The following is a 144179-nucleotide window of genomic DNA, read 5'->3' on the forward strand; positions in this document are numbered from 1 at the left end:
TATTTCCAGTGCCCAGGCCTGATGGGTATGTGAAAGTACACATCCTTCAGGTCCACAGGGGTAAACCAATCATCTGGCTGAATGGCCTGGACAACATGGCGGTCCGTGAGCATCTTGAAACATAACACCTGAAGGTGTTTGTTCAGAAGTCTCAGATCCAAGATAGGGCAGAACCTGCTTGGGCACTAGGAAGTACTTTGAATAGAACCACTCCCTACAAAAGGAGGGATCTACTTTGCGAATAGCACGCTTCAAGAGAAGCGCCAGGATTTCTGTGTTGAGAGCTGCATGTTGGAGCAGGCCCTTCACTGTAGTTACTATCACCCCCCGAAAGGGGGTGGTTTTAACTAGAACTGAAAGCTGTAACCAGCCCGCATAGTCTTGAGCACTCAACTGTTGTTGGTGCTGGTTTGCCAGTATATTAACTGGGAGACAGGGGTTGAAGGCTGCTGCGGCCCTTCAGGGATGCTGAGCCTTAGGCCGTGCGGGAGGCACAGTCGTGGGACCCTTGGGTCGCTGGCGATTGCTGCCCCCCCTAGGGCGCCATTTGCCCCTCTTTGCAGGTCGACTGCACTGCAGGGCAGGTGCTGCCGGGCGTGCCGTAGGAGCACGAGTAGGCCTGGGCGTAGGCTGTTGCCCCCACAGGGGGGAAGCCCTAGCAGGTAAGGCAGGCTTCCGTGGAAGCAGCTGGACATACTGCCTTGATGCCTCCCTAGTCTTCAGAGTCCTCTGAAGCATCTCCTCCACTGCGGGGCCAAACATATGGCCAGGAGTGATAGGGGCGTCCAGGAGAGAGGACTTGTCCTGCTCCTGAACTCTAGCCTAGGAAAGCCAGAGTTGCCGTCTGGTGACCACCAGCGCCGCAAGGCATCGACCCTCCGCTCTGGCCGTGAGTTGGGACAGTCTGGCGACTTCCTCAGAGACCTGGTTCAGCTCTTGTCTGTGAGCTGCGGTGTCCATATCAGGGAGCTCTTTAATAAGGATGGCCTGATAGACAGAGAGCATTCTTGACACATTGGAAAGCTGGGCAGCTTGGGAGCAAGCGGCATACGCCTTCTTGAGGTGCATCTCTGTTGTCAGTAGGTCCTTGGCCGGTCCAATGCCCTGTGCCTGTACGAGGGCCGCAATGGCGGAGCCCAACAGGGGGGAAGGCTGTCAAGCCGGCACCCTCCGCTCCCTGCATGGAAGAAAAAACCCGAGCTCCAGCCACCGATGCTGGGTTGGATCAGGAAGACTGGATCTCCCTGACAAAGTCGGGGAAAGGGGGCAGTGTCCTGTCCTGTACTGGCTTAACCGAGGAGAACTAGGAGGCCTGGGGTGCCTTGTCTCTGTGCCATTCCACCCGTAGACGTTGAGCCACTCGCACAACCAAAGCCTCAAACACTGGCCCTGGAGATACCTCCAGTTCCTGTTGCAGCTTGTCCACCGAGTTGCAAGAATGTCCCTCCTGCACAAGCTCGTCGTCACCAGATGCCTGCAGAGAGAGGATGTCCTCTTCATAGTCTAGGATGGGCTCAGGCTCAACAGTTCGAACGGGCAGCCGGAGAAATGGCGCAGCCGTGGTGCCAGGGGCCGACAACAAACTCATCATGAGTGACTGTTGTCCCATCACCACCTCCATAAAATGACCAATCTGGTCCGTGAGGGCTGAGATCCCGCTAGGCTGTTTGTCCCGCTTCCGCGCGGGAGGTGAACGCTCCTAGGATGGGAGCGCCGAAGCTGCCCCACGCTCCCTGTAGGTGAGCGACAGCATCGTCCGAGAGATGGGGAGGGTGACCTGGATAGTTGCAGGCGGGCAGGAGATGATGCTGTACCACCTGAAGGGGGGAACAGACTCACAATGAGATCCCCTGCTAGAAGGAGAACCAGCCCCACTGCCCTGGTGGCTCTAGCTTTTAGGATCCGCCTCTGGAAGTTCCCGCAGATAGCACAGAATGCGGTGTCGGACAGAGCCAAAGCAGCATGTTCTGGACCCAGACATGAAACACAGAATTCATGCGGGTTCGCTGGGGGCATTTTTCGGCTAAGAGAGCCTCGTTAATAGAAAACCAGCATAGCGCACAGCACTTGCCCGGGTTGCACGGCGGGTACAAATGTGCACATGGCACAGGAGCAGGTATGCGCATGGGGTGCACGATAAGTGCATGGGCACAGAACAGATGACCACTGACGAGTGCACAGGGTGCTCGGGTGCGTGGGCGCACGGGCACCGGTGCGTGGATAGATGTATCGGCACGGATGTGCATGGGCACAGAAGGGCACGGGTATGCATATAATGCATGGGCACAGAACAAATGAGCACCGATGATTGCACGGGGTGCTCGGATGCATGGATGCACAAGCCACATGTGCATAGAGATATCAGCACGGATGTGCATGGGCACGGAAGTGCATGGGTATGCACAGGGTGCGCGGGGCACAGGTGTGCAGGGGTGCTCGGGCACGGAAGTGTGCGGCTACACGGAGGTGCACCGGTGTGCACGGATGTGTACTGTATGCACGGGGTGCACTGGCACGGGTGTGCGTGGAGCACAGGTGTGCATTATATGCACGGGCATGGATGTGCATGGGGCACGGGTGTGCACAGGTGAGCTCTGGAGTGCACGGGTGTGCACGGTGGCGCGTGTTACTGCAAGGGTGTGGTGAGACACACTTGGGGAATAATCCCTGAGAGAACCCGATTAAAATTTAGATTGGGAGATTTAAGCCAACACATAGGGAAAAAACTTTGTGTGCAGCTAGTGTCTGGAGCAGGCTATGGTCTAATAAAGGCCACTGCTGAGTGTCTAGCAGGCTGTGATCTAAAAAGATCACTGCTGTAGTGTTCCGTCTGGCCCACAGCCAACACACACACACACACACCTCGTGTTTCTCTCCGAAAGAAAGAAAAACAAATGTTAGTACAAGTAATAAAATATACAGGAAATAACAATACGCTCTCAAAGTAATAAATAATAATAGTAAGTGAGACACTCAAAGAGTCAGCAAGCTGAAAAGAACGAGAACGCTCGAATAAGTGACTCGGCCGAGTGCTTAAGGGGCAGTACCAGCCGGCAAGCCAAATATGAGAGCTAAAGGTCGGAGCAAAATTCAACTGAGCCCCATGAATTGCGGCCCCCGCTCAGTGAATGTAACTAGGTTTTCAATGAGATAAACCCGGGGAAGGGGCAGCCGCCAGCTTCCCATGCTAAAGCAAGAGGGTACAAACACTGAATTTTATTTTTTATTTTTTAATAATCAGAGTGTTGTAGAACAACAAATAGATTACGCTCAATCCTGATCAGCAGCTGAAAGCAGAAGAGGATGAGCTTCCTACGCTCTGCATGGTCATTCAGCACCCGAGGGGCGGGGCGCTGACGTCAGAGCTACGTTGGCCTAAAGGCAGCTTTTATATTAAGCTCAGCATAATCCTATCACCTGACAGCGACACCCATTAGTTGACGGCTATTTTCGAATTGAAAGAGAACTAACAGGCCTCATAACGGTGATACAAAAGCTTTCACCAAAATGGCACCAATATGCTGTGGTACAGATTACAAGCAACCACAACTGAAGCAGCTTATGAAAGGGCCAATCAGATCATTGAAAATGAAATAATAGCCAATGAATTTAAAAGAAAATAGTATGTGTAATAAATTATCCAATTAAAAGTTGCCTTACATTTGAAATTGAAAAAAAAAAAAAAAAAAATCTGGGTAATGTAAACTGAATCGTGCCACAGTCAACATTATCTGTCTCAAGAAGTCGGCATAGTCAATTCAATGACTCTGTGAAGCACTTAAAATAACTGTATATAACCTAATTGTAATTTAAGCTCTTATGTAAAAAATATGCAGTTAATTTACATTTCTTTAGAACACATACCATTTTATGTATTCTGATTGGTCCAAATCAATACATGTACAAGGTATACGTTTTTGATCCAGATGGCCTTCCGTAGCAGCTGTTCTCACTACACTTGTGCCGCAGCACACCTTGCAGACAGGCCTGCACTTAGTCTTGGTGAAAACCATAAAACAGAATGAGAAAATAAAAGTATTTTTCTCAACAAAAAAATACAGTAATAACAATTACTTTAATTATACAAACTGTCTTGTAATTTTGGCCGAATCCAAAACGAGAATAAAATAACACCAGCTGGAGAACACACAGTCATTCGGACTTAAGCCGCTGGCTTCACGCGGGGCACAAGGCCGAGGCAGGATGTAACAAACACCAGGCTGTAGTGCACAAATACACGTAATTAATAAACCTAATACAACGATTATTTGTAATACAGTATCACATATAATTTGTGTAAAAACACAATAAGTGCGTACATCTATAGCAGAAAAGTAAAAAGTACTTCTCAAAAGGTCAGTTCTTGAAAGGAAAAATAGCACTGAGATCTGTGTGCGCAGTCCTTTATACCCTCGGGGACGGGCATGACTTCATCACAGGCTCGACTGAGCACCTTTATATCTTATTCAGGTTTTGGGTCTTTAGGAAGTAAATACCCATTTAGTAATGGTTACATTTTGTACTTGAAAGGGAACCACATGGATTTATCTATCTTTCAAGTATTACAAAGAAACAACATCCAGAAATGAATATGCAGTAAAGTGATCCAATCTGTTACCAAACATAAAGAACTTGAGATGACTAAACTGTTTTGTCTGACCAATATAACAATGTACTAACTTACAACCAAAGGCTACTCAGACTGGAATTAGTATTGAATTCATGTTGAAAACTCTGACAGGAAAGTGTGTTCTCAAGCAGTATTTATGACCCCATTGACAGACAGTGTATTGATTACAGGCAGTGGAAATTGTTAATGGAACAGCCTTCTGCTGCAAATTAACTTTCAGCTCTGCTGTTTTCAGGGTATTCTAAAAAGAAGAAAAATAACTGAAATACACAGTGTAATAATATTATTCTGCATATAGCTACCCTGTATGGATAGATTTATTTATGTGATTTAATTGTACTGTCATTTTACTAATTAAAGAGTAGTCAACAAATGCTTACTGGGAAAATGTATTATTTAATTCATGGACGCTAAGTCTAGAAATTCATTTTTATAGAATACATGTCTCAGTATGTTCTGTTGTCAGGTTTAATATGATTGTGTCCATTTGACTGTCAAATTAGGACAGCACCTGGATACACGTGTTGTAGAGGAGAAAGGGGGGTAGAGACAAAGGAACTTGTCTGCAAGCTACTGCGTATTGATTTAAGTCTTGTAAACTTTATTTTGCAAGCAGCAGGTGTTATGTGCAGACATTGTTTCTTTATGTTCCCAAAATTGTTAGGAAAACTAAGAAGGAAGGGTTCCAAACTTTACTTTGGTACCGGCTTGATTCTGACTGCAGGCCTTTATTTTAGGAATGCAACTTTATTAAAACATTTTTTTTTTTTTTTTTTTTTTTTTTTTTAAGTATTTGCCAATTATTTTGATTCTTTTCTCCCCAGTTTAGTGGTGTCCGATTATTTTTGGGCTCAGCTTACCACTGCAACCCGTGATGACTCGGGAGGGACGAAGAAGAACACATGCTGTTCTCCGAAGCATGTGCCGTTAGCCGCCTGCTTCTTTACACACTGCAGACTCACCATGCAGCCACCCAGAGCTACAGCATCGGAGGACAACGCAGCCTTAGGCAGCTTACAGGCAAGCCTACAGGCGCCCGGTCAGACCACAGGTGTCGCTGGTGCGCGGTGATCAGAGGACACCCTGGCCGACTTAGCTCTCCCTCCAACACAGGATGACAGTCTCACAGGTCCAGTGCGCATGCAAGTGCTGAAAAAATAATATTCCATAACCAAAAGTGAAAGCAAGAGAAAATAAAACACAGTAATAAAACTATAAACAAAAACTGCAGCTTATGCAGCGTCCCCCTACTGTCGTTGGGTCTCCAGCCTGTGTTTTGCTATTCACTACACACAAGGGTGGCCAAGGTTTCCCCAACTACCTCCACAGGTCCTCCTCGGGTACGTAACAATTTTAATTTCTCTTCTATTTAATATCGGCTGTCTTCCTCAGCCGTGCTTGCTTGTCTCGTTCTCTCGCTCCAGCCACTTTGAGTCCCTGCCTTGGTTTATTTACAGTCTTCCTAATCCAGCGTCACTGGGTTTCCCCTGTAATGGACACCCAAATGGATAACAAAGCATAGTTTTTATAGGTCGATAGGTTTTATAGGTTTTAATGCAGCAGCCGCTCTAGATTACTCTCGCGATGACAAGTCAGTTTTGAGAAGACTGAATAAACCACTTGAGTTTGATGATGATGAGTTATCAGGTTACAAAACAGTCCTGTTTCAGTTTTGAATCAGTTAAGCAACGAATCTGTATCAGTGCCAAAAAGGTGTTCTTTTAAGCGACATTTCCAATGGGAAAATTCAGTTTCACCACAAGGTTGTTCCATAAGCTGAAGTGTTCTCTTAGGAGGTTTTCCTATACGTGGAAATTACTGTAGAATAATACTCTCAATAATTAGCATCTGTTCCTCAAGCGTGGCATCAGTAAAACAATGCTCTCGGGAGAACCTATAATTTAACAAAATGACCAACCTAAAAACCCTGTTATATAAAAGCTTCCAGAAATAGCCCTTTGTGCACAAAACTAGTATACGTTTGTTGTGTAGTAGAAAGTTGTGTTGATAATATTTAATTCATAAGACTACCTATGCTTACAAAACACTGACTGAATACTAGTAATCCCTGCTTAATAATGAGGTGGTCTTTCTTGCTACAATGACGACGGACACAGATTTGACTCTTGAAACTATCTTTTGGGGGTATGGACCACCAATGGGTCAGCTAAAAAAATGGGCAACCAGCTGCTGCTGTGTGTTTGGCTGGGAGGCCACATCTGTTTTGTTTCCAGGAGAAATCCTCTTTATTGCCTCAAGGGTATTTGTTAAATTTGGATTAAATCCTTATTACTAGGAATGATGTGGTCATTTTCAACTGTGTTAGCCCCACTTATGAGTGTGTGTGTAGAGAGAGAGAGAGAGAAAAAATGGGAGCTGACAGTTGAAAGATCACACTGTCACATGATTTAAATGGGCTGAAGAAAGCTGCTCAGTCCCAGCACTCATGATACTCCAGAGAAGTTGGATGTGGTATGATGGATTGTGGTCAGTGGGGGTGGTGTGTTAAAGGGATACAAGCAACAAGTCAGGAATTAAATTTCTGGTGAAATGTGGTCATACTGCAGGGGTTGTGGTTTTTAGGGTCTTGAGGGAAAGCTGTACATAAAAACTAAATTACATTTAGATCATGTATTCGACTTGAATGTACTCAGAAATAAAACACAAAAAGTATACTTGCTTTTCATTTGCTTCTTTATTCTACAACACAAGCAACAACTTAAAATCTGTGAAACACTTCAGTATATATTTGATATACACTGTTTGATTACTTTTTAAACATTTAAACATAAGCTACAATAAAAAAAAAATTCATTTTTCGCAGCCAAACATACAATAATGTTACAAAATAAACATTCCTACAGAATAACACAGAACACAGTAGACATTTTTGCCAGTGTATCAGTCCTTGAAGTTTTAATCCCCCCCCCCCCCCCCCCCCATTTATTATTTTGACCTTTTGGTATAGGTGGATTAGCTTTTTAAAAGAAAGACCCAGAAGTATTCAAAATTGGCTTGGTTTTTGTATTCTCTTTCTGCAGCATATTAATAATAATTGGCATATGCACAGTTTATTGAATTTTATTTGGCCAATAGGAAATCTAGTAAACACAAGTGTGTTTGAGTGTGCTGATACTGTATATAGAGTAGAATCCAGTTTGGAACGTTGATAATTCAATCAGATGTCTAAATATTTCCAAGTTGTTTTTTGTTAGGCCTGATGTTCCGTACATTTTTTTTGTCACCAAATTAGGATGCATGTTCCCCCCTGCCTCTGCTAGTCAGTACTCCTGAAGATATCTCAATATCAAGATATGCCAAATAAATATTAAAAACAATAGTGACAGGACTTGTATGTATTTTATTGACCAAGAAGGAATAGGTTACAAACAGTGATACTAGATAAAACCTATGCTGAACTTGTTTCAGTCTGGGGGGAAATATGTTCTGTCATATTTTGAACTAATGTTAGGACAGTGTGTGCTTATTTTACCAGGCAGTGGTAAAAAAAAAAAAAAAAAAAAAAATAGATAAATAAAAAACATTAAAAAAGCATAAACACAATACTTAACCCTTTCAATACTGAATTATTCTTGTCAAACTGAAGAATGCAACACTTTACTGAGTATACATGAGAATAGGATTTTTTTTAGATCTAAATGTATACCTCAGATGAAGACCTAGGAGTCCCGCGAGGTTCCACCATGATTTCTGACGGCTGTTAACATACGGTGCCAAGATAGGGTCCTGTCAGGACTGAAAGGGCTAAAATAAAAGCCACATTTGGCAAAATAAAATCAGCTGGGAACAAGCTAAATTCATACCAGGCTGACTGAACCCTCAACATACTGCCTGAACTGAATCTTATAAAACTGGTATGACTGTTTGGAAGAGAGAGATTCTCTAGCATTAACATTCCAGTCAATGTTAGTACTGTACTGCTGAAAAAACTAGCTAAACAAGATTAAACTCTTGACGCAGGAAAGTGGCATTATAAGATTACAAAGAGGACTGAACGCATACAATGATACAATTAAAAAAGGAATACCCTTTAGACACACAAAAAAAAGTGAACGTATTTAATATTTTTCTTTCTAAATAACTTTACATTCATTACTTTCATTAAAATATATATATATATATATATATATATATATATATATATATATATATATATATATATATATATATATATATATATAAAACTATTATTACAGGAACAAAATAGTACCTGTGTATTATCCACGCATTTATAGTGGCTGTGATTTTTCAGAATGTAATTGTAGAGTGCATTATAATACTTTCATTTACAGTCAATTCAGATTTGCCCTTATAATGAACTCCAATATAACTTAGAGCAGGCCTTGTTTTCTAAACAACTCTATAAGTAACTTTTGAATGTAAAATCACACTACTACGCGTATACATGCCAGAACTGACCTTTCAGCTTTGGAGGCATATGCCAACTACTGTATAATTGAGGATATCTCTGTGGTATTTAGGAGTTAACATTAGGTTTGGTTATGTGTAATCCCAAGTGGATAAACAGTTACAACCTTATGAGAGTTGATTATAGTTTCCAACATACTTTTAAAGTGATCACAGTATGTGATTTATCAGAGAAGTCTTATTTTGAATATTTCAAAATTATATAGACATCTGTGTTAGTTTTATCAAAATGATAGACAGGCCTTTGAAAGTGCAGGTTGGTGTCAGATTCATTCAGTGGCTTATGGCTGAGCTGTACTGAGGTTTAGTAAAATAAAGCCTTTATGAGTTTTGCTTATTACAGGATATATTGTTTTTGTACTGAGGCACTATATTGTAGGATCTGCTGACTTGGAATGCCTATAGAAGTAAGTGGGACAGTCAATTCCACTGTCATATAACACAAGACTTTTTGTTTTAAACAGAACAGAATACCACCAATTCCAATACTGAAAACACTAACTTGGAAGTGGCTTTCCTGCCTAATAAATACACACAATAAAAGTACAACATTAAAACGTCACTAAATTACACCAAAAGGCATGTTAAATGCACATGTAACCCTTATTAAAATATTCAGCTTTAGCATTAGAATAGTCCCCCCCCCCACCCTTTTTTTTTTTTTAAAGGGGCAATTTTTTTTTTTTCATATCAAAACTAAATTTATTTTAAATATTCTTTGTCAACAGCTTCATTCAATGCGATTTATATTGACAGTAATGGGAAAAACACATAACTTAATACATTAGGGTTTTTTTTTGTTGTTAAAATTCTCTGTAACTTAATCGACAATATTTTACTTTGATTTATGCTCAAATGTCTTGCATGATCATAACAATCAACTTGACTTACTAAACAATGTTTTGAAATGCTGTGGAATCTTATCCACAATTTTCTTTCTGATGTGTTCCAGTTAATGCTTATTTTATTTTGTGTCTTTTGTATGCAGTACCCAAATGATGCCTTTATACAAGCCTTGTGAAACATACCCTTGGTGTTTAGGGACATCCTGTGATGTCATGCACAAGCCCTGAAAGCACTGCTATTACAGCACGTTGCCCAATTGTTGCTGTTGGGACAATGTTCCTCCATATGGCACAATTGTCAGTCTGCTTGGCTTGGACTGAATGGTAGGGAGTGTACAGGTTAGAATTTAGGTGTGCAGGCAGAGCTGCAAGGGGAAGCTCTCATAGTTTCCCTTACGTTTTATCAGCACTAGACTAATAAGGACAGTATATTGATCAGCATCACGTTTTTAGTGCACATTGCCATGTTATGTTTATGATACACCTTCCAGTGCTTGTTTCACTTGATCCATCCTTAAGAGGTTTCATAATTTAATCCCTATCTTGGTGGTTATCTTTACTAATATTACATGGGTGGGGGGGGGGGGGGGGGCTGGCTACCAGTTGGCTGCTCAGTCCAGTGGATCCTGCTGTAGTGTGAATAGGTACTGCTAACAAGATAAATTTCACTGAACTTGGGCTGCCAGATGCTGTTGAATGCCTTGGAATAAACAAATAACCTTTAACACTAGGTTGCCTGAACTTGAATTGCCACTAAAATTACAGGAAAAAAAAAAAAGAAAAAAAACTTACAACGAGGCAATTGTTCTTGCTTGTTATGCAAATCATTCAGGGTGTTTTAAAGCATTACTGTTCCACAAGTTGTATATACTTTCTTCATTTAGCAGAGTAAGTAGAGTTGAATATAAGTGAAATTCTGAATATAATGAAATTAGTTTTTTACATTTTCCTTAATTTTACTGAGTGGTTCTGGGTCATGTTTCTCCTATATTGAGTTTATCATGGGCTAGTGAATCCTAAGTGCTGGGACTGAATAGCCTTCCTCATCCCATTCAAATCATTCAACAATATGACCTTTCAGGCCCACCTACTCTACAAGTAGTTAGTATACATACAGAGTAGATAGCACTGGGGGATAATCGCCCGAAACAAACAAACCTATAGCCACTCAGTATGGAAATTAAGGAAGCAAATAAAATGACTTCTAAAGAAACTTGTTTTTTGAGGTTGCAGACATCACTGAATTATTTGTTATTAAAATCCACATCTTGTACTACTAAACTGATCTTTGGAACTGTATAAATGTTTTGAGCGTTACAGTAAACATGTAAACTCCAAATGTTATACCAGGACGAATTTTCATTCCCTGAATGTTCACTGCATTTCATCTTTGATACAAAATAATTCTAAGGATACCATTGGCTTTTGTGCACTTAGTTTTGAGAACAAGATAACTGACAACTAATGGTCAATATGAAAATGAATAATGAACAAAGAAGTTTGATGTCATTTCTGTTCAGGGTGCCGCTCGCTTATGGAAATCTGTTGGGTGGAAATTTGACATTCACAGCAATTCAGACATTCAATCCATCTAAAATGCACAGAAAAAATGCATTGTTAATGCATTCAATACGGATTCTAATTCATAGATTATTCATGATTAGACAAGCAAGATGGGGAAATCACATTTCACACAGGTGGCTCTTCAACATTTTGCAGCAGTCAGTAAAGGAGGCATTCTAGCCTAGAGCTGCAGTTTTACAGCATGTTGTTTTTAACTCCCAAACGGCACTAAGCACAGGATAGAAGAACCTCTGCAGTACTCTGAATGGAATTTAATCTAGACATGCTGGGGAGTATATGAATTAAGAATTCTTCAAGAGCCGGTTAATTTTTTTTTTTTGGGGGGGGGGGGGGGGGGGGGGGGGGGGGGGGGGGGGGGGGGGGGGGGGGGGGGGGGGGGGGGGGGGTGGGGGGGGGGGGTGGGGGGGAGCGTGGGGGGGGGGGGGGGGGGGGGGGGGGGGGGGGGGGGGGGGGGCAAGCAGCCGAGTATAATTTACTAGTTGACAGTAAACACTTAGATGGAGGACATCCATTACTGTTTTTTTAATGCAAGAACATGCTGGTGGCTCATATTTGCCATTTGAAATCCAGACCTACTGCATCTAACAAGTCTACTGGAGCCACATCAGCTTGAAGGAGTAAAAACAAGGCAATATATCATTACAGAATAAAATAGGGGAAACCCCCTTGTCCTGCATTTGAAAATGAAGAGGTGCCAGACAAGTGGGATCAAACAAAATCTGGTTGTCTGGACGGTAAACTCCAGGAGGTAGACCACAGGTACAATGGAGTAATAACTAAGAACCCTTATGGATATTTTAATATTATAACTATTGTAAAGATTTAGAGCAGTCTGAGGTCTAGAGTTAAGTGCCTAGATGTCTGCAGCATAAAACCGTTAAGATGTACCGTGAATCTACTAATTGAGGACACATACTTTTACATCTACTAGAGTGTAAAGGTCAAAACAGGACCGTTAGGGCACATTTAGCTGTAAAACTGTAAAAAAAAATAAAATGATACCCAGGGGCTGGCTTTTTAAAACTTGTCATCTGGATAAAGGTGATCTGGACTTTGAAAACATATATTTTGGGATCAAGATTACTTTTAAAAAAAAAAAAAAAAAAAAAAAAAACCCCCACAGATTTCATAATCGTAATTATTTGTAACCTGGATAAATGTAATCCAGCAGTGACATTTTCTGAAAAACTGGATCAAGAAGTTCCAGATAAAAATAAATAATCTCAATTACAATTATTTTTATCCAGGATTACAAATTTTGAAAAACCGGCCCCAGGAAGCAAAAAGAGATCAAGATTAGGGTTTAGGTGCCTTTACAAGAGTTTTGGGATAACCTTCCCTGGAGTGCCTGTACTACAGACGCTCATGAAACTGTAGTTAACTCCTGTAATGATTCTCATCAGTTCAGAGCAGATTCATGGTTGTTGCAAAAAGAGGGCTGGGAGTAGATTTTTCAGCATTGGATTCTGGGGAAGAAGTGTTTAAAGGTCTACATACACATGCACTTGCCAATATATATATTTTTCCATTTTAGGAAACATTTGTAATTTCCTCATTTTTGCATTTTGATAAAGGGGTAAATGCCAAGTTTCCACCTGTAAATGCAGGAAAATTATCACGACTACTGCTAAAATGCATTCTACAATCTTAGCACAGTACATTAGAACTATTATTCAGCACTTATACCCATTTCTCCACCCCAATACTGTCACAACGCTACACCAAAAAATAAATAAATAAATAAGCCTACCCCCTTATTTAGGCATAAAACACTGAAAGAAAAAAATATGGTTTAAAATAAAATACATATATTTCTCTCTTATTTTCTCTTTCTCTCTTTTTTCTTCTTAGAAACGGAATGTGTCTTACAGAATGATGTCATAGACTCTGCCCAACCTCCCCAGCCACTCCCTCACAGCTTGGCGAACCCGTACGTCGGTCACATGACACGTCAGCTGACTGATGCATGGAAACACAGCAGGCAGAAGAGCTATAAACGCTGGGTCCGGAAGGAGCTGGAATTGATTGAGGATTGTTAATACCATATTGGTCCATGCCTAAAAAAAACAAATATACATACAGGTCAATTTTTGAATTAGCAAATGTTTTAGAAAACATGTAAAAATCCATCTATCAATGCATACTTGTTGGATTAAGTATTATTCATTAGGCTTTTCTTTTTGAAGGTAAGATGCAGCTACATGACTCCTGTGTGTGTATCTCTGTGTCTAAATCACAAAACAAAAATAATGTAGAGGCTAGAGCTCTTTATCTAAATGATTTAGAGGCTGGAGCTCTTTATCTAAATTCCACTATGTATACCAAGTCTGTAATTGTTGTACTTCAGTGACGCGTTTACTTCTGGAATCAAAATCATTTTGATTTGATCCCTTGTTACTCACGTTAAAAATGTCAAATTGCAGAATGGATCTAGTGTAATGGCCCTTAAAGCTGAATGACCCTTTTTGTGTTTTCAGTTTTCTTCATATTGTAATAATTATCGCTGCCATCTCCACAGAGATAAAATAACCTCCCCCAATGAGACATATTTGACTAGCATACAATTGTTTTTCACAACGATACAAGCTGATTTGATTATTTTTATAGACCATGTCAGCATTTCTCACTGCACAGAATACAAATTGAAAACTGGAAAATTAGAATCTAACATTATGCCAACTATATATTAATAAAGGTCTTGTGTTGAAGTATATTATATGAAAACAGCTCATTTTCACATGCACAATGTGCATTTCTGATTTACAAGTTTACCTGTATTTGTGCTTCAGCATCTCGCAATGAAATGTTTTGGGAACTGGCCATAGACCCTGAACGGGGTCGTTTCTCCTGCCTCAAAACCTCTGGGCCAGCGCTGAATGAATGTCTCATCTGACCTTGATCCACAAGCTGCTGTGGCCTCTGTGGAACCGGGGAGTCTGGGGCCCGTAGTGTGACAAGGTCCCCCTTCTTGTCATGCTTTGACTCCTTCACAAAGGTAGTCAAGTTGTGCTGCTGCTTTCTTTTCTTGTACTCTACCATAAGCTTGGAGATGGTTTTGTCGGTGGCGATGGTGTAAAGCTTGTTCCCAGCACTCTCCCACCACTCCTTCTTCTTGCCCTGCTCTCTCTTTTCCAGTTTGTGGGTCAGTGGTGGCAGGCAGCCCGTGCTTAGCCCCGATGTTGGTGTCTCCTCTGCTGGCGTCTCTACAACTTGATTACGTATACTTTCTTCTGATGGGGTGGCCTTTCTTGAAAGACCTCCGGTTGAGGGTGTTGAAGTCTCAGAAGGAAACAGTGGGAGAAAGAAAATAGTGTCTGCTTTAAGCACTGGGGGCTCATCCATGTTACTTTCTAGATCAAGGTGCATCTGGATGTAGTTGGTACAAAGGTCCATGCAGAGTTTGTGGAGGCGCTTCACAAGCCAAGCCCAGTCTGCATTGCCAGCAGGCTGGATGTTGAGGGAGGGGATCTTGGCTCTCCACTGTCTCTTCTCCTTTCCCCTTGGAGGGCTGACCTGGGCTGTTTCCTCAAAGATGTCTTCATCCTCCGAGGAGCACGGCTGGGAGGAGTCCGTACTGCCCTCTTCTTCCTCGTAGAGGATCTTCTTCACCTGTTCGGCGGTGATGTTCTCCTGATTGGTCAAGGTAGCGCAGATCAAGGCCTGGAAGTAGATGTTGAAGCTCATGGCAGACTGGCGGTAGAGGTTGGCAGCCCCGCTGACTCCTGATACTTTCATGAGCAGGTACTTTAGTCCGGGCCTAGTGTCAAAATCTCTGGCAGTCCTGTAGGAGTCCAGCAGCAGGTCAAAGATAATGGCCAGGTTTTGCATGGAAATGTATCTCAAGAACCCAGCTGGCTTGGTTTCTGACACCGGGGTAGACTTCTCTTGAGGTTCTGCCTGGAAGGAGCTCTTCACAAACTCTTCTAACAGAATGTCATATAGGTTCTGAAGCAACACCTGATGGGACAGCAAGCTGACCACTATGGTTCTAAATGGGATTCTGTAGCACGAAATAAAAAGAGATACATATAGATATTTTAGGATGCATTTAAGAATTGCACAGATTTATGTAGCAGCACAATATTAGTTATTTGATCTTTTTTGTGTTTAATTTCAAAGGAAATGTATAATATCTAAGGCTTCAACAGTACATATCCAGTATCCCATCTTGAGGTTACACATATCATGTGGTGTTTCTTTTGCTAAAAAGAGAACATAAGGACAGGCACATAGTGGGTTTTTTTTTTCACTTTCAAGTTGCAAAGTTAGATTAGACTGCTAAATAAAAGCAGTTTTTGAAGACTGCCTCCCCACTCCACTGTCCCACCACCCCAAAACAAAAACAGTTTATATAGTTAACAGCCTAGAGATACCAAATTACAATCAACTCTCTATCAAAGTCTTGCTAGATCTGCTATAACTTCCACAAGAAGATGCATTTTTAAGATATTACAGAATACAAGGAAGGAATTCAATTTGCATAACATATTACCACATCTTGGGAAAGATGACCCTTTTGAACAAAATGTGGGCTACATATGTACTGTATATGTTTCAGTTTTCTTGGGAAGGGTATGCAACTGAGGTCTACATTTAAATACAGCTTTAAAAGTAGTTCTATTTCCAAAGAGTATTAAATTAGAAAAGGAATTGAGAGTTTACAGACCAGGTCTTGTGAATGCCACGTAGCTATGATAGGTTACAGTTCAAGTTTGTTTCTATGGGTTCCAATTTGACAGTTTTTCTGAAGAAGTCAAAGCCCAGCTTAGTCTGTTTTGCAACCTCACATTACTGTGACACTATTTAAGGAAATATGGAAAACATTTTTCCCTTACAGCACTCAAATCAATGCTGGCAGTGCATCACTACCACAAACAAAGGCATGGTGCAGTTATATATGCAACTTGTGGAACAAGGTCTGGAAACTCTCTCTCTAATAAAAGCTTTTGACATGCAGGTTTCAGGTACTTTTCAAACCCACATTTGTGTTTTGGGGATACCGGTCTACAAGAATGCCATATTCTTTAAGCAGATAATTAGCATGCCTTAAAAACATGTGTTTATACCTTACCCAACTTTCCTGTTGAACAGTCCAGCGTGAATAGAAAAGGAATCAAAAACAGAAGATAACACATTGAGCTTTAGAATGTAGTAAACTGCTTTCTGTGACTAATAAATAAATTGTTAGCCCACAGTGACGGCATTTAGAGCAGCTTTACGTAAATATAATTAAATGACACCTGTCCTCCCAATTCCCTGATTCAACAACCACATGTGATACAGAAAAGGGTTCAGAATAGGTGAGAATTTCATAAAAATGTGTCAATTTCAAATTTTAACTCTTAGACAATCTGGTGTCAAGCCATAAAGTGCTTCATGTCAAAGGTAAGGCAGTGCAGCGAGACCACCATAAGAGTTACATGTGTCCTTTTCTTTGTTCTAGTGAGAACCCTTGCAGCTGTATTCTAAACAAGCTGCAAACGTGATAAAGTATGACCAGAAAGCCCAGCAAATAAAGCATTGCTAGAGTCAAGTCTAGACAAAACAAAAGCATGAATTCATGTAGATGATAAAAAAAAGACACTTTTGTAATGTTTTTCGAATGAGCCTCAACTCAAATCAGAATGAAATACAAACCCCCAAATCAGAGGTCAGGTTGCTCAAATGTATTTTTAAGGCATTTGCAAGGTTTAGTTGTTGCTGCGAACCTAACAGCAAATACATTTTTAAACATACAACGTTTGATATTAGCAAGACACTCTAGTAAGGGTGAAATAACAGCTGTGTCACCAGGTTTCATAGAAATATAAAGTTGTGTGTCGTCAGCAAAACAGTGACAATGTACACTGTTTACGAATGATCTCACTCAGTGGTAGCACATAAAGAAAACAATATGGGACCAAGAATATAGCCCTGGGGGACCCCACAAATAAAAGTAAATAACCCTTATACAGACTCCTCTAAAGAAACAAAGTACTGTCTGTTAGTTAGATATGGCTTAAACCAGTTTAGAACCATTCCAGTTTGGCCAACCCAGCTTTTTTTTCACAGTATCCAAGTACCAAAACGGATCTAGGAGTCATTTACCTCTCTGACAAGGGCAGTTTCTGTACTACTAAAAACCAGACAAACTTTTCATGGACATTGCTACTATCCAGAAATCTGTTGAGTTGTCTGACTGCTACCTTTTCAATAACCTTAGCTAAGAATGGCAAGCAAGTTTGTACTGTTTTGAGTAATTTTAGACAAATTTCCAAGTTAGATTTTTTGAGTAGAGGCTACCCAAAAGAGTTTGGCAGTTAGAACTATTCCAGTTGACAGAGATCTATTTATTACAGTAAGAACATCATTACACAAATAACACAATCCATCTTTAAGGAATCTAGCTGGAATTGGATCGAAGATTTCATCTGTACCACTAAGGTATTCAGATATAAAGGTAATCACTAAGGTAATCACATTGAAATAAGAACCAACCTGAGGAATGTGATCCTAATAGTAACAATTATTTTGAAAATAGTTAAGAAATTCTTCACATTTTTAAGAGATGTTGTTTCTACATATCACAGTGACTGTGCAATTTAGTAGCCATCATCTATGTTCTAATCTGCAACACTCCCTTTTCATTGGGTACAGGTCACTGTTAACCCATGGTGTGGTTTGCTTAAAAGAGACCGAGTTTTATCTGGGGCCACACCATCAAAAGTGCTGTTAAAAGGTGATTATATCTCAACTAACATCAGTAGACAGAGAGTGGGTAGCAGTGAGGGGTGACAGTCTCACTATTTTGGAAAAGATTGTTGCAGCTGAAAAATGTATTACGCAAGTTTCAATAGCATGCGCCAAAAATGGGTAAAAGGCAAGGCCTGAAAAAGAACGCAAAAAATTAAATCAGAAACAGTAAGATCTCCTGTTGACTATTTATGAACAAGAAATGACTAAATCCAAGATTCTGAGTAGGTCCTGTAATATGCTGAATATAATGAAGAGAATAAAAATGCCTTAATTCCATAGTCTTTGGATCAGATTCAATGTCACACTATAATCTCCAAGTAAAATAATCCTATCGTGTTTGGCAGATAAAATAGCTAGGAAGTGGGGGGGTGGGGGGGGGGGGGGGGGGGGGGGGGGGGTATATGGGGGGGGGGGGGGGGGGGGGGGACAACTGGGGGGGGGTGGGGGGGGGGGGGGGTTTTTTCATGGGGGGGTAATTCAATGGGGGGGGGGGGGGGGGATCAGATTCAATGTCACACTATAATCTCCAAGTAAAATAATCCTATCGTGTTTGGCAGATAAAATAGCTAGGAAGTCAGCAAATTCTGCCATGCATCAGCACTGCTGATGAGTATATGTCATGGTTGCCATTCTAAAATGACAACTTACCTTTTTTGAGTGTGGCCATTTGTTTTTTCATCAGCAGGTAACTCAATAATAAGTACACAGGACTGTGCATGCTCGAAGCCCTCTTTGCTATTGGGTGTCTTGGGAGAACACTGGGTATCTAGCATGAAGACCTACAAAAAACAGAAAAAGACATCTCTTAAGCTAGACCAAATAATGCATTCAGAAAGAAAATAACACATCAGTACAGTAATAAGGACTTTAATTGTTGTTTTACAAGATTACTACAGTATTATTTCCCTTTTAACTGTAGTAAAAGCAGAAGGAGGACTTCCCTTATGGTTGACAAACAACCTCTTGATAAAATTCAATATAATGAAATTTTCAACTGAATAGCTGTTTGCGTAATTCATATCCACTGGATAGGTGCTATTCTCAAAACCAGTAGCAAAAAAAAAAAAACACACAACAATACAAAAATGCAAAGCACTCAACAAACATGAGCAATCGTGCTTTTATGTTTTATTTACAAAAAATAATGTAATGTGCATCGAAGTTTGTAGCATACTTGTTGAAATGCCTTTATAGTCTTTGCTATGTTGGTAAGACAATCAGGGAACTTAAAATTCGTATAGTGGAACACAAGAATAGCAAGACACTTTAATGAACAACATCAGTGTTTGCACTCGCAGATTTATGGGTGTTGAGCTTGTGGATACCCCACCTTGGAAGTGATCATAACAAACTTCTGTTACAAAGAGAAGCTCTGTGGATACACATTTTAAAAACTGAATTGCCTAGTGGTATTAATGAGGAACTGTTTCTATAATTGTATGTCTTTAATTAATTTTTAACATTGCTAGTATGTCTGCATGCTTTTTTATGTAAGGTTTTGAAAACAATATAACTTTTTCAAAAAGATATGTAATTAGAAATTAATTTTTTATACTCATTTCAACCACAAGCCCTGACAGGGAAATAAAATGTGTAAATCGTTTTTTATATTATTAATTATTATTAAAATTGGCACTTAGCAGATGCTTTTATCCGAAGCGAATTAGAGGCTAGGGGATGAACTAAGCATCACAACTGCTGATGCAGAGTCAATTACAATAAGGCAAATGTCTTTTTAGATAGAACCTTGAGCTCAGTCAGTCAATTTCAGCAGTACACCACTAGATTGGAATGTAAGCAAAGACATACTCAAAACTAGTCCCCATAAGCATGTTATTAAGTGGAATAACAAAAATGTATCCCATGCTAGATCCCCATGCTGATAGTATGAATTATGAATACACCATTTTATCCCACCTTAGGGGAGGACAGTGCAACTGGCTTTCGGTTGTGCAGAGTGACCATTACAGAAGTGGTGGCCCGTACAGGGACCCTTTGTGTCTCATTAAATTCACCTCTAAAATAATCAGAGACTGGAAATAGACCCCATGTCACTAGCAGAGAGACTGTCACCGAGTTAGTCACCCACCTCAGTGACCTGTATATTACCCAGGAAAGGGCAGAGTTTACTGGGGGCGATGATAATGATGGAAAACCTACTGACAGTTGTGCAAGTGAGCAAATGTATGAGCAGATCCAACAACTCACCCAGCACGTGGAGCTACTTGAGCAAGACTTACGCCAGAGTCAAGAGAGCAGCACTAACCATGAAGAGTTCCTGCGAATACTTCGCAGATATGGACAGGCGGATAAGAGAGACCACAGACAAAATGGGGAAGAATATGGATGAAGCATTTGATGAGTCAGAGAAAGCCGTCATTAATTGTCTTAAACGTAGCAACGTGCTGTTATGAAGCTCACCAAGAAGACCAGCACACCTCGTCTGCCGCTAGTTTTGCCATCCCTCTCATCTGGAATGCAGTCTGTACTGCAACAATTGTCGGTGAATTAGCGTGGCTCTAGAAATGAAGGACGTCTTTCCCAAGCAAAGCTGCCTATTAAAAACAGCTTCGTAGAATTCGGCAGTGAGGCCAACAGCGATGCCATTGACTACCTGGATATGAATTCCTTGTGCTATGGCACATTCTCCATGGAGAAGTCTGGTTTCTAGACACATACGTACTGCAGGATCATCACTTGACATTTCCACTTGTCCTAGGCCTGGATTTCCTGGAAAAAAAAACTCATACCCAGACTGACATTGTCAACAATGGCATCAAACACCAGAACTATTTCTCTTATCATCCTTTTATACCAGCGTATGAGTGGAAAGCTTCGTGGGACAAGTCCTTACCAACCTTAGCCCCTACTACCATTCACCTTGCCAGCCACCATCCACATCTGAGCCAAAGTCATGCCAACTGGCAAAGGTGACCATCACTTCCACTGAATGATCACCAGGTGAGCTACAACTCCAGAAGCCACAGGAGAAGTGGTCATCGGTCCATGGTCCTCTCCAGTGGTGCTCACTGAGAAGAAAGATGATGGTTTCCAGTTCTGTGTGGACTACAGGAAGATAAATGCCAAGTCCATCTTTGACGCATACCCCAATGCCCCTCATCCATTACATCGTGGAGTCCCTGAGTGGTATTGCACTATTCAGATCGACGCTCAGGTTACTGGCAAGTGGCGATGGACGAAGGAAGTAGAGTGAAGACGGCATTCACCAGACCCTCTGGTTTTTATCAGTTTAATGTAATGCCATTTGGGTTCAAAAATGCTGCAGCTACTTTTCAACGGCTGATGGAGCGAGTTCTAGGAGACCTTCGAGGGAAGATCTGTTTCGTCTACATTGACGACATCACTGTATATTCCCCAGACACGGAACAGCATCTTAAAGACCTTGAGGCTGTCTTCAACAAACTTCATCTGGCCGGCCTGACTCTCCATCTTAAAAAATGCTACTTCTTCAAACACACTCTCCATTTCCTCGGTCATGTGGTTTCAGGTGAGGGTGTAGCGGCTGATCCCCACAAGCTCCAAGCCAACCAGGAATATCTCATACCTACCAACTTGAAGGAGGTTCAACATTTCCCAGGTTTGGCAGGGTGGTACCACAAGTACAACTCCAGGTTTGCGGATATTGCTGCACCACTTAACCTGAAAAAGAAGGATGTACCATGGAAATGGAATGAAGAGTGTCAAAAGAGTTCCAAATTCCTCCAAGAAGCCTTGATCAGTCCTCGCTCACTTGGACATCAACAAGATATTCCAAGTCCTTACAGATGCCAGCGACATGGGACTAGGAGTGGTTCTGACTCAGCTTGAAGGAGAGGATGAGAAGGTAATAGTATAAGCTTCGAAATGTACTTAACTGAATCTGTTCCATACCCATTTGTATTTTGTTTTGTTCATTTTTTAATTTGTTGATATTATTGTTCACAACAATAAACCGTTTGTTCGTGAAATTGACACCTCTGACATCCCTGCGTTTGCTGTCCGTCACTCTTGCCGACTTGTTTGATAATGTTAAATAGGGCCAGTTATATCTTCTTAGGGAGGGCAGTGCAACTGCCTTTCAGTTATGCAGAGTGACCGTTACAAAGTGGAATAACAAAAATGTATCCCATGCTAGATACCCATGCTGGTAGTATGAATTATGAAGACATCATTTTATTTGTAGTGATATGTGATCCAAATCGCTACAATTAATTATTAATGTGGTGATTTTATTGATGTTGCTAACATAGATCTATGAAATTACTAATAATTGAATAATCCATCTTAATTGCATTCAATCCTCTAGGTATGGTTTGTCTCACAAAAGGTCTATGCTGCAACGTGTTTTCTTTTACCTGGAACTGTATTATGCACAACCCATAAGTTTAACAGTAGGACTTTGTTTTCTCTTCCAATTCATGTGAATTAGGTGCTCATGAAAGTTGGAGGTGAAATGCATGGGCTGCATCTAAGCAAAGTGTTGGCATTGTTAGAGCTTCCCCTTATAGCTCTACAAGCACATTTAAAATTACTGTATAAGCGATATATGAATAGTTATTAATTGTACCTTTGCCTGGGAAAATAGATGGTATCAAGGCAGTGAAGCGTGTTTAAATCCGGTAAGTGTGTGTGTACCTGCTGTGCCATGGCTCGGATTCTCCAGTACTCTGCCTCTGCAGTTGCTGAGTGGGAAGGAGCCGCTACCTTCACCTCACACGCATCTCCAGAGAAGCTATCTGAGCCGCTGCGGAAGCAGGCCAACAGGTTCTGCATATGGAAAAAAGAAAACCTTTCCAATTATGGTAAACACGTTTTAGATTTTTACCAATCATTCCTTCTAGATATTCCTTCTAGCACTTCGCCATGACCCTGCATTCAACTTCCATATATCAAACGAAGAAACAGAGAGAGGCTGAAAACACGCGAGTCCGAGAAGCGGAGCCAAAGCTTGAGGCTTCTGGGAGTTTGAGGTCTGCTTTTCCAACAACTCCCGTGTTTTAAATTTCTCTACACTTTATGTGACCTCTTAAAATACACTGCGAGGACATGGTGGCGGTGCTGTACTTAAATATCTGGAAGGATCTATTTAGAAAATTTTGTTCACTGGTAGCTTTCAAAAAAACATTTAAATAAAATCAAATAACAATGTGTGTGGTTTTTATATAGGAAAATGTAGGACCTAATTTATATTAGGTAAAATTTACTGGATTCTTATCTCTATGTACTTGAAGAATCTGAATTTTTGGGCACAATTTGCGAACTGTTTTTGTTGGCATTCGTACCATTTCTAGCTTCATATCAGTGCTATATACTTTTTCAGCATACAATCTAACCCACAAAGGTCAGTCTGTCTGCTTGAATTTGTGTTAATAACATGTTTTAATAGCACTTTGTAAACACATTTGGGATGTTCCTATGTTAATTGTACAAAAGTGTATAACACTTTTTAGCACCTCTCAATGGAACAATATTAAAACCAGGAGAGGTTTTTTTAAAAAAAAAAAAAAGGTGCATCAACCCGACTCTTATACACAGGAGTAGTAGGAAGATGTCTGCCATTATCTGGTTACACAGAAGGCATCAGAGGGCAAGAATTAGGCTTGGAAATCCCACCTCCACCATATCAGACCACAAGCAAATGTATACAGCTTTCCAGATTACACGTTTGTTAAAAGGTTTCCTCTCACATGGCAGGCAGTATCAGAATTATTCAAGGAGTACAGACCCGAATTGTAATCTGTACCAGGTGATCGCATGCAATATCTATTGAAGGTGAGGCTAAGGGTTTAAGGTTTTATCTGCAAGTTTGTAGCGGTTACAGTGCTGCATTTTTTGTAACTTTACAGCTTTTTTTTTTTTTTTTTTTTTTTAATAGTACATGTTATTTCCTATTATGATTATTATAATTAAGAGTCATACTCCAAAATACAATATATAACAGGAATCTTGCAAAAGTTTTATAACCACGATCCGATCCAATTTAAATGTTTGGTCCACATAATTGATTATGTTTATGCTGCAGTGAGAGATTCATTTAGTACTGGAACAATAAGCAAACTGAAAATCAGAAGCCCTAATTATAAAGGGAGTGTCCGAAAGCCGGACCAGACAAAACTGCCCTGTCAGGGCTCCAAAACAATGCAAAATGTCTTGAAACTGTACCACATGATTACTCTAGTCCATATATTAAAAATAATTAGCATTATATGGGTTTGTTAGTGCCCCATCCTGGCAGTTTTGTCTTGGTCCGGCTTTCACCTACTCCCTATTTTAATATACACTGCAGACAGAATGACTACAAAAGTGTTAATTGTGTGATACTGTAATCACTAAATCAGAGATTGTTTAAAAGCTGATCTCTCAAGACATACATTTCCCTGACCCACAATACGCAAGGAAAAAAAAAAGATTTAATCTCAACAAAAAAAGATTAGTCATTGAAAATCAAATAACTGTTGATTGAAAGTAAAATAAATACTACTCAAAACATATATAAAACATAAGTATCTTTCAGTTACCAAACTTCTATTAGAACATGACTATTAAAATGTACGCCCTTGTTGACCCATATTTAGTGAAAGCAAAGGCTTTTTATAGACAAGCTATATTATTAACATGATGTGCCTACAGCCAGCTGTACTAGAGGTGTTACATAGGGCAATTTATTTGGAGTATATAATAAGGTATCAGTCCCACTATCATGTTAAAAAGAGTGGTATTACCACAAATTACAAAATTAATTATTTCTGAGCGCTGATCAAAACACCACGGGAAAACTGCCATCTGGATATCTGTGAATTACAGCAGGAGCAACAAGTAAAGTTTGGAGGAGTGATAATATCTCGCCGGTACATGATTTGGGCGCTATATTTTTAAAATAATTAAATACATTTTACATTATACAGGTTGTTCTTATTCCCCATCATTTCTATTAAAACAAAGAAACAAACAAGTAATCTCCTAAATTAAACTGAACATTGGAATTGAAAGGGTAGAATACAGCAAAAAACATTACTTACGAAAGGAGGTTATGGGGATGCAAAGTGAAAAAAGATGCTGACCAATCAATACAGTATTTGGTAGAAGTGGGTGCACAGGAAATGTTTCATATGAAATGTCTCTCAAATTGGAAAAATACAAATGAAAAATTAAGCAATCACCAAAAAAGCAGTTCACATGTTTTTCAGTAGTTGTAACCCCACATTTTACAGCCAAATCCTGCCTATGTTTAGCAGTTTACACAGCACAGACAATTTTAAACCATTCAAGTAAGGAAATAAAAACTCACCAGACCCCATCAACTCCATATATATAAAAATAAACAGTAAATGTAAAAAAACCCTAAAATAATAATATCTGAAGCTACGCATTCTTTAAATAACAACAAAAAAAACAACAACAGTAAAACTAAGAATTTAAAGAGACTACTTTTGCTTTACCTTGACTGGTTCTAGAGTGGCAGAGAAAGCATCTTGCAGTGCACAACAGGAAAGTCTCCACATCTCTTCTGTAAATACAGGTCCAGCTGTAACAAGTACATACCTGCAACAAGAGCAAAGTGATAACCCGTACTGCAAGGGGAGACCCATTAAAACAGTTTCCCTAGTGTTGGCAACACTTCAGTTTAGCTGTCATAACTACACTGACAGTTGAAAGTTACACTTTAAAATAATGGCTGCAAATTCATATGCATTCCAATGCATTAGGTGCTATTTCTGTGGTGGTCCACTTGGATTTATTATGAATTTCTGGCCATTTTTAAAAATGATCTTCAGGACTATAAAAATCGTTACCCAATTGCTGCCCAATGCAATCCTAGCAAACCAATTTTGCTGCTGTGGTTTATTTGGTCGATCTTGTTTTTGATGCAAACCCACTGAAATCTTAAGGGTTGCTTGACAGTGTTGTCGATTCAAGTTTTCTTCATTAAAAGGGTGTACAGAGTTATCGTTTTCCTGTCTTCCATAACAATACATTTTAAAAAAAGATCACTTCCTGTCAATCCTTTGGTAAGAAATTTCAAAGCAGTACATGTTGTCTTGTTATTATATTCCATCTTTTTAATGTTCCTCCCCTTAAAAAATAAGTGGAAACAATGGTAACAATAAAGAGTCATGTTTTTTATGGCCCGCAAAAGACAGGTCAAATGAATGAGCTGGTTACGCCTGCTTCAAGATATCTGGATTCTTTCTTGCTTGTAAGCAGGAGTATTCACCATGTTGTCTCAGATTCTTACAAAAAGATCCTCATTGAAGGGCTATTGTAATATTATATAGCTAAAAAAATTCTAAATCTACAGCTTCGTATAAGGAACTGTTTTCTGCTGGTCCATGTTCATAGGGGGCACAGCTTTTGGAAGAGAGTTTCAAAGGCTGCTGTGAAATGTAGTTTTTGAGAACTAATCTCCTGTGAGTCACATACTGAGTTTGACTTATCTGCAGGTAACCCTCACCTAATGCAGGAGCAGCCCACTCTGGAGATGGTTTCAGTAGGCTCCGCCACACAAGCAACCAGAAGCTTGAAAAGATCCTTCAGCATCAAATTAATCATGTTTTCATAACCAATATCTGCCCAAAAGGAAAAATATATTTCTTTAGCCACTATGAACATTGGGATACTATAATAGCCATGTTATAATAGATATGAGCATAATCAGCAAAACAATAGATTTGATATGACATATGGTAATCCCATACAGTGGCTTGCGAAAGTATTGACCCCCCCTTGGCATTTTTCCTATTTTGTTGCCTTACAACCTGGAATTAAAACAGATTTTTTGGGGTTTTGTATCATTTGATTTACACAACATGCCTACCACTCTGAAGATGCAAAATATTTTTTATTGTGAAACAAACAAGAAATAAGACAAAAAAACAGAAAACTTGAGCGTGCAGAAGTATTCACACCTCCCAAAGTCAATACTTTGTAGAGCCACCTTTTGCAGCAATTACAGCTGCAAGTCTCTTGGGGTATGTATCTATAAGCTTGGCACATCTAGCCACTGGGATTTTTGCCCATTCTTCAAGGCAAAACTTTTTTCAACCCTGATCTGTACTTCTCCACAACTTTGTCCCTGACCTGTTTGGAGAGCTCCTTGGTCTTCATGGTGCCGCTTGCTTGGTGGTGCCCCTTGCTTAGTGGTGTTGCAGACTCTGGGGCCTTTCAGAACAGGTGTATATATACTGAGATCTTGTGACTGATCACGTGACACTTAGATTGCACACAGGTGGACTTTATTTAACTAATTATGTGACTTCTGGAGGTAACTGGTTACACCAGATTTTATTTAGAGGCTTAATAGCAAAGGGGGTGAATACATATGCACGCACCACTTTTCCGTTATTTATTTTTTTGAATTTTTTAAAACAAGTTAATTTTTTCATTTCACTTCACCAATTTTGACTATTTTGTGTACGTCCATTACATGAAATCCAAATAAAAATCAATTTTAATTCCAGGTTATAAGGCAACAAAATAGGAAAAATGCCAAGTTTTGGTGGCCGGTCCTCTCTTGCCAGGTTTGTTTTGGTGCCATATTCTTTCCATTTTTTAATAATGGGGGGTCAATACTTTTGCAAGCCACTGTATCATTACCATTCTACTCATGTCTCTTACCGATATAGCCCTTGTGTTAACACTGGGTAACATTTTAAAAGAATAAGAAACAACTTCAGACTACCAAAAAAACACACACACCACTACATTATTTATATATATATATATATATATATATATATATATATATATATATATAGACACACACACACACACACACCACACACACACACAGTACCAGTCAAAAGTTTGAATACACTTGCTGGAAACTAGGTTTTTTTCATAATTGACAACGTTTTATGTCGTATACGTTTCTGTAAATACTTCAAAATGAAAACACACCTCACAAACACGAGGCATTCGGTTAACAAGTTTCAGCAGGAAATCACCTGACATGTCTTCCCAGCTCTTCTGCAGCAATTCCCAGAGATGTAGGGCACTTGTGGGTAGCTTTGTTTTGACCCTTCTGTCCAGTTCGTCCCATACAAGTTCTATGGGATTGAGACTCCAGCCCATCCGGGTCCGGCGTGTGGAGTATGTTTGTGCCCGTAAGCCAATTGTCAAAGTCGTCTTTAGTGGACTGTAAAGGAAGGGTCGAGAACGACGTGTTAAGTGGTCTCTACATGCCGTTCAACACATCGAAACAAAACTTGGGAAAGACAGGTCAAAGAAGGGTATGTTCAAAGATAATTAAATCTCAGACCTCTGACCCACGGTCCAGGTCCTCATTAGATTGAGTTGTCCTTCACTTTCCTTCTTCGCCAGATAGTTCTTGCACAACTTTGAGGTGTGATTTGGGTCATTATCTTGCTGAAGAATGAAGGACTGCCCAACTAGCCGTAATCCTGATGGAATGGCATGCCTCTGAAGTATGCTATGATAGCCATGCTGGTTGAGCTTGCCATGGACTTGCTAAAGATCACCAACTCTGTCACCAGCAAAGCAACCCCAGACCATGACACTGCCTCCTCCATGCTTGACAGTGGGAACCACACATGCAGAACTCATGCGCTCACCCTCTCTGCATCTTACAAATACTCGGCGGTTGGACCCAAATATTTCAAATTTTGACTCATAGGTCCAGAAGACCGACATCCAATCCTCAAACGTCCAGTTTCTGTGTTTTTTTGGCCCAGGCAAGTCTCTTCCTCTTATTCTGCCCTCTTAAGAATGGTTTCTTTGCAGCAATTCTTCCAGTTAGGCCAGCTTCACACAATCTCCTCTGAACAGTTGATGTTGAAATATCTGTAATTCTAGTAGCATTTAGCTGAGTTTGTATTTCAGGGGCAGTTAATCACCAGTTTCGCAGACTTGTGACTTGAATGAACTTGTTCTGATTCTGAGGTCACCCTTGGCCTGCCTGACCGTGTTCGGTCCTCATGAGTGCCAGTTTCTTCAAATCGTTTGATGGTCTTGGCCACAGCAGTTACAGACACTAGCAAAGTTTTTGAGATTTGTCTTAAAGATTGACCTTCATTTCTTAAAATAATTACAGACTTTTTTCTTTGCTTAACTGAGCGTATCTTGCCATTTTCTGCTCCCTTACATTCAGGAATGACAAACTTGTGCCTATGCTACCTATAGTTATAGTAATCATAGACCCTCACCCCTTAACAATAATTGGTGACAAAAGGTTAAATAGGTAACATGCTAGTTAACTCAGAGAACATCTAACAAAGACACTTTTATACTTAGGCCAGTGTTCGAATACCGTGTTATACACATTTCAGACTTTTAACTAACTTGGGCTTCAGACTGAAATCCCCTTGCTTTGGGTGACCATTTCATTGAAATTGACCAGACTTACATTTTCATTATAATTTTTTAATGCAATTCACTTATGATTATCAGCTTATATAAGTACACGTATCATATAATGAAATATTAAGTGTTTATAGACAAGTTTATACAGTTAAAAGCATAGATAATCATGAAAAACCTGGTTTCAAGCAGGTGAACTCAAACTTTTGACTGGTACTGTATATATATATATATATATATATATTTTTTTTTTTTTTCTGGTTTGTTATCTTTATTGGGTGCACTTTAACTGAAAAAGTCTCTCAATTGAGACGTAATCGCTTTAGTAATCTAACCCACGGTCCGAGAACAGAACCATCGCATTGAAAATCTTTTGGTCATCAGCAGCTTTGCCATAACAACTGTCCTGAATAACAATCTTTGAATTACTAAACCTATATGCTAAATAATTAAATCATTATAATATAAATATATAATAAACAGCTAGGCACAGGTTTCCCTACATGTTTTAATTGTTTTACCTGAATGGATGAAGCTGTGAATATGTTCCACCACAAGCTCACAGGACAAGCCAATAGCATGTTTGAAATTAGATGCGGCTACATCCCAGTACGAGTGGTCGCCATGGCTACGCTGGAGCCACAGTGACATCACAGGAAGGAGAAGCTGGATGACAGAAAATATGGCAAACCCAGGCCCTAAAGGGAAAAACAAAACAAACAGAAGGGAAGCGGCTTATTTCAAACTTTACACTGAAAAATAATCTTTCATATGCAAATATGAGAGCTGTGATAAATTATGTTCCAGGAGAATTATATGGATTTAGATCCCTTGCACCAGGATAGTAGGAAATTTGGACTGCCCTGACGATAAGGTCGGCTTGTGTCAATAATTAAAAAAAATACAAATAGAAACATTTAAAAAGGATAGTCAAATGGCATTCGACCTTAAATTACCACAGACGTAAGACAGGGGATTTTAATCCCCTGCTGACCACAGAATGCAATTCCCTGTTTATTAGTCCAGTAGAAAATCTGAATGGGAAAGGCTGATTCAACAGTGATAAAACAGATGAGGGACACAGCAGCCTGGCATTTGACTGAACTGTTTAAAATTGTATTTAAATACGTTTCAGCATATACACTGATACTAATCTGGAGATGGTTATTTTCTGTACAGGGTTTTTAATATTTACGTGGTCGACAGCAACTCTGTTTGTAATTAATCTGCTGCCGAACTGCTAACAAATCGCCCCTGCCAGACCACATCCAAGCAAACAATAACAAACAAAACAGCGGTAGATGTACTAAAGATAGGCCATTCGTAGCACAAAGATATAGCAATTTGTATTTTCATTACGACAATTCCCAAAGTGCATATTTTGTCCTATGTACAAAGAAAAAATATGTTAATAAAGAGCGCTGCAACATACATTTAAAAAAAAAAAAAAAAATGTAGTAGTTGCCATCTGATTTTACCGGTTTTTTTTCCATATTTGAAATGTCCAATTGTATTTTTAGGCCCTTGCGCCGACTTGGGAGCGGCGAAGATGAAAAAACACTGTCCTCCGAAGCGTGTGCCTTCAGCCGACCGCTTCTTTTCAATCTGCAGGCCCGCCATGCAACCAAAGCAGAGATACAGCATCGGAGGACAACGCAGCTCTGGGCAGCTTACAGGCAAGCCCACAGGCGCCCGGACAGTCTACAAGGGTCGCTGGTGCGCGGTGAGCCAAGGACACCCTGGCCGACCCAAGCCCTCCCCCCCAGCGACGCTCAGCCAATTATGCACCGCCCCCTGGGAACTCACGTCCACGGTCAGCAGTGGAATAGTCTGGACTCGAACCACCAACATCCAGGCTATAGGGCGCAACCTGCACTCCAAGCGGAACCCCCTCACAATAAATTAATTTAAATATTATTTGTGCATTGTTAGCAAGACCACTTTTTCAAATAAAATGGCAGCAGCTGAGTTGTTGTTTGCTGCCTCTCTGCTATATAGTATTAACCAATATGCACGTCCACTAACAATACAGAATGAGGAGTTGAACAATAGAAGCTGAGGGCAGGAATGTACCTGGTGTTTTGGTGACTTCTCTCAGCAGCTCAAAGAGCAAGTCCAGCGTTGGGGGTTGGTGCTGGCGTGGGCAGTTGGAGACAGCAGCTGTGAGCTGCTCCAGTAACAGGATCCAGACTTGGATCAGTCCTGGAAAAACAAATCACAAAAATCGAGCCACCTGAAACACTATAATTGAGCTTTTTTAATCTGATAAACTATGTAGACGATTCAATGGATGCATGTATTTTCAAGTTCTTCACAACAAAATGAATAAAACAGGTTTAACACAGTTGATATGTAATCCAAATCACATAACTTCAACTGAGTGTTGTCAATTTCATATGTTTTCTGAGGCAAGGAACTTTTAATGTAACTCTATTATAATTAGGGCTTCTGTTTTTTGGGTTTTATTAATTGTATTTTTCGGTGCTTATTTTTTTGTAGCTATTTTAGCTAGTTTTATGTAAAATGTTTTTTTCGGAGCTTTAGTTTTTGATATACTATATGAAATTAAGTGTTTTTGGTTACTTTTCAAAATGCTTGAGGGTTTTTTTTTTTCATCTGTCAAACTATGTATAGTAGTAACTCAACACTACTTGCACACTTAAGTTGTACGATCTTTCCTTTGCTGTCTTCCACAACGAAATCCCTATGGTCACGGGCACCTTCTGGGATTTTTGTGTGGAGGCATTTTTGTATATTTCACCACAATTCTATTTTAAATCCTCCGTATCTTAACTGTAACACAGCTTTAAATCCTGCTAACAAGCCTCCATCCTGATTGTAATCTTGTTTTAAATCTCACAAGCGGAGTCTCCAATAGAAATGTAGGAATGTGCTGTCACTCAGTAGATGGGGCAGGTTTAAAGTATTTAGAATGAATCAATGAAAGATGCAAGTCAAGAAGATGGAACATTGCCCAGCAGCACTGGGAAATGTATTTATTATTATTTTTATAGTAGGTTTTATTTTTAATGGTAAAAGGGTAAAATCAACAAGAATTGATTAACCATTTCCACAGTTTTTCAAGTGTTTTTCGGTGTTTATTTGCTATGAACCGATTTCATTATTTTTGTATCTGGGGTGTTTTAATCGGTTAAAACTGAAAATCAGTCAGAAGCCCTAATTATAGTAATTCAAATATGTACCATGTTTTGAAAAATATCTGTTACTTCCCAAAAATATTTTCTATAACTATGAAAAGATAATTCACCATTTTATATGGTAACAGTTTTAGTTTGTTGTTATGACATATACTGTATGGTTTGTCATTTTGTAGTTGTTTAATAACTTCGTTAACTTTAGGTAGTAATAAAATATGAAAAAATGTAATGTGATTGGCAGAAAAAGGTTGCAGCACCAGTATATATATATGGATTAAATCAATACTAAATATATATATATATATATATATATATATATATATATATATATATATATATATATATATATATATATATATCGATATATAGAATATATATATTAGTATTATTGCTGTCCTGTCAATCTGTGATCACCTACCAGTGTCATCATCAAACTCTGCCAGAATGGACTCAACTCCGTCTTCACTGCTGGTGGATCTCTCCTGCACTTTCATAGGCAAGCTGGCCAATCGCGCACTGAGGAAAATAGGCTTGGAAGGCATTTTGTAGATTTTGGCAAGCAACTACAAGAGAGAATTTTAACAGTTAAGTCTTTTACAATAGATACAGGTAGGATGTGAATTAAGTGATGAGAAACATGGGCAGGAGGAGCAGAGTTGCTGTAAAAAAACCAACAAGAAAATAAAGCCCAGCTAGTGAGAGACATTATATTTTCTGAAATGATGCACTTGAGGTAACACCAGACTAATGGAACACTGTACTTTATATCTTCTATATTTTATTAGATTTCATTTCTTCCCCGTTTGATATCCTTTTACATGTGTCAAGTAGAATTCTCTACTCAGAATTTTTTTTTTTTCCTGTCGTAGTAAGAAATCATGACAAGTAGTGATCTACGCAGAAACAACAGAGAAACAACTTGAACACACATGTGTGAAAGTATTCTTTAAATACTGTCATCCTGGCATTCCCACTCAGGACAACTTTTGTAACCTTCAGCTTTGAAAAACTATAAGTTATTTTTACAAGGTTGTCAAACGGGAACCATGCAGGCATTACCCTACATAAATGAGCTCCACGCATTTATTTACTATATTGAATGTAACGATTTCAAGATGACAGTTTACAGGACAGGTATGATTATTATTGGTTCCTTCACACCTACCTGTGAACACCTCCTTAAGTAGTCTAGAGCAGGAAGGCACAAATCTGTAGAACTGTACCCGGAGCCATGAACGCAGTCTCCAATCTCTTTACAGTCCACTTCTCCTGGGAGGGGGGGTGGAAGCAAATTGTAGTATTATACTTTATACAAAACTTTAAACCATGCAATATCTTAAATAACGTTAGGTATTCAATAAGCTGTAGTCCAGAAAAGCCAAAAACTGTTTTATGAATATATATATGGATTAAATCAAGTAGCAGCAACTGGTAGCTAATCGAGAGAATATTTATACACGCCAGCATTAGTGAACATAAACTGAAGGCGAGTGTTTTGGCTCCCCAAGTGCAATCAGTAACCAGTTGATGCTGCTCAATTATTTCATTGATGCCATGCAGTGGTGGCTGGGCCCGCTCATTATTAACAAAGCCGAGATGTGCTGATCAAACTGAACCATGGCACATAATTTGAAGCTAATCAATGGCTATTTGTTCTCTGACTGGCTGAAATGGCCTTGTGTATTGTACAGCAGTCTCCATGTACAGGAACACTTCCTAATAGAACACCCTTGTGGTGACATTGATTTTTTCCATTGTAAAGTACCAGTAGCGATTCGTTCACAATGTATACAGTACTGTTCTGTAACCTGATAACTAATCATCAAACTTAAATTCAAATGGTTTATTCAATCTTTTCAAATGTGACTTCTGTCATCGCACGAGTGTCCTGAAGGACACCAATTGGTTTATTCAATCTTTCCAGAACCACCAATCAATCAATCTTAATTTTTGTATAGCACTTTTAACAGGGGGTCACCACAAAGCGCTTTACATGATAAAAAACACATACAAATATATATAATCAGTAATAACACACACATAGAAATTATAAATATATATATATATGTATATATAAATCAGCAATAAAACACATACAAAATAAATAAAGAAATAAATAAAAGAATGCAGAAGCGACAAAAGATCCACTAGAACAAGTACTGAAGGCGAGCCCATGTCAGAGGTCAACAACATATCATTTACCACTCGAATCAGTGCTGCCTCGGTGCTATGATTAGGCCTGAAACCTGACTGAAATTTCTCAGAAATATTCTGTGCATATCACTGCCTCGTTTTGTATTCTGATTTCCACAAGGGCACCTCATCCCTACAAAATGACATGAAAACAAACGGCGAAACGCACCACTGTTTCTCTTGCTACAAAAAGTTGGAAATTGTTCAAGCTCCTGAAAAAAACCTGAAATCAGACAAAAGTCGCTGAGCAATTTCTTGTATTCCATTCTGGTGAATTGCTTCAAGCCAACAATATTACAGCTCTGTTTTGCAATGACAGTACAGTTCATACTGGATTTGAACAATAAATTTGAAATGCTCCAACATGGGGTGTCCTCATTGCTGAAAGGAACTCAAATGACATCTCTAACATGTATTATGTAATAAACAGGGTGATTCTTAAGTCACTAGACAAATTAGATGAGCACTTTTATTAAAGGACAAACACAGAACCATAGTAAATTCTGTGTTTATCCATTTATACATGTGCTCATCCTATTTTTCTAGTGACTTCTGAATGACTGTACAAAAAAGCTGCAAGTCAGTTTCAGTCATGAAAGGTTATACAGCAGTGTAAAACAAAAACCCTGACAGCTGCTACGTCTTTTCCATGTGCAGTACTGCTCAAACAGCAAGAGCAATCACTCTATAGGCCAGAGTCTGGAGAACAGACTTTGCTACACATTTCCACCCCCTATTTCCCTGAAGAATTTAGAGGAACAGTGATTATATATCCTCCCAAAAGAATTGAAATCTTGCAGGCTTATGTGAAATCGGTGCTGCCCTGCTTGCTCATGGTGGCCCTACACCCAACTGACAGGGTACTAATTTGAAAGCTCTTCTCTCCATACATGATGTTCACGTTGCCTATACTGTTTTATTTCTATCCTATTTTCAAAAAAGTGTAACTAGGAACAGCCCTTGACATCATGGGCTCATTTTCAGGGCCTCCTGAAAAATCAACCAAACAGCTTACCTAGTCCCTTGACAAACTTCATAAGGCACATAATGTAATCAGTGGCAGCATTGGCAAAAACTTGAATGTTGTCGGTACTGATAAACGCTTCAAAGACATCAAACACAGGAGCTTGACATTTTCCTGGAAAGCAAAATGAAAAGAAAAACAAGGGTTTTAATGACCAGTTCTGTAACAAGACATCCCATTTATGGTTGTGGAAGGGTAACTAAAATTCAACCAAAATCATTCTGATGGAATATATTCAATAATCTAACCCAATCTACAGTGTGGGTTCATCCAGACCTGGGACAAATATATTTGTATTTTACATTTTATTTGTAAACAGCAACTATTTAAAATAGTTGAAATATTTAAATATATATGCTCAAATAAATCAAATTTTGTTTTCCCAAATAGTTATTGAATAATCAAAAACTAAGGGCTTAGGTTGGCCAGGTGTCTTCGGCTCACCGCGCACCAGTGACCCCTGTAGACTGGCCGGGCACCTGCGGGCTTGCCTGTAAGCCACCCAGAGCTGCACTGTCCTCCGATGCTGTAGCTCTGGGTTGGCTGCATGGCGGGCCTGCAGAGTGAAAAGAAGTGGTCGGATGACGGCACATGCTTCGGGGGGCAGCGTGTGTTTGTCTTCGCCGCTCCCGAGTCAGCGCAGGGGTGGTAGCAGTGAGCTGAGCCTAATACAATTGGACGTGTCAAATTGGAAGAAAAATGGGGTAAACTCAATTGCCGATTACTAAATTAAATAAAAATGTTTTTGTTAAAAAAACCACAAGGACAAGGCTTTATAGAGGAGGGACATTACTTGGCGCCAAAAAAGAACTATATAAAGGATCTCTGGGAAAGAGATCGGCTTTTCTCCTGATCCAAGCGAGATGGAGACTAAGCGTTCACTCTGTGTGTGGAGTTCATCATATCAGGTATGAAATAATGTTAGTTACGTGGTTGCTTCCACACATTGTTTCTTAATTAGTATATAGAAAAGTAAGATCAAAACACAGCACCGATTGGGATACCGTTAAAAAATGATAACATATAAATATGGAACACAAACTGAGAATGGTATGAAGTCTATTTGTGAACATAAGTAAAGCAGGGTTTTACTTTCGAGCAGACCACTCAAGCAACTTGTATGTGTCCGGTTCCTGTCTGTTTTCTGTTACTTTTGATTTCAATGACGGCCCATAAGCAATCACATTTTAAAGATATGTGAAACGTCTCTGAATTGAGTTATTTATAAGATGGAACCAAAGTGATCTGTTCTTGTTAGAATACACTTCCACAGGGAACAGTTAGCTAATAGTACTCATCAACCCAACAATCATTTTATGGGAAAGTGCCCCAAGAACACCACCTTTAACCAGGAAACTTTTATGACAGCTTCAACAATACTTAATCCTGCGATTGTAATATACTGTACAGTCAGCACTCGGCTCTCTCTTACCCAGACATGTGTAGTCGCGTTTTACCACCCTTGTATTTTTTACGTAATATATAAATATATTCCTATATATAATATATATATATTATATATATGCAAAATGGTTCGTGAGATATAGTATATATATATATATATAGAATATATATATATCTATATATTATATATATATATATATATATATATATATAACAAATTTAATGTAACAAATTAATGCACTTACCCGTCACATGTGATTTCTGACTGCGTCACCAGTTTTCTGATACAAAGCAATATTACAATTTATCTGAATATCCGTCACAATCGTGTTTATAGTTAAATAAATAAATAAATAAATAATTCTCTAATGCCAAATCAGTCTCTCTCATATTGTGCAGTTACACAGCATTTCCTCCAGTCTCACCTGACAAAAATGCAGCCAAAACAAAGCGAACGAGACAAGCTAGGTAATGTAACAGTTAATCATTAAACAGTTTTAGATACTGTGATGTTTTTTTTTTTTTTAATCTGTGATCTTTTGTTGTTTTTGTGAATTTTCATTTGCAAGTGAACTGTGACATTAGGGCCTTATCGAGCACTATATTCTGCAATTTTGAATACTGACTTTGGATACTGTTTTAATTCTGGAAACTTGGTTTTGTTAAATTGCATTGCCTTTTAAGTTTTATGCAGTTCTGTGCATGGGTAACATTTCAATTTCATTTTGCTGTTGGGTTGTTAATGGGAAATTTTACATACTGCTACAATACGTACCAGATTTAAAAGTATGTACTGTATTACAGTTAACTTGTCTCTTTAGTTTTGACAAGTGACATTTTCAGAATCATATCGTTCTGAATTAAAATACTACTTCTGTTAAAAACATACTACTGTACCAAAAAAACAATGCAGTACATCTAAATGGAAGCCTACTTATTTTAAAACACAGTCCTTTCAGATATGTATTGTCGATATTGTCCGTTTTTCAGGGAACACAAAACAAGATACAAGGGTTGGAACGGGCCAAAATGAAATAAATCAGATATGAGCACAGATGATGATGATAGCTGCCTATAACAGAGGCAAAAGAATACACCACAAATGGATTCTGGACTGATTTTCTACAGTATACTTGTTTTGAGTTTATTACCCATGGAATATTCGCCAACCAGGTAGTCTTTGACATCGGTCTTATTACCATGCACTGTCCTCAGTGCACTGAAGAGAGGCCTCCAGCCAGACTTTATCTGTGGGGAGCACACTTCCACCAGCTCGCCAATGGAGGTGACCACCTGATGGGCAAAGAACATAACTGCTGCAATATGCTTTAATACACTGCAGCCATTTAGCCTTTAAAACAAGTATGTTAGTTTGTACATCCTCTGCCATGTCTAGGAATACAAAATTAGAGCTTTGCTATTGCCCTTATAAACATTTTCCATGATACAAGCATAGCAAAGTGTAATTAAGCATAATGGAGTGAACGCATGGTAAACGTAGATAAGCATTGTAAAGAACAGCGAGGTAAGGTAAAGCACATTATAAACATGGCAAATCAGGGAAAACTATGGTAAATGCACAGTGTAACCATGGGAAAGCAGGGATAAAGTGTTAAAACACTGTGGTAAACTTTTATAAGGGTAGTATCACAGAAAATATAAACAACATGTAAAAATGACACTAAGTAAGGCTGGCAATTCCACCAATTGTCCCGATACTTCTAATAACACTTCCAATTGTTATAGAGGTCTCAAAATGTCTAGTTTTTTTTTTTTTTTTTTTTTGTTTGTTTGGTTTTTTTTTAAACATGATATATTGTAGTAAAATCTATGTTTGCAAACCATACTTTCAAGTTAGTGTTATTGTCTCCACTCCTTCAATGGCTTGTTCCTGTCTCAAACCAACCAGCTACTTTCCCTACTGACTGATATGCTTTCAACCAGTAACATGCTTTGAGAAGACCTGAAGTAGTACCACAGTTTGAAAATAAACACACACACACACACACAAATTTGCTATAACACGTACTTCTTTCAAAACTGCACACTTGAGACCTGTTGTACAGTATGTAGCTAACTGAAGTGCAACACAGGTATCATTTATGGAATTAATTTTGTTGGCTACAAAGTTTTGTAAATAGGGCCCATTGTATCTCAAATAACTATTTACTTCTGATCTTCTTAACATGTCCACTGCACCAGGGAGATAGTTTCCCTAGCAAGGTGTAATAAACAATGAACAGTTTCGAAACCCTTATAAGAAGAGTGCTAGGCTTTAGAATCTTTTGGGGTCTAGTGTTGGCAGTTGCCCCTCATGTGGAAGTGCAGAATGTACCTGATCCTGGACATCCTCGTCGCACAGCTCCAGCTGCATGATGTGCTCAAAGGGGCGGAACAGGGCCTCGTTGAAATGGAAATGAGGCAGCTCGCTCCAGGTACACAGGACCTCTGTGAGGACGTCATGTATAAAAGAAACAGCCTTTTGGGAAACGTGTCTCTCCTTGTGGCAAGCGGCCTTGAGGCAAGAAAAAGAAAAAACAATGAACAACTGCTTCCCACCAAAAAGGTTACTCCAAGACAGACCTCCATTTTCCTCTAAAGGCAATGTTATTACTATAGAACCGTGACACTGAAAAGGCAGCCTGCAGGACAAATGTGGACCATGAAGACCACCCTAGTGGCCCGTCAGTTCATCTTTTAACATTGAATTACTCAAATTAGGCATATTAAATTCATGTCTTGTCTAAACATGCAAAAATGACACAATCACGCACTGCCTACCTTGATTTTAGTGGAAGGCTACAGTGTGTTTCCTATTGGATGTTATGCTTGCGTATTGTTCAGCATTGGCTGTATTCGAAGTTCAAGCTAAAACACTACCCACTTCTTCTAAATTTGGTGGGGAAAATGACTAGAGTAAGCATTGTAAAGCGGACAGCGAAAATCGTCCATTTAATCCAAACTGTCTGAGGTCGAGGATCAATCTGAGGCCACCATCCCGCTTGGGCACTAGAAAGTACCTGGAGTAGAACCCTTCCTCCCACTGGAGGGGGTCTAGCATGCAAATAGCATGTTTTTGCAGCAGAACTGCTACCTCCTGAGACACCACCGCGGCATCTTCCGGGTCCATTACTGATGTTGTTGTTACTCCCTGAAAGGGACGGTGGGGGGGACTGTTCTTGAACTGCAGCAAATAGCCAGTCTGAACAGCAGTAGTCTAGATGGCTCCCTGAGAAGAGGCCCTGGGCCTGTGGCAGCAAATTCCTAGGGCTGCTACTTAGACTGTGGCTTGGCCTGTGGCTTCTGTCTCTGCGCCAGTTCCGAACATCACCTCTGGCAGTGGGTGCAGCTAGCTGTGCTGCTCTTTGAGGCTGGTTTTCTTGAAGACAAAACTTAGGGAAGTAGGACTGTGTGATTTCTGGGCTCATTACACCGATCAGTTTCAGAATAGCCAGAATCTAGCAGTCTGTATTAACAATGATAACTGTGTTAATCAGGTTTTTCAGTGCATGCGCCTCATATTAACTTCTTACAAACCATCCTTCACAAAGCTTGCCAGAGATACAATGATGCCATTAGAAACTGGTAAGTACTGGATTTTATTTAACTTTGTTAAATTAATAAAATAGTATTAGTATTATTTTACATATTAATAACATTCGTTTTACAGTTCTCTACATCCTATTAAGTTTGTATTCAAGGTTTTCAAATAGCACTCGTGTACAAATGGCCCACGTGCTGTCAAGGAATTCCAAAAGGAGCCGGTGGATAAGTCTAATTGAGTATTGATCACTGCTATAGAAGCTGCACCACATACATACATAAATTGTGTTTTCAGTTTGTTCACTCTGAGCTTCTGTGGCATAAAAACAACTGGCATAAAATTACAACAGGCTAGCTGCTGGACCACCAATGTGCCCTGATCTGTTACCTCCACCAGGTGAGGAGCCACCACACTCCAGGCCCTCATCATGTGCAGCAGTGGGCGTGACTTGCTCCTAACAATACACAACATCACGTCCCCCAGGCGGAAGAGGTGTAGCGCACTGGCGTGGTCCTGAGTTGACTTGGCTTCGCCTGGAAATAAATAAAACAAATAAATAAATAAATAAATGTATGTTTAAGTCCTAAATAAAATGACGTGCAGGGAATAAATATCTCTTTGTAGTATTTTACACTGGAAAAGGACTTATGCACAGGTATATATCTATGGGTGGCAGGGGAGCAAAAAGTTTCCTCACTGAATCCGTATACATCTGTAAGCTCAGTATCTTGGAATTAGCAGTGGAATTATACAGGTTAAAGGTTCCTATACCTTATTTTAAGGTTGTCTGTTTGCACTTCCCGGGCCATTTAACCTAAGCCTTGTCTTCTGGCTCAAAGCATGTTTGAGGCTAAAAGCATGTCAGTCAACTGGTTGGTTAAATGACTGGAAAGAAGCCATTGAAAGGTCTGGAGAGTGTCCCCCTCCAGGTGAAATTACCAAGCAAGTGAAACACTATCTGAAATCATGGCTTTCTTTAACTAATTGTTGTATCACACATTACAAATACAAGTTTACTACAACATGTGTTTCTTTCCAAACTGGACATCTGAATGGCAGTGCACAACGGGTTAGAGCTCCAGCATTGTTAGCTGCAAATCACTAAGGGAGGAGAGGTATTTCATTGCAATAATACCCGGCATAGCCAAGGAGTAGGCACCCATTTCTGTCACGGAATTAAAGAGCTGAGCCTGGGATGCTTTTCTCAGCTGATGGAGAAATCCTACCAAGGCAGACAGGTTCAGTTTGTTAGCAGCATCTTCAAATAACCTAAAGGAGAAAAAAGAGGAAAAAGGTCATGGAGCAGCACGAGTCAGGGTCAAACCATTCATATTCGTGAAAGGAGTTTAAAATAAAAGCTGCAGAAGTTTAGAGATTTTATGAGATTTTAGCTTAAAACACTCCGTAAACACCCCCATGTGGTTGAAAAAAAATCCAGAGGCTTGGGCAAGATCATTTAAAATGAACAATATATAACATGCTCACTGGTCGGTACATGAGCACAGCTGATTAAGTTTTGTATTTTAATGACTTACTGTATGTATCTCATCCTTAAAGAGTAAGTAGTGAGGTTCCAAATTGGTTTAAAAATTCGAAGGAATATGGTAAGTTATAGTCACCACTAGATGAGTCCTGAGCTTGAGATAACAGTGCCCTAGCAGTTAGCCTAGCCCCTCTCCCTCCCCGAATCTCTGTACCTGTCGGCCTGGGTGGAGAGCGTGCAAACTGCCTTGGCAGCACTACTCCCACTCAGCAGGCTTCCTCCCCGGAAATCAAACACTTTGCCCTTGCTAGTCTCCTTCAGCAGCTCTTGGATGGACAGAGGCTGGATGACTGGGTGGCTGAGGGTAAGGTCCTGCTCCAGACTGTTTTCTTGCCTGAGCTCCAGGGCTATTTCCACCCCCTGCTGAGCTTGGGTAATTGTGACGGCTGGTTGGGAGGAGCCATCGCTGAAGTGACTGTGCTCTAGAGTGCTGACGTACTCACACACCCTGGGGAACAGAAGACAAGTGTAGGTCAAGCAGGAAATGAAAAGTAACGAAACACGCGCCTGTTAAATGTGTATTCATGTCAACCTCAAATGGGGGAAATTCATGTAGCCCTTCTCTCCAAAAAGACAAAAAAAAACAGCTGTTTATGTTACAAAACAATAAATGAACAAGTTAAAGAGCAACTTGGTAAGAAACATCAGTTATATTAAACTACCTATGGTTCTTGTTCCTTAGTCACCCTCTATCTAATTTTCTGTTTGATTCATCATATCGTGGTGAATTGTTTTAAAGCACCAATGTGTCCACTGTAACCATTAACCGTTACACTTTGGTGTACCAGCTGTATTTAAAGATATGTCTAAGATGACCTATCAGTATCATGAAAAAGTAACCCACAATGACTTACTGTACATCAATTGTATATACATGTGTAGTAAAATAAATCATTTAAAAAGTGGTTTTAGTTTTTTAAAAGGGTTCCTAGATAGCAAAGTGGAACTCAAAGAGTCTGGTCATGTGATCTGTCACGCTTGTTTTATGCGGCTAAGGTTTTTTACATTTTGAGACCAGAAATATCCTAAAAGGTGACGTATCTTTTAAAGTATCAGAGAAAATGACCAGTAATGATAACAAATGGTCATCCTTAACAAACACACAGCCGTAATTCTGAAAAAGCTCCAGCAAAGGGCACCTGAAAACATGTGGCCAGCAGTCGTGGTTGTGGCTACCCATCTCCAGGCCCACGTTCAGAATGGCGTCCATGCAGAGCACATGAGCCGTGTGCAGCCGAACTCCCTGGGGCCTTGCCATCTGTTCCAACTTTTGCTCTACCTTTTGTTTCACTGCACAGAACAAGTGGGAGAAACGAGAATGTTGTACTCCCTGTTGCTGGATCCTGTGGTAGTTTTTACAGCAATCTCTTTTCAAGAGGAATTACTTTTCAAGAGGAATTATTTTCATTTACACATGACTTGGACTGGGGCATAGCTCCTGTTCTTGTTTCATTTCCACCAACACTATTAGCTCTTTTTAACTGAAACTATTTTCTTTCTAGACAACATCTTTGTCTAGACAGTCATGTCCCCTGCCAGAGGAGTTTATTTAAAACTAATTAATTCAACATCATAAAAAAGTAGATTACTCTGACATGCATCTACAATTTGTCCATGTAAAAATGGAAGTATGACATGTGTACCAACAGTCAGGCAGAAATCCCCCTAAAACGTGTTCTACAGAATGCCCTTAGCAATTCTCATCACAGTCTGATGCCACTAAGTGGTTCTCTAGATATATGTAAACAAGAAAGTGTGACAACCGGGGCAGATATATGCATCCCAGGCAAGTGAAACTAAAATTACCTTACAACTACCAGCAGCTATTGTGTATACTGAGGGAGACATTTGATTACCAACCAAATATCAAAACATTAAGCAACTAGGTACTTAAAGGCCCTCAAGCTACATCTTAACAACCATATAACAGGATGCAATCCTTAAAATCAGGTAATTCTAGAGGTTACAAGTAGGGGACAGCATTAAGAGTAAGTGAACTGCTGCACATGAGGTTCCAACATTCCTTTACCTTGTGATATGGTGTCACTAAACTCAGGGGCTTCTTTGTCATCTTTATCTTCTTGTACGCAGGACGCAGCAGCCATCTGGGCCAGAGCTGAGGCGCAGTTAGCAGCAACACCTGCAGAAAGCACATGGATGTAAATATCATTGGGATTATTCTATCCACAGTGGTTTGGTAAGATCTGGAGGGTGTGGAGGTCTGCTAGACATGACACAACCTTGCAGTGATTTTCAAACTTTTTAAAAAACTGTACCCCTTCTGCATGGAGGCTTAAGCTCAAGTACAGCTTTACAATTTTTGCCCTACTGATTGGTACTACAGTTGCAATAATAACAATATATAATCTGATTAACACATTTATTTATTCCCCCACCCCATTTATTTAATATACAATTCATGTCACAACAGTCTGCGATTGACAAACTGCAGGTTTCCAACAGAATACCAAAACAGCAATTCTTAAAACTTTTTATTACAAGTCTTTGGATGCAGAGAATTAAAAAACAGTACTTGGGAATCTCTTTGGAAATACACAAATTCAATTCCTATTTCGAGAAAGTTATTATAAAAAAGGTGTGTCATTTAAGATGTTTACAACATCAAAAACATTAACCTCAAGATAAAACTATAAACAATGATTAAAGCTAACATAAAAAATGATCCAAAGGGACTCGGTATAACTTTTTGTCGTCCCTTTGTTTTTCTTTTGCAAGTAAGAAATGCACACATTTGTAAAGTACTCCCAAAATACTGAAAACAAATTCAACCAGCCGCTATTGCTGTTGCTAAAATACAGACGTGCCTAATAAATACCACAAAACCCATCAAAGTGTGAATATTGTTTATTATTTATGTTTACTGGAGCAGTTACACTTCTAAAAAATGCAGAGAGATTGTGCGTCATGGATTAGTATTCAATTATATGACGAGCTGAGACCTGCAAAGTTAATGACCAACACAAAGCACTCTGAGCAGAGCTCTCCATAGGCAGACTTGCCAGACATCTGCTTCACATGACCCTTAGAAGTACCCCTGTTTGAAAATCCTGCTCTAGTGGACAGAGCACACCTGATCTTGCAGCAACATATTGTAGCTCTTAAACTTCAGCCCAGATGTCGTGACGTTCCATTCTCAGAGAGGCATATTGAGTTGATACTGGTTTCTACGGATAATAAATTGTAATACTGTACATTTATTTGCCCATCACCAGCTCTGACCAAGTGTGGGAATAATGGCAGTGACCCGTGCCTCAATACTGAGCTCCAAACTTGACAGTTGTATCCACTGGCTACCAATTATGTGTGAATCTTCTGTTCATTATGAGATTACTGTGTTTGAATGCTACAATTACATTGGAATGCATTAGTTCAAAAAGTTTGACACAGGTTCCTGGTTAGAGCAAGCTATTGTATTTTGTGTATGTATTGTACTGGCTCCCCAGGGAAATATTTTGCTAATTGATTGATGTAGTGAAACCGAGCAAGGAATGAGCTGTATAACACATTTAACAATGTCCTTCATTTCCCTGTTCTGCAGTGTCTACATGCATGTTTTAATGGCATGGTGTGCAGCAGCCCCACCTGTTGGTTTGGGAAGTGCTGTAGCAGTGAGTTGCAAAACAATGGATTTTTGGAAGTATGGACAGTACTTGCAACAAAGTTATTTCATCCCTAATTGTATTTCATTGCTATATTATTTCCAGGATTAAGTACTGTATGAGCATTTATGGGTGAAGTTAGTGAAGCACGGCAGAGTTCTTCACCCATGGTGCACCATAGGTTAGTATTCTGAGATTGAATTGCTATCAATATTATGAACCACACATAATTAACTGCCATTTTTAGCTTAAAACCAAGCACAGTTTTTTTTTTTTTTTTTATAAAAACACCAGTCCAATGATATTAACCCTGTGGGGAAAAAAAAAAAAAACCCTAGTAAAATCAAATCACTATGATAACAAACTAAAAACAAAAGTACACAGCTCAGCACACATAACTAAGGATGTCCACCACTTTAACCTGTTTTAAATCAATGCTCTTAAGTTATGAGTTCACAAAACATAAAACTTTCAAATTCAGAGGTAAAACAATACAATAAAAATACAAAAACAAATACCTTCAACGGTTTAACAAGTTACAAAAAACAAAAAACGTGTGAGAAACAATTACAAAATTCTGAAGTCTATCTAATTTGTTTCTCACAAATTTTGCATCACTACTGGTGCATTTTCCTACACATACTGTAGTTCTACCAGGCCTAGCACCCCTTCACCCACATCTTCCTACCTAAAGCGCAACTCAACCCCGCTGCTTTCCTCAACCCATCCAGGCTCAGGCAGATGGTGTCCCTCTCCTTCTGGTTTTGTTCCTTCACCCCCTCTGCTCCCAGGATAAACACCAGGCCCTTGGAGCTCCCAGCCATCCTGCCCGTCAGCGGAGTCGAAAGGGTGTCAATCAGGTTCTTCCAGCAACCAATCAGGATGTAGCGGGCAAAGAGCATACCTACAGGAACAAGCCAGGGCCCGGGTAAGATAAGTGAGGAATGTCATCCAGGGTAAATATTCATTTTCACCACTTTATTAACCGTTAAGAATAGCTTACTAACATATTTATAAATGTTGCTTCTTTTTAACTAGACATACAACTTCCCAGGCCAATGATGTACTTATTGTGAATGCATATATAAAAAAAAAATTCTTACAGCAATACAAATATGGACAACATGTCAAAATAGATAAATCATGGCTGTGAAATCGGATCTACCATTACAATTAACAGGATGATTTATGCCATATTTTTATTATGATTCAATATAATACACATTTTACAAAAATAAAACAGAACAAACCTAACCACTTAGGTTTAAGTGTGCTTAGTCGACCATAATACTGTCCTTAAATAAAGCACTGTATTACAGAATTATAAAGTGTCTTTATTTGAAATGAAGACACTTACCTGCTACCACGGAATCATCTGCACTTTTGTCATGAGAAAGAGGAGACTGCATTGAGGCCTTGTGGATCAGCTGCCCTCCAATAGCACTGCTGCCTAGGCCATCAATATCTACAGAGAAATACAATACAGTAGTAAAACAGAACCAAATAATCTTACTGGAGCCAATTTAACTCTAGATGAGTACTAACCAAAAATGTAACAAACATTTCTCACCTCAAATTATATATCAGCTTCAATAGTCCTCTCATAGTTTACCTAAGATCTTACAGAATGCTCCATGCATTTTGGAGGCAAACACCCAAGTACCTAATTTTCACTAAACAGTCATTCCATATGAAATCAAATCGCCAAAAACTTTGACCTCCTTTGATTTGTGATAAAAATGACCACCTATCATATAGCAACCTAAATATTCTACATCTGTTTAATTCTAACAAATAATATTTATAACAATCTTAGTGTAAATATTGTAACCTGACCAAAACAATAGAAAATACATTCCAACATTACTAATTACAACTAGCCATCAAATACTGACATCTGATGAATCAAAGTCAAGTTACTTTGTTTATTCAATAACCTGTAAATAAACCAAAACAAGGATACCTGGTTGTACTTTTAATGGTCAGTGCAAATGTTGCCGTTACTCCATCCATTCACAGAAAGTCAACAGTAGATGTTTTACATTGAACTACAGTCCAGAGTTAAAAATAATAACTACTTTCCAACTCCAAGTTCTTGCCTTTTCTTATAGTCACTGCGTTGTTGTGCTTAACATTTAGTATGTTTTTAAATTCATCAAAACGTTAAATTGCCTTTCTAATTTCAATGTTACCCAAGTTTGGATTACTGTACTTCTTTTAGCACTTGCTATATACATGTTAAATGGCTGAAGTAACATATATTGAAAGGCTTCGTTTAGCCACTTTCTTTTGAGACGTGGGCTCTCTTTGATTTCCAAACACAGTTAGAAACATACTGAAAATAAAAACCATCATGAAAAAATATATAAATATATTGGACCAGATAAAATTGCATCTGGGCCAGTAAAAACACTAGCTCACTGGCCCAAGGGGCCAGTAGTTTAAAATCTACACGTAGAGCCCTGTCTTCCATGTGAAGCGATTACACGCTTAATGCAATTAAACAAAAATATTTATTTACAATTGCATATACTCTCCTCTCCTATTAAACTGAAGCTGCAGTAAACTGGTGCAGCTATAACAGCTATTAATATATTAATGAATTAACCAAAGGTGCCCTATTTACACAATTGGCTAAACAAACACATATAAGTGAGTTAAATATAAATCAACACTGTATTGTGCGCGTTTAATTTTGTCCCCACCAGTGGTACTTCTGTCAGGAGCTGTAATTACCACTGTTCAAATCCAATAAATCACTGAGCTTAGAAAAGAAAACGTACTGTTAGAAGTGGTGGAAATGTAGACATTTCATTTTCAGGTCTCTGTCCTTATATTTCTGCATGCACCACAATTTACCACTCACCTCTGCTTAAGTTGCCTTTTTCCTTCGTAGCTACTCTGTTAAGGCTTTTGATGCTTTGGCCATCTCCTTGTCTCTCAGGGTGTATGTCCTTCCTGTTGCAGTTATTGGCTCCACTCATGTCAGCAAATCCCCCATGTTTACAATAAATTGATCTGGACGGCGTGGGAAACAGAATGATGGTGCTGGTCCATTCGGGTGCAGGAAGTTAATTTCAGCATCCCGTTTCTTCTGATCAGCAGACACCCCCAGCCCGAGCCACCAGTGACTGTCAAACTGAACAGTAACATATCCTTTCACTTGGTAGGACATCCTCTTTGACTGTGATTGATTCTTCTCTTTGTATTCTTGACTGGGAGAACTCTCGTACAAGGAATTTTGCTTTGGAAACTGGTTGAAAGAAGTGGAGATCCATGTGCTAGGCACAGTTCTTACCTTGAGGAATCTTTGCTCCAGAAAATCTTGCTCAACTTGCCATTTTGCTATGTATTCTACTTCAAGAGCAGGAATGTTGTCTTTTGTAAGCCTGTATAATTGTTGTGGAGTCTGGATCTGGTCATGGCATGGACGCTGCAAACTGGCTTTTGCTGCCATTCGTTTAACGGTTCCTCCTACACCATCACAGGGTCCTTTGCTGTGAGATGTTACAAAGAAGTTCCACTCTGCTTCCACGCCAAAATCTTCCAAGTGCTGGCAAATGTTGAGGACATTTTTACAGTTCTTATATTGCCCGACACACCCGTCAGAGAAGTAATAGCTCATTCTCGGGCGCCTCCCAAATCTGTTCTCCATGAACCTCAAAAGATGCTTTTGAAAGAGATAAACAGCGATTATGTCATGAGTCATGCATTCTGATATTGCAACATATGAAATGTGCTGAGAATTCCTGTCTTTGTCTCACTAACAGCAAACAAAAGAATGCATGGTTGCCTAAGAGTTGTTCCAATGGTGTCATTGTGCTTCACCTTACATGTAAGTGAAGTTTTCTGCAAAGTCACCAAAAATAGGTGAAATGATGATGTTTGAAAAAGACGTTGGAGATGGCTTATGAAAGTTTCTATGAACTGATAAACAGGTTCATTGATTGTCTGAAGGGTGGATCTGTCAGTTGTAGTCCGATATTCCACTGCATCCACTAGGCTATCTTGAAAGTATGTGTAGATGACTCTTGAAATCTTCAAGTGATGGACAATTTTCACACTTTCCTAAGTGGCGATCGGGTTTAGGTGGGGAACACATGAGATAAGATAAGCAATGCCGATAGTGATTCAAAGGCACTTCTGTACTGGCAGTCAGTTGTGGAAGATTAGAACACATGAACATCAGCTTTATATTCTGGTGTGTTGTGAAGACACATACACAGCATGTGTACCACTACCGTCTGCTAATACACACTCCTTTGGTTTCAGCTCTGCAAATTTGGAGAAGCCAATTTTAATGTTAAGATGCTGTCATTTGAAGAAAAAGGTTGCACCAAACTGCAGCAGTCCTCTGTATAGACCAAGACATCAGGACAGCAGTCAAAATATGAACTTGCTGACTTCAAGTGATATTTGAATTACATTTTTCCTTCAGCTGGTTCATCATCTCTTGATATCCCTGAGCCTGCTCCCTGATTGTTTCACGGTCTTCCACTTCTGTCCGTGGGAAAACCTTTCGTAGCTTTCTCTTCATTGCTTTCCTGATCATCTTTATCTTCTGAGCTGCATATATCTTTTGTGGCAATGTCCTTCTCTTCAGTGTAGAGTCTTGTATTGCCTCCAAGGCCTTGTTTATTTGTGAAATCTCATGTTCCTTTTCAGCTTTGAAATTTGTGTTGCTTTCAAGATGTTTGTCTTGAACGGCATGAGGGCTGGATTCTCTGGAACTAAACTCCTTGGGGTCACTTTTTGTTGAAGATAATGTTTGGTCTTGGTCAGGAGGATGATGGTCTAGCAACTTCATACAAGGGTAACATAACTTCTGGCCATACACAAAGTTCATCGTCTTGTGGTCCTTGATCTGCTTCTTTGTTAAGGCGTGACCTTTAGTGTGGCACACTCCACAATGCTTTGCAAATGGGTCACAGCATGCTTTGATGCCTTTAACACCAAGAAAGTCATTGGAGGTACTTGCCATTTATGCAACAAATTGTCTTCAAATCAAATAGCGTGTAAGAATTTTAGCTGTAATATATACATGTTCTTTGGAAGAGTACCAGGTTTAAGGACACACCTTAGTTGAGTTATGGTTGGGTTTTCTTGTTTTTTCCCTTTTATAAAAGGCATTTTTCAGTATTGATCTGTACTTAATTCACCTGTGCTACACTTTAGTCATATGTGTTAACAGGCCAAATTGGTGAATTAATTAACATTAATCTGTTACATCTGCACCAGTTCACTGCAGCAGCTTCAATTTATCAGGTGAGTATACGCGATTACATTTAAATATTTTTGTTTAATTGTATTAGGTGTGTAATCGCTTCACTTAGAAGATTCACCTGACACTCTGCATTCAACTCTGTGCTGTGCCTTGACCAACTGCAGACACAACATGAAACGTAGATAAGGGTCTAGGCTACAATCTGTGAAGCAATGACAAAAATCCAAGGTTATGCAACTTGACCTGGGTGAGGTCAAAGGTCACAGATTCACACAACTTTATCTTGTATTTCACAAGATATCAATTTTGATATACTGAATAGACAGTCCTATTTGATAGCTTAAAACAACACCAAAACTACCTTTCTGTGAATTATGGAGGAAGTTATGACCATGTAAAGGCAGGGTGGGTGTCCAAATCATCTCAAGCTTTGATGACCTGTATCTCATGAATAGGAGGTCACTCATACAATTCACAGTGTAACCACTTCTTCCAAAGATAATAATATGTGCAGAAGCAAAATCAGAGGAGGTCAAGTAAAAAAATGGCTGTTTTTTTTTTTTTTTGTTGTTTTGTTTTATTGATTTCTGTGGAATGACCCTAAAGTCAGGATGTACTTACATGCCTTAAACAAATTTCTATGACATTTCCGGTTTCCCCAGCATGTTGGGAGCAATAGACTGCACACATGTGTCACTAACCCCGCCAGCTCATTCTGATGTTGTGTTAATTGTCTAGGCCAGTAAGTAGGCCAAGTTAAAAATAATAATAATACAAAAATAAATAAAAAAAACCCGCTACAATCATTCATACAGCAGAATGAATTATTTTGTGTTACCGGTAGCCTACTGGCTAAAGTAAAAAGAAAGTGTGCAAAGTATTCATTTTATTTTTACTACTGTACTGTATAAGCCTACTGTACAGAGTTATATTTTTGTTCATAATGTAATATGTAGCCTACCCAAAACACATTAGTGTTATTTCAACACAATGACTTACATTTAAAATGCATGTGTGTATGATTTTATTGTATTGTTTTTAAACCCGACACCTCCTTATGTCAGACAGATATGTCTGGATTAGTGACGGGCTACTGTATGATCTTGAAAAGCTTTTTGGGGGTGAAGGTGGGGGCCCAACTATAGAATCTGATGGGATTAAACTACTTTTCAGTCGCAGAGCAAACACACTGTAATTTGCATTTTCGTTGAGACAATTCGCAAAGTATACATTTTGTCACACATACTAAGAGAAAATATGCCGATGAAAAGAGCCTCAATACACTAATTAGTGAGATCTTTAGCATTGCGAGAGTCATGCGACATTGTTCAAATAAATAGAGGGAATTGAGTTGTGGTTTGCTGCAGCAGAGAGTGTGCCCGAAAGATAACGCCTATACATGCAAGGGTGCAAGAATCAAAATAACACTGTTCATTTTATCTATTTTAATATTGTTTTATTTATGTGTATATATATTCCTGTGTTTCTCAGAACTTTGGGCCAGCTCATTCACACTTACTAACATAAATATTGCACACACTTGCTTAACAGTGCAATGTCTTTACTGATCATGGTCTAGCACCCAATAATAACAATGTAGTTAGATATTATCCTTTAAAAAAAAAAAAAAATTAAATGATTTTAAATAATGTTCTACCTCCTGAGCTAAGGCTTAATGTAGACCTTTATCTGTCTGTTATTCTAATTCTCATCAGTCTGTTTCACTGTTGCCCACAGTCTACTGACAAAATCGGTATACCTCTGAAAATGATGACAGAACACAATTGAGAAGAAAAATGCACTTTACTGACCACAGTCCCGAGATGTGTGCAAAAAAGCTCCACCTTAGAGTGTGTGAGAAGAGTAGAGAGTGGGTGAGATCAGTGTTTGAGAATGATATCTAGCAGTATCCTCACTTTTCTGACTGCACTACAGATAACCCTTTAAAACACCCAAAAACTAAAGAAACTTTGGTGTCCAGCAAAGCATTCTCATTTTACTCTATAAAAGACTTGGATTACCTGTCAGCATAGTGATGAGTGGCAGAGAGTGCTCCTCCGCTGTCCCCGAGTACCCAGCCTCTCCCAGCAGGTTCCTGTCCAGGACTTGATGGTACAGCTCCTCTATCCAGGCCTGGGACAGCACCACCAGCACCCCACTGCTCTGAATCTGCCTCACAAACTCCTTCTGCAGGCCCAAGAGATGTACATTAACGCACTAGTATGGATGCACCAATCAATGCTTCACAAGAAATATATATATTCTTAACTATTACTTCTACACATAAATGTTACTTGAGGTAGTCCACTTTATGCTGCCACAGACCAAAAAGAGGACCAGTGAATCAATAAAATATGCATTACAACATCACAGTTAATAACAATTACATGTGCCTCCATACAAAACATTAGGTCACACAATCATTGTTAAACTGTAAATGTACAACACATTAGAAGAACTTGCCAAAACTCAGTCAGGGTTAGGGCCACAAGGGGTAGTGGAAACAGGGAAAACTGCTCTGGAGTGTATATGACCATTCCTCAATCATTACTGCTTTTAAGTCAAGACAATTCCATTTATTTATTTAACCAGTAACCAGTTGCCCTGCGACACTCTGCCCCCCTCATACCCAAAACCAAAGCATCCTGGGGGACATATTCAAAGGGGAATATCAGATCAAATTAAATGGTCTGGAAAATAAAATAAAATAAAATATTACTAGACGGCAAAGCAACACAGCAGTGAAAGGGTTAACTTTTACTAGTAAAGTAAGAAAATGAAAAAATACAGCTGTGCACCAAACATTAAGACAATACTGTCCCTATACAGAAGACACATGACCCCCGCTATGGATGCTATCACAAGTTACAGGTTAAAGTGAAGGGTGCTGTTAGATTTTGCTGAAGTTTACACACCCTGAAAATATGAAATTGTCAGCTGAAATTATTTTTAGATATAAGCAGTTGAAGTTGTGGCGACAGATTTGCAAACTCCTACAAGTTCACCTCACAGGGATGCCTAAAAACTGTACAGGTGAATTTAAATTGTATTCATTTTTGATGACACTTGATACTAAATTAGAGTTTGACTCACAAGAAAGGTGACTGACTTAACATAGTTTACAATATAAATGTATAATCAAGTGTTTTTAATGTAGCATTACTACCTAAGGCAGCAGATATCATCAGCTAGACAACTGAGCCAAGGCACTAAAAGAAGGGGAAGGATCTGCAAGTAATACTAACTGCAAGTACTGTATGATATTTGTTTAGTTATTTCTTTTACTCGGAGACAGCATCATAAATACAAACCCAATGACACATATTGCGTTTAAATGGCCATAATGGCAGTTTATGCATTTTTAAATAGTTTAAAACCCAAACAGTTATTTTCTCTATAATGAAAAATATACCATGTTTTCTTACCAAACTAACAAGAACTGGAGCTGGCTTCTTTCTGTAGTAGTCACAGCAACACAGTTTTAGGTTGAGAAGGATTGCATAGTAGGAGACCAGGTACAGTCCATCTGCATTCATAAGTGCCTGGCAACTAAGGTCGTTGCTTGCTTCAAATCCTGGTGAATGCATACCACCTATGGAAATAAAAAACAAAATATATTCTTCTGTGACTAGCACAACATTCATAGAAGCCTTTTATTGTTTTGTGGTTGTTTTTCAGATTACAATGTGCTGAAACCCTCTATACTATGGCTGTCCACTGAATAGTTCTTGTGCCATGTACTGTATAGCTCACTGAGCTCCCCAGTATGACTCTTTAGATTAAGAGGTGCTCTCACGTATGGAAAAAACTACAAGGGAACTTACTATTCTATACTAGAAGCAAATACAGTCAAAATGCAAATAAATTGATGACACATATTCATTCAGCTATTTAGTTACTATAACAATGTCTTTTTTCCATTAGTAATATTTATATATTTTTCTAGTCCCACACGATTTCACCACCATGCACATTCATGGATAATATAGGTCTAAATGCAAACATTTAGTTGAATTTTAAAACATGATAGTCGTTACTGCTCTACGTTAACCCTTTGCGGTCCTATGTCGGACCAGGTCCGACATTCCTATTTTCCGGAAAAAAGCAGAGAAAACCATTCAATGTCCAAATGAAGCTGAAAAAAAAAAAAAAAAAACAAAAAAAACGGGTAGTGTGAGCACTTGAGCTAGCACACAGAGATAATGATGGACACAAACAAAGGAGAGAGCTTTGTGCTCTTGACAGACACTGGCTTTCAGAAGTGACCCTTAGGGTTAACCCTAACCCTAAGTCTTTCACACTAGAGAAATGATAACTAATGTCTAACAGTCTATGTACATTTCATAATGATAATCAAATCATTGTTAATGTCACTGAAAAGTGCTCACATACCAGTTTCCAAAAGGTTGGCTAAGTGTGTCCCAACTGTGGCTTGTTTATCATTTTTATATGACATTTATTGAAGAGAAATTTTAACCCTTATGTGACAGGGCAGCCAAGGGTGGGGACGTCAGGCCAGGAAGTACACAGACAACATTGCTGGAGTAGGGAAGTGCTGTGGCGCATTTATTAATAAATAAACAAAAGGTTTTAAATAAAAACACAAACAAAAACGGCTCCAGGGCCAAAACAAACAGACAAATAATAATTCTAACAAGTATCGCGCTGGTTATTCCTGCACTAGTAGCAACTGTTGTGGTTTTTAGTTTCTATTTCGTTTCTGATTCACTCCCGACTCTCCCATTCTCCACTCTGAACACTCTCTCCCCCCTCAGACACAGCTGCTGGGTTTTTATACCAGTGACCATCACCACATTACCAATACATTTATCAATTAATTAATGAATCTGGAGATGGTCACCTTCTGCACAGGATTTTTAATATTTGCGTGGTTGACAGAAAATCTGTTTATAATTAATCACGAGATGTCTGGCAGGGACGAACAGCTAACAAATTGCCCCTGCCAGACCACATCCAAACAAACAATAACAAACAAAACACTTAGGGGTAGATGTACTAAGATGGGCCATTTGCGGCCGGCCATTTTCGTTAAGACAATTCCCAAAGAACACATTTTGTCATATGTACAAAGAAAAAATAATATGTTAATAAAGAGAGCCGCAACATATACTTAAAAAATAAATAAATAGTAGTCGCCAACTGATTTTAAACTATTTTTTTTCCTTATTTGAAATATTCAATTGTATTTTTTGTTTCAGCTCACCGATACCACCCCAGTCCTGACTTGGGAGCGGCGAAGATGAACACACGCTGTCCTCTGCAGCGTGTGCTGTCAGCCGACTGCTTCTTTTCACTCTGCAAGCCCGCCATGCAGTCAACCCAGAGCTGCAGCGTCGGAGGACAACGCAGCTCTGAGCAGCTTACAGGCAAGCCTGCTGGCATCCGGCCAGTCCACAGGGGTCGCTGGTGCGCGGTGAGCCGAGGACATCTGGGCGGGCCTATCAAGCACTGGGAGTGGATTGGCTGGTGCGGAAAGAACTGAAACCGGGTTGGCAGCTTGACTGGCTGGTTTTGAGGGAGGGTGCTGTTTGGATCCAGCCGATGACAGAATTGTGGACCAATCGTGTCTTCCCTGTTGATTTGCTGTCCAGTATCTGCGAACTGAGCCTTCATTATGGTGTCCTGTCACATACATGGTTTCGCTTGTCTCTAGATCAGCATCAAAAAGTATGTTTAAGTAGCTTTTTATGTTATCAGATTAGTTGTAGATTAGAATGTTAAGGGAAAAAGCTGGTACTTCTGCAGGGATTGATTTTAAAATGTAATTCACAGTTAAGCACTTCAATGTTCCAGCGGGCATCTATGCAAAATAGAAGCCCGCTAGATCTAGAAGTTGATTGGCTGTTCGCACTCAATCGTTTTCTAAATAAATATAAATAAAGGCAGTTTAATCCCATCAGATTCTACAGTGGGGCCCACACCTTCACCCCTAAAAAGCTTTTCATAATCATACAGCAGCCCCTCGCTAAAGCGGACATGCTTCTAAATAAAACAATACAAAAAAAATAAATAAATTGCACACACGTTACAGTTCTCAATGTATTTTAAATATAAATCACTGCGCTGAAATAACACTAACGTGTTTTGGTTATGTGACATTACTTTATGTAAAATTATAAATCTGTACAGTAGGCCTATACAGTATACAGGACAGTAGTAAAATCAAACGAGTACCTGTAGCGCACTTTCTTTTTACTTTAGCCTCCTGGTAACACATAATAAATCTTTTTTTTTTTTATTTTATTTGAATTATTATTATTATTATTATTATTTTTTTTACCTTGATCTACTTGGTAGCCTAGACAATTAACAAACAGATCATGCTCCTACACAGATGCTGAGAATGAACTGGAGGGGTTAGTGGCACATGTGTGCAGTCGATTGGTCCCAACACGCTGGGAAAACCAGAAATGTCATAGAGATTTGTTTTTAAGGCTTGTAAGTACACCCTGACTTTAGTGAAAATTAGGTACTTGGGTGTTCATCTCAAAAATACATTGAACACAGCTGGCAACACACGAGAAAAAGCAGACTGGGAAATGCCAGCAACAAAATTGCGACTGTTTAAAACGTGCTTTCAAAAGTTCTTGATGCAATTGTAAGTGTCGCAATTGCCTGCAGCTTTAGTACATCTCGTTACAATATTTTTGATCCCTCATTTGCACCTCTACCATGTTTTTGCCAATTTCTACAGGAATGCCCAGAACTACATATTCATTTAAGGTTAAAAGAATAAAGAACAACTGCGGCTGCAAAGCATTCGTTAAAATGATGCTAACAGCGTTACATTTGATTAGTACATTTCACGCTACACTTCCGACTGCTTTGCAACGATCGAGACAGATGCAACACTTTAGTACATTTACCCCTTAAGTCTTTTTAAATAAACAAAAATACTCTCAAACCAAGAGCAATAACAAAGCCAAACATTGTTTTAAAAGAACACAAAAATACATTAAAATCACATAATCACATCCCCGTTTAAAACAATTTGTGTATTTACATACAGGGCTTTGCCCCACCCCCTTTAATTATGTACAGGGCTCTCTTCTGCCCTGCCACACCTTATTTAAATTAATACACACAGATTACTGGGTTTTTTCAGATCCAATGATCTAATTCCTTTGCAATACCAATATGACAATATTTCACGATTAACGCAATGCCAGTTCATTAAAGTTTATACCATGAGAGCATACTTCTGAAAACCACTCTCCTGCAAAGGGGTGAAAAAAAGTAAACATATTAGAAATAACATTTTATTCTGATATCACGTTTTTATATGGCTGATCCTTTTATTCTAAGCTGGTACATTTATACATGTGAAATATTATAAAACTAGCAAGAAACTATTTAGCCCAATTATAATTTTAAGTTGTTAGTTTTATAACAAACCTTTTAGCCTTTTCAGAAAAAAAAAAAAAAAAAAAAAAAAAGAGTACAGGCTTGTGTGACAGAGACCATGTCGCTGGTTCTGGAGTTCATGTGCAACTGGAGACGTGTTGCTAAGCAACTAATTGCTCAGGTAAGCTCACCCAGCACTGAGCTGACTGTGAGGTTCGGACTGGCTATGGGGTGTGCCTGGGAAGGCTACAAGGAGCTCAAAAAGCGCCTATGCTACAATTTATGGCTACTGCACGGCCATAGCCATACAGATGGGCGCTGAGCAAAAGATGGCTGCGTTTTGTTTATGTTGTGTTGCTGAAGCTATGGAGCCAGCACTAACCCCAGGAGCATATACCCCAGTACACAACCACAACCCAGGAGAGTGTCCGCGCCGCAGGATTAACTACTACGAGAACCTTCAACTGCAAGACAGTGCTTGTGAAGGAAATGCCTAGCCAAGGCCGCATGAAGAAGCAGGAATCGCCGTGAAAAGGCCGGGACTCCGGGAGCCCAGGAATAGGTTAGTTTAGGGGAGGTTGATCCCAAACAGTACAGACAGGGTTTACATACAGTAGGTTCCTGAAGCGGGACGTTCCTTTTAGTGAGACTAGTGCTCGTCATTTGTGTGAGTCATTTTTTTTCTTTTAAAAATGTGACACTAGGGCTATCATTGCCAGTACCCCAGGGTCAGCACTTGTGTTTATTAAACCTGTGCGCCTGTGCAGCGTGTCAACACCCAGTGCTCTGTGTCTGCCTCAGTACTGTTCAGTGACAACCCACATGTGTAACAAACCCGTTACACTTGATAAAAGGGCCCTTGGATGAGTTGGGCTGCTGGAAAATTGGAGCTGAAAACCACATTTACAATAAACAAACAAACAAACAAACAAACAAACAAACACTGGCACGTAGTTTTATACGTAGCCTAGGATACGGGAAATTAAATTGGGCCTTTATTGTTAGCTATAAGGAAGCTCAAGTAGAGTACTCTTACCGACTTGCAGGCCCAAGCAGAATGTGGAGGAGAAGTTCTGGAGCGAGGAGTCCACCTCTGTGGTCCTCTGGAGGCTGAGGAGACGAGGGAGGAGGTTGACGAGTGACTGGACAAACAGCCGTGCGCTGTGCTGGTCGGCCTCCTGGTTCTTGAGCAGCTTTAGGGAGAGAGCTGCTGTGCGCAGAGACCTGTGACCAGGACAGTCTCTGGGGGTCTGCTCCTCATCTGCCAAAGAACAGTTGTCGGAGCCCATATCTGAGACATCGGACCTGCCAGAGTCTTTCTCTGCTGCCATGGAGTACTGGTCACAGGAGTCAAACTCTGTCCTCGAGAGATCTTGTTCATCCACACTGAAGTTGCTTTCACTGTATCGGGACCCGTGAGACCTCGCCCTGCACTCCACTGACAGGAAGTTGGTTATATCCGGGTAGACCAGGGCGTGACTTCTCTGGATCACATCAGGTTGCTCATTTGTTTCTAACTCTGCTTCCCTGCTGGAGAATTCCCCATTGTCTTGTACATAAGGGCTAGGCAGAATGGCTCTTGGTTCATCCATGTTCTCTTCAGGAGTGGTCTGCCCCAGGTCACCCTCCAGAGTGGTCTGGCCTGTATCCGTGGTGACGCTGATACTGATGTCAGGGCTCTTCTCATTGCTGGGCTCCCATGGGGTGTGCTCCGAGGAGAGAACATGGCGCTGCCAGCGGAAGTCGGCCTCGTTGATCTCCATGGATTCACGGGTGGACTCTGCTCCATCCTTCAGCTCCTCCAGACGACGCATAAGAAGATTGACCTGTTCGGGCTGGAGGCCCTTGCCCTGGCTCAGTTCATCCAGGGCTCCCAGTAGTGAACATACACATGACACTGATGAAAAACAGGCCTCTATCCCCCCTTTCATGCAAGCTTCAGTCATGCCATCCATTATCCTGTAAGGAAATAGAGAGGTTTGTAAGGTGGATTCAAGTAACACAGTTCAGTAAGGAAGTAAGGTGGATTCAAACAAACACACGGATGCTTGCATATACATTATGGCATGAAATAGAACATTTTCAGGAAACTAGAATGTTTATGCCACTTGATAACGATAACTGACAATATGTCTCTTACAGAACAGAATACTGATGCTTGTCTATGGCTCCTTACTGTAGCATTGTGCTTGAAACTTGGCCAGACAACCCGGTTTTCACTGAAAAAACAATGTATCTTTAGTTGAGATTTGATTTGAAGAGGCTGGGAGTGTATGATGTAAGTTTGTGAAGACTGAGGCCATACCAAGGCAGTTATTGTGTTCGCCATGTGAGTGCGACAGACAGACAGACCGACATGTTCGGTCCCATTTTGGATTGAGAACTCTAAATAGGCTCACATATCTTTTGAAGTTTATACAACAGATGCTCAATATTTGGGGACTGTGTAGTATAAGGGAGATTTGCGAGTTCTGGTTCATCTCTTTTGACCCACTAACAAACCATATGGCACAGTGAATAGTTGCATCTTGAAAACATGACTCTTTCATCAGGGCAGAAATGAAGCAATGCAGGATGCACTATAGACAATTCTCAGATATGCATGGGTATTGACTTCACCCTCCAAAAAGGAATAACGCATCCCAGACCATGCCAACAAATGTGGTGCCACTCCCTTTTCTGTGAGGGACAATACTAAAATACTTGGGATTCAGACTGGTTATAAAGTTGTAAAATAATACATAAAAATAATGAAAAATAAGCAAAACAAAACAACAAAAAATCAACTTTTCAAAATATCTGGTACCTTTTTCTACATAAAAGAACAGGTAATTGACTTTTGATCTTGTTAAATCTTTAAACGTACTTTTATATTTCCTTATATTTGTTTATCTTTAGTTATTGTCTTGAAACTTTTAAAATGCACCCTTTAAAAATGCACTTATTTTACTAAACTAACAACACAAACAATAAATCAAAATGTTCATTATAATCCCATTACTTTTATTTCGCCCATTAATTCAACCTGATCTAAACTATCAAATGCCCACATCGCACCAGGTCGTGCCAACGATGCAACATTACATTTCTAAAACACAGGGAAGTAAAATAAAATGTTCGTTATTGGGAAATGGTGATGTCACAATTGAAGGACCAAATTACAGACATAGTCAAGGTGAAGTACTTAGTTTATGGCTGCCACCATAACCCTCCATCCATCGTGAACAGTGTAAAATATATTGTCCGACCACATAATGTTTTTTGCGTCATCTAAATGTTGAATGGAAAAACATTCCTAAAGGTCTGTGTACTGCTACACAGGATGTGCGTTGCTCATTACTTTTGTGGACAGAGTTTTTTTTGTAATGACGTCTATCAACTAACTGTGCTGTACATGACAACTACAATTCCTGTCAGATTACTATCAGTGACTTATTTACTCACCACTTAGACCATGACTCACTGTGTGATGAATCATCTTTCATGAATACAAATGTAACTGTTCCAACAGATGATTAGGGAGTTTTCCTAGTAAGGTGACTAGACCCAATAATAGGAGGGAAACATGCTTTTTGCTGATATTACTGGTACAATGAGATGTATAAATAAAACACACTCACAGTTTCAGGAGGTCCAGATGAGACTTCCTTTTGGATAAGGACCTCTTCCTGGTTTCTGGCTCAGAAACGACAGGCCCTGCCACGTCAAAAAGACGCCGGGAGCTGCTCAGAATCTGATTGAAAGTAAAGGAAATTAAAAAAAAAAAAAGGTAAGGAAGCAGTACTTACAAAAAAAACAAGTATTTATTTTTTTCTTAAAAGGGAACTGTAAGATGTCTCACTGAGGCCAAGGTCAACAGTCAGAAATAGAATATCTCTCTCACACACACACAAGCATTCACCTCCCTGCAAAGTTTTCACATTTTGTTGGCACCTGAGCGTACTCCACGACACTTTCTAATTACACTTTACATGTAGAATCTACACAAACTACTCCACATTGATAAAGTTAAAAAATACGTATAGAATATAAATAAGTAAGATTTACAGAGAAAAACAGATTAATCTCAGTTGCATAAGCATTCAACCCCTTTGCTACTGCAGCCACAAATGAGTTCAGGTACAAATTACTTATTTGAAAGGTCACAAAATCAGTGAAATAGTTTCAGCCTGTGTGTACTTAAAAAGTGGTTTAACTTGTACATAATTTCCCTCAGGTATATAAAGCTGCAAGCTGCAACTTGCATAGTGATCCAACAAAGCAACCATGAAAACCAAGGAACTTTTGAAACAAGTCAGGGATAAAGTGGTAGAGAGGCACAGAGCAGGAGAAGGGTACAAGAAAATTTAAAAAACGCCGATTTTATCCCTCTCAGCACAGTGAAGTCCATCATTAAGAAGTGGAAGCCATTAATCAAAAAGCCTTGTCTTAAAGCACTATGTAGCTTGCGAAAAAGTATGTAGATGATACTGCAGACATGTGGGAAAAGGTTTTGTGGTCAGATGAGACTAAAATTGAACTTTTCAGTCTGAATTCCAAGCGTTACTTTTGGCGCAAGCCCAACACTGCACATCACCAAAACCAACTGTCAAGAAAGGTGGTGGCAGCATCATGTTATGGGGATGCTTCTCTTCAGCAGGAACTGGGAAGCTTGTCAGGATAGAGGGGAGAATGGATGGTGCAAAGTACAGGCGAATCCTTGAGTAAAACCTGTTTTTGTCAGCCAAGACTCTGAAACTGGGGAAGAAATTCAGAAGAGAATTAATGTTCTTGAGTGGTCCAGTCCAATCCAATCGAAAATTTATGGCGAGACTAGAAGACTGCAGTCCATCGACGATCCACAACAAACTTATCAGAACTGGAGCAATTTTAACATGAAGAATGGGAAAATGAGACCTATCCAAAAAGACTCATAGCAGTAATTGCTACAAAAGGTGCTTCTACCAAGTACTGACTTAAGGGGCTGAATACTTGTGCAACCAGTAAATTTCATTTTGTACATATTCTTTGCAAGTTCTGCTGACATTTAACCTCCTCCTCCTATAACAGTGTTAAGTTAACCACTACAGCTTTGAATAATAAAGTTTGTTTGAAAAACTGTGCACACATTATTTGTAACTCAACAAAATGTGACATTATTTGTAAGGGGTGAATACTTCTGCAAACCACTGTGTGTGTGTGTTATAAACGGGGGAGGGGGTGGGTGGTGCCACGCGAGGACACATAACAACTACACATCTGACTAAAATACAAAATAAAATAACTCCCTCTCTATAATGCACGTACAGTGAAGCAAAAATGTAACTTTCCATGAATTAACCTAATTAAATCAACACTTTTTTTTCAACCAAAAAAAAAGAAACAAAAAGGTAACATTCATGGATCATTTTAATTTGCAGTGTTCAAACTATAAACAGCCTGGCTAAACGGCGGTCGGGAATTCAGTTTGAAGTGACAGACAAGCAAACATATATATATATGCAAATAAGCAAATATATATATATAAAATAGTTTTTAATTCAAATACCATTTTAAATGGCCCAATTAACAAAGAGTTTGCAGCATGGCTTAGTTTGAAGCTTTGAAAAAGAAGGCATGTTCTGACTTCTCAAAATGCTCTTGGAACGAGTATAAGATATAGCGTTATTGAGGTAGTCTGAAGCAGTTTAATGTGAACATTTAACACATATTTAAACATCTATGCTTAACACTGGCAATATCTGCCCCATTTAACCCAGGCTTCACATTTATTACCATTGTGGTAAATTATATGGAAAGGTTATAGAAGGAAAGTATATAGGGCCTCTCATTATACAAAGTCTGTACCGCATGGCTTAAATACGGTGAAAAAATGTCAAGAAAAATGTAGTTCTGCTATTTCAAAAGTCTGTGAAAACACAATATAAACATTTAAAAAGGTAAGCATACATAAGTCAGGCAGATGCCTAATTCTAGATGCAAACACTCACTATAACTTGCGATACAGAATATCTTTACTAAATTTAATCACAACTGTATAAGTGATTCAGCTATCCACTATGTTTGCCCAAAACGCTTGGTTCAGTTTTTACCTCCTTCATAATCTTGATGGCCTCCACCCTGTGTTGGGGAGGGGGGTACAGCAGTATCCGGTGGTAGAGTGACTGCAGCACTGGCTTCATAGACTCAACACACCCTACCAGCCGCACCAGCTCTGTCGCTATGTAGTAAATGGTGCGTGCCACAGGACCGATGAGAGTGGGGGCACTGGAGGAGCAGCCTGAGCCACGGCCATGGTCTGAGAGCCCAAGAGAGGAGGTGTCCATCTCCTGCAACACCCCTCCATGAGCCGACGTGATGGTTTTGTCATTCATGGGGTTCCCCAGGATCACAATCAGGGCCGGGCACAGTTGCTTCCTAAACAAGAAAAATATCAGCACGTAATCTAGACAGATTTTTCCTATGAAGGCTGGTCCATGGTCAGTCTACACAGCGTTGACTGCAGGCTGATCCAGGATCACACTCTATATAGGGACTGAAGAACTGAAGCTCAGAACTGAAGTGTCTGCTCTGAGTTCATCGAGAGCCTGACCAGTAGGATCTGCTGTAGCACGGCAAGGATTTTGCCTATCTAACCCACTGGTACACCAGAGCCAATGCTATTCTCCTTGTGGAATCCCCATCAATGACTGGCAGAGCCAGAATTCAAACATGCGATCCCCTGACTATATGACTCACACTTGCCTGCAGTCCCATAGGATGTAGGTTCACATCCTACTTTCTCTCACATCTTCTTAACTATTTTTATTACCCCCATTTCTTTTCTCAAGATTTGAACTGCATTTTTTTTTTTTTTAGATGATTCAATCTGGAGGTATTTTTTATTATTTGAGATTCCATGGTTGTGAAGTGTTCTCCATCACTGCTGTGACTTGACAGCCCCCATAGTACTAATACTATTAAATTATAACTCAGAATGGAGGCTCAGAAAGACACCGTGACCCCAACGGAGTCTCGTAGAATCAGAATTGGTTCGTCCATTTCTATTCCAATAGTGGAATAGACACTCACCAAATCAAGTCTGTGAAGCCTTTGTGCAGGTGCATGCTGGGAGGACAGCTGCTCAGCATGGAGAGGATACACTCCAGGTACAGAAGCTGGAGCTGCTTGTTCTCACTGCAAAAAAAAAAAAAAAAAAAAAAAACCAGCAATTGTACAGTCAGTTACCACCAAATATATTTACATTGTTAAATCTTAAAATACCTATCAGTATTATACGTGGCCAATGATCTCATGATTAAGGCTATGATTTTGGCACAGTAATTTTTAGTACATTTCATGGGCGAGGTGCAGCAAAAAAACAAGAATTCACAGGAAGGTCACCAAATAATGTAGTTTTTGCTACATCAACATACACAAGAGCTCTTGAATAGTACACCAAAAACCAGTAATATAAAGACTATTGCTTCTGACATTTTTAAATGTTACTTTAGGGGTACACAACTTACAGAACAAACTGTGTGACAAGTCGGAATTACGTCTTACAGCCTTATCAGATCGTCAAACCTTTCACCTGTCATTCTAAAATACTTCAGATATCTCTCACTGTCACATACCTGCAGCTCTCTAATTAATGTTTGAAATTCTTCCTTTTGGGGTCTCTGTTGGTTGAGACTATGGATGTACCAACGACATCGCTTTTGATTTTTTTTTTTAAACCTCTTGTATAGGAGGTACAAACTCAGCACATCTAGTTAAATGTCAATTTATCCCATTTTGCAAATTCAGTCAGTATTTATAAGTATGAACAACAGCTGCAACCACTGCGCAATCAAAAGGACTGCAACACGATGCATCTTTTGTACAGTCTTTATAGCTGTCTGTACCTGATGTACCGCATTCATCTGTGACAGAAATATGACCCAGGCTTTTGGGGATTCCATTGAGGGGATTTTGAAACAGAAAGCTTCTGTAGGTCAGTAAACTTCTGTTCTCTAATGCATTTGTTCTTCTGTCTTCACAGAAACCAACTCACTCACAATCTATTTGTATTTTAGCTGTCACACATTTACATGCTTGCTCGCTCAGCTATCTCATTCACTGACCTACATACTTACACGTATATGCTGTGTGCTACACAACCAGACAATTTACAGATACTCGCAGATTAGTATTTTCAGACTTCGCATTTTCTTTTTTAAACAAAATACAGGACTAATCAAATGTGTTTTTACATCCATTTTCAAGATTTCACGGTCTTCAATCAAATTCACGACTTTGTGACTTCTGATAAAATCGTAGTCTTACTCATGATACAGTTTTGTGAGTTGGTCTTTATTACTATAGTTTTTTTTTTTTTTTCCTCCATGATTTAAAATTACTTTTTTCTTTTTTGTAGGGTCCCATATTTACCCCCTCACTAAATATGTATTTGGTTTTATCAGATGGACAACAAGTACTTACTTAATAACTAGGTGCAGCTTCTCACAGAAGACAGCAAGAACAGAAACAATATCCTCGCAAAGAGACTCCTCGGTAGCCAAAGCATCTGGAAAGATCAGGAAAAAAAAAAAATAATTAAATTTGTGATGAATTCACAGCCTTTTAATCATTATGTAATTACTAATTTTGGTACAGTCAGGTACAATGCCAGGTTTTGCACAAAGACTTGCCAATAGTACAGTACTTCGATTTCCAAACCCATGGAAGAATGCCAGACAGATGCCAATCAGTCAACTGGAATTTAATGTTGTTAATGTTGTGTGATGTTGACAACTACTACTTTCTGGCAGTCAACGTGTCTAGATGTTTCAAGCTGTGTAGAACTAGGATGATAATGGAAAAGAGACCCAGATTCTGAAATAATTCACGCCATTAAAATGGAAACTTACCACCTAAATTTAACACCTAGACTCCTGTATTAAACTAAACAGAGGTTTGGGTTTTCTTTTCTAAATCACACATTGTAGTTTTTTTTTTTATGCAGAGCTCTACAATGCATAATGCCTCCACTTATATTCTACTTTAGGACCCAGCATCTCAACATACATTACTGAAGAGGTTATAAGACTAGATATGACAAAACTAGGCCCTACATGAACAACACAACAAAACACATTGCAGAATAAAAGGCAAGTATTAGTTTTATCTTTTGAGCACAATACAATAGTTCTTACAGCCATGTTATACTTTAGTCTTTATTATAATACACCAGAACAATGTATTAATTTGCCCCATAGGCCTTTGACATGACTTATTTTTGTTTATTTTTTAGGTGATTGTGAATTTTAGCGGTGGGTTAGGTGCAATGGCACTGCCTATATGAGGCAAACAGGAGTCAGGCAGTCGCCTCTCTTCTACAATGGCATCTCAACCCTGTCACACACCCCCTGCCACGAACCAGTCGACTGGGGGCAAGGTTAACACCACAAGTGCTGAACAGCATGTTAAGTTACTGAAAAACATCTCAGAGTTTTTTTACAATATCAGACTACTGGCAAGACTTTTTGCTGATCAAGTTTCTGTGTATTAGGTCATGATATCGATGACTTATCAGTGTAATAAACATACGATCTGTATGCAATTGCCCAGTTACAGCAGTAGGATATACTGTACCAGTAACTATGACAGAAAATGGGATGGCCCTCTTTTCTAAATGGTGTTTTAACTTTTTAGTTGAAACACCTGCATATTTGAAATGCGAATAAGGCAAAAATCTACTTAAATCAAAAAAGTTATTTTAAAACAGCACAGGGCACACATTATATAAAAGGTCAGCCACATGGGCTTTTACTCAATTTAGTTTTTTTTTTTTGTATGGCTTATCTCTGACATTTATTTTGTGATAATTACTACAGTACACCCACTTTATCAGTGCCTGTTTTTACTGTACCAACAAACTATTTAGAATCCACTGCTAGGCACTACTGAGTTAACACCTTCAAATACCAGGTTATGAAATAAAAGGGTACCTTTCTGGCGACATGTTGGTAAAGACTCTTCCTGTCCATCTGCTGCCTGCAGCATTATAATAAGAGAAAGGTTAGATGAATAGTACATTGTTGTCATCATACCACTGTTTACTGTATGAAAGAAAGCATCTGCTAATAAAAAAACTATAGCATAATCAAAAGAATTGGTGGCATTTCGCAACACTGAATACAAGAAAGAAAAGAAAATACGGTGCTTATTATTTGTATTAAACAATAGAAATGTGTTGCCAAGAGCACTGTCTCACTAGTTTTATACTGTTATTGTTTTCAGAATAGTTGCCTCTGCTTCAGAACAAGACCTTATTACGTACGTACCTGAGACGTACGTGCATCAATTTTCCATTTTTCCACTAGTAGTAGTGGTGCTTTGTTAATCAAACAGTTATCACATGGAGTAGTTACTGTAATTCAGTATTTATCAGTCGTTCAGACCTTCACTGACAGTTGGTTATATAATTCATAACTGCCTTAATACATCAGTAAGGTATCATTTTATCTTGTATAAATGAACTAATCTCTGATTAACCTTGCACAGATAAACTTTTAATGGAAAGGGAGTACGTCCATTATTAAACTACTTAGGAATCCTTAGAGTGTATAATTATCCTCAGACAAATGATTGTACTGATTTGATTAGAGCTGTAATTATCCTATAATAGATGCCCTCTAACTGGACAGAAAACCACTTTTCCATACACTTCAAGCTGCCTAGTTTAGAATAATATTAATATCCTCCATAGCAAATCACTACCTCTAGATAACTGGCATTGTCTTTTGTGACGTGACTGCTGCATCAAACATTAACAATTAACTGCACTGTTTTCATAAATCGTTAAAACAATAGATTTTATTACATTACAAGAAACTGCACATTTTTGACGAAATTCAATATAAAAATCACTATAGATGCATCAACTGATGTAATTGATATAAGAGTTTATAATCTCTTTCTAATTGCCAATTAAACAAAAATACCAAACAAAGTGGGAATTAACACAGAATACTCTGCACTGGGTACTATGCATTAGGTGTAACCGTATTAGGCGATAGGTAAAAGTGTTTCAAGCGGATAAAATATTCAAGGTTAAGATTCTATAAAAGTGAAGGAAAATGGCTGTTTCTTAATGAACCCTATAGTTATAGCTACAAGTCCTAGAACAAGAAGTCAGTTATGTGCTTACCCGATTAGACTTGCATTCACCGTGTGATAAAATGTGAGTGTGGTGCAGAAAGACAGACAGGTCAGGTTCTTCCACACATCCCATTATATACAATAACTCTGAGTATGAGTGCCCGTAATCAGAAGGAATGGCATGCTATAATTCAAATGGACTCTTGCCTGTAATCTTTCATTTGCTATACATTGGTGTCAGGCCGAGTTTCCAATTTAGACAGGAATGAGATAAAGTGCCTGAGGTGACTTCAATTGTGATGTAATCAATCGCAAACCACGGGCCAGCACATTGCAGTTTCTCTGCCCTCAAAGCAATGGTGACTCATTACTGTTCTGTAGGAATTAATAGTGATTATTTTTATGTGTCCAAGGATAACACGCTCTGATCTGTAGTTTATATCTGCACCAGTATATCTACTGTGGCTAGAAAGGGGATTGTGTAAACTACTGATTAGAGGATCCGATGGCTTCTTGTGACTACAACAATTTGCTTGCAACACTGATGGGCCTGAAGTTAAACATAATGTACCCTCTTTGAGCTCTGTATGCTCATGTAACTGGCACAGGGAATGCTTTAAGGAGGACCAGCATGCTTAGCAGAGATGTGTTCTCAGTTTCCAAGAAACCAAACAACTTCACCCAGCTTGGGCCTCAGATCAACTGAAGCAGTCAAATTCGCTTAGTGATACAACCCACCAAACATGTATGTACAGATGGAAGGACAGAAGTACACGCTCCTCCATACAGTATATCCCTTTACTCAGATATTCTTAGTGATGAAAAGTTTTATCCAAATTAGAGAAGTGGGTCACTAGATAAGAAAAAAAGATTATAAATGTAGGCGTCACATACAGATGACCAGAGGCATCCAGTTGGTGTTAAAACTTTGTTTCTTACCAGTAAGTTCTCCTGAGATAAACTCGGCCATGTAGGACAAATACATTACATTCATAACTTCAGCTGGGTCTTGTTTGTATTCTGTTTTACAGTGGAGTGGAAATGAGGCTAAGGAAAAGGAAAGTAATTGTTCCCAGTTTTACCTGAAACCACAAGCCCACCTGCAATACCTTCAAGTAACAGAGTAACATACAACTACGCCTGCGTGCTTATTGTTGTGCCTGGTGTTAAAGAAATAATGGAAAAAGAGTAGCATGAAATAAACAATATGGGTTGAACCACACGCGCTTTACCACCATGCCGGTTTACAGTGGATGTAGTTCAGCTCAGTAAATGCCTATTTCATCTGCATAAGCAAAACACAGTGAGACAAAATGCATAGCATGAAAATGGAGTGCAATGATTATTCAAGTTCACCTGACTGCGTCAAGTTACACTAGTTTTATGTAAAATGCAAAAGGCATTTCTAAGGTCCAATGTATTACACAGGAGAATATCAACTCAAAACTCAACATAATATGTAATCTTTTATATAGCTAATGTAATAATTCCATCAGATTTACCCGGAGCGCATTTCCATATGTGAGCACATACTGTATGTCTTGCCATTTTAGTTTAAAACGGGGTACTAAACAAAATAAAACAACAGTGACCAGTTTTCATGCCTTTCTTTTAGTTAGGCCAGTCACTCCTGTACTTCCTTTGTTAATTCACCTGATCCAGATACATATAAAGGAAAAACAGCTGGGTTTCAATAACAGAAAAAAGATGGGGAGTGCTTAAGTGCATTTCACTAACCTACCAGTTGTCACAGAGACATTTCTCTGGTTCTAAAACCAGTATTTATCATGCTGAAGACACAGATAATTAATAAAAGTAATAAATAAATAACATTCATGTCTTGAAACATGCTATCTTGAATGTAACAGAACTAGGTTTAAAAATATCTACTAACCAAGGGTTTGCACAACACCCTCATACCCTTTAAAGGCTCTTGTAGGGAATCAGCAACTATGTCCTTGTGGAATGAAAGACCTAATCCAGACACCTGGGACACTTACAGTATACTAACTGGAGAGCTCAAAATAAGCACTCACCTGGCAAATGCATGTTAATTAGGTTTGCACATTTAACTAATTTAATTTAACTAACATAAAATAAAGTTATTTATTAATTATTATGATTTAAAAGGTTATCACACAAACAGAATAGTTGTAAGTTACTTGTCTAGTTTCTTACATTCATAGGTGTTTTTGTTCATGGTAGAATTATATTTGCTTTGGCAGTAAAAAAAGGCCCCTGTCATTTACTGTTATTTAAGAAATATCTTGGGGATTACTGGCTTATAGGAGCAGGTGTGCTTAGTTCAGGAGACAGTATTGACTCGCATCTTTTCAACCCACTGCTACACAGGAGTGTTTAAAGTGTGTAGTGTTTATCATCAAATGAATAGTGTTGCATCAGAAAATGAATACAACAAATCCAGTCCTTATAATTGTCTGCTAGTAAACTCCAGAAAATGCACACCCCCTCCAATAGAAGCAAATGATAGATGCCCCTTTAATAAGCAGTAGCAAATGTTCAGTCCCTTGGTACCCAGATAATAAACTGAGGTAAGTTATGATTATGATGTTCAAAGCCTGGTTCTTGCTCTTATTCTGACTTGAAGGAAGAAGGCTTAAAATGTATTTATGTATGGGGGGATCTGCTTGGATTTTAAAAGCTTTCTTTTTTTCATGCTTCCTAGTTCTCACCTACTTTGGTTGATTACATGTAAGTTTAAAATATGAACAATTAGCTCATCTCTCTAAAGTTTTCTGTTGAATACAATTCCAGGGTAAATAATCATTGCATCCCATACAAAACAGTCAAACTTGGCAACCGTGGGCTTCTTGCCAGCAACCACCGATAAAAAAAGAAAGGCCATGTTTACATATCACAGTGGTGCAGTGCACGAATACGTGGCATGCAGACACAAACACAACACAGAAGGCGTTAGCTTGTTTGCAGTGGCTGCAAGTCTCACCACGTTCTCCTGCCTTTGACGCAACTGAAGGGTCAAGTCGCTCAACATTTGGCTGAGCGTGGCCCGCACAGCAGTGTTTATACTGCGCTGGTGACAGCTTGACAGGTACGTCTCAGTGCAAACCTGGTGTAAAACAACAAGACAGCTGGTTTTAAATCAACATTAGATCACAGTTAGTGGTCCGGAGCTTTTCTGAACAGACACTGCCTATCCGGGAGATCCCTATAGCCAAAGAAGCCCTTCAAAATATAAAGGAAACACCCTTTCCTATGTATTGTTGATTCTGTCATTTAAAAACAATTTGTCACAGGTATTCAATAAGAATTAGGTAGTTCTTTTGCACTCAGAAATAGTTCCACACCATGCATCTAATAAAAAAAAAGTTTTAAAGTATCAAGCTTAAATCATTCATTCATAACCATCTTTGAAAGATGGACATGACTAATGGCAGTGTCTCATTCTCAGAAAATCAACAAAAACACTTCAAATAAAATCTTAGGTGATGCTTTACGATGAATTTAATGATTTCATTATGAGGTCTAAAAGGGTACTTCCCCAGCTTAATCTGGTCAGAAAAGCTCCTGCATCAATTCTTGACCTGAAACCATTCACACATATACACACACACACACACATATATATATATATATATATATATATATATATATATATATATATATATATATATATATATATATATATATATATATATATATATATATATATACTATATCTACTATACACCTGCTTATTAGACAAGTATTTAATACATAGGACCAATTCAGCAACAAATAAACGTACTCTGTCAAATATTTTAACATTTCCTTTAATATAAAAGCCTGCTGTGATAGCACTTTGCTGTACTTAATTTACTGTGGTGACCAATGTTTTCCTCTATCATTCGTGGAATTCATCTTTAAAAGCACACGACTGCCTTTTCAAGTGTTGTTTTTTGATACAGTATAAAGGGCATGTTCAATATAGCCATGGCATTTGCCGACATGGCTGTGGGTGCTATGGATATAAATGAACAGAAACTTAGGTTTCAAGTCAAGGTAGGATGCGACACTGTCATTTTTCCATTGATTGAAACTGGGGATTAGTCATCGTGCAGCGCCAGCCTTGCTCACTGCCTCCATCCTACATGCTTCCCACACAGTCTGAGTCAGACATTTGAAACAGCCAATGAGAATACCTTGTGGGAGATTGAGGTCTTGGGATTAGCATCAACAAAGACACGATGGCACAGGGTGCTTAGGATCTGAGTAATGGAAATCTTTATCATTTCATGCATTCGGAGGGATCCAGGAACATGACATGCCAGGCACAGCTAGAAAAGCACAGGGGGAGGGATGAAAAACAAACGTGACGGGCAAAAAGAAAAAAACACAAATCACAAACTCAAATGGTACACAGTAAATTAAATTAACATTTTGAATACTTTAGATACCTTTTAATTGCATTTTTTGGTTTTATGCAGTTCGGTTCATGGATAACATTTAGATTTCATTTTGCTGTTAGGTTGTTAATGTGACATTTTTCATACCGCTACAACACGTACCAGATTTAAGAGTATGTACTGTATTATATTTAACGTGTCGTCTCTTTAGTTTTGGCAAGTGATATTTTCAGAATCATATCGTTCTTCATTAAAATACTACTTCTGTTAAAAATATAGTACTGTACCAACTCACCGCAAGCCTAGCTCCCTGAAAGAGAAGACGACCACCAACAACATTATGTATGGGATATGCCTGCCCATTGGGTAGCTTTCGCTGAGCTCCCTATATCAGAGGTGCCGGTAGGCCCCTTCCTGGGGTGACGCACTTGATCACGCCCACCGAGGAATTAAAACAGTCATCCAGAGGAAGCCATTTCTCTTTTTCCAGTCGAACCTGTGAGGGCAACTGATGCAACCTCCTGGTTGGTGGTCGTCTTCTTTCAGGGAGCCAGGGTTACGATAAGTAACATAACGTTCCGTTTCAATTCGACCCACCACCAATGACTATATATGGGATAATGTATACCAGAGCTGTCGCAAGGGAGAAGGAATGGCAGCATATGAGGGACGCATCAGAACCGCAAAACCCAAGAGTTAGCGATGTGAGCTTACACCCTCAAGGACCCTTGTGCCTAATGAAGGCAGGGCAGGAGCTACCACATTAAGGCGGTAGAACCTGGAGAAAGGGTATACGGCATAGCCCAGCTAGCCGCAGTACAAACATTGGACAGCAAAGCCCCTCTGAAAAGGGCCCAAGATGTAGCTAGCCCTCTAGTGGAGTGTGCGGCTACCCTCCCTAGGATCCGTATCCTGTGACAGACAAAGAGCTGTTCAGAATGACGCAGAGCTATTGTCCTATCCACATAGCATCTCAATGCCCGCACTGGGCAAAGGAATTTCAATCTCTCATCCTCCTCTGTAGAAAAACGGGGGTGGATGGAAGGACTCCAGTTCCACAGGCTGATTAACATAGAAGGCTGTGATCACCTTGGGGAGGGAAAACAGGGTTTGTACGCAGCGACACCCTGCTGCCACCGTCCCAAATACGCATGCAGGAGCTGTGTACCAACAGCGTCTGCAGCTCACTGACCCGCTTAGTAGAGGTGATTGCCACAAGGAAGTCTATCTTCATAAACAGATACTTCAACTCTATAGCATGAATGGGATATAGAACCGAATCTAAGGGGGCATGGCATGCAGAAACAGCCGTTAAATACACCTTCAAAGTGGAAGGTGACCTACCTGCATCAAGCAGCTCTAGCAGAAACTAAGATAACTGTCATAGAGCAAGAGACTGGGTCATGGCTTCTAGCCAGACACCAAGCTTGAAAATACTCCCACTTGTAGGTGTACAATGACCTAGTGGAGTCTGCCCTAGCGTTCTGCAAGGTACCCACAACTGCATCTGATAGCCATAGGGCTAACCAACGGTCCCTTCAGGGGCCAGACCATCAGCTAAAACCTGCCTGGTTCTTGGTGCCAAAGAGTGCCTCTCGCCTGATGCAGATCCATGCGAAGTGGGATCTCCCAGGGCTGGCCGTGTAACAGCGGACACAGGGTCGATAACCAGATTCTCCTGGGTCACCTGGGGGCCACTAGGAGAACTGACGCCTCCTCTAACTGGACCTTTTCGAGAAAGGCCAGGAGCACTGGTATAGGCGGAAAAGTGTATAAAAACGCTCTGGGCCATTAGTGCGCAAGGGTGTCAATGCCTAGTGGACTGTCTAAGTGATGGAGGGAGTAACACAGGGGGCAGTGTATCGTCTCCACTGAGGTGAAGAGATCAACCTGCGCCCTCCCAAATCATTCCCAAATGTGGTCCACTACCAGAGGCTGGAGTCGACACTGTCCCTTGAGAGGAGATTCGCTGCCCAGTTCACCACTCTGGCAATGCGCATCACCCGCAGGGACAGCAAGTTCCTCTGAGCCAACATCAAAAACCTGAAGGCAATGCGATGCACTCTCAGGGACAGTAGGCCACACTGGTGGTTGACATATGCCACCACTGTTGTGTTGACTGTCCGGACCAACACATGTGTACCTCTTAGCACTCCCATATGTACACCCTTGCGCAGATGAGAGCTGGTCCTCCACCAGCGTAGGGCTGCCGAGCACATGAGACACCGTCAGCTGACGGTGTTTGTCGCGCTTGGGATGTAAGTGGAACGCATTGAGCCATGCTTGTAGCGGGCGCATGCAATGTAGACCAGCTGAATGGCTGCGGCCACCAGACCCAACAGTTTCTGGTACAATAGGAGGGTGACCTGCGATCCCTGTTGAAACAAGGACTGCCAACCCTGGATAGCTGCTACTCTGTCGTCCGACAGGTATGCGTGCATCGTACTGGAGTCTAGCCGGAGCCCCAAGTAAGTCGTGCACTGCACTGGTGTAAGCCGACTCTTTGCATCGTTGATGGCGAGGTCTAGCCTCGCCAGATACTCTGTCACGACCGCTGTGTGGGCCACTGCTCCATCTCGCAACTGGGAACAGATCGACCAGTCATTGAGATGGTTTATTACTCTGATCCCCTGCAGCCGCAGGGGGGGGGGCCAGGATAGCGTCCACGCACTTTGAAAACCTACAAGGAGCTAGGGAGAGGCCAAATGGCAGCACAGCGAACTCGTAAACGCTTCCCTGAAAGGCGAAGTGGAGGTACTTCCTGTGCTCTGGACAAATGGGAACGTGAAATTATGAGTCCCATAAGTCCACGGTGGTCAACCAGTCGCCCAGCCGGACTGACTGGTGAATGTGATGGTGAATCAGCATCTGGAATCTCCTTTCTTTTAAGAAGTGAGAAGCCTCAGGTCTAGTCTAGGATGGGGCGAAAGCCACCATCTTTTTTGGGCAACAGAAATTACCTTGAGTAGTACCTCTCTCAGTGGGAGGTGGGGTCTACAAAACGAATGGCTCGCTGGCACAGCAAGGTGACCACTTCCTTTTGAAGTACCGAGGCCTGGAGAGGGTCTGTCATGAAAGTATTAATGATTCCTCGAAAGGGAAGAGGTCCCAAGCAGAACTGAAGCGCGTAACCCTTGTGCACGGTGGTAAGCACCCAAGAGTCCGAGGTGCAAGCGCGCCAGTACTGCAGCTGTCATGCCGGAATCTGAGGTAGTCAGACTTCAGGGGTCCTGCCGGGGCTGCTGAGGTTGTGGTGGGGCAGTTTGGGGTGGCTGTCTGGGGAATTGGCCCTGAAAACCTGGGATGCTGGTCTGTGGGCTGGCCACATCCTTCTGCCTGCTGGGAGTGGCCAGCTGTTTGCTACTGGTGTGCCCTATAGGCGATGCCTTAGGTCACCCAGCAGAGCCTTGGGGACTAGAACTGTCCTGGCGACAGTCCGCCTCGGAGGAGCACAGTAAGGAAGCAACGCGGCCATCTCTGCAGGATCTCCTCCACGGCTGGCCCAAAAGGTATGTCCCGGGGATATAGGCGTGTCTAGCAGCGCAGCCTTATTCGCATCAGGGACCCTGGCTTGCAACAACCACAGCTGTCTGAGAGCCACAATTAAGCTAGCCAGGATCCGGCCAAGAGCTTGCTCTTGGAGACCAGAGATTTGCAGCAGTGTGCTGGACAGGCTCAGAAAGCAGGGCCTTGCGCAGTACACTGCCAATATCGGCCGTCAATACACTTGCCCTGTTTGACAGGTGAGTTACCTGCACCACCACTGCATACGCCCGCTTGAGGTGCGTTTCTATCACCCTGCACTGTGGGTTCGGGCACAACGGCAAGGCCTTAATCTGGTCTGCGATGGTGCAGTCTACTTGCGTGTCCTCTTGCGCCAACTGGGACGCCTCTTCCCATCCACCCTTATCTCCCCTGGGGGAGGGAGGGTATGGCAACTGGGGCGCTATAGTAGCTGGGAATGCGGGTGCCTGTTTCGACAAAAGCTCCAGGACTTGGGCTATCTGGGCTTTCGGATGCATAATGTCCCTCGCCTGCTTTGAACGTTTCAACCTTCTCGTCTGCAGGGATGGGGAGCGACTACAGTCCACGGAGGACAGGCTCTGGCACTCCAAGAGCCACCAAACGGTCCGACCACCAAGGACGCAAAACTCGACCTCATGGCCCTCTCCAACCTGTTCTCCCTTACCTGCGGCTGAAAAGGGTACAGGTACAGGCCACCTCTCTCTCTCTCGCCAAGGTGGCACGTTGGACACCCAAGCACCGCACACAGAGGGTATGCTTATCCTCATGCGGGCTCTTTGCCTTGCAGGCCGTACAGGGACGGAACCCCGACTTGATCGACATCAGTTTGGTGTTCTGCATCGGCTGTGCACTGAACACCACTTGCAGAGTACCGTGAACACTACGTGCACTTTGTACCGTGCAGCACCGTGTCCATGCAGTGGCGCTGTAGTACTGAGCACTGTGTGTTGTGTGCAATGAGCACCGTGCGCAACGAGATACAAAAGTACTAAGGGCTTTGCATGCACCGAGGTACCGAAGCACCAGGGGCAACTATGCAATGGTGCTTACCCTAACCGCGTGGTCACACACCTGGTCAGCGCATAGCATACACCAGTGAGACACAAGGGCCGAAGCTGTGGCGGGCGAGTTGAAGGCAGACAGCAAAAACACAGTAGAAACAGATGGGGGAGAACACAGTGTTTGTTTACAAGGCCAGACTCATTGAGGTGTGCGGCCCACATAGCCGGTGAGGTCTACACTACAGCGGAATGAAGCAACTGAGCGCAGTAGAGGAATACATGGCGCCTGGCGGAATCACTCGATAGCGGGGATGCGGCAAGGCCTAGCCCGTGGAGGAACTGTATTCTTCCAAGAAATAAATAGACAATCAATCACGGGGACACTGTACAGGCAGTCACTCACACACGACAGACAGTAAAAAACAGAGCAGCCTACAGCGCAAGCGAGGAGGCTGATGAAAGACAGAAGACGATGATGACGACTCGAATTAGAAGTTGGCGATTCGAGGAAAGCCGGCTTGCCGCATGAATGAAAAGGGAAATACAACTCGACTAAGAACTCGACTCTTTCTGTCAACACACTCAGCTAGACAGAGGTCTTACCGTACCATCTTGAGAAGGAAAAATAGAAATGGACCGCTAAGGGTTAAAACACAGTCCTTTCAGATATGTATTTTTGATAATGTCTGTTTTTCAGGGAAAACAAAAAAGATACAAGGGTTGAAACAGGCCAAAATGAAATAATCAGATATTCGTCACACGCGTTTAATCGTCACTGAAGTCAAAATTTTATAGAGTTCAATATGTGAGTGCTGACTGTATACTGTATGTTTACACATAAAGAATGGGTACCAATATCAAGATATACTATTATTATGGTACATTGTGATTAGTACAATGAATATTGTGAATGTGAAGAATCTTCAATATACCGTACCACGGTATACTCCAATGAGAATGTATAAAGGAGTTTGTATAAAATTACAAACTACAAATGGAACCTATTGGCATCCAACTCTGCTGATAAAACAAAGGCATACTGTACCACAGTGAATTTGTTGGTGCTATAACATAACACTTCTCATTTTATTTAATACTCAGCACATTCATTATGAAGTCATTCAAAAACATTATATAGGTGAAACTGTAGATGTGACAAATGGAATTGGATTTATTTAATTGACCTTTGTATGTCGTTTGCAATCATTCTGAGTTGTGACGATTCAACACTGAGGTTTAATCATTTTTAAAAAGGAGGAATAAAAAGTTAGGCATTCAAGTCCACAGATACACAAATACAGTAAGGTAGCTGAAATGTAGACAAACTACAGAGAAAAAAAAGGATTAAATTTTGATGTTTGAGCAAAAACAACACAACCTCAAACCTCATAAAATGGCATTTGAGGAGTTCCTACGGGTTGCTCAATACACAGATAAGTCACTTAATAAGAAACACTGAATACGAGAAGCTTGCGCCTCCTGGAACATCATGTACTTGTACATTTGTATCAAATTGTCTGTATGAGACAGAAAATACACTGCATTAAGATGAGCTAATTATCCTTCTGACAGAGTGGCCAAAAAGTCCTCTTGTGGAAAAGTCTGACCTCTCATGGGATGTTTATCAGCTTGTTTCGTACAGCACTTGATACAATATTCTATACTGTATGTACTGCTGTTTTGGGGGTCATTGTACAGCATCACAGAAACATTTTTGTCAGTTAAGTTTACATAATTTTAAAGTCTTGGTGAAGCAAGTTGGAACTGGCCAGACCAGTTGTAAGCCTCCTCTTAACTGAGGAAGTAGTATTATTTGTCATAAAGTTGACAGCACAGTTTATTTGATTACTCAATATCTACACCAACTAGCACAGAGCACACACATTACACACATTCTGTCAGCTCAGCAGTGACGATGCTCTCCAAGCCATTTTGTCTTGCACCAACTCCACAGCTTCATTCATCATTAATCCTTTCTGCTGCAGGTCATTCCAGATGGTATCTATCCAGTGAATCCTCGCTTCCCCTAGATCTCATTCCATGTGCTCTGTGTGCATTGCCATGAGGGGTATTCTATCAGCGTCCATTCTTGATACTTGACCAAAACATCGCAATTGTCTTTGTTTCCGGTTTTAGACACTTTCTAATGATCGTGTTCTTTATCTTTTATATCCTAGAGACACCAAGTACTCCCCATATCAGCTCATTTCTGCAGTTAATATTTTACACTCATCAGATTTCCTTATGCTCTAGCATTCTGACCCATATAACAGTACCTGAATGGCAGTTCTCATACACTTTAATTTTTGTTTTTACAAAAATGTCTTTAGCCTTCCATACTCTGTGAAGTCTTCTGAAAAGTAGCATCAGCTAGTCCGATTCTTCTTTATCTCATCCTCACATTTTCCATTCTTCAATACCAAGCCTCAAAAAATAAAAAAAAGTGTTCCCACTTGTTCTAGGCTTTTGTCTCATTTCCCCGACTGTTTTTGCTGTCTCCTTGTTGATTTTCAGTCCAAACGTCCTGCTTTCCTGATCTACCTTGTCAGTTGTTCTTTGTAAATCCTCTTTGGACACTGCTATCAGGTCAATAGCATCTCTAAGGCTATTCATTAGTTTTCCATATAACACGACTCCTGCCATCTCATCTTTTAGTGATAAAGCCATAACTGCCTCCAGTACCAGATTTAACAAATCTGTCAACAATATGCATCATTGCCTTACTCTACTGTTATCATGACCCATTCTGTCAGCTTAACATCTGTTCTAACTAAACTCACGACTTGCTGTGTATGCTTTCTATTAGTCTCATTCCAAATGCTGGCAAAGTTTGAAGTCTATAAAGTTGTTCTAGAATGAGGTGTTGTGTTCTATGTACTTTTCCGATATGTCTTGATATATATATATATATATATATATATATATATATATATATATATATATATATACTATATTACTATCTACTATATTACTATATTACTATAGTGTATTTTGGATTGTCTTCCAGCAGCTCATAGAAATAAAAAAAATACTGTGTATGTTTTAATTAAAATGTGTAATTTCTTCCCTGGTCCTGGTAAAGTAAAAAATCTGACCAAAAATGTTTTGCGCTAACTGCAGAATGACCCTTTTATAAAGCCAGTGTATTTACAATACTAACACATTGTATTTTAAGAAAGAAACCAAGAAAGAAATGATTGTGACTGGCAGTGTTTGTAGAAAACTTTATGTCCTAAATTCTGCACAGAGGGTTTTAACACATGGGATTTTAGTTATATGAATACAGTTTAAAGTAATTGTAGCTAATGACATAGCCCTAAACATTTTCTTGGCCATGGGTAACAAGTCAATACCCAATATGTCTCAAATGTGCAGTTTTGCTTCCAGCTACTTCCCCCAATGGCAGGCATGCTTTGCAACCAGTCAGATGATTTGACCCTGAAGATACTGCAGTAAAGCAGTAACAGACTTCCTGGTAGACAAGGGAAGCCAACTAAAAGCTTGTATTAAGTAACAAAACCATTGACTTCAGAGATAAGGAATCTCCATCTAATAACGTAAACATGAGGGAGAAGCTTACCTCAGCAATTTTCAAAATGGAGTCCCTGTTCATCTCAAAGTTAGAGGAATACGTTATGCACAGCAAAATCTTTAGGAATGACAAGAGAAAGTGACAAGGCGTTAGACGAAAATTTAGAAGGCAGATGTGTGCTGGCAGACAAAACCAATACTGCTGAGAAGCAGGTGGGAGTGAGGAGATGTAAGAAAAGGGATACAGGATGTAAATTTTATAAAATTATTATTTATTTCAAATTGAAAATTGCATTATAAATTTGAGAATGATAAAAGCATTAAACTGTGCCTACGTTTCTATATGTTTCAAGCACTGTATGTGATAGGAGACTGAGAAAGACACCGTCTCCTATCACATACAGTGCTAAGGGAAGTGGTGTAGTGGCAAAAAGTTTGGTAGGGACCTGTATTTTGACAGGTTGTTGTTTTATTCTGCAAATCCACCTTTATAAGGCACGCATTATTGACGACTCTTTGTTTTTGACAGTACTTTGTTTCATTATTTACATTTATTTGCTAAGTTACCATGTGCAGTAAAATTCATATTTTTTTTGCAGTTTTGTTTGTATACAATTGCGAGCAAGTGGCACACTGCAAAATATACAGAATAGAAAGTGTTTATTAACAAGATGTTAATTTTAAAATCATTCCAGAAGTTCAAAACAGTGCTTGATAATAAAAATGTATAATTTTGAATTAGCTGGAAAACAAAAAAGTACAGTTTGTACCACATTACAGTACAAAAAAAAATCTTAACTGGAGTGGTACCTCAATATTACCCATTAAAGAAAAAAAAAATATATAATGTTTTGTTTTTTCTGTAAAAGGAACCAATACAAACAGGGTTATTTTAGCCACTGAATACATTTCAAGCAGTGTTTGTTCGAATATTCATAAAAATAAATCAAATCTGCTTCTCCCTAATGCACCTTTCAGACCTGACATTGCCATCTTCCAGATCCCATTAAGGGAGGAAGCTACTGTTCTGCTCGATTTGCAGGACTGAGAAACAGCTTGAATACTGTCCAGGTCAAAGCTATTCAGAGGACTGAATCTCTACTGTAGCATTATTATTCGCTACGACGTCACTGCAGCCAAATAGAGTAGTCATTTGATGCTTCCGGTGTCATACCTTCATAACCTCGACCTGCAAATCTTCATGAAGGGATGGGGTTATTTTGACAGCATCCAGCATCTGATTCAGCAGCTGCTTTTCCGTGGCATCTGTTTCCATGGATACGAATCTCTCTTCAGACAGAAGCTTCTGCAGAGGAAGCGCAGTGATTTTAGAAGTACTAATAACAACAGATACAGCTATGAAAACTGTTATAGGTTTATAGATGGCTTGTTATCCGTTACTAAAGAATAATATTATATGAAAATCAGGCGTTTCAGTGACGTCTTTAACTGCAAAACTAGACATTGCACGGTTTATGTAAGCAATGACCAATGACAGGGTGTGCGGAAAGACACATTACAGAATACCTTTTGTATTATTATCTTTTCAGTACTTTCAAAAAAAGTATATTGTGTGTGCAACCAACACAAATTTAATTGTGGCCTCCCTCTGCCCCATCTAATTTTTATATATGAATGATGCACACAAATATGTTAAAACATGAATCTTTTCTGCTGCTCCTGTTGACACACAGAAGTTGCTTCTGGGAGTTTAATTAATTAAAAGGAAAAATAACAAATCAGAAGTTTTTTTTTTTTTTTTTTAGACAATGACTCGTCCTGAGATATATACCATATTACTTCGAATTAACGCTGCGCTTGAATTAACTCCTTGCTCAGATATCAGCTTTTTAATAGACGCCACCCTTGAATAAATGCAGCTCTCAAAGAAGCGTAAAAGGTTTTTTTTTTTCTACCCCTGCTCAAAAAATAAGAAACTTGCAACTTTGGCTATGTACATGTGACACCCCCGAAGAGATTGCAGCCTCAATCCACCATGTAATACAAGCTAATGTACACACACCTTAGTAAGCACATTTTATGTTATGGTACAGTCCCAAAAGACAACCCAAGATGAACTACTTACAGCACTGCAGTCCTTCACGTCCTTTTATTTTCCCCCAGCAGAGTTCAGTGCAAGACAGCAGGAGATAAAACAAGGGCTGCTGTTTACCTTGTCCTGAGCTTGGATGGTGAAAACTTAAACTCGGAGGAACTCGGAGCTTTGCCGGTCACTAAGTGCTATCCGAAAGCTGGCTGAAGATATATTCTTGTAGGGAGTTTAATTGTTTTGTTTTTTATTCAATTGGAATTTTACTCAGTTCTGTACAAATATTTATAAAAAAAAAATGCTTTATTATCTATGAGAAGATTTATTTTCAGTTTCTCTTGCAGAGAAATTACAAAGCAGCAGGTAAATTACTGTGAGAAAAAAATAGGAGTAGGAGTAGGATATATTTGAGTTTTAACAGAAATCAAACCGATATATTCTGAGGTAATATTTTTGTTAAGAAAAACAACTGCATCACACTCAACTACTGTTCTCTCTCCTCTTCTTGTCCTGCCCCATAGCAACCAATACACACTCCTGATTCGCTGGTACAGTACTCCCCTGACCTCCCAACTCCCACCTAATGGGCTCTTGTTAACTGTCAGTAAATGTACTGTATACAAGCCCCTAAACACACAGGAGTATAGTGCTGCAGATCGGAGCCTCTAACAGCATCACTTCTAAAATGCATTTATTTATTTATTTATTTATTTATTCTTTTTTTAACGTCGACTTAGATCCTTCTTGGTACACCTGACTGAATGTTTAGCAATGAAATATCTACAAGGTTTTTGTTTTCACTTATAACTTAATTACCATTTACAAATTGAATTCACTTTTACCACATTGTGTGTTTTTCATATTGGAACATCTGAGAGCTACAAAATGATGTAACATGTATTTGATAAGATTAATTGGAATTATTTTGTTAGCACCATGTAGTTTAAATTAAAGAAATTAAAGTATGGCTACTTGAGTTGTGAGCTGCATCAGAAAGGTTGGTGGTTAGTTAGGCATGAACTGGTGACTATGCAAAAGCCAGGCTCACCTGCAGTTGTGGTATAGAGCCTTTTTAACCTCATCTAACCAACGGGGGACAGAATCCTTCCTGTTACACTGGCTTAAAAACGTATTTTTCCACCTCCCATTATTGTAGCACCCATAAAAACACAAATGAGGGAGACCACACCTGCATTCCAATGAGGGCATTCTGTGCCAGCTTCATATTCTTGGACTCCAGGGCCAGTTTGAGAGGAACCAGACATCTGTCCCTGCATAAGAAATAAGCACATTGTGAGTGGACAAGAAAGGAAATGGAGGGGTTTACAGCATGTGGGGGAGTGGGATGAACGTACAGAGAAGGTCACGGGCTGTCAGTTAAAGATTTGCAACACAAACACATGCCAACCTATGCGCTGGAATGCCCCATTGCTCTATGGGGAAAAAAGCTGTAGTTTTACACTCTGAGTGAAATTTTATTTACAATTTGTATACAACGTCAAGAGGCAGCATACTTGTTTTTGTTAGACTCGTCGTTCTTCGCCACACACATTAACACAATGCAGTGCTGATTTACATACAGGTTTGGTGTTCTACCGCTGGATAGAAGCCTGCCACAGCTGGAAACTGATTGGCTGATGGTATTGAATCGTTTTTTTAAATATTATTAGACATCAGGGCTGTGACATCATCTGTTCTAATCACTGTATCCATGGAGATGTAACTTCACAATACCTCTTAACCAGTAAAAAGTAAGCACCTTCAGGTAAAGTTTTGACAGCTTACATTAGTATTAGAAAAAAGCTTTTCTGGATAAATGTATTTTATAACAATGTATCATTGATGATCTTAACTAATATGTTTATAATGTGTAATTGTCATTTAAAAAAAGAAACTTGACAAATAAATGATCTTTTAGGTTGCCTCTCAAATGCTCAATGTTTTATATCTTTTTAAAAAAATTAAAAATGCATGCTCAAACTTATAAATGTAGCTGCTTTGAGTACAATTATAAGAAGGATGTATCTTATAGTGCATTTCAGATTACAGTTCTTTAAATGTCATTCCCATGTGTATGAACGTCACACTTTTTAGCTTGATTATTTTCATCTACTTGTGATGAACCTGGATAATAATCTTTATTTTTATATAGCGCCTTTCATAGTGGACCACCATCACAAAGTGCTTTACAGAGGTAGGTAAGTTTTTAATGTAGCATATTTTAGATCCTTACATATAGCTGTGGAAGAAAGCACTGGGGAGCACTTTGCTAATTTAATGAATAGATTTCTTGGTGCCTACAGTAGAAGAATGCAGTTTACGCCATTCTGCACGTTTCTCCTAGCGTCGGCATTAAACAAAGTAATTTGAGAAAAGATTGAATACATTTTACTATTTTGTGAGTTTTCACGAGTTTGGCAAGATTTTGGTGTCTGGCCAAAATTTCTACCAGAACTTCAGTTTCTTGCACTGTCCATGTAGTTTAGGATTACCAGATTTCTACAATGAGTTTTTCTTTACTGATGCTGTAGCAACTCTGAAGCTAAAAATAACAGTATACAAAAATAACACAATAATAGTATAAAAATTAAACATCGGTTGTATTTATTGCAGATAACTTTTTTTTTTTTTTTTTTTTATATTGTGTCATCTAGTCAAAGCGTGTTACATTTACAAAAAGCCAGATTTAAAGAATAGATCAGCTATTACCATTTAATTTTCTGCTATACACATAATCAGAATGGTTAAAAAATCCATAAGATTGTTTATTTTATTTTGAATGGTGCTAACACACAACCCAATAAATTACTCTGCTATTAACTTGCCAAGCAGGGTGATACAGTTTTGTACTTCGTATTGGGCCAGTTAAAACTGTATCCGGGCCAGTCAAAAACACTACCTCAGTTGCCCAAGTGGCCAGTAGTAAAAAATCTAAATGTAGAGCCCTGAAAGGATGAAACTGAACTTTTGAAAAAGTACTCAAATCTCAGCCTAATTTGAAATGCTCAAGTATGTAATAAAGAAACAACTGTCCCTGCAATAACGCTCCTGTATTTTACTTCCAGACTATTCCTACTGTGTATCACAGCATTTTTTATGTAACAGTCTTCAGGCAGCCTTTGCGTAAAAGTGTGTTTGTCAAAGAAATTGGATCCTAGTTGGATCCAATTAATTGGAAGCACTGTTTTCATGTTCCAGTAAGTTGGAACATATTTCATAAGCAGTGCATTCAGTAAATTCAAAATGATACCAAGCAGTCCATGTCATTGTCGCGGCAGTCACTTTGACGGTTTTTGGTTTTAAAATGTAAGCCAAATAAATCAATACTTTTAATAAATAAAACAAGATATATTAGCAACATAAAAGCTATCAGCACCATGTAGAAGTATGAGGAATAATGTCTTAGTAAAGAAATTTCGATGTGTAGTAAATATGTACCCGTAGTGTTTTCCCTCTGCGGGCAAACTGCCCATGCCTTAATCTATTATGGACTGGCCAATTTCCCTGCAATTTGTAGATCACCACCTTCATTAGCCCAACTAATCAGATTAATGCAGATATACTGTATAATTATGACAGCGATTCTGATCTTTAATAATTTGTGCCAAGTTGTACCATACTTTAATATATGAATTTTCCTTTTTTCTTCTTTTTTACCATAACGATCCAATTGGAAATGTAAAACTCAATTGGCATTTAAAAGGAGTTCCTTTTGGGGATTTTTAAGATATTAATTTACAACATATATGAAATCTTTGAAGAAGAGATATTGTGACCTTTTACCTTTTGACTACCTGGGGCCCTTTTCATAAAAGTGATTTGTGCTGAATCACAAATCGCACATTAAAATGTGTGTTTCATACACATTTTCGAAGGGGTGCAACATTGCAGATTTCCACTGAAACTTGTGACAGCCAGACAACAATCGTAAGTAGCAATTTTCAATCGCAGATCCTGTTTTAGGACATACCTTGCCGCTCATACTACTAGCTCGCCATGAATATGGCAGGGAAATCAGAAGAGAAAGAGTCAAATCATCTTGATGCACAGCCTATACAGACTGGAACATCAACGTACCAATTGCCAAGACGGGTGATAACTAAAATCGATGTGATTTATTAGATCAAGAAAGTAGCGACTGATGGATCTCAAAAAACAAATTTTGGCCCCTGCTGTGAATGAACACCTGTACAGATCCAGCAAAGGTTTGATTTAAATAATATTCAAGTCATTTCAGATGTTGTCATTCGATAGCAGGGAGTAAGAACAGATGTTTAATTTGGAGGAACAGTGATATCACCAATGGCTTTGACAGTGGAGATATTAGTGACAGATGGCTTTTGGGAGACAGTGGGTAAGATAATAAAATGTATTATTATAATTACTAACAAGTTGTGCAGCTTGTAACTATTGATCTATTTTCAATATTGCTGATTTAGATGGATAACAAAAGACATGATTATTATATTGGGTCAAAGGCGGCAGGAAGAGCTTTGCGATCTGCTTTTCTTTTTTGGCTTGTATCTAATCCTCTCTCAATACCAGCAACAATTATTTAGGACCATTTTTTCCTTCTGCGTGAGGTCTTTCTCATCTCCCTTCTTTTCTCTTCTAATTTGGTTCCACTCACTATCAATGTCTTTCTTATTTTGGCTACTGTTATCTGCTCCACCCCAACAGTGTTCACTGCATCAGTGATCATTTGCCAGTTTTTTCTTCTTTTCTTTGTAACTAAACTTCCTGACAACTTGCAGAATAGAACATATGTGTTGACCAACCATTTCAATAATTGTATCAATTTCTTATTTAGAAAAAATTAGCTTTCCTTGGCACAGCTGCCTTTGTATGTGTAACCCGACCTTGCCGCTCTGCCTGCAGAGCACAGACAAACAAGGCCTATAATTAATTTGTTTGCAGGGGTCCAGATTTAATTGAATGGGATTTAACACTGAATGTTAAATAGATTGGTTAAGTTAAGCAAGATGATCCTGGTTCTCAGTGGTAGAATGTTGGCTGAAAGCTTCCGTAAATAATCTATTGATGTCATTTTCAATTAAAAGAATGACGCCAACACACTTACGCAAAGGTGCCCTATTGCAATTACCCAGGACAAACAAATACAAGCCCCAAATTCAGTAATAACCCACATATAATGCAATGTAATTCAACTAAAACATTGTATGGTAACCAGAATTTGCAGTATACTATAAGCACAGATATAATGGTAATATAGTGATACACACTTGATAATACGACTAGGATATTTAAACTAAATATTAATTGCCAGTGTTCCTGTACACCTAATAGTAATATATAAAAAAAAAAAAAACAGATATACTATAAAATTGCTGTTAACTGTCTATATTAATAAAACAAATATATAAAAGTTTAGTTTCCAAACAAAACCTTTCTATTAATTTTCCAGTCTTTGAGATCTCTGTACACCTGGGCAAATAAAAATAAAAAATAATTCCTTGTTCCCAACTATCAATGCAGTTCTCAAAATTCTAGAGTTCTCAATTCTTAAATCACCTCACATATATATATATATATATATATATATATATATATATATATATATATATATATATATATATATATATAGATATATATATATATATATATATATATATATACATATAATATATACACACACCATACATGTATATATATATATATATATATATATATATATATATATATATATATATATATATATAATATATATATATATATAATATATATATATATATATATATATATATATAATATATATATATATATATATATATATATATATATATATATATATATATATATACATACATACATACATACACACACACACACACACACACACACACACACACACACGCACTCAGTACCATGAAAAAGTATTTGCCCCCTGTCTGATTTTCTGCATTTTTCCATATTTCTGACACTGAATGTTATCAGATCTTCAACCAAAATTTAATATTAGATAAAAGGGACCCTGAGTGAACAAATAACAGAGAATGTTGATATTTATTTCATTTATTTATTAAAGAAAGTTATGGAACACCCAATGCCCCCGTGTCAAAAAGTAATCAACCCCTTAAACTCAGTAACTGGATACGCCATCTTTAGCATCAATAACTGCAACCAAACACTCCCTGTAGTTATTGATCAGGCTCTCACAGTGCCGTGGAGGAATTTTGGGCCACTCCTTCATGCAGAACTGCTTCAACTCAGTGACATTTGTGGGTTTGAGCATAAACTGCTCGTTTCAGGTCCTGCCACAACATCTCAATGGGGTTTAGGTCTAGACTTTGACTAGGCCATTTCAAAAACTTTAAATTTCTTGTTCTTCATCCATTCTGATGTAGACTTGCTTGTGTGTTTCGGATCATTGTCTTGCTGCATGACCCAGCTGTGCTTCAGCTCACGGACGGTTGGCCTGACATTCTCCTGTAGAATTCTCTGATACAGAGCAAAATTCATGGTTCCTTCAATGATGGCAAGTCGTCTAGGTCCTGATGCAGCAAAGCATCCCCAAATCATGACACTACCACCACCATGCTTGACCGTTGGTATGAGGTTCTTACTATGGAATGCAGTGTTTGGTTTCCGCCAGACATAAAATGGGGTCCATGTAGGCCAAAAAGTTCCACTTTTGACTCATCTGTCCATAGAACATTGTTCCAGAACTCTTGAGGATCATCCAGGTGCTTTTTGATAAACTTGAGACAAGCATTCATGTTCTTCTTAGTGAGCAGTGGTTTCCGCCTTGCTACTCTGCCATGAATCCCATTTTTGCCCTTGTCTTTCTGATGGAGGAGTCATGAACACTGGCCTTAGCCGATGCGAGAGAGGCCTGCAGATCCCTGGATGTTGTTCTACGGTTCTTTGTGACTTCCTGGACAATTTTACACCTTGCTCTTGGAGAGATTTTGGCAGGACGGCCACTCCTGAGAAGATTCACTACTGTCCCAAATTTTCTCCATTTGGACAATATGGCTCTGACTGTGGTTTGGTGGAGCCCCAGAGCCTTAGAAATGGCCTTGTAACCCTTTCCAGACTAACAGACATTAACAACTTTTTTTCAGGAGGTCTTCAGGAATTACTTTTGATCGTGGAATGATGTGCCTCTAGAACCTGTGTACTGACAACTTCACTCTGATGGTAAGGGCCAAAGTTAGTCAGGTTTATATTGGGCAGGGCTGGCCCAAATCAGGCCTGATTGTTAACCAAAGTATTCAAACACCTGACCCTAATTATCCCTTTAATTGGGTTGAGTTAACTGGGGGGGGGATAACTTTTTCACACCTGAAGATTGCATGTTTGATTACCTTACAGACCAAACAAATGAAAGAAGCACCAAACTTTGGTGTCATTTTTTCTCTCAGACTCAGTCTATATACTCCTAAAACCTACAAAAATATCTGACCAAATTCAATGTGAAAAGTGTGCAAAAAATCAGAGAGAGAGAGAGAGAGAGAGAGAGAGAGAGAATCAAAACTATAAAAGATATACTATAATATATAAAAATATATTTTACAGTCCTAATTAAAGTGCTTTAAATGTTATCAGTATAGTTGGTGCACTTGACAGAAGAAAACAGCTGGAGGTCCCAGAAAGTATTTAAAGCTTTGTAATCCCCAACAATGTTAACAACGACAACAAACAAAAAAAACACGGTCCTCTTCGGCCTCTTTTGCATTAAACATAGTTCCTAAGAGGGCTTAAAAAAATGTCAAGCAGCACAGAATAATAAAAAAAAAAAATTAAAAACTTCCTTTTTTTTTTTTTTTTTTTTTTTTTTTTTACACAAAAAACTAATGGGAAATGATTAATTACAAAATCGAGAGAGTGAGAGAGAGAGAGAGAGAGAGAGAGAGAGAGAGAGAGAGAGAGAACCACTGATAACAGCCAGGCACCAGACAAGCAGAAAAACAAACATTAAGTTCTCTGAAGAAAAGGAAAAACCAGGGCTGACTGAAGGTTCAAGGTTCTCCGGTAGAGGATGAGTCCCAACTGTCTCGCATTCATTTGACTAACATCTTAACGTCCCAGGCAATGGTCGCTATCCCTGGGCACCTGGGTTCTGATTGGTTTATGTAAAATGTATTCCATACCTGTTAATATTATTGGACCACAAAAACATTCTATTAAAACCCTGCGCAAAAGGAGAATAGGGAGGTTGAGCAGTACGCTTTGCCCGAGAAAGGAGAAATATACGTTTGCTTCATCGTGCACACTAACGCAGGCAACACAAAAGTTGTTCCTATGAACACCGTGCACTATAACAGTTAGACAGTACACAGCTGCTTGCGCGCCAACTGTACCGATAAACAGAACTGCACGCGCTGAACCGCATTGCCTACTGTGCATTGACCAAATGAAACAGTACAGACGAGAGAAAAAAAGAAGAGGGAAAAATACACACACATTTTTAAATGGGTGTTACATATGTAATTAAGTAAATCGGTCATTGTGCTTTAAAGTTGATTACTATATAGTTACTGACCCCTGCGTCCTCACAAGCATATTGCAATCGCAGACCTTTCATGAAACGTGCTCCTGGTGTCAGACGTATTCCCAACAGTAAATCTGTCTTTGAATTTACCAACACTTGACAGCTTCAATTTGAATGTCAGCAGCAAAGAAATAATTAGAGTTCAAAGTCTTCTCTAGAGACACAGAAGCTCAGTTAACAAAACTTAGCTTCACCTTTGAGGCAGTCATTTTTCTACCAACATTGACAAAAGATAATGCAGTTTACAGTACATCAGCTTGATGCTGAAATAAGAAAATATTTTGGGGAGACTGTCAGCCAGCAATGAAAAGGTTGCTAACTGCAGTTTTAAAAATGGATACCGAAGATTCAGCAAATTCTACAGAATGCCATTCATTTCATGTCAGGAGCTAGTATGCCAGTTCAAATTATATACAGCAGTTATAAGTATGAAGTTATGAAACATATCTTTAATTGTTTATATAGGGAGGTCTTACTTTTAAGCTTACAAAAAGATCCTTCTCTACTGGCTTTGCATACATTTTCATTTACTACATTATCTGCTCACACATGTAAAAATAACGTATCATGGACATTTTAAATACTGGAAAGCACAGTAAAACTATTCAGGTTAAGATGTAAACATGCAAATAACAAGCTACTCTTCAAGACTTTATATGTTACCAATGTTTTAATAAAAAGCAACCACGTAACAATACAGAAATGTAATGTGTGTCATATATTGTGTACTATAAAAACCTACTTTGCTCCAGAAATGTTGGTGACCTATTGCAATATGTAAAGTATGTATTATTTGTGGAATTTTATACTCGTGCCAAAAATGTCTGCATCCCCCCCATATACGCAAAAAACACATAATAAAAGGCAATATTTATGGCTTACAGTATTCTAAGTCAGAAACTGGTTGTTTAATAAATATGAAAAAATATACAAACTACTGTATCATTCATTTATTTTACAGGAAACGTTTCTGTGTCATATACTGAAAAATGTAATTAAATAAAAAAAACCTGGCAAAGATACCCAGGTACATTAGTATACTGGTCTGCTGATCTGTGCAGAGTTCTCTTTCCCAGGCTTGTATACAAATCTGCAGTGTTGGATCACTGTTCCCTTGGTAACAATTGTTTTATCAAGCATTAGACTGGGAATTATTTAAACAGTATTAAAAAAAAAAAAAAAAAAAAAAAAAAAAAAAACACAACAACCTTAATATATTGTAAAATGGGTTTTAACTGCCATAAAACCTTACAGATGGCAATGATTTGACATGGTATATTTTTTTTAAAATAAAATTACAACATTTGCCTAGAGGCCAAATGATGATAATGTGCTACAGTAAACAATGCTTTAAAACTCCTTTAATTCTTGCTTCGATTCCCTTTCCCACCTTTGCCGCAGTGATGCACTCAACCCCTCTGTCAGCAAGAATTGCAGGGGCAGAAGGCAACCCTTTCATCATCTGAGCTACGTTATTGCGCTTATAGTGAGAAGATTTATCACAGCTAGTTCAGCCAGCCAAGGAAGCACACTGCATTTGCTGCTTGTTTTTCTTCACTGTGAAGAAACTTAATTTATTCATAACCACAGGGTTTTGAAATTCAGACCTCTCTCTGGTCCTTGTTATATAAATAAATAAACACAATATAAAATGCATGCAACACACAGTACATATTGTATACTTGCATGGGATGTAAAAATTATATTATATATATTTATTTTTGAAAACTATATTTATTTGACCCATTGTTTCTTGAAGTTGAAACCTGGGTCAAGAACCAAGACCAGTCAATTACCACAAATTCTGCATTCTGTTCCACTAAAGCCCAGTAAAAAAAAATCACAGGAAGGGATGTTTGACCTCTGTTTGTATGTGTGTATATATGTATGATCATCTTCTGAAAACAAGCCCTGACATCTATATAAGCTTTAAACTTTTTAACAACTCTTAGACAAAATATTTACAGAATACTTACTGCTGCTACAACAATGGTATATGATACATTTTAGTGTTACCACATTTTTATTTTTAAAAAACTTAATATGATATAGCTTAATTATAACACTATTTCATGAGGCAGGAGCCAGGTCTGCATAAGGGACTACTAGAATAATGTGCTTGTAACTTGGTAACAGAACAGGGGTTTCCCCCTGACTACTCAGAGAACCTCCATCGCTGGGATGAGGCCGAACAATTCGACCAAGGTTGGGAAACAAGAAAGGATAGGAGGACAAACCAAGGTCTCCCTGGCTTACTCAGTTATCTAGTTGAGAAGTCAGACTCAGCATGGAGAGCCTTGCGATCTTTGCAGGGAGAATAAAAGTGCTGGAAAAGAGAATAAGAGGGCCAGAGGGCCAGAGGGCCAGTGGTCTTCCCCCCCCCCCCCCCCCCCTCCATTTTATTATCTCAAATGTTTGCAGGATCAAGTCGTCCTTGTGATGCAATGAAGAGAACATTAAGGATTTCTATTACAAACTACAGTACTACTTCAAGAAGGCAAAAACTCTTTTTGTATAGATGCTGATGAAGAAAACGGCAAAAGTGCATCCTACATAGGGATGTTGCAATATAACGATAAAAAGATAAATCACAATATAAATTCTAACATCAATATTTTTAATTGTCGTGGTCATTTATTTATTTCATTTATGATTTTGCCCACTAAGAAAAACACATCTACTGGACAGAATGCAGTCAAAGTATAATAAGAGCATCCAGCAGACTGCGATAATTAACCTTTCACTGTTTTATAAAGCCACAAAATACAAGAGCAGGGCACAACAAATATCACAGATCGCGAAAACGACAAAAACAAACTCTTTCCTAAAAAAATTATACAATCAGTTATCTGGGATCATTTATATTTTTAAAACAATAACTTGGATTGAATTAATTAATTAATTAAATTAATGTTTAACATTTTGTTGATGTACAGTCAACATAAACAGTTTGCATTTCAAAGGCCCCTGGTTCCTGACTCCTAGTGCTGTTTATTATGGTCCTAAAATCTGCCGTCTTAACACACATACATACACTACCGGTCAAAAGTTTTAGAACACCTCCATTTTTCTAGTTTTTATTGAGATTTACGCAGTTTAATGTCTCACTGTACTCATAAATTAAAGCATACAACAAATAAACAACTGGAGATAAAAAAGAAATCATGGAATAGTTCTGTTTAACAAAATTTAATCTAATTTTTTGACTCATCAAAATAGCCACTTTTTGCAGATATAACAGACGAACACACTCGTGGCATTCTTTCTACAATGGAAATCAAATATTGTTCAGAAAGTTCTCCCCAACACTGTTGCAGAAGTTCCCACAAATGTGTTGCCTTGTAGGTTGCTTTGCTTTCACCCTTCTGTCCAGTTCATCCCAAACCAGCTCGATGGGGTTTAAGTCTGGAGACTGTGCTGGCCGTTCCATGATTTTAAGCCTACTGTCTTGTTCTTTTCTTCTAAGGTAGTTCTGACATAACCTGGAGGTATGTTTTGGGTCATCTTGCTGTAGGATGAACCCCTGACCAACTAGGCGTATACCAGAGGGTATTGCAGGGTGCAGCAAAATGCTGTGGTAGCAGTTTTGATTCAGGGTGCCACTCACTCTGTGCAAGTCTATGACTCTGGATCCAGCAAAAGAGCCCCAGACTATCATGCTTCCTCCTCCATGTTTGACAGTTGGTGTCACACACCGAGGAACCATCCTTTCGACCTACTCGACCGTGTACAAAAGCCCTGCGTGAAGAACCAAAGATTTCAAATTTTGATTCATTAGTCCATAGACCTTCTTCCAGTCTTCAGTAGTCCACTGGCGGTGCTTCAAGGCCCAGGCAAGCCTCTTTTTCTTATTTTGCCATCTTAGCAAAAGCTTTCTTACTGCCACTCGACCTGTCAAACCTGCAGCTCAAAGTCTTCTCTTCACAGTTGAAACTGAGACTTGCTTACTTCGACCAGTGTTAAGCTGTGCTTGAAGCTGTTGTCCTGTGAGCTGCCTACCACACAAGCTGTTGACTCTCAGAAACTTGTCTTCTGATTCTGTTGTGGCTTTGGGTCTGACCTCTTCCTGTCAGAGTTTCCTCCAGTTTCCAAGTGCCTTTTGATGGTGTAGGAAACTGTACTCACTGACACCTTGGCTTTCTTTGCAATTTCTCTAAAGGAAAGACCTATACTTTTAAGGGTTATAATGGTCTGTCTGTCTTCCTTTGTTAATTGCCTTTTTCTTGCCATTATGAGAGCAATATACTACTTCCTGCAGTACAATATTGTCCAAATAATGCTTAAGAGGGTGTAGTAACACAGTCTGTTCCAACACTGCTTTTATACAGACAGAGGGTTTGTAAGTAATCAACAAAAGTTGGGACACCTGTAGGAATTGTTAGCATCAACTTTCAAGGCTCAATTTACTTCCATTGCTGCAGAACAGCTGTAAGTTGTTAACCCATTACTTGTTCCCTGAAAAAGGCCTTTTTGTATAACTCTGAAATGTACATTATTTTTCAGTTTTTGGTAACCTAAACTTTTTTTTTTAACCTCTGGCAGTTTACCGCTTACCTTTGTACCATTTCAGGTTATTCACTGGACTTCAACTGCTTAAATTGCAATAAAAACTGGAAAAATGGGGGTGTTCTAAAACTTTTGGCCGGTAGTGTATAATGTTACACTCAGAGTCAGGAGTCAGTCAATGACCGAAAAAAAAATAACAATTTTGCAATTTGAGCATTTATAAATTATCAAACACCAAAATAATCTTTTCTTCCTTTCTGTTTCAGTATTTGTTTATTTTATATTTTCCATTTTATAATTTGAGCAAAATAATTCAAAAGAGAAAAAAACTTTAATTTTGTTCTCTGATAATTTGTAAATGCTCAAATCGCGAAATGGTTAGGCTATTTTTTTTGGTCACTGATCAAATCCTGACTGAGTGTAATAAAATGGCACTTTAGTTTATCTACAGTAATTGATACCTATGTTTCATAGATAAATATTGTATTATTGTGACAAAAAGAATTAATCTTGGTTATAAATCTCCCTCCCGACCTGACATTCCAGGAAAAGGTGGAAGGTATGCAATCTAGAAAGGGGGCAGAGCCACGGTATAGCAAGCCATTGACCCAGACGAGAAGCGATGTGGCAACCGCGAATTGGAGGAGAAACGGTTGCACTCGCTAATCAAGGGGGCGTGACTGACGGTATGAAAGGGGACATGGCCAAGCGTCTGTTTCTTTGTTATGGCTGCAAGCAAACCGCTAAAGACCCAAAAAAGTACAGTGAGAGAGTGTTTATTTTGTCGTGTCTAATTACACTGGTTTGCTGTTATTAGACGACTAACACGCACCTGGAGCTGTTGCTTAAGGCCAGTGCCAACCCGGACAACACTTCACAACTGTATGCAAATAAACTGTACTTCACAACTTGCACGTTAGCACTCACTCTGGACTTCGTGATAATGTGTCTGTCTTTCTATGTTTATTATTTTGGGACTATAACCTGTTGTTTAAAACAGTGCAATACACATTGCTGTGTATTGCCTGGGATTATTATTTATGGTTGCAATGACCTGGATTACAAACAAAATAAAGATCTGTTTGGACCGTGAACTTTGTTGTCTGTCTTCTCTTACAAATCACATGTCCACTACACCCGTACACTGCAAACCACTTTGCCACAAGTGGTGTCAGAACACAGGATGGATCACCCTACACTATCTGCGCTGCTGGAGACGATGACTAGCAGACAGGAAACCAAGGAGAGAAGGACAGAGGAGAGGTACACGGCTCTAATTGAGAGGGTCGGAACTGTAATGATGCCCAATGCATCAACAGGACCTGTGACGACGGACCTAAAAGCTTGGGCACAAAAGATGGCCGTGGAGGAAGACCCAGAGGCATACCTGGTCGCGTTTGAGCGGTTGGCTAAAGGCACATCATGGACCCGGGAGTTCTGCACTAGCCAGTTAGAGCCTTGCCTGATTGGGCGGGGAAGCCCAGGCAGCCTTCCAGGCCATGACGGACACCGAAGCCACCCAATATGACCTGGTGAAGCAAGCCATTCTCAGTTGCCTGAACATCACAGGGGAAAACACACACGGTACGATTCAGGGAGTACCAGAGATTGCCAGATACACACCCCAGGGTAGTCGCGCAGCGATTGTGTGACCACATCGTGCACTGGCTAAGCCCCGCTCGGAAGACATGGATACAGTCAGGCTATCATCACCAAGCAGCTCTGCCATGTAGTCGGCGCCGAAACCCAGGCCTGGATACAAAGCCACAATTCCGACACCCTGGAAGCTGCCGTAAAACTGGCAGAGGATTTCGAGGACTCCCCGATCTCCACCAAGACCGGCCTACTTTTCGCTCTATTACCACAAAGCAGCAGAGCACAGATTCCTCTCCCAGTTCTACCACTACCCAGGACTAGACCAAGACTTCCTAGACCTACTTCCTACCCAATGGGCAACCTTACCTCCCCACCATGAAGGAAAAGGTTGGTCCTCAGCTGGGGTAGATCTGCTGGCCCTGCCCCATTGCAGATATATAACCTCAGCTCCCTGTGCCCCTCCTATTTGTTTCACCTGCCAACAGCCAGGAGCAATCGCCAGGTCATGCCCATTTGCAATGGGGTGTGATGTGGAGACATGTTATTTGGCATCAGAAGCGGGTATGCGATGGGGAAGTGGTCAGAAGGGGCCTTGTATTGTTTATGTGGTTATAGGGAAAGTGAAAACTCATGCATTAGTGGACACAGCAGGGTATGGAGCAGACGTTAATTCGAACAGCTCTCTCTAAAAGTGGAAGAAAAAAAGAAAGGGGAAGCCATTGGTGAGATTTTACCCTTTATAACGGATGTTTTCCTCCACTTTTGTCCTAGAAAAACAAAGAGATGGATCAAAAAATGGGAGAGAGCATAAATGAGAAGAGGCTGGGGTCTGGTGGGAGAACGCCAAACAAAGGGGGTTGGCAAGCTGTGTGACCGAGTGGGCGAGGTTACTGGGCCATCCAGGGGAAAGGCTACTCCATTCCCTCTCGATATACTTGATGTTGGACCGAAGTATAGAGTGATGGACCAGTATTCCACACTGGCACACACTTGGAGGTCTATTGAATGTAAGGGTGCTCAAGGCGCTGGGCGGTTAGTATATCCAGATTTTATTATAAAAGGGCAATAGACAGACTGTAACATAATTAATGATTCCCCAGTCTTATCGGTCTGAGGTCATGAGACCTCAGATGACATCCATTTTTCGGGACACTTCGGTGTCGACAAAACTAGGGAATGCATATTGGCTCTATTTTATTGGGTAGGACTTTATAATGATGTGTCGATTATTTCCACCCCTTGAAGGCATTCCGGGTATACACGTATATTAGTGATGGTAGATTATGCAACGCGATACCCGGAAGCAGTTCCATTGAGGTGCATCTGCGATAGCCAAAGAACTAGTGAAGATTATAGCCAGAGTAGGGATTCCCAATGAGATAATGACTGTCTCAAAGATTACAACAAGTATACAAAACACTCAAAATACGTCCCATCCAAACCTCTGTTTATCATCCACAGACAGATGGTTTGGTGGAATGTTTCAATCAGACTTTAAAAGCAGATGCTGAGACATTTTGTGATTCAGGAGAAAAAGGCATTTTGCAATGCTTCTTCCCTACCTCCTTTTTTGCTGTGAGAGAGGCAGCACAGAGTTCGACAGGGTTCTCCCCCTTCAAGGCCCTTGTGGCATCCTCGATCTGGTGAAAGAGGGGTGGGAGGAGCACTGGATTTGGTTGGTCAATTGGCTCAAAATACACGCATTCAAACTTTTCATCCAGGAGACAAAGTACTGTTGCTCCTTCCTACGTCGGAATAAAAACTGTATGCTAAATGGCTGGGGTCATATGACTGAACTCTTGTTTTTTATTGGCTGCTAGAGGAACCTGTCATTTTTAATCCTCAGACTTTCACAAAGTCAATGGTAAAAGCTGAGGTGATATGAAAAACTATAAATGAAAAAGTCCACAACAGTTGTCATCAGCTGTGGGGTTACACGCCGAGAGAATAGCTGGGAGGCTACTTTATCAGTTTCAAACAGCCCTGTCCATACAGCGGCAGGAAATTCTCAAAAAAAGGTTTCTCAGAAAAGAACCTGGTCTTATGAGACCCCTTTCCCCTCTGAGTTCCCCATCTGCTCATCTGAATGGGGAAGATGAAGGCCGCCTGTTAAAAATGGAAAACTTGACAGATCTCCCCCTGGCAAATATAGAGGGCAAAAAAAAAAAATGAAAATGTGTATTAAAATACATCACAAAAAGACAATTACACAAACTTCCAGACACACATTGGAGGGTGTGGCTGGAGGTGGGAGAGTAGGCCAGACCGGCCTGGAGGAGTCTCTATAAACCTCCTCTACACAAGAGATCAGGGAACCTGCAGTGGCGACTCATGCATACCATCGTTGCTGTCAACTCATACCTGTGTATCCTAGATCCTGGAATAACAGACAAATGCCCTTTTTGCCAGAAAGATAATTTTTCATGGTTTTGCTTTCTGTAACTGTTTAACCCCCCTTTTTGTTTTGAAAAAGTGCTTGTTTGTTGACCTTGTTTTGGATTTTTCTGAATGTGCTTTAATCTTTGGTGTACCTTACACAAAAAGGAAAAAACCTTTGTGTCTGCTGGCAAATTTCCTATTAGGGCAAGTCAAGCTCTCTATTTCAAAAAGCAGGAAGGCTCACATTGCTGATGCTGGTAAAACCAAAGTAGTTACTGTTTCTAGAATGCTGGTTATCAACAGGATTAAACTGAATTTTAAATATTACAGTATGGTAAATTATCTGGAAACGTTTTCATTGAATTGATGCATTTCTGATGCACTTTGTGAGACTGATGAAAGGAATTTAAATATGTATTTGTAATTTGCTGTTTTTTCTATTCTTTTCAATATTTAAATACTTGATTATGTAATACTGTAATTTCTGTTTTATTGCCTTGTAAACGTCAAATGTTTTTTTCTTTAAAAGTAGAAAAAGTTTTTCTTTTAAAAAGTAAAGTATCTATCTAATATATATATATATATAATATATATATATATATATATATATATATATATATATATCTATAGATATAGATATCTATATAGATATAGATATATATAGAGTAAATATGGACTGGAGAGGAGGGCTACAGTGGAAAATTATTGACCCGAGGGACAATATTTTACAGGGGACTAGAATGCCCGTAGTCACAGGCCAGGGACATTGCAACGTGGACCTACTGGTAACAATAGTCTTCCCTAGGGGGCAGTTCATTTTCCACTATTAGCAGAGTCTGAATTTCATATTTAATATACAAGTCAGACAAAATAATGAGGCAAGGTTGGAAATATGACTTTAAATACTGTAAAGCCATAAATATTTCCAAACCTTTTATTATGCGCTTTTTGCATATGAAGGAAACAAAAAAAACACATTTTTGGCATATAATGAAGTAACATACTACTGCCAGTGCAACAGGTCGCCAACATTTCTTGAGCAAAATAGGTTTTATATGTGTGATTTGCCAGATATTTTGGTCGCAAACATTTATGGTTTTACAGTATTTTGCTTAAATATAGCTGATACAGCATAAGTAAATACCTAAATAACATAAATAACAGAACATGTTTTTGAAGTTCAGACCGCAATGTAAAATGTAGCATGATTAAGACAATTCCCTTACAAATGGCTTATTTTCACATAAATACAGAGCTTTTTATTCATGCTGACATTTTTCAGTTTCTACTGTATTTGAAAAAAAAGTTATTTAATAGAGTGCATCTTTAAACAGTGAAAGTAAATAGCCAAGTCTTTTCTTTTTAGCAAGTTGAATTGCTGATTCAGGAGACAGAGCCAAAGGCTTCTGCAAATACTGCAGTTTCAATAAGACATGCAAAAACAAAAAACATATTAACAATGCTACTCCACATTCTACCTTGAATAAAATAACAAAGAGAAGGACAGAATTGAAGCTAGCATTTCTAGTGGCAAATCAAACTGCCATTTCCACTGTGGATTGCTTGTGTGAGATTGTTAAAGACATCCAGCTGCACAGAACTTAGTGCGCAGCTGTGATAAATTCAACCCTGGGGCCATGCTTTTTAATTTTGTTATTTCTTATTATGGTTTCTTTCAGGAAAGTAGGCAGGTTTTTGTAAAAGTAGCTGGCAGCCCTGGTCAGCTGTCCTTCATTACAAATGGTAGTTGCAGATACACATGGTTGAAAGGTCACTGCTATCTACAGGGTATTTATGTCCCCTAACAAGTGATATTTATTGGCAACACACCATAATACAGGAACAAATTATCACTGCAGTTTATCTGGTAATAACTAGGCTTGCTACTATTCGATTTTGACTTTTTTGCCAAATCGATGATTAATATCAACATTTATTTTAGAAAGAATTTACAGTTTTTTTCAATCTTTATTTTTCAATGTAAGCAGCAATTGGGTGAAATCGACCTTTACACTTTAAACAAAACCAGACCAAAACCAAACGTCTCATTTAGCGAAACCCCTTCATCATACTCAACATGCAACAAAACCATGGTTACAAACATTCTAATTGAATTAACGTTTGGTCACATCTGAGCTATACATTTAAAAATGGTCTCAAATAAACCGTAGTAAACGCAGTATATAAAGTGTTTTACACAGACCTTTATAACATAAATTTCCGAGTAAAAATAACAGAACAAAACATTAGATAGTTGAACAGAACTAACTTGTGCATATTATTTGGAGTCTGAGCTCCCTCTCCTGCTTCAGCACAGCTGGACTCGGAGTAACTGGAAGGCAAGTCAGACGGGCCCGCTTCGTCCTGCTGCGGAGACTTCAGCCATTGGCCAGGGTATTGTGCACAACATTCATTAAGTGTTTTTCTCTTGCGCCCCATTTTCAAATCAAACTAGTAACTGTCACCGTATACCTAAAGCAAAAGCTTCCGTACTCTTTAACCCACTAACTTCAGAGTACGCGCTTTGAATGTCTCTGTAGCTGGCAAATGAGAGCATTATAGCACTGCTTCAATGAGATCTGTCAGAACAGAATGAAACTACAGTACAAACAGACCACTGAGATGACTGACAGCGACCCCCAGCCATTCAGAGCGGAACGGAGACGGGACAGACAGCAAGCATAAAAATTATAAAAAAAAAAAACTACTGAGAGGATTTCTAAAAGAATTACTTTTGTTAAGAAAATAAAAAATAGCAAGTGGTTTTACTGACATTTATTGTATTTAAATTTATTTCAGTCGAATTCATATTTTTTGGGAATTCAACGTTTAACAAGTTTTACCGATTAAAATTGAGAAGTGGCAAGCCTAGTAATAACCCTTCTCCTCCCTTGTTTACAACTCACTCTGTATGTAAACTACCCTCTATCAATAAACTTTAGTTTAGTCGCACATTCATTCCCATTCGCATCAGTACACTCCATAACCTAACAGTGGATACTTTTTTTTTTTTTTTTTTTTTTTTTTTTTTTTTACAGTTTACTATTATTATTTAACTTGTTCAAACAATTACTCCTCTCCTGTAACTTCTTCCCTCTGGGTTGCTGTTTAAAGGTTGCTGTTTAAATGCTTGCTGTTCACCCTGGTCCACTTGTTGTTGAAATGTATTTATGCATAATAAAGTGTATATGCGTATACAAAGTGGGTTGTAGCACCCTCAATTTTTTGTTAGAGGCACTACAAATTTAGTTTTTTTATTATCATTTTCTGTTTGTTTCCCAGAGGAATATGAGCCGATAGATACAATGTCTAATGGAAAACGTAATAAAACAAGTGAAGAAGCAATTTACTACCATTTTTCCAGTCAGGCTACCCGAGTACCAACACATATAAAATACCTAGTTTTATATGGTCTTAGTTCTGTTTGAATAACTTTGAATGGGATTTAATTAGTTTATACAATCCTCATAAAGTTTCAAACTAACAGCATTCCATTGAATTTATTATACATATATAAAATATTTGACCAGACTTTTTCCCAGTCAGGATACATGTTTAATAACTAATTTTATTTCACCCTGCATTACACTAGTGGTAATGGACAGAACTAGCAGAACACAAATGTCTCCTGTCAGGTCTCCTGTGTCAGTTTGGAAAGATGAGAGTTGCTTCCTGTAGCTGCGGTCAATTATCTGTCCAGGAATGTCCAGAAAATACAGCTTAAATGATATATGGCTAGCAAAGCTGCAACTCAGATACAGTCTAGTTTTGAACCCTAGTGCCTTGATGTACCACCAAAGCTCCAGGTACTGTTTCAAATGGAAGACCAATATGTAATCATCCAGTTTTCCAGTGTACATAAAACAGTACTTCGCCACTGAAACGGTAAATAATGTGTGGCTAGTTACTGCTTTGTGTTAAAACTATAACAAATTAAAGAAAGAAAAAAGGAAATGGTTTAACTAATTGGGGTTCTTGAGGACCATCTGTTGACCACAATGCCTCTACCAGCCTTCAAAGAACAGTTAAACCACTGAGCAATTACAAAGGTGAAAGAAACATTGTACCTGCTCGGACAATGGCACTTGTTTGTTTCTCATCATTTCTAACACACACTACTGTGTCATGGGAGGGGACTGTTGTATGTTTCTTGAACAAAACAAATTAAAAGCTTTGTTACTTTACCTCAGCTGAAATGGCTTAATATCGATTGATCCATTCTGTGCTTCAAGGGTCTCTGTTAGGTTGAAAAAAAGAAGAAAAAAGATCTTACATGGGTTACACAAAAAAAACAAAAACAGTGATTTTTTCCTCTGTAGTTATATGTATTTGATTTTTTGTTTTTAGCAGTTAGAAATTGAACTGTTAGATTGCAGTTCTCTCTAGCGCTCTAAAGTTGGGTACCTGTTTTTTTTCTGACCAGCTTTGAATCAGTGAAGCTAAACTGCATATAATTTGGAGTTACGCTGTTACGTCAATTGATTGTTCACGCTCATTCAAAACAGGAGGAGTTATAGTTATTGCACTAAAATCAATATAGCAGGCTGTATAAAGTTTATATAAAAAATTCCAAGTATAAATACCAACAAAACACTCCCCCTTTAAGTTTACTGGCGTTCAATCCAGCAAGAATTGCAGCGTCTTTACAAATTATGTATTTATACTATACTTCCAACTAAAATTATTCACTGCTCTGAATCAAAATATTATAAAGTCCTGTAAAATGTGTATTTGTTAAAACATGCAAGAAACGTAAAAAAATGAAAACCCAGAGCACTGTACTTAATAATGCACTGAAGTCCAACGATAATCAAAAGTACAACAATTTCGAAAGAATGTAAAAGTAACTACAAGATACTAGAGGATATCAAAATGTAAATGTACTGCACTTCTACAGTCGGTGACACCTATTCAGGATATTGATAAATCAGAATGTCTGTTTATATGGGATACAGCTCTGGGAGACTGTTCTTCCCAATGCTACTTATGTCGTTTAATTTGGACGTCACTTTGTTTAATTGAGATACAGTATTTTCAAATGATAAAAGGATATCACTTTTCAGAGCAAGACTAGGGTTAGAAACTCATGCTTGCCCAAGGTGAATTACATCTGATTAGAACTAGCTGATGTCTGTGTCTCTGTCCTCTGGGCGAGTACTTAAAACAAATGTACACATATACTCTCACGTTCACAATCTCGTTTTAAAAAAAAAAACAGTGGTGAATAAGCATTGATAATGCTTACAAAACAGTCAATGAATTGAAGCCTTCCTTCTCCCCCAATGCCAATCCCACTTAATGACGTTTTCATTTGTATTGTGATGGTGGCTTGCCCTGGGTTCAGCGGGAAGAAAGAGACGCTACAACAGGATTTCTTTGGCGCTAAAAGGGCCGTTTATTCCTCCAGCTGCAGGCTAGGTTGGCGCTTAAAAGTGCCGTTGGTTTTTGAAAGGAAGGTAACAAATGGATAGCCTCTTGACTCTTGCTCTCCAACACTTGCTGCCACTCACTCACCACACTCTCCAAAAGCACGCAGGCTGCAGCTTATATAGTCACCAGACGGGAAAGAGAGGACCTGGTTGAAACCAGGCTGCAGCAGCTACGCAGACAGACAGACACACTCACATACACAACATATACTGAAAGTGAACACAGCATACAACTAATTACAAGCAAATCCTGCCTCCCAGCAATTCACTGCAGCACTAAAATGTCCCATTCATAGGTCATGAGGGATCCGACACTACACTATTCTCCCTCTGTGCAGGACGCAAAATTTATTGGGCATTTGATTTTACTGAAACATGTTAATTCAAAAGATGCAAGTGTAAAATCATTTTACAAAATGTGGCGATTTATGCCACAATTGTCATAATATGTTGCTTGAAACATAAAAACACAATATATTCATAATAAAAAGTTGAGTTTTTACCTATAAACAACAGTAACTTTTAAAGTTTGGGACTCACTGTCTTTTAAAGCAATTGGAAGCTGAAATTACTGCATTTGGTTTTTATTATATTTGCCTATGATTATGAGTTTGCTTATAGGACTATATATACGGATGGCTTGGTGGTGACGTCAGGCCAGGAAGAGACAGACACACAGGCAAGTACTGCGGGGCGAGACGCAAATGCTCTTGTTTCTTTTATTAAATAAAAGATTTAGACAAAACAAAAACATGATGGCCAAAACAAATGCACATAAAACACTGAACCAACACAGAAACAACTAACATGCTGGTTTAAAGCCAGCACGAGTAGTCATGGTTATCTGTTATATTCACTCACGACTATTTGACTATTTTCAAATACTACTACTATGAATAATTATTTTTTTCAAATTATGTTCTAATTTAACAAATGTTCTTGTAAGTGCTTTGGTCGCTTTAGCAACAGATAGGTAATGGGTTAAGACATTTCGTGTTCAATGCAAATTGTGTTGTAAAATATAAAAAATACGTACAGTTAAATCAGTGTTTTTAACAAAATGACAGTTGATACAGCTAAAAGGAGGAATTTAAGCTGCTGACAACAGGATTCAACTGAAGTCACAGCAAATGACTGGCATGTAGTTGCCACCGCTTAGTACGGGCGTGTTTGTGTTAAGGTGATTCACCCACAGTAAGCGATGGATGGTATAAACTCCCATACAGTAACCTGACATTCAAAATATCCCCCAAATCACCAGCAGAGTAAATAAAATAAACACGCATGTATGCGATTAAGAATATTTATTAAGACACTCCTTATACTAATACATTTTTTTTTATTAAAACCTATGAATTTAACAAAAAGTAATGCAAGTGCAGAAATGTACAGTACAGGTAGGCTACATTACTGCAAATTGTTTCCAGCAAAGAACTCTGATATGCATCTGGAAGGTCTTTGTCAGCGTTTTCGAAAAAATCCCAATTCAGCTCTACATCCGGATCCTGCTCCATAGCAGGCTGCAGTGTTAAAAGCGCAGCACGCACGCTTACATCATCAGTGTCTGTTTCAGACAGAGCGCCCTGGTCGCCAAGATAACAGCCAGACTTTCAGTTTTAGTTGTATTTTCGTCCACACTCTCCTCTTCAACTACAGAAACCCCAGCTTTTTTGAAGTAACGTTGCATTGTTTGCTGACTGACTGAGTTCCACGCACAGCGAGACATTTTATTTACACAGAGAATTATTGTGCTGATGCACATTGCGTTTCTCTTTCCAGCCACGCTTGCTGTTCCAGTCAGTGCTGTTTTTTCAAACTGTAAACCTGACACTGCATACAGTGATTAAATAGCCAAGGTACAGTACAGGGGTAATTGGTCAGTAATGAAGTGCAAACAGCTGATTGATCGATCTGTCAAGCTTTTACTATATATATATATAATTAACATTATACAGTGCCTTGAAAAAGTATTCAGCCCCCATCCCTTTTTTTTTTACATTTAAGAGTCTCACAACCTTGCATTTTGATGAATTAGATTGGGAATTTTTATTTGTGAGTCACACACAAAAAGAAAGAAAATAGTAAACAATAAAATAATTAAATTAAAATTAAAAAACTGAAATGTCATAATTTAAGTATTCATCCCCCTGGGTCAGTCAATACTTGGTTGAACCACCTCTGGCAGCTATAACAGCCAGTAGTCTTTTCGGATAAATCTCCATTAACTTTGCACACCATGATGGAGCAATATTTGCCCATTCCTCCCTGCAAAATTGCTCTAGCTGTGTCAAGTTAGTTGGGGAACAGTGATGGACAGCAATTTTGAGGTCTTGCCACAGATTTTCAATGGGATTAAGGTCAGGACTCTGACTGGGCCACTCAAGGACATCTATTTTCTTCATTTTTAGCCACTCCAGTGTTGCTCTGGGAGTGTGCTTTGGATCATTATCCTGTTGAAAGACAAACTGCTTCCGCAGTTTGAGTTTTTTGGCAGAGGGGCGCAGATTTTTATCCAGGATTTCTCTGTATTGTCTGCCATTCATCCTCCCATCAATCCTGACAATATTGCCAGACAATCCCTTCTGCTGAAAAGCATCCCCATAACATGGTGCTACCACCGCCATACTTTACGGTGGGGATGGCGTTACCTGGCTGGTGTGCAGTGCTTGATTTACGCCACACATACCGCTTAGCGTTCAGGCCAAAAAGTTCCACTTTAGTTTCATCAGACCACAAGACGTTCTGCCACATAACTGCAGGATCTTCTAGCCAGGGCTTCTTCCTTGCCACTCTCCCATAAAGGCCCTTTTTTGTGGAATGCCTTGAAGATTGATACATGAACATCATCGTCCATCGCAGCCACTGACTTCTGTAACTCATTCAGAGTCACAGTTGGCCTCACAGTAGCCTCCCTAAGAAGTGCCCTTCTTGTCTGGCAACTATAGTTTAGAGGGACGGCCTGATCTAGGCAGTGTGGTGGTAGTTTCGTGTTTTTCCCACTTCTGTATGATGGACTGCACTGAGGTCCGAGGGATGTTCAATGCCTTTAAAATGGTTTTGTACCCTTCCACAGATTTGTGCTTCTCTATAATCACATCCCTGACTTGCTTAGAATGCTCTTTCGTCTTCATTTTGATTCTTTCTTCTGAAAGTCTGTACCATACTTTTGGACCATACAGAGAGAGCGGTATTTATCCTCACAGTTTAATTTAAAGCAGGTAATCCACTAATTTCTTACACAAAAGCAAATGTGAGCAAATTTAGGCTTGCAATTACAAAGGGTATGAATACTTTTTTAATCTGATAATTTCAGTTTTTCATTTTTAGTAAATTGTTGAAAGCTTTTGGAAATTTTCTTTTGATTTGACATGGTGTTCAAGGCTTTGCAGATCAGTGGGAAAAAATCCTAATTTAATCTATTTCAAATTCAGAATCTGATACTCTCAAAATGTGAAAAAAGGGATGGGGGTGATTACTTTTTCAAGGCACTGTATGTGTGTGTGTGTGTGTGTGTGTATATATATATATATATATATATATATATATATATATATATATATATATATATATATATATATATATATATATATATATATATATACACACACACACACACAAACTGAGTGTACAAAACATTAGGAACACCTTCCTAATATTGAGTTGCACCCCCTTTTGCCCTAAGAACAGCCTCAATTTGTCGGGGCATAGACTCTACAACGTGTCGAAAGCGTTCCACAGGGATGCTGGCCCATGTTGACTGCAGTGCTTCCCACAGTTGTGTCAAGTTGGCTAACAAAAATACAGATCAAAGAATCATAAGTTTTTCGTACGAAACGTGACACTGTCAAAATGAAAACATTACAAAGTTAGTGTTGGGAATGACCTCCGAGTATGAACACAGTCCTGGCAGCATTGACGCATAGACCTCTGAATAGACTGCTGTGGAATGTTCCGCCACTCTTCCTGTGCAGCTGCAACCAGCTGGAGAGGTTTGACTGGTCGCGGTCGTCTCCTGTGGGTGGCACTGGCGATACACAGGTGTTCTATTGGACTCAGGTCAGGAGAAAAAGCAGGCTACGGCAAGACCTCGATATTGTTTTCTAGAAGTTGTGCAATTGTAATCCTAGCACTGTGTTGTCCTGCTGAAAAAAAAGACACTTCAGATTGGCTTGCAGGAACAGAAAAACCGTTGCCTCAAGGACTTCGATGTATCGCTGAGCAGTAAGGTTGCCCTCAATCTGGACCAAAGGCATTCTTGTGTTAAAGGAGATTCCTCCCCACATCACCACATTTCCACAGCTCCACCAAGTGGCTTGAACAACGCAACAGTTAGCATGATGCTCACCACAACGTCTCCACACACACTGTCTTCCTTCAGGTCTGTCAAGCACAAAATGTCATTGAATAAAACACTCCACCACTCTCTCTGCACCACCTCAGATGTTCTCTGGCCCACAGAAGATGGTGATTTCATCTCTCAGCTGTCAACATGTTACCCTGAAAATCACGTTTTTTCGAATGGCTATTTATACAGATTCTTAAATCAACTCATTTTGGCAATTTAAACTAAACTCAAACACCAAACACTGAGTACCTTTATGAAATCACATGACTTGAACTCATATTTTGTTATCCCAAGGTACAAAACTACTCAAACAATCAAAAAAACTATCTGCTCACTATTTCAAATGTAAATAACATTATGTAGCATATGTGCCCAATGACCTATTGAAGTAAAACTTACTGTTGCGTTTTCATTGTGTATCAGTAAAAAAAAAAAAATCCATTTTATATATATATATATATATATATATATATATATATATATATATATATATATATATATATATATATATATATATATATATATATATATATATATATAGACACACACACACACACACAGACATGCTCAAATTTGTTGGTACCCTTACAGCTCATTGAAATAATGCTTCATTCCTCCTGAAAAGTAATGAAATTAAAAGCTATTTTATCATGTATACTTGCATGCCTTTGCTATGTCATAGAATAAAGCAAAGAAGCTATAAAAAAGAGATGAATTATTGCTTATTCTACAAAGATATTCTAAAATGGCCTGGACACATTTGCTGGTACCCCTTAGAAAAGATAATAAATAACTGGATTATAGTGATATTTCAAACTAATTAGTTTCTTTAATTAGTATCACATGTCTCCAATCTTGTAATCAGTCATTCAGCCTATTTAATTGGAGAAAAGTAGTCACTGTGCTGTTTGGTATCATTGTGTGCACCACACTGAACATGGGGAAGCTTGATGTTCCTGTGACAGTCGTAAATATTATTAAGAAGTTTAAGGTCCATGGAACTGTAGGCAACCTCCCTGGGCGCAGCCGCAAGAGGAAAATCGACCCCAGACTGAACAAAAGGATAGTGCGAATGGTAGAAAAAGTACCAAGGATAACTGCCAAAGAGATACAAGCTGAACTCCAAGGTGAAGGTACATTAGTTTCTGATCGCACCATCCGTCACTTTTTGAGCAAAAGTAGGCTCCATGGAAGAAGACCCAGGAGGACTCCACTTTTGAAAGAAAAACATAAAAAAGGCAGACTGGAATTTGCTAAAATGCATATTGACAAGCCACAATCCTTCTGGGAAAATGTCCTTTGGACAGATGAGTCAAAACTGGAGCTTTTTGGCAAGTCACATCAGCTCTATGTTCACAGACAAAAAAATGAAGCGTTCAAAGAAAAGAACACCATACCTACACTGAAACATGGAGGAGGCTCGGTTATGTTTTGGGGCTGCTTTGCTGCACTGCGCAGGGCACAGTGAAATCTCAAGACTATCAAGGCATTCTGGAGCGAAAAGTACTGCCCAGTGTCAGAAAGCTCTGTCTCAGTCGCAGGTCATGGGTCCTCCAACAGGATAATGACCCAAAACACACAGCTAAAAGCACCCAAGAATGGATACGAACAAAACATTGGACTATTCTGAAGTGGCCTTCTATGAGACCTGATCTGAATTCTATTGAACATCTATGGAAAGAGCTGAAATGTGCAGTCTGGAGAAGGCACCCATCAAACCTGAGACAGCTGAAGCAGTTTGCTCAGGAAGAGGGGACCAAACTACCTGTTAACAGGTGCAGAAGTCTCATTGAGAGCTACAGTAAACGTCGGATTGCAGCAATTGCCTCTAAAGGTTGTGCAACAAAATATTAGGTTAGCGGTCCCACCATTTTTGTCCATGCCATTTTCATTTGTTTTATTATTTACAATATTATGTTGAATAAAAAATCAAAAGCAAAGTCTAACTTCTATTAAATATGGAATAAACAATGGTGAATGCCAATTACTTTTGTCAGTTTCAAGTTATTTCAGAGAAAATTGTGCATTCTTTGTTTTTTGTGGAGGGATACCAACAAATTTGAGCACATTTGTATGTATGTATGTATAATATGTGTATATATGTGTGTGTGTTATATATATATATATATATGGGCTTGAAATTAACTTTTCCATGTACTAGCCACCAGGGCTAGTAGAGGGAAAAATTCACCAGCCTCACAGACATTTTACTGGCCCAGTATAATGTTTGTTGATAATTCCGTAAAAATGCAGTTTTAACATGCATAGCAATGTGTGTTTAATACTACAAAAAAAAAAAAAAAAAACATATACTAGCTCCTCTTCTATCACAGCACTATCTGTAAACATTGGACATCACTGACAGGAACTGCATCTTTATTGTATCTTGCAGCTGCCTATTTCTACCTCAGCAATATATTGCAGAAATACTCTTGCTTGTTTGTCATTCTTGTAAGTACAGTACTTCATAGATTTAACCCTTTCTGTTCATAAACCCTATAAAGAGAATCAAATGAATTCCAAAATAATGAAAATCTCTGTCTGAATATCTGCTAACCATTAACTTTTTTTCAAGCAATAAAAAAAGTGTCAGTTCTAGATAAATTTGATTCCAGTCATAGTAAATTCCAATGTTCACCAAACTTCACCATAAATACCAAGTAAGAGTTTACTTTATCTAACATGTTTGCATTATAGTTTACTATCAATACTTTGAATCCCCTTTTCAGCGTTTGTAGCACATACAATAATGACAAAAACATAATGTGTTGGACTGGGGCACTTCATAATACAATCTGTTTAAAATAGCAGTTGCTGTATTAAAATGAAAACTTCACTGGTTAGAATAAAAGGTCATGCTTTATTTTAAGGGCCATTTTTTTGTTTATTAACTGTTAAACAAACATTGTTAATTTTTTATCTTAAGGTTAGGGTTAATGTAATGGTTAATAAAAACATGATTTAATATGCTAAACATTACTACAGTAACAATTTGAACTGATTTCAAGCATATGATCGACTGGGTATTGATGATCCATAGCGCTCTGGTGTTTGACTCATCGTTCATACGGCTCTGGTGTTTGACTCATCGTTCATAGGGCTCTGGTGTTTGACTCATCGTCCATGGGGCTCTGGTGTTTGACTCATCGTCCATGGGGCTCTGGTGTTTGACTCATCGTCCATGGGGCTCTGGTGTTTGACTCATCGTCCATGGGGCTCTGGTGTTTGACTCATCGTCCATGGGGCTCTGGTGTTTGACTCATCGTCCATGGGGCTCTGGTGTTTGACTCATCGTCCATGGGGCTCTGGTGTTTGACTCATCGTCCATGGGGCTCTGGTGTTTGACTCATCGTCCATGGGCTCTGGTGTTTGACTCATCGTCCATCCATAGGGCTGTTTGACTCATCGTCCATGGGGCTCTGGTGTTTGACTCATCGTCCATAGGGCTCTGGTATTTGCAGTTTTAGCTGGCCTATTATTATATTATCTTGAACCAAAACATATATTATCATTTTTTAAATCCATGAAATAACAATTAACCCTTCATTTTTAACCAGGAGATCTTTTTTTTTTTGTTTTTTTTAGGAACACTGTTTCACAGCTGGTACTCTCTGAATGGAGGAGGGAAGGGCTGTTACAAACCCACTTTAAAATCAAGGCCAGGTCTAAATACCTCAGGCAATATTCTTCTAGAAGGTGTAAACCTTGTCCATCAATGTTTGGGTCTTTTTTCCTATACCATGCCATTATGAAACAGTTTTAAAAAGTGGCATTAGGCAAAATTACATAAGATTTAAATGTATACACACCCCCAAATCCAAAAATGCCATATTTAGACTCTGGGTGTCTTCTAATGAATAAAAACAATCATCCTGCGAAATCATTGCTAGAATGTCTACTCTGTGAAATTTCAGATATGATTTAAATATGGTCTTTGCTGGTTAACTGATTTCAGTAGTGGTTAAATACTGAATTAACTTTCAATGTAAAATGTTAAGGCAACCAATGTATTGTAGCGACCTGAGGGCCTGTAGAGTGTGCTGTGCCCTGAAGGGAATTGTCTATGTTGTTATTGAATAGGTGCATGTATTGACCAGGATTGTGGGTGGGGGAGTAGGGGGAGAGGAAGTAGCTAGACAAGGGTTATGAGGGTTAGTGAAGGGGGAAGGGAGTTCGTGAGAATATAGTAGTCCAGTCAGATATATATCCCCCACCCTGTGAGGAATGGTGCAGTCGGGGTGAGTGATGTGCTGCAGTGATTGGTGACAGAGTGGGTGGGGAGGTATAAGGCAGGGGAATACCTTAGAGCAGGAGAGATAAATGAAAACAACTGAGAGCAGACAGAAAAGTACAATTGCAGTAAATAAGGCTATGATGGTTAGCCAGAACGAGAGCTGGGTAGTGGCTGTGAGAGCGACTGGAGTAGGAAGGAGAATAGAGGGAGAAGGTACTGACAGTCTACAGAGATAAATTATATAATCTAGGGGGTTTATTGCTGTGGCGTGGTCTCAGGCCATAGGGACCGAGTGTTAAAGAGATTAAAAAGCGGATATTCCGTGTGCACCTGCAATCCGAGTCTGTCCATTTATTCTGTTTAAAATAAAACAAGAGGCCCCGTGTGGCCACAGTACTTAAAAGTCTCAACGTACTTGACAAATAAAATTAATACAGAAATGTCATTATAGTGGGGAAAATGTGCAATATGTTTCATTTACTCCAATACACAGTAATGCAATCAGCAGATATTACACAATTTGTGTATGAAACAATATGTGTTATACTATTCATTTACTCAACATACACATATAGGATAATAGGCTACACATATATATATAATATTATGGGTCATATATCTTTAATTTTAGTAGTTTTTTAAATTTTTATATAATATTATTATACATAATATCTTGGTATTATATATACAAAGTAAATGTATGTATACACAATGTTAATGTATAATATTAATTGTCTATATGATAATATATTTATATATATATTTATAATAGGTTCCAAAATACAAAAATAATAAAGCTTTTGCAAAAAATACAAAAAGCTTAACGTATTTGTAGATTTTTGGATAATTTCAGTAAAACAAAAAACAAAACCCCAAACAAAACAAAACAGAAAAGCTACATAACCTAACTCCTACATTGCATGGAACTTATTTTTGTCTGTATATAAATGCAAACGTATGTACTTGTAAAACTATTAGGCAACAAATAAAAAAGCACAACACTCATAATGACACTAGATTGTGATGCAATGCATTCATTATTTCTTTCTGTCGTCTGCATCAATTTAAATACTTAAATCGGTTTCCCTTGGATTACAGTTTACACTTTGCCTGCGTATAAGCAAAAACAGCATGCATGTCATACAAATAGTATTTATATTAATAATAATAAAACAATGTATATTATCATTGCATGTCTATATATTACTTGTAATATTTTGTAATAAAATGCAATTCGGCTTAAGCATACCAACCAGCATGCATTCTGAAGTCTAGAAGACAGGTGAAACACGCAGTACTTACCATACGCTAAACCGCAGGCTTCCCTTATTGCTTTGTGCTTGTTTCCAGAAGCGTCCTTCTGCATTTTTTTTAGTATTTCCTCCATCCTGCAGAGCCAAAGGTTTCCAAGATGCCTTGTATTTTACAAACAGTTATGATGTACACGTATAGTATACTATACGCGCAGCATCGCCGTGCTATGATGTCTGATTCACACCTAGGCCAGTGGCGTAGGAATAAAATTGCACTTCAGTTTCTTGTCGTTTTTTTGCATATAACACAGCGTTACCTAAACAGTAGTTGTTGTCAAAAAAAAAACCCGACTGGTTTAATAACCCGATGCGAAGAGGATGACACGCAATTTAAATTACCCCTGCTGATTCTGCTCATAGACGGTCCATTTCCTTAATTCTGCCTGGGAAACATGACACCTGGAAAGCGTGGCCATGGAATTTCAATGGAATAGAATTGGAATAGACGCCTCTTTGTGCAGATAAATTATTCCAGCTATGGATTCCATTTATTATTTTATTTCTCACCTTTCTAGCCCCGTCACCGAGAGATTTAGCACTACAACATTTGGAAAAGCAAAACGTCTTGTTGAAAAGAAGCGTGTAATTAAACCTCAGCCACCACCCACTGGAGCATTGTGTGACGTGTCAACCATGTTAGTGAGGTCTTACTCTGCGAAAGCTGCGGTTTTACAATCAAACTCAATTTAAATGTATCCTAAAATAAAATGAATTGTTGTTTTTTGTTATTAATATTTGTATAGAATGTCATTAAATAATATATCGTCCAATTTAAAACTAGTAACAATTCATTCACATATAATTCCACCTCACCAGATACAGCCATAATGATACAGCCATATATATATATATATATATATGAAAAGTATCACATTTAACTTAGACCCTACGTTAAATTTGTTTATTTGTTTAACACCCTAATTATGTGAATGGCAATTATATTCATTTAACAGAACAACAAAGGCATACTATTGCACTTATGGCTTTGGGTTATAAAATGAATTAATTGTTAATAAAGTTAACTTTTACCCATGGTACTGCAAAAAAATATTATCCATATAATAATGTATGTGTTAGGATATCTCATGGGTTTATATGGCATGAAATACAGTATGTTATAGTTTAAATTATTTTAATTTTAATTCCCACTTTTGAAAAATGTAATAATACTTTCATTTATTTTATACATCCACCAAAAAATATGTACAGAGCTTTTCAATTGTAGATTCTTTTTTTTTTTACTTAGGTAAACAGATTTTTAAAGGGTCTGACAGCATTCTTCATTATTACATTTCATTATTATGATATTTCATAGCTCTATTAAAATGTTTTGCCCAATGTACAGCCTAATTATGTTGGGTCGAAAGAACTGCATATATTAAGGTCAGTGAATAATGAATAATAATAATTTGCAAACATTAATCATAAATCAACCAATTATATTTTGTTTCAAAGATATATAACATACTGCATAAAATAGTATCAACACAAATCTGCAATATCTGTGACAAGTTATGGAAATGGAACAGATCATTTGCTGTAAGTTAATTAGAAAATATATCAGCTTATATTATCTTCCAACACAATACACGTATTTTATGTTTAAAGCATCCCTCATGAAAGTCCCACAGAGCAACCCTCTACAATTCCCATTGTAAAAACACACTTTTGAGGATTATTCCATAGAAATATATACACATGATGTGAATATTAGTCTACAGAAATCTATAGCAATGTATACATTATTCTACTGAAATCTACAGAAATATGATACATATTGTATATATATATATAATATATATAAATCTTTTTATATATATATATATATATATATATATATATATATATATATATATTATAGAGACGCCTTTATCCAAGGCAACTTACAAGTGCTGCTAAAGTACAATATGAAATAAGATGCAACAAGTTAGGCTTACAACCATTTATATCTACAATGACATAGCAATAATGCAAGTGTAGTGCATCAGCTAAGGATCCAACAACGTGGTGCTTAGGCGAATATAGTACATAGTAGTAGGGGCAGATTGAAAGATCTACAAATGTAGTCTAAACAGGGGAGTCTTGAGGAGGCAGCCCTGAAGTACTCTGGCAGCTGGTTCCACCACAGAGGGGCTAGGGAAGAGAAGGAGTGGGCACGGGAGGATAGAGAGGGGAGGCGTGACCCCCCCAGTCGGTCAGTAGAGGCGGAGCAGATAAGGTAAGAGGGGGTATAGGGAGACATGAGAGATTGGAGGTAGGAGGGATTGGTGTGGTGAAGAGAGCGGTAGGCAAGAACAAGGGTCTTGAACTGAATGCAAGCAGAGATGGGTAGCCAGTGGAGGGTGCGTAGCATGAGAGTTGCGAGGTTGGGAGAATACGAGACGAGCAGCAGAATTTTGAATGAGCTGAAGGGGACGGATAGCCAAAGCAGGGAGACCAGCAAGGAGAGAGTTACAGGTCCAATCTGGAAAGTACAAGAGCTTGGACCAGGATTTGAGTGAAGTAAGTACTGAGAAAAAGATGGATTCGGTAGATATTGCTAAGAAAAAAGCAGCAAGTGCATGTCAGGGAAGAGATGTGTTGAAAGAAGGAGGAAGGAGTCAAGAGTAACACCTAGGGTTTTAATGGAAGGCGATGAAGAGAGAGTGATAGAGTCAAGAGACTGAGACGGAGAGATCAGAGGAGGGAGAGGAAGTATGGAGGACAGGCAGCCCGAGCAGAGATTAGTCAGTTACCGAGAGGAAGGTGGTTTCCGTGGAGTGTTTAGGACAGATCTCGAATTGAAGGTCAAGCAGAGAGCGCTCAAGAGGAAGGATGCCAGCTGACAGTGGACAGCTTGCTCCAGAGTTTTATAGAAGAACGGAAGGAGACAGACAGGGCAATGTTTCTGGGCAGACTCAAGAAGTTTCTTAAGAATGTGGGTGTAGTGTGTCACAGCCAAATGGCCAGACTCAGGTGGGTCTAGTGCGACAGAGGGCGCCAGAGGAAGGTAATATTGAACAGTGTTTTTATTAAAATAAGTCTTTCAGCTACAGGACTATAGAATGCAAGGTAAACTCTCAATAATTCCATAGTAGGCAGGATTTATGGTAAAATTGCCAAAATGTCAGTAACCCAACCCTAAGCAATACATTTTTTAACTTGTGGTGTACAGCTCTATAAATGTCTCCTCTCAGAATAAACTAATGCTGAAACAATCTAATAATAAACTGACATACTTGTAATAGACTGATTTAACTGGTCGGTTCAAGACCTGTCTAGCTGCTTAGAATAGACTAATCTACATTTATTCAACATGACCCTGATGTATTTACCAAAATACCAGCAAATGTAAATGATACGCTAATTTTATGTACGTAGATCAATATTAGCATATTGTTTGCGATAAAATCATTTACTATATATAGCAATATGTAACTTCATAGTCAACATCTCTTTACACATTTCTATAGGATGGGGAAGAAAACAAAGCAGAACTTTAAGTAAGCCACAGTAACAGCAATAGCAACTCAATGGATTTGGAACTGAGTGATACAAGTGGTCCTGATATACAGTAGTAGCACAGTAGTATTGACATTCTACTGTGGCATACAATGGATTTTCCACCACATGGCAATATTGGGTGCCTTGGTAAAAGTCTAGGGGCTATAGAGTAGCCCATTCAAACACATATATTCAAACAAGCAAACATAACAGTCATATAAATAGCTTTGGGAATGGGACAAAATAAACAAGAAATACTTTTGTTAAAGTGGTCAGGCGCACCCCTTTGAGACCAAGGCTGTGTTTTTCTTTGTCCTGTACCCAAATACCATATACCATAATCCCCTGCCAGAGAAGTGATGTTTTACACTTAGCCTACAATACATGTAAAAGCAAGTGAGGTGTGTTCCCTAGGGTTTGAGACAGGCCAACAAGATAGCAGATTGGCAGAATCTCTCTCATGAACCGGACAGCAAAATGGACAGCAAAACCCCATAGATAAAAGCTAGGACTAATTTTATCAGGGCACTGTGCACTCCCCCCTGTTGGCCAGCAGCAATAGTAACTGCCAAAACTGTCAATGGGATACCTGCCTCGGCAATTATAATGCCTGAGTCCCATTTTTTAGGTAAAATGAAAAACAGCCGCCATACTTATCACTAATGACAACAAGCACTTTAAAGCAGTGTGGCAATGTTGCCCTGCCCCTGTGTGTATTTCGGTGTTGTATGTTATGTGTAGTGTGTTAATGTTGGTTTATAGTCATTGGTACACGGGATGTAATATGGGGTATGCACACAAGTGTTTAAAATGTATATTTGTATTTAGGCACGAGGATTGCACAGCATTTCACGTGTAGGTCAAATGCAGTAATATGTAAGCACGGGGAATTGCACTTTATTCATTCACGTGCAGTTGTACCGAGACTCCAATTTTATATTGATTAGCAATCGAGTCTCTGCAGCTGCATAAAAGCAGCATGTTTTTAAGAAGTTTAAGTTTAACTTTTTTAAAAAGATTAACTAACAAAAGCAGATTTGCTTCTATCACTGTTGATTAGGAGCACATTGTAACCAGTTCCATCTTCTATGATTACTGTGGGCCATAAGATCTACCTCTACGAAGTACCAGCAGCCAGGGCTAATGTGAATGACACCTTGTACCTGCCTGGATGTATTTCTGCGTGGAGCAGAATCATGGTGTCTATTGTTGGGGAAATGGCTCATCTGTCCTGGCTGTAGTTAAGGCCAGTGCTCGAACACAAGCTAGGTTTTATTTTCATTTCCAGTGTTTTGTTTAGTTGTTTGTTTTCCTACTTATCCCAGTCCTTGTGTGGGAAACAATAAAATAAACTACTGTTTTGTAACTGCACTGCCTGACTGCAACCTGGTTCATCGTGCTCCCTCGACCACACTGTCACAAACTATAAATATATGAATCAGTGCTTGGAAATTGTGTCCTGTGATTGGTTACAACTCCATCATAGGAGCAAAAATAGACTGAACTATTGCCCTAACATCCCTACACCACAGGGCAATAGTCTCCCTTTCTGGCATGTGATTGGTTCACATCACTGTCAGTCCTGCCCCTTTTCAGAAGAACACACTGCCCTTCCCCTGCACTCCTCGCAACAAGAGAAAATGGCTGAAAGTAAAAGACCTGAAAAGGTTTTCGCTGGGCACAATCCACTGAAACTGCTTTTCTCTCTGTCACTAACTCTACCATGCCATCTCCTCAACCTCTCTGCAGCCTTTGACACAGTCAACCACTCTATTTTCCTGACCTCCCTTGCTGACCTGGTACTCTCCAGCACTGCTCTTGCTTGTTTTTGCCTTTCATCGCATGTAGCGCATGTCCTAACCCTCTTGCTCGCTTTCGACAGATGTTCCCCAAAGCTCAGTCCTATGACCCCTCCTGTTTTCTCTCTACACCCGCTCTCCGGGTCCCCTCATCTCCTCCCATGGCTTCTCGTGTCATCTCTATGCTGATGATGCCCAGATCTTCCTATCCTTTCCCCCTCTGACCACGATATTTCTTCCCATATCTTGACCTGCCTCTCAGCCATCTCCTCCTTCCATCATCTCAAATTCAACCTCTCCAAGTCACACCTCCTTTTCTTTCCCTCTTCCTCCCCCACTGCTGATCTCTCTCGCTATTCTTCCTGAATCCAGCACCCTCTCTCACTCCTCATCCACCAAGAACCTCAGTGTCACCCTCAACCCCTCCCTCTCTTACTCTCAGCACATCTCTACTCTGACATGCTCCTGTCACTTCTTCCTCAGCAACATATGCAGAATTTTCCCCTTCCTCACCGACTACTCCAGTGGTGCGTAAAGAGTCAGTAAGGGGGGTGTGAGTATGACTAAAGGCAGTTCTCTAAAAAATATATATATATATATATATATATATATATATATATATATATATATATATATATATATATATATATATATATATTTATATAAAATTTGAAAGGTAATAAGTTGGACTAATTACCTACCATTTCTGTATTTATTTAACATGTTCGTCCTTTAAAAATTTATATAGGTAAATAGTCCAACTTATTACCTATCAAATTAATCCATTGATAATCACTCTAGGACTTTCAGAACTGGAGAAATTATGTTTGAAGTGGCGAATAAGTGAAACTGCAGTGAACAGAGCCGAAATGGTGGCTTCCATGTATTTACATTTTAACAGTGTTTTTACCAGATTTAATGTAAATCATATATTTCTTCCTAGATTTAACCAAAAAAAAGTTCTGGTTTAGCTTAATGCATACATGTTGTTAAAGACAATCTTAAAAGTTTTGAAATGTGTATTTTTTTTTAACATTATAGTATGCAGAGTAGACGGGGAAGTGGAAACATTGGTTCTCGAGTGTAACAGCAGCTTGCAGTAAACACCTGGACTGGACTGGATCTCGAGGGCCAGAGTTGAGTACCACTGGACCACAGTATAAGGTGCCTGTTTACTGGAATTAAATGAAACCTTGTGCTTACACTGCTCTAACCCTAGGTGGTGCTAGCATTCCTATTTAATGAAGTTGTTGCTGCTATCCTTAAATATTCAAATCTCAAAAGTGGACTAAATAAAAGAGCTTGTCATCATACTGTTACTTCATTATGGGTGCCAATAGTATAATGGCCTTTAGTTTTGTTATCCCTTATAAAAGTGAGCCTGTGGTATACCGTGGTAAAAACACAACAGTGTAGTGAGGCATAGTCATTACTGAAGTCTAAGGATAAGTATGGTAATCAAGTGGTGTCAAGGCCGTGTTTATAATATTGAATACATTGACTAGCTCTGTGACAGACAGAGGCCCTGCACGAGCAAAATGGGAGTTTTGTGGCTGGCAGCCATCTTAGGCTTAGGTGTAGAGAAACCTGGGGCCAAGATGGCCGCTTTTACACAGCCACCTGGTAAAATGTTTAATTGTTGAATTGATAAGTTGTTTTATTAGTTAATTACAAAAATGGAATGTGGCCAGGTGGGAATTTAATTATTCATGTCAATTACCTCTGGCCACACCCCGTAAAAGACATAAAGAATTGTTTGTTTGTTGGGAGAATGAGTTAGTGAAAGTGTGTTTCCTAGAGTGAGCACTGAGCAAAAGTAAGAATACGAAAACACTGATAGCCGTTGCTTTGTGTTTCTAGTGTTTGAGTGGAGTTCTGCTTGACCTTTTTATTTGTTCCTGTGTTTTGTATTTAAATGTAGAATTTAACAGCAATTCCTGAGTCTGTTTGCTTTTTCTGCTGCTTGCCAGGATTGACTGTGCCACTATGCCACAAGCCCTTATACAACACACACACACACACACACAAACAACCATTAAACTACCTTTATGTGGCCTATAGTAATTATATAAAAGTATATCAGCACTGAATTGAATGAAAACAATTCTGAATAATCCAATGCTTAGTTAACTGTGTGAACAAGATGGTGTGTGTGGTTGGAGTGAGTCCATAACTAACAACAAAAACAACTAAAGATATATTTTGTACAAAGAGCCACAAAAGAATCCACTAGTGAGCATTTAAGTACAGACCATTTGTTGGGCAACAGTACAAACTGTTTTTGGGTCATGCGATTAACCAATTACAATGCAAGTGTTTAATATGCTGTGCACTATACTATAGGAAAGTAGTGTTTTTAGACTTTTATAAAATAGTTTTTCCTGAAATTTGGGATTTGAATAAAAATAGGTTTAAAAACAGGTATAAGTATGGAACTCTGAATATGGAATAATACCTCAAACTGAAAAAGGGATTCACTCCCTGTGTACCTTTTAAGTGATTGTAAAAAAAAAAAAAAAGTTTGTGTTTACTGATCAATTAAATTATATCTTTGTGAAACACATTTTTAGCAGAATTATAAGATATTTCACAGTGGGTAAAAATATAAGCCTATTTTGATACTCCTGTTTCAATTGCTTTAGAGAGGGCTAGAAGTTTAGTAAATCTGGTTTTATAAGTTTTAAAAAACTGTTATTTTATAACATTTGTTGTGTAACCAATAAGATAATAAGGACTAATGTTGTATGAAGTGGATGACACATTGACTCAAGTCCGCCCAGTAGAGACGCCATGCTTTGGGAGCCAGGTAAAAGCTCAGTCTCCCAAAGCCAGTTTGCCAACACCTTCTATATCTGCTTCACACATGCAAATATAATGACGTAACAATTGTTGAAAAAAAAAAAAAACGAATCCCTATTGTTTTTAGAACTGTGATACTAGATGATTTGAATCATTACAAATGTACAGGTTCCTGCTTGTATGTCCATAAGTAAGCTGCCAGTATATGTGACAAATACATAAAATAATATAAACAACAAATCAAGGAGATACTGGGGCATTTTCCTAAAGTATTAATATGCCATTATTCTTCTTCACCCAATAAAATGCATTTATTGTTGCCAAATAAAGTGTTATCGTTAACTGTTCCTTAAACAGCAATGTATGTGGACAGGACTCCCCATTCACAATATTTATGAATTAAATACTGTAATTATTATTTTTTAAACGTTTTCCATGTAATCACTCCTTCAAGTTACCAGTATGGTTATATCGGCATCACTGGATTCAAGAGTAACTATAATTGTCAAGTAGTGGCAAGATGTGTCCAGTGGATTCAACTCTGGGGAAAATGCCTGCAATGAACATTCAGTACAAGTAGGAGCCAAATATTTCAGACATAAAAACAGAGTCCAAAAGACATGTTGCTTAGTCGTGGGGATGGACTCGCCTTGTCCACACAAAGGTTGAATATTTTCGGTATATTGGTGGTATATTTATATTTTATATGGGGAGGGGTCTGTTTCTTATTGCTGGTATAACAAAACTTTGTTTATTTCCTTATTTCTCATTTAATAATATTAATACTTGAGGTAAGAGTTTCCCCCTCGCCCGTTGTGTAGCCTATTTACAAAACTTTAAGGGCCGTTTTAACTTAAGTAATGTTATTTCGGGCTGTTTACAGACTTTCCTGGTGGTTAAATTTTTAATATACTTAAAGCTCTCTGGAAAAGTTTAAATTTGGGTTAAATCGTCAGTAAAATTGATTTAATCAACCAAAAACAACCCTTAACATAACACGGCATAATAAAATCTGCTTTTAAAGCATGTCAGTAAACAAAGGGTTACAGACAGAGCTGCCTTTTAACTTTGTAACCTGATCCACGCCTCGCTATCTGTTTACAATCTGGAAAAGACAGTTACCGCGAAGACTGAGTCAAAGCCCTGCCTAGCCCTGCCTAACCCAGCCCCGCAGCTCTCTCATGGAGCAGGTTTGCTGATTGTGTTACACATTACTCAGTCGGGCGGGGCTATCTATCTTTGTTAAAGAGCTGAAAAAGTACGACACAGCTAGAAGAAGGATCAGACATTTTGTCAAACTTTCCCCAGCGGTTTTTTTAATAGCAAGTTAGTGTTTGTGTGTTGAAGATGTTTCGGTGTGGAATTGCCTACCCAAGGTGTAGATGGATCCTGCCACTTCTTTTGCTTTTTGCCGTGATTTTTGACATTATTGCCATTGCTGCAACATCTGGCTGGGTCGACGACTCCAAGGCGCATTATGCTAATATGTGGCAACAGTGCCGAGGAGTAAAGGAACCCTATGAATGCAAGTCTCTCATGGAGTTTGGTAAGAGAAAACGTAATGCTACAGGTTGTTTGCTTAGTTCATCTAGGGTCAAAACAAAGTACAATAAGTATATATAGACATTTTATAAATATTTAGAATAAACAAGGATAACTATTTGTATATTTCCACTTAAAAAATAAATGATAATATTTCGTTTCGTCTTTGTTCTTCACTTGTTTAGGCTATTGCAATAATGTCTCGTGTACACTTACAGCCAGGATTGGACAAACAGGAGGAGATGCCTTTTATTGCACTAACTAAAAAAAAAAACATTAAATCTCACATTATTTTTCAAAACTCCATCAGGTGAACGTAGAAAGAAAAAAAAAGAATTAGAAAATGGATCCCAGATTTCCATTTAACTTGATTGGTCAATACGAGGGCTTTAGGGCTTTACTCTCTGAAAGGACCTTCACACCTTTCAAACTCTGTTCCAAATAAGTCCTACCGAAAATACGTAAATACAGTGTTCGTGTATTTTACCCTTTTCCTTGATTTAAGAAAGTTAATGAACAGCGCGATCGGGATTAGCACAGACCACTAATTTATGTTTAGTTACTAAAACTTATTTTTATTTATTTCGCTAATAAATGTTAGGGCGTAACGTAAATACTGAAACGTACAGAAATACACGAACCTGCACCCAGTTCTTGCTGTACTTGTATTCTTTACAAAAAGTTCGCAATGTTCCTTTTTCTGTAAGAGCCATCTGAACTGAAGAACAGTTCCATGCAAATAGAAGCTTATTATTATTATAATTATTATTATTATTATTATTATTATTATTATTATTATTATTATTTGGCAATTGGAAATAACCACGAAGAGTCCACCGCTGGGATGAAGCCCGAGAAGGCTATAGCAACCCCACAAGTGAATTCTGAGCAAGCTGCATTAATTAATTAATAATTAGGAAAATATTTCTGCTAATTGGTAACAAACTAGTGCTGCATAAAATCATAAACAAATGTTTGCGATTTATTTATTTATTTTAACGAAGCCATTTTCTAATCGCTATAGAACCCCCAGAAGAGGGCTTTACTGTCTGGCCCTTGTCGTTTTTAACCGCACTGCTTTTTCCATCCAGCTGAAGAAGCACTTGTAGTTCGAAACATCCTGATATAATTGATTTTTTTCTTTGTTTGTTCTTTTTTACCAGTTATTCACATTTTTTTTTTTTAATTTTGCACCATATATTTGAGCAGTATATTTTAGCAGTAGCAAACCTGGAAGACAGGTCATCAGGTAAATGTATACATATTACTATTTTGATCAAGAATACTTTCATAATGTAACGTGACCATTCTTTAAGTGGCTTGTTGATTTAATTAATTAAGACATCAATTTAAATCTTTGATTACCGGCACTTTCAGAATATTGACGACATACAGATTACAACGCTACAGAACTGTACAACCTAATGTTCAAAGGCTCGCTTTCTTGGTACTGGTGTTAGTTAAACAATTGTGAGAATTGAGGTATGAGAAGTTGAACCAGTAAATGAGTACCAAAAACGAACCAACAAAAAAAATCATGCTTCAGATGTAGTGTCTCTAAGAATGGACACGGAATACTATGCGATTTCGATGCAATCCGAATGCGATCGAAATTGCATCGAAACTGCACCGTGCAGTCGGGTGTGATGGGATTGTATTGATCGCAAACTATCGAGCCGGGCTCTATTTTAATGCAATCGCCCTGTTCAAGTATCCAGTCAGTTAGCAAGAGGAGTCATATGACAACATCGACCGCGACATCAGGAAGGATCTTGACAAGTACAGGAGAAAATAAAAAATACATACACGTTTACAAGAATCTGGTTAAGTTAAAAAAAAAAAAAAATACAAAGTAGGTAATTATCAATTAATTAAACTATTACCAAATTAATACAACGGTTTTTAGTGGTAACTATCTTCGGTTTTAAACACTCAACTCGTTTGGTTATATAGGCTACTTTATTAAACCCCACAAATACTTCACCTTTTGTGAAATTCGCGTCCTGTGTGCATAGCCCTTAAAACTAATTTGGTCTCCTACAGACACACCAAGGTTGTTTTGTTTTGACTCTAATAGTTTGTTAATATCTTTTTATATTTTTATAGAGGGGGGTGAAATTTGCCATGACATCGCCACTGGTGTGAAAGGTTTAGATGTGTGGAGACCTTAAAAAAGAAATAGCTGCATAGTACAAAAACATGCTTTTTGGCAATAAGGAATACTAATAAGGAACTAAATAAATTCAATGACATCGGAGTCAAAAGGCTACGTTCCCACTGTCCGTTTCAAACGGACTTGGTCTGGTTTGTTTAGTTTGAAACAATGTATCAATGTGCATGCTGTTCACACTTCTCTGCGAGCAAAAAGTTCGTTTTTTTTTTTTTGTCCTTTCCCATTTTTTGTAGGCCCGAGTTTGTTTGTGTTCAAAATGCAGTTTTCAAGTGAACTCGGTTTGTTTATAGGGTGCGTGCTTGCCATATCCTGCAAGGCATATTGAAAGATGGCAGCTATTGGTGTATTGCTCCGGTTTTTAATGTAGCATGTTGATTCTTACATATTGCTGTGGAAGAAAGCACTGGAGGAGCACTTCACTAATTTAATTACTACATTTTCTTGAGTGCCAACAGTAGGAAGAGAGTAATGCAATTCTGCAAGGGTCTCCTCCTACTGTCGGTATTAAACAAAGCAATTTGAGAAAAGACAAAACAGTGGGGGGATTTGTTGCAGGTCGTAACAGCTTCTTTACAACAACAGTTTCTTTACATTGTCATCTTGTTAAAGCATGTTAAATGTACAAAAAGCCAGATTAAAAAAAAAAAAAAAAAAAACAGCTGTTAGCATTTAAACACGTTAAATACACATATCAGAATTAGTAAACAAATAATGAATAAGATTGTTTTATTTTTGAATGGTGCTAACACACAACCTAATACGACCTAAACTTGCTAAGCACTCTGATGCAACTACACGCGGAATGTTTACTTCTGAGTCAGGTTACCTTGTATAGTTTGTTTCCTATGTGCAAAAGAACCGAGTCGACGTTCACGTTGACGTTTAGCAAGTGAACCAGACAGTACTTTTGCCAAACGGACGAGACTACCTCTTTAGGTGAACTTGGTACGATTCGTTTCCCAAGTGGCCTTTGTTGTTCACACTTCACACCAAACGTACCGAACCCTACCCAGTACAGAACAATCCCGCATAAACCATAAACGTACCCAGTATGAACACAGCCTAAGAAACTGAACTAATTCAATGTCTACATCGATGAAGACTTCAAGTCAAAATGTTTGCCATTTAATTTATTTAGTTTGAAGGAATTCTTTATTTATCACTATTGAGTGTTTTATTATAGACAGAAACTTGTAATCTTGAAAAAATGTAACCAAACAAAACAGTGGGATTAATTGCTACTGTAAGCATCAGTATTATTTTTATTTTTTCTATGCATGCTTCTTAAATTGATACTGTGTGAAACCAGCTACCTGCATGTTTATCACAGCTGCTTCTGCAAAAACAGCAGGGCTTACTAGTTACTAATTCATTTTCCCCATGGGTTGTGGTCTTGAATGACTGTTATACCCTTCTAGGATGTTCTGCATATCTATTGTACAGTATTAGAGTCCAGAATTTGGGAAGCAAATTGTAAGTAACTTTCATTTATATTAGCAGGTCTCACATCCCTGAGCTCTATTTTGCAACGTATGTGAAAAAGTTAAAGTGAATATGTGTAGAGGAACATACTAATTGTGTAAGCTAGCAAGAAACTACCCATAAGAACTCTGTTCCTTCCTGCAGCTAAGTTGTTTTTTGTTAGTTCTATAACATTAAAATGAATACATTCCTCCAGAAAATGTGTCTTTGCCTTTGCAAGATAGGCCTGAAGCAGATTAGTTTTTACCTGTAGCAGTTTCAGAGTGCAGCCAAGCCTCAGTGGACTTTGGTATGTCTATGGGCAGTGTTTACTTGCACATACTGAGGTTACAGTTGTCGGGTATGTCAGTCAGAAGAGTGTAATGTCTGCTGTTCAAATGCACATTCCAGCAGGATAAGTATTCATTGCTAAAATTAGATCTCTCCTTCAACAAAGTTGCCCTGCTGCAGCCCAGTGTGAATGCTGAAAATAAACCCACCACTGAGGGTAAACTAGTGTAGTTGTGGTCTTTCATGGATTCATTTCAGAACTGGTTTGGTTTTGTGTCCCTATATAGATCAGCTATTCAATGACAGGCTGGTTAAAATGAAGAAATAGGTAATTGTGGTAAATATCCTTGTATTTTAAACAGTATATGGAAGGTCAGTTGTACTTAAGTGTGAGTGTCCAAGTTTCTGAGTGCTTTTGAAATTAGAGCTTCATCGATTTACTGTTTTTACAATATTTGGCACTTTTGCAAATACTGTGGTCTTTAAAAGTATTCTATAAATATGCTTACAGATAATAGTTTGTATTTCAAGGTAATCTAAATATGCAGGAACAATTAGGCCCTACCTTCAGCACAGCAAAACAGCAATGCCCCCCCTGAACGTGGAATAAATAATGTGTGCCCTTCTGGCACAGTGTAACGCCTGAGGCAACATTTCTGAGAGAAACTAAACAATTGTAGCCGTATAATGCTGGCAACAAGCAGCTTGAATAATTTGCAGTAAGGGGCAGTTAACTTTCTGTTCTGATTAGTTTTAATTTTAGTTTTATACTATATTCACAAAGCATTTAACACCATTTTTATATTTAAGAAATCTTCAGACAAACTGTTTAAGAGCTACTGCAAGCACTGCAGTCTTTCTATTCCTGTAACATTAGCACATTACAAAAAACAGGTACAAATGTAGTGATGTGGTAAATGCTTTAAGGTAGCCCTAAAAACTGTATTTCCACTTTAAAATTTGCCTTAGCCTTTAATCTTAAATAGGGCCATTTGATTGTAAGGGGGCGTGTTGTTATAGCAACAGTATTTTCATAAACCTTGGGAACAGTGTGTAATTGTTCTTGGTGACTGATGTCTGTATACAGAAGGGTGTGTTGTCCTAGCCTGCAAAGCACGTGTCACCAATGTGTGGATTTGGCAGCCCAATGTAAAAGAGGGAAGGGCAGTTTCTGTTGACTCACCAGGTAAACTATTTTCTAAGGAAATTTATCTTTTTCAGTCTTCATGGTAATACAAGGTTTGCACTGAAAAGAGAAAATATCCAATAGTAGTTATGTTCTTGTTGCAGTTGTAACTTTTTTGACAATCTGAAAACTCCATAAAGTTAATAGAAGTACTTTTGCTGTATGGTTGGTTTACATGTTTTTTCTGAATTTATTTTCATGCAGAAAATAATCGACAGTTGTTTGCCCAAAGCTCTCCCTGGTGTCGAATGTCCATGGCCTCCTCCGGGAGAGGCGCTCCCCTTGCACAGCACTGAGTGTATGGGTTGGCACTAGGAGATAGGCATTATATTGCAATTTGTATTACTGAATTAGTAGGTACATTTTAGGGTAAAATAACTGTCTAAACGTTAGGAAGTTGATGCTTTTCAACAAAAACTTTGAATAAGTAACATATACCTCCTAACAACAAGCTGTATTACGAGCACAAAAAAGATGGCTTGTTTTTTTATATTTATTTTAAAATAACAGCACTAACAGGAACCCATATGTGGGCTGTACTGAATGTTTGTTTCAGTGCCTATGAGCACCCACATCATACTTAGATTTTTTTGTTTGTTCGTTTCAGGTGTATTCTATCAGTGGCCGGGTTATCCATGCAGCTTAGAAAATCGTCACTCTGTCTTCGCTGTCGTGATTTATGTGATGTTGCATGCACATACCACGCATATTCCACCTGCTATAGAAAAAAAAAGCGGCATGCTTTTCAATAAGCTAATCATGGTTCAATTTTGTTCTATTTCAGCATGGGCCAAAGCCGTCGCTGCCCTGATGATCATTGGCCTGATACTGCTTATCATCACATTCTTTGTGTCCCTTGTGACCCTCTGCACACTGAGGCTTAGTCTGCTGCGTGTCGTGGGACTCCTCCTCCTTATTGCAGGTACGTTCATTACCTTGTCTGGAACTTCAAACAAGTGGTGGGGGATGGAAAAAAGCCCAATTACAAATGTCAATTCCAGGTTTTACTTCAGTATAAGCTATAGTTAACAACTGAAATAAATAATGAATTGGTTCCTACCTATCAGCTAAGCATTTCCTTCAAGTTTTATGAAATATATCTGTGCGCCTAATAACACCCAAACCACAAACCTCACTATTCAGTATTTTGTATTGTATCTTCCATACTTGAATTTACTTTCAGTAAAATGTTATTGTTTTTTTTGTTTTTTTTTACAAAGTACAAAACAAGATTTGTAACTGCAATATTCGGTCAGGCCTCTAACTGTTTTTCCCCCTCTTCACAGTTGTTTTACAGATCATCGCTCTGATTGTTTACCCAGTGAACTTCAACAACTTAATCTTCGAGGGACACTACGACTACAGCTGGGCGTACGGCTTCGGTTGGGGGGCAACCATTATCATGCTTGGCTGCTGCATCCTCTTCTGCTGCCTTCCCAACTACGAAGATGAGCTGACCGGCATGGCCAAGACCAAGTATATCTACTCCAGAGATTAGAGACCAGGGGGAGAGGAAGAGGCACACAGACAGAAGCTCTGTTCTGGAACACGCAAGAGCTGTTTTAATTCCTGGTAATGCCAGTGTATGCCCCTTTATTTGATGCACTGCGGGCACACACCAGCATTATATTGAATTATAACATCCTAAAGGAGTTTTTCAAGAGGAAAATGTTTTTGAATTGCATTAGTTATAAGAGTATTTTCTTTATATTTCCAACAGAGACATTCAGCAGCAAAGGGACTTGGTAGAGTTTTAAATGGTGCTGTTGCATTTTATTGAATCCAAGGTGAATCAAATTCAGAGGTTTCTTCACCAGTTCAAAGAAATGCAGGGGGACAAGTGTGAGCAATGATGCTCAGACAGGTAGCAACGATTCATTTGTCTAATGAGCATTCTTTTTCCAAGGCATGTCTGGGAACTGTAAAGAGACTTTTTTTGGCAGGGTGTTTTGTGGGTAATTTTGAGATGTGTGTCAGGTAGTGCTGCATTGTTAGAACTTGGCAATTATATGCATGTTCAAATAGGATATGAAAGAATTGAACGTACAGAGGAGAAAACTACCAAGTCCTACAGAAACACTGCTGTTTTAATGTAATTATACATGGTAACATTAAACATACACTTTAGTTTAAAAATAAATAAATAAAAAATATTTTTAGTGTCACGTATTATTTCATTTAAAACTTGCTTTGAGCAGTTTTTGCTTAATGGTACAAGGGGGCTTAATAAATAATTTCCTAAAGGTAAAACTATGGGCATTTCTCAGTGGGGCAAAATATTTATTTTTAAGTTGGATTCATTTGATTAATTAATTGATTGATTAATTAATTTTGCTGCTAGGCTACCTCCACCCCGTTTTTGTTTTTTTGGGAGGCTGGTTCTACACCACCCTGTTTTGGAGGCCTGACAGACATTAGGCCTCACCTCTCAGAGGACAGGTGTAGTCGGGATAAAAAGGGGACCCTGATGCTAAACCTTAAGTTTAGCAACATAGTTGCAGCCCTGTTCCTTGAATTTTCATCCATATGTTTTGCCCTTTCCTAAATGCTAACAGCTGCATTTCCTGGGATTTTCCCTAACCACTTTTGTTTGCACATTAGCACAATTGGACATGGTAAAAAGCGTGCCAGCCAGCAAAACACAAATATATGTGCAAACAAAACTGTTTTACGTTTGTGAAATTATTGCAGTACTGTAACCCAATGTTATAGGTGGGATATACTTTTTGTGCAAGCACTGTATTATTGTTTTTTACATAAAATAAACTTTTTCTGAAAAAGTTACTGTTCATAGTTTTATTTTTTTGTGAATGACATGCATATGTATAAACATACTACAGTCTCTTCACACAGCCTTTGTGTAACAGTGCTCCAGTTTATAGTCCTCCCTCGGTATACCGCAAAGTACATGACAAATACAGTACCACACTGTCACTACAAGAAGGGTCATTAAATATTTACAATATATTTGTGTACAAATGTAAGAGTATTTTGTAAAACTCGTTGTTCAACAAAATGTTGTAATTTTAAAACGTATCCACATTAAGACAGCACTAGAAATAGTTTGGAAGCTGTGACAAGTGCTTGAAAACAGTGATGGGTGACACTGATTGGTTGATAAATGGCATTTTTATTTCTTTGACCAAGGCCACAATGTGGAAGTGCATCACATACCACAAAAAATACGGGAAAGTAACGATTTAAAAAAAAAAAAAAAAAAAAAAGGGATTTTCACAAAAATGGTAATCGGATAACATCTAACATAGTTCGCCACCCACTTCCTTTTTGAGCATTCATTTTACTGCACCGTGTAGAAAAAACGTATGTATTTCCATATATAATTAGAATGACTTTCAGGACCTGCAACACAGGAAGTACAATCAAGGTCCTCATTGATTTTCTGTGACCTTTCACATAAGAGTAATAGAACAACGCTTTGCTATGAATGTGCGACTAAACTATGAAATCCTTTTGTAAAATAATAATAATAATAATAATAATAATAATCTGACCTTATTTCATTCCTCAATAGCCACTGTTTGTCTATTCATGGTCGTTGTCATGGTCTTCTGCTGTTTTAACAAAAGCTATTACGGTGAGTTACTGAAATGCTGGATTTACATTTTGCATTTGTGCCCTATCATTTGCCGTTATATTTGGTGCTAATTTAGATTTGTTTCCATAGCTCACCGATGGCCTTAGGAATCTTTCCATGGGTGAACTAAAGCGCACACTGAAACCCCACCACACTTCTCACAAAACATATAGCGTGTATGCGCTCTAGTGACATATACAGTGATAGTAGGGAGCAAATGTTTTGTTTGTTTTTTCAAAAAAATTTAAATTCCTTGGGAGAGAGCAAATTCTGTGATTTTTTTCCACAGTCGTAGAATCCTGGAGGAACCAATGTCTATACTCTTATAATGGAAAGTCATCCTTTGTCCATTATACAGTGCCAAGAAAAAGTTTCTGAACCCCTTAGGATTTTTACATATTTCACATATTTCAAACCTAAAATGTTATTAGATCTTAATCTAAGTCCTAATAATAGATGAAGATAATCTGATTAAACAAATGACACAAAACATGATACTTTTTCAACATTTATTTATCCACAAATGATTCAACATTCAATATGCATGTGTGAAAGAGTATGTGAACCTTTAGATTCAGTAACTGGTGGCACCCCCTTGAGCAGCAATTACTTCAACTAAGTATTTTCTGTAACCTGTTGGTCAGTCTCTCACATCTGTTTTGAAGAATTTTGGCCCATTCCTCCTTACAGAACTGCTTCAACTTGATAACATTTGAGGTCTTCCTTACATGAACAGTTCTCTTTAGGTCCTGCCATAACATTTTGATGGGGTTTAGGTCCGGACTTTAACTAAGCCATTCTAAAACGCAGAATTTCTTCTTCTGCAGAAAATTCTTTTGTAGATCTGCTTGCGTGAACATTGAATTGCTGCATGACCCACTTTTGGTTCAGCTTCAGCTTCAGCTCACGGACGGATGACCTGACATTCTCCTCAAGAATCTGATACAATACAGAATTCATGGTTGTGTCAATGAGGGTAAGCCGTCCAGGTCCTGAGGCAGCAAAGCAGCCCCAAATCATCACACTGCCACCACCATGCTTGATGGTTGGGATGAGGTTCTTCTGTTCGAATGCAGTGTTTGGTTTTCACCAAACATAACGTTTCTCATTGAGGCCAAAAAGTTCTACCTTTGACTCGTCTGTCCAGAGAACATTATTCCAGAAGTCTTCTGGATTATCTATGTGCTCTTTGGCGAACTTCAGACAGGCAGCAATGTTCTTTTTAGAGAGCAGTTGTTTCCTCCTGGCTATCCTTCCATGAACACCATTCTTGTTCAGTCTTTTTCTGACAGTTGAGTCATGAACACTCACATTAGCCAAGGTGAGAGTGGCCTGCAGATCCTTGGATGTTACTATGGGGTTCTTTGTGACTTCTTTGATGATTTTCCGGTTTGTTATTGGAGAGATTTTGGTAGGGCGACTGCTTCTGGGTAGAGTGACTGTGGTCTTAAACCTTCTCCATTTGTAGACTGTCAGTGGATTGGTGGAGCCCCAAATCCTTAGACATGGTTTTGTAACGCTTTCTAGACTGAGCATCAATAACTGTTTTTCTGAGATCCTCAAAAATGTATTTTGATCGTGGCATGACGTGTTTCCACACACCTGTATGGTGAAGACCAAACTCAAAAAGTTTCTGATCTTTATATAGGGTGGGGCCTCCCAAACTCACCCCTGAAGATCTGCCTAATTATTTAAACACCTGATTCTAATTATTCCCTTAATTGAGCTGATAAAACCAGGGGTTCACTTACTTTTTCACATACCCTGAATCTTAATTACTCAATACTTAATTATTGTTTGTCTAATTCATACATCATTTTGTTTCAAAAGACATGGGATTGGTTAATATAAACCCTATTGGATATTTTAAAAAGTTTGGATTCAAGAAGGCTATCATCTTAAAACTATGGAATTTCCATAATTATCATTGGGGTTCACAAACTTTTTCTTGGCACTGTATACAGTAAACTGCAGCTAAAGCCAGACGTTTTGCATCACCTAGAATTTTGGGATTAAGAAAAAAAAAAAACTATATGAACATAATTTAGTATTTTATTTAACATCATGTAATCAAAGAAACTACAAAATTATATTGCAAAAGTCTACTGGAAGCCATAATGCAGTACAGTATTTCATGTTAGATTTCAAAAAGTCACATTTTTCAATTTATGTTAGTTTATTGGTTAGGTATATGGAAAACTGCCAAAGCAGTATGTAATTAAATATATTTACATAATATTATTCAGCAGGTGTCATCACACTTTATGAATCAAAATGATTTAATTCTATAGGGGCGTGCAAAACTTTATAGCTATAGCTGTAATTTCTTGTTCACATGGAAATGTTTAGGCAGCACTTGATTAAGCAGAGATTTACTAATGGGTGAGGCCTTTGCTGACTTCACCTGTGTTTTTGGGCAAGGTAATGACTGTCAGAAATGGATGTGGAACATAATGTTCAGAGCTAATACCAAAGCTCATTGTTTCTATTAAATTGCTGTTAATACATTGACATGCATTTTAATGCTACGAAATCCTTGAACAAGTAACAAATGCAGTAAATAGGTTCATGCTATAAAATGTTACCTGTGGTATGTAGTACACACTAGCATTACTAATTAATATGCAAATTGACATAATCTGGGTTACAATCTACATTTTCTCTTTTTTGAAGGAAAAAAAAAACACAGTTGTTGATGTCACACAACTAGATGTGAATTTATTTAACTTACTGAACTTGAAGTGCATCTTAAGTAGTGTTTTTTTTTTACAAATTTTATAACTATTCTTCTTTCAGTTACAATGGTGCAAATCATTTTGCATTGCAGCAAAAATGGCCTGCCTGATTCTTGAACTTAAACTGATAATGTAGAACTAATATGTATGTAGGAGATCTAGTGGGTTTTAGGTTCAAAGTATGCCCATGTATTTTTCTGAAAGGAATTAAAGAAATCTAACATTATAAAACTAGCTACAACATCTGCTCATACAATACCTGCAAGTTTTATAACACCATTATTTTTACAACCCTTGAGCTCACTTAAAAATCTGGTGCAGTTTTAGCACTTTAATTTGATACTTGGTCAACAGTTCAAAAGAAATGAAAATGCCACCCCCGTAGACATTTTTTTTATATTTTAAAAACAGCATGGCTTCCTTTTTTGTGTGGAATTTAGTTAGGAATGTCTTCCAAGGCACTGTTCTGTATGTTGTAGAATTCTGGGATTTATTGTTTGTTTTTCTTCACTGGGTTTTATTCTATCCTTTTTTATGTCAGCCATTAAAGAGCCAGAATGTAGTTAGTTGGCTGTATTTGTTGGATTTTCTGCTATTTCTGCTGTTCCCACAGTAACTTTCTTTTATATCAGACCACACAGGTCTCTTCATGTGCGGCACACTTTCTCTCACCATTCCCAGGCTTCACACAGAGGCCTTAGCCTTCACACAGACAGCTAACACAGCCCTTCACCTGTTTTTATATCCCTGCCTGCCTAACTACAGGCAGGTGTCCCTCATTCTATTAAAGCAGGGTGTTTCCCATGCTGGCTCTAATTACAAACCCTAGGCGTTGTGGGTTATGTAGTACTGTATCACACCCCATGACTATATTTTTCCCCTCTCCTCCCCCTACTCTGCCACAAAATATATTTTCTTCATATAAACAAAGATCTATTATTCAATGTAATATACATTGCTAAAACCTTCAAACAGGTTGTAAGTGTTAATTTATTTTAAAAGGTATTCAGTTCACTGTAATTACACATTGAACATATCACTCTCCGTAGCCACACTCCACATCGATAATTCATGGAACAGGAGCAAGGGCTACGAGGAATAAGCCCTGGGACTTGAAATAGGAATTATATGCTTGTGACTTTAGGAAGATGACATGCTTTCCCCTTGGCTCACGGAGAGCCCCCCTCACAGAGGTGAGACCGATTAGATAACCCTCTAAGGCTGGGGAGCATGTATACTGCCCCCAAGGAGAACAAGTGATAGAAAATGGAGATTTGAGAAAAGTGCAGGGTTGCCCCCTGGCTCAGAGAGAACCGCCCATGGAGGCTAACAGAACCGATCAGCCTCCAAGGCCGGGGTTCCCATCTGGGTCTCAGAGAACCTTCCTCTTGGAGGTTGAGGCCAGTGCAGCTGGGACTAAGGTTGGGAAATTAACATCACTTGCTCCCAAAAGAGGACCCCAGTCTCCCCGCACCTGCACCACAATGCAAATAAATAAATAAATAAACAGGGAGAGGTGCAGCTTGTCTTTTGCGTGAAGAATGACTTCCTGGTTGAAGTCAGTGAATGAATGAATGAGTGAATGACTAGTGGCTTGGGGAATAATAGCAGGAGGCAGTGCAGTCCATTGGTTAAAATCCAGGGCTTATAACCATAAGGTCACTGGTTCAAATCCCACCCTTGCCACTGACTGATTCACTGTATGAACCTGAGTGATTAATTTAACCTCCTTGTGCCCCATCCTGTGGATGAGATGCTAAATCAACATCCTAAGTGACTCTGCATATAATGCACAGTCTATGTAAAGCTCTTTGTGATGGTGGTCCACTATAAAAGGCACTGTATAAAGATATTATTATTATCCATGGCAAAAGCACAAAGCAACAAGATGTAGCAGAGCATCAAAACAAATTCCCCAAGCATCAAAAGAAACTTATCACTATTATACACATTTATGTTCGAAAAAAAAAGCTATATAAATGATGGACATTGACAAAATGTTTTTGGTTTCTTTTTAATCACTCTATCATTCATCTTTGACCATGACAAGCTTGAGTGACTACGACTGAAGCATATGCACTTAATCACCTAATTAGTGAGACAGTTGATTGGACACTGGATATGGAGTGATTTCAGCTGTTGAATTGCAAACTTGAATAAAAGCATTAAAGAAAATCACAGAAAAAAAACAATATACCACGTCTGTCAAGAGAGCAGCACCTTCATGCATTCGGCATGTTGGAGGCTGGACTAGGGCAGCGTACTGTGGGTCGCCATCTTAGGTGCTCACAGCCAGCAATTTCAAACCTAGCGAGACGGTATAACCAGACACACTCTGTCAATGACAGGCCACAAACTGGGAGACCAAGAGTCACAACACCTGCCCAAGATCGACAGATCATTTTGCAGCATCTGTGATGTCATTTGTTAACACCGTGTAACAATTTTTATTTTTGTGGTTCCTGGGTAGTAAGTGTTATTTCCTAATTGCTTATGCCTCAAAAGTATAGAAAATGGCTATTATTCCCCACAAACTTTGCTTTTGTGACCAGGACAGTGATATTTTGAAATTTACCTATTTTCCAGAACATTCCAGATAGATTCAGTGCTGATTAAACTTGGAGTAACTTCTAGAACTTTCTAGAACTTTCCAGTAATATAAATAGTAGTATAAATACAGGGGTCTTAAGCCCACCAGTTCAGTTTAGTTCCAGCTGCCTAAGTGGATACATATCTGCATTTTTCTGAGATGGCATCAAGAGGCTGCAAGCATCCAGCAGACGCATTTTGCTATGTCTGCGGCCAAGTTATCAAGACAAGAGCGAAAAAGTACTCCGTGGAAGCATCTGCTGAGATGTGTGAGGCCTACAAGGCATATTTCGGCATTCCAGTCAGGGATCAAGACAAACCCTGGGTACCTAATTTCACCTGCGAGCACTGCAAAAAAACTCTGGAAGGTAAGATGGACAATTGTTGCTCGGAATTTTATGTTATAAAATTTGTTAAAATTTTTTAAATTGTAAAAGTTTTTAATTTTAAAATGTTTTACAATTTTCAATGTTATTGAAAAAATATATCATATATGAAAAATGTTGCGAGAATCTCTTACACATTAGTCATGGGTGAAATAAATGTATTTTTGTAAGATGGTACAGAGGGGAAAAGAGAGCCATGAAGTTCGCTATCCCAAGAACTTGGCGGGAACCCACTGACCACTCAAGCAACTGCTACTTCTGCATGGTGGACCCTTCCAAACGTCGGACTGGCAAGAATGCACCTGCTATCACGTATCTGGACCTTCCTTCATCCATCGCCCCGGTGTCACACTGCCATGAGCTCCCCGTACCCACTCCTCCGGAGAGAGAGCAGCCATCTTTAGAAGAGAGCAGCAAGTCAGAGAGCGAGGAAGACGTTGTAGATCCAGATGACAATTTCAGAGGTGGAGCTGAGGAGAGAAACCCATACTACCCCAACCAAAAAGACCTCAATGACTAGATTAGAGATCTTGGTCTCACCAAGTCCAATGCCGAGCTTTTGACAGAAGTGTCGATGAAAGTGTGCAAGTCGCAGATCAGAGGAAGCGTCACCAAACTTTTTCCAGCTTCTTCACCCGTCAAGATGGGCTCTGCTTCTGCCACAATGTAACCAGTGTGTTCGAGGCAATCGGAATCACCTGTAACCAGAATGAGTGGTGCCTCTTCACTGACAGCTCATCCAGGAGCCTCAAAGCTGTGCTGCTCCATAATGGTAACAAGTACCCGTCTCTTCCCCTGGCTCACTCGGTGCACCTCAAAGAGGATTACAACAGCATCAAGACCTTGCTGGATGCCTTGAAGTATGATGAGTACAGCTGGGAGGTCATAGGAGACTTCAAAATGGTGGCATTCCTGGTGGGTCTCCAAGGCGGTTTTACCAAGTTTCCCTGCTATCTTTGCCTTTGGGACAGCAGGGACACCAAGGCGCACTACTACAGGCGGGACTGGCCACAGCGGACCGAGTTCTCTGTGGGGAGGAACAACGTCAAGTGGGAGCCACTGGTGGACCCCCGGAAGGTGCTGATGCCACCACTGCACATCAAATTGGGCCTTATGAAACAATTTATCAGAGCTCTAGATAAGGAGTCGGCAGCCTTCAAGTACCTTCAAGACTTCTTCCCTAAGCTGTCTGAGGCAAAGGTCAAAGCCAGTGTCTTCGTCGGACCACAGATAAAGAAGATCCTGGAGTGCAATGAATTCCCCAAGAAGCTCACTAGTAAGGAGAAAGCGGCTTGGAACAGCTTTGTCGCAGTGGTTCAGGGCTTCCTGGGCAATCACAAGGCCGAAAACTATGTGGAGCTGGTTGAGACTCTGGTGAAGAACTATGGCACAATGGGCTGTAGGATGTCCCTCAAAGTCCATATCCTTGATGCTCATCTTGATAAATTCAAGGAGAACATGGGAGCGTACTTGGAGGAGCAAGGTGAGCGCTTCCACCAGGATATACTGGACTTTGAACGCCGCTACCAAGGACAGTATAACGAGAACATGATGGGAGACTACATTTGGGGGCTGATTCGTGAAAGTGATTTACAGTATAATCGTAAATCTCGAAAAACTACTCACTTCTAAATCTTTTGTAGTCATTTTTGTATTACTTTAGTATAAATACATGTTAATTTGGATTCATATGTTGTTTTTTTCTGACTTTATGTGAACGAAAAGACACAAATTCGCTCGTTTTCTCATTGGAAATAGGTACATTTCAAAATATCACTGTCCTGGTCACAAAACCAAAGTTTGTGGGGCATAATAGCCATTTTCTATACTTTGAGGCATAAGCAATTAGGAAATAACACTTACTACCCAGGAACAAAAATTGTGTTACATAGTGTAATCAGCACAATAAAAATTCACTGCCACTGCTCTAAATATATAAAAATATATACAGTGCCTATAGAAAGTCTACACCCCCTTGAACTTTTTTCAGATTTTGTTGTGTCAGTGACACAGAGTTTCATGCATTTACATGAGGATTTTTTTTCTACTTATCTACACAACATATTCCACACTGTTATGGGGAAAAAAGTAATATATTAAGTGCCCCTGTCCCTGCCAATGAGAAACATCCCCATAACATGATGCTGCCACCACCATGCTTCACAGTAGGGATGGTGTTCTTTGGGTGATGCGCTATGTTGGGTTTGTGCCAAACATTAAGCTTTGCATTTAGGCCAGGGTCTTGGTGGTGCCATACACCTTCCACTTCTTAATAATCGTCTTGGCAGTGCTCCAAGGGATATGCAAGCCCTTTCATATTTTTTTATACCCATCCCCTGATCTGTGCTTTTCAACAACTGTGTCCCGGAGTTCTTTTGAAAGCATCTTGGTGCTCATGGTTGAGTCTTTGCTTTGAAATGCACTACCCAGCAGAGCGAACCTACAGTAATGGCTGAATTTATCCTGATATCATGTGAATCACTACAATGTAACACAGATGGAGGCCACTTAACTTGATGTGTGATTTTGAAGGCGATTGTAACACTTGAGCTAATTTAGGATTGCTATTACAAGGTGGGTGGACACTTATACTTACCTAGATAAGTATTCACCCACCAGAGTCAATACTTGGTAGAACCACCTTTGGCAGCAATTACAGCTGTGAGTTTTTTGGGTAACTCTCTACCGGGTTTGAACATTTGGATTATGCAATATTCGACCATTCTTCTTGGCAAAATTGTCTTGCCTCAGATTCTCAATCAGATTCAAGTCCGGGCTTTGACTGGGCCACTCTAGGACATTCACTTTCTTGTTTTTAAGCCACTACAGTGTCGCTTTGGCTGTGTGCTTGGGGTCATTGTCCTGCTGAAAGGTGACTCTCCATCCCAGTCTTAGATCTTTTGCAGACTGAAGAAGATTTTCCTCAGGGATTTGCCTTTATTTAGCTCCATCCATTTTGGTCTCTACCCTGACAACCTTCCCAGTCCTTGCCGATGAAAAGCATCCCCTAGCATGATGCTGCCACCACCATGCTTCACAGTAGGGATGGTGTTACCTGGGTGATGTGCTGTGTTGAGTTTGCGCCAGATAGTTAAATAGTTACATTTTTGTTTAATCGGACCACAGAATCTTTTGCCACATCTTTTCAGAGTCTCCCACGTGCCTTTTTGCAAATAAATAAAATAAAATCCAAGCAGAAATTTACATTTTTGCTTTTTTCAGAAATGGCTTCCTTCTTGCCACTCTTCCATTCAGGCCAGATTTGTACAGTACCTCAGCTATTGTTGACACATGGACAGTTTCTCCTATCTCAGTCATGGAACGCTGTAGGTCTTTCAGAGTTGTCATTGGCCTCTTGGTGGCTTCTCTGACCAATGCCCTTCTTACCTGGCTGCTCAGTTTACAGCCTGCTCCAAGCAGATTCTGGGTGGTGCCGTATACCTTCCACTTCTTAATGATCGAATTGATTGTGCTCCAAGGGATATTCAATACCTTTGAAATATTTTTATACCTCTCCGCTGATCTGTGTCTTTCCACAACTTTATCCTGGAGTTGTTTTGAAAGCTCCTTGGTCTTCATGGTAGTGTCTTTGCTTTGAATACACTACCCACCTGT

The 144179-nt window shown here is 39.0% G+C and overlaps 2 protein-coding genes across 4 annotated transcripts; one reads left to right on the forward strand and one right to left on the reverse strand.

Moving 5' to 3' along the window:
• Positions 1 to 11969: 11969 nt before the first annotated feature.
• Positions 11970 to 117081, reverse strand: arfgef3 (ARFGEF family member 3). Of its 3 annotated transcripts, none has more exons than XM_041252847.1 (36): positions 116515 to 117081; positions 105390 to 105441; positions 85398 to 85479; positions 83333 to 83464; positions 82208 to 82276; positions 73898 to 74032; positions 72703 to 72825; positions 68585 to 68630; positions 67077 to 67161; positions 65685 to 65789; positions 64706 to 65030; positions 62255 to 62367; positions 59671 to 60593; positions 54695 to 54861; positions 53291 to 53456; positions 47403 to 47510; positions 46734 to 46949; positions 44455 to 44565; positions 43565 to 43715; positions 42580 to 42873; positions 42018 to 42151; positions 41270 to 41415; positions 39674 to 39853; positions 38490 to 38631; positions 35926 to 36048; positions 33883 to 33983; positions 33136 to 33280; positions 31633 to 31761; positions 30081 to 30257; positions 26696 to 26810; positions 25683 to 25785; positions 22879 to 23010; positions 18892 to 19022; positions 16580 to 16588; positions 14281 to 15508; positions 11970 to 13565 (listed from the first exon to the last, which is right to left on the reverse strand). In XM_041252847.1, exons 1-36 carry the CDS (start codon positions 116597 to 116599, stop codon positions 13374 to 13376), a joined length of 6675 nt encoding a protein of 2224 aa, XP_041108781.1. In that variant the 5' UTR covers positions 116600 to 117081; the 3' UTR covers positions 11970 to 13373. The 3 variants fall into 3 exon arrangements, with proteins under 3 accessions (XP_041108781.1, XP_041108780.1, XP_041108782.1); XM_041252846.1 differs by having other exon boundaries at positions 33883 to 33986; XM_041252848.1 differs by lacking the exon at positions 16580 to 16588 and having other exon boundaries at positions 33883 to 33986.
• An 8775-nt stretch (positions 117082 to 125856) lies between these two features.
• On the forward strand, positions 125857 to 134039 carry LOC121317185 (p53 apoptosis effector related to pmp22). The gene is made up of 3 exons (XM_041252849.1): positions 125857 to 126152; positions 132044 to 132181; positions 132546 to 134039. The coding sequence occupies exons 1-3, from the start codon at positions 125954 to 125956 to the stop codon at positions 132755 to 132757; spliced, it is 549 nt and encodes a 182-aa protein (XP_041108783.1). The 5' UTR covers positions 125857 to 125953; the 3' UTR covers positions 132758 to 134039.
• Positions 134040 to 144179: the final 10140 nt, after the last annotated feature.

Source organism: Polyodon spathula, chromosome 6, assembly GCF_017654505.1.
Source record: "Polyodon spathula isolate WHYD16114869_AA chromosome 6, ASM1765450v1, whole genome shotgun sequence".
Lineage (NCBI taxonomy): Eukaryota > Metazoa > Chordata > Actinopteri > Acipenseriformes > Polyodontidae > Polyodon > Polyodon spathula.

Bases quoted from the DNA above. Each gene is read 5' to 3' on its own strand.
- arfgef3 (XM_041252846.1), bottom strand. From the start codon at position 116,599: ATGGAGGAAATACTAAAAAAAATGCAGAAGGACGCTTCTGGAAACAAG. The intron at 67,162-68,584 runs GTACCCTTTTAT...TGATCTTTCCAG, and splicing joins ACCAACATGTCGCCAGAAAG to ATGCTTTGGCTACCGAGGAG. The intron at 43,716-44,454 runs GTAAAGGAATGT...TGTTCTGTGCAG, and splicing joins TAGTGACACCATATCACAAG to TGAAACAAAAGGTAGAGCAA.
- LOC121317185 (XM_041252849.1), top strand. From the start codon at position 125,954: ATGTTTCGGTGTGGAATTGCCTACCCAAGGTGTAGATGGATCCTGCCA. The intron at 126,153-132,043 runs GTAAGAGAAAAC...GTTCTATTTCAG, and splicing joins CAAGTCTCTCATGGAGTTTG to CATGGGCCAAAGCCGTCGCT. The intron at 132,182-132,545 runs GTACGTTCATTA...CCCTCTTCACAG, and splicing joins ACTCCTCCTCCTTATTGCAG to TTGTTTTACAGATCATCGCT.